General features: G+C 41.0%; 4 protein-coding genes across 18 annotated transcripts; 1 reads left to right on the top strand and 3 right to left on the bottom strand.

The window, feature by feature from the left end:
* Nucleotides 1-40,339: 40,339 nt before the first annotated feature.
* Nucleotides 40,340-77,312, bottom strand: SNX10 (sorting nexin 10). Of its 6 annotated transcripts, none has more exons than XM_071560970.1 (8): nt 77,250-77,312; nt 67,252-67,284; nt 60,368-60,423; nt 55,131-55,217; nt 52,435-52,535; nt 51,765-51,863; nt 43,596-43,811; nt 40,340-43,156 (listed from the first exon to the last, which is right to left on the bottom strand). In XM_071560970.1, exons 3-8 carry the CDS (start codon nt 60,389-60,391, stop codon nt 43,078-43,080), a joined length of 606 nt encoding a protein of 201 aa, XP_071417071.1. In that variant the 5' UTR covers nt 60,392-60,423; nt 67,252-67,284; nt 77,250-77,312; the 3' UTR covers nt 40,340-43,077. The 6 variants fall into 6 exon arrangements, with proteins under 6 accessions (XP_071417071.1, XP_071417072.1, XP_071417073.1 ...); XM_071560971.1 differs by lacking the exon at nt 77,250-77,312 and adding an exon at nt 76,824-77,063; XM_071560972.1 differs by lacking the exon at nt 67,252-67,284 and having other exon boundaries at nt 77,250-77,304.
* A 21,693-nt stretch (nt 77,313-99,005) lies between these two features.
* CBX3 (chromobox 3) lies at nt 99,006-111,254 on the bottom strand. 5 transcript variants are annotated; one of them, XM_071560959.1, is made up of 7 exons: nt 110,283-110,407; nt 108,727-108,777; nt 106,809-106,959; nt 104,841-104,983; nt 102,525-102,690; nt 101,120-101,214; nt 99,006-99,648 (listed from the first exon to the last, which is right to left on the bottom strand). In XM_071560959.1, exons 3-7 carry the CDS (start codon nt 106,848-106,850, stop codon nt 99,522-99,524), a joined length of 573 nt encoding a protein of 190 aa, XP_071417060.1. In that variant the 5' UTR covers nt 106,851-106,959; nt 108,727-108,777; nt 110,283-110,407; the 3' UTR covers nt 99,006-99,521. The 5 variants fall into 5 exon arrangements, with proteins under 5 accessions (XP_071417060.1, XP_071417061.1, XP_071417059.1 ...); XM_071560960.1 differs by lacking the exon at nt 106,809-106,959; XM_071560958.1 differs by lacking the exon at nt 108,727-108,777.
* On the top strand, nt 110,461-133,111 carry HNRNPA2B1 (heterogeneous nuclear ribonucleoprotein A2/B1). Of its 6 annotated transcripts, XR_011698314.1 has the most exons (13): nt 110,461-110,656; nt 115,357-115,467; nt 116,212-116,358; nt 117,169-117,379; nt 117,693-117,794; nt 117,883-117,972; nt 118,422-118,484; nt 118,952-119,071; nt 119,343-119,465; nt 120,467-120,549; nt 121,848-121,978; nt 122,813-131,930; nt 132,082-133,111. XR_011698314.1 is itself a non-coding variant. In XM_071560955.1 (11 exons), exons 1-10 carry the CDS (start codon nt 110,627-110,629, stop codon nt 120,526-120,528), a joined length of 1,059 nt encoding a protein of 352 aa, XP_071417056.1. In that variant the 5' UTR covers nt 110,461-110,626; the 3' UTR covers nt 120,529-120,549; nt 122,813-133,111. The 6 variants fall into 6 exon arrangements, 4 of the variants coding, with proteins under 4 accessions (XP_071417056.1, XP_071417055.1, XP_071417057.1 ...); XR_011698313.1 differs by having other exon boundaries at nt 122,813-133,111; XM_071560955.1 differs by lacking the exon at nt 121,848-121,978 and having other exon boundaries at nt 122,813-133,111.
* On the bottom strand, nt 128,637-137,024 carry NFE2L3 (NFE2 like bZIP transcription factor 3). The gene is made up of 5 exons (XM_071560964.1): nt 136,609-137,024; nt 133,397-134,326; nt 132,889-132,990; nt 132,076-132,159; nt 128,637-130,688 (listed from the first exon to the last, which is right to left on the bottom strand). The coding sequence occupies exons 2-5, from the start codon at nt 133,454-133,456 to the stop codon at nt 129,522-129,524; spliced, it is 1,413 nt and encodes a 470-aa protein (XP_071417065.1). The 5' UTR covers nt 133,457-134,326; nt 136,609-137,024; the 3' UTR covers nt 128,637-129,521.
* Nucleotides 137,025-144,179: the final 7,155 nt, after the last annotated feature.

Raw genomic sequence — 144,179 nt, 5'->3', positions numbered from 1 at the left:
TCACCCAGCAGCTGATACTAGTCCAGCTCACTGAACAGGGCTGTTCTTTGGCTGTCTCACTCCATCAAAGGCAGAGACGGGGGTGAGGATGCCACAGTTATCCAAAAGAGCTGAAGGGCGTGAGACCTCCCAGCACAGCTCTCTGCCAGCTGCCCCTGCTATAAACTAGTGTATATGCGTCCCTATGCATGTTTATTTCTCTCCGGAGGAGGAGGTGGGTTGGGAAGCCTGGAGATTGCTCCTGGCCACCCACAGAACAAAGGTGGGGTTGTCCTCCCAAAATCCAGGACAGAAGCAAAATTGCTTCCTCCAGAGAATGGTGGAAACAGGGGAGGGCCTGTGGCTTGGAGGGGAGCCACAGGGCTATAATGCCTCCCTGGGGTGCTCTGGGTTTGGTACAGTGTGTGTCCCACCCTGTGCTGGGTCACTGACCGAGCACAAACCCAAACCCACAAGGAGGGCTGGTTCTTACACTTCAGGTTTGCCACATGCTTTTTGCAGTTTCTATCATCTGGAAATTCATCCAGTTGGGGTCTTTTATTCACAAAGACTTACAATTTTGGACTCAGACTGTTCTACTAAGATAACAGAAGTGACTTAAAGAGCAATTGAGATTAATGAAACAATCAGGGATTAACCCAAAATAAGGCAAGCAATTTCAAAAATCATATATATGCAGCCTAAACACAGAGGGGAGGATAGGAGATAGAGTGTTTAAAACTGAGTCAAACACCCATAAAATAACCCCCAAATCACATTTCTAAACATTAATAACACTTTAAATAAGCTGCTATAAAACAGTCCAAAATAATATATTAACTTTGAAAATAGCATTTACAGCACTTACACATAAAACTAAAATGCACTTGTGGTCCACTGTGTAGTTTGCTCATTAGATGAGCAGCCAAGGATCAATAACTCTGCAGGACGACTGCCAAGAATGGCTTAGATAGGATAATTTCAGCCTCTATTTTTATGAACATGTGTGACTGAACTACTGCTTTTTTAAGCAGTTTGGAATACCACACTTAACAGTCTCCCAGCTTTGGTTTGGTTTTCATCTTGTGTTATAACATACAGGCAAGAAATTATTATGTTTTAAGTGTACATCTTGCAGTCAAATATTTCCTTGTTAAGTGAAACTATCATCAGAAGACACTGGCTGTTTAATTTCAAAGACAGTCTCTGAATAACAGGACAAGGACAAGGAACAAACATTTTGAAGCGAAAAAAAAAATGTACTTAAGGAAGTGCCACAAAGGTCAGTGGACATAAGCAGGATATCTGCATAAGCCTCAGCGCTTCAATGAGAAATCATAGAATCATAAAATTATAGAGCCATTTAGTTTCAAAAAGGCCCTTAAGATTGTTGAGTCCAATGACTAAAATGAAAGCAGAGTTACGAAATACACAATTTTCATAAAGAGCTAGTCTTTAGCAGATTCCCCCTTCATTAAAAAATAAGTGTGAAAATACAAAAAGCTATTTTTGCCACAGAACAATCAAGCCATGGACCATGAACAGTGCTTCTGAGACTGCACTACAAATAATATTCACTTAGCTTCCAGCTGAGAAAAATAATGCTGAAAGTTTCTATTTCATCTTCATGAGGGGGTTTTGCACTGATTGTTTAGCAGGTTTGTGTTTCTTTCCATTGACACTGGTTTATCCATCTAAAGAGCCCTTACAATCAAATCTTTAAAATACTGGTCATCTTTCTACCCTCTGAGTATATTCATAAAGAACTGACAAAAATACCTAAGGGTCAAAGAAGGATTTATGTGTAAGGAAAAATTATGAAATAAATTGGGATTGATCTTGAACTGATGAATTGAAAGTAACATATTGAAGACAGGAGGATTTTACTATTTTAGATCCATTATAAGTGAATAAAGGTCCTTTATTATCTGACTTGAAGGTAAATGGGAGGAAGTTACTGTAATGAGAAATGGCCTATTACATCAGAGGGGGAAAGAAATCAGCTAGAGACTAAAATATAACAGTTTGCAGGGTGGTAGATCTATAAACAATATTCTTAAAGGTATCACAGAGATGTCATATGAAAGGGTCTCCTTGAAATCCAACTACTTGAGCAATTCCTACATTTAGCCGATATGGTTAAGGATGCACCTATCCTTTGGTGGCACACATACTGGATTTTTCTTTCCATGAAATCCAATGTGAAAGCAGAAAAGAAGCCAATATTCAGCCTGTTCTCACATATGAGTGAAACACATATCAAGACTCATGAACTTTGATACACTTCTGGATCCATTGTCATAGACATAGTTCTGATTACCAAGAGAAAAGACAATTCAGATACTGAAGAGGTAAGAGGATCCTGGAGCAGGATGTAGGGATTAGCTCAGTAACAAAGTCTGACAACTTTAGTAAGGGCAAATATCTGTTGTGGAAATAGAACAGGCCAGGAAACAGGTCTGCAGAGAATATAGAGTCTTTGACAAATCAAGCAATTTCACTTTTCTAGGCATGGCTTTGCTGTACCTGAACAGAAGCTGAATCCAAACAAGTCTAGGCTTTATGACAGCGCTCTTTCCTGGTCAGGGATCTGCTGGATCTTCTGGAAGAAGTAGTTATTAACTTAGCCTGGCTTCACAAATATGACCAGGTCTGCATCCCTGTTTATCACCACCAAACAAGAAATCCAGAATTCAGAGTCCAAATTCTCATATACGTTATTCTGTGTAATCACCATGAAGTGATTTAAAGTTTATGGATAAGATCAGTGGAGAAATCCCCCTGTGCAGGGACAGTGTCACACAAGTAGTGAAGATGGTACAACACCTTTCTGCACCACCTTTGCCTGTAGTTCCATGGCTAACAAGAAGGGACACAACAAGACAGGTTCAAAAGAAGAAGGTGGACAGCAGTAAGGCATAACAACAGCATTGTGTTATGGCTACAGTCCTTTTTACTTGCTAGATTTCCAGCTGTTATAAGTTAACTCCAAGCTGGAACACTCTGTGGTGCTGAGCTGAGTTCAATAGAATGAGGAATTAGAGTCTGCACTGTACAAAACTTGTACATCCCTCAAATTTTACCACAGAAGGGCGTCAGCTTCAGGGCTGAAGAGGAAGCCTTCATTAGGTACAACAAAACATAACTAGACAAAACAGCATAAATGATGGCTGACCTAGCAGTTATGTGAGGTGTTCAGATTCCTGGTCTGTCATAAGCTTTTTGTGTATCCTGGAGCAAGTTAGCTACTCGGCTGAACTCAATGCTACTTCCACAAAACTAGGACAGCTATACTTTCCCTTTCAATGGATGAAAATGATCATACAGCTGCAGAGAGGATCTTCTGCTTGACCGGCAGCTTGATGGAAGGATTTCTTCAAGTACAAAGTTGACCCAAAAGAGTTGTGGTGGAAACCCCGTCATTTGAACTGTTACCAGACAAAATTAATATGGCCTAGGATAAGCCTGTCTCAACGGGCTGTTACAAGCAGATGGAAAATTAAACTTTTGTACCTTGTAGACTATCCTTTTGTGTCAAGACAACAGATCAGACAACTTTGATTTATGAGAAGTAAATCCTGATAAGTGCTGGACATGCCTAACAAATTGATGGGTGACACCCACCCTGAAATGCTCCCAGACTAAGAAAACTGCGCAACTCAAAAGTCGAGTACAAGAGTACAACCAAAGGGAGATAACTCCAGAGCTCAATAGTATTAACAATCAGGTACTGAATTCCAAACCCCAGCCAATGCCCTCTAAATCAAACTTCACTGTAGGAATCCCTTTGCTCCTGGGATTAGTTTAGTCACCTCTCATGTCACAGACTAAATCCATAGGGAACAACTACCAAAATAATTGTTTTGACCAGGTGTCATACACTGTAAGCTTTTATCACAGTAGCCTGTGTACTTGTGGCATAATAGGAGATTAGGACTCACTTGAGAAAGAAACAGCTTGTCACTCCATCGATCAGAAGGTTGCACAAGAGACCAGTGTTGCCATCATCTTGGAACAGGGGCAAGTTTCAGGAGGGACAAGGAAATTGCTGCAGCTATTGAAGAGACATAGATCACCTCCCTACTCAAACCTGGCCAGCTACTTTGACCATCAAGTTAAGGCAGAAAATTGCATGACAGATTGAGGATACGTCTATGTCAAACTGTGAACTCTGTTTTGTTCTATGAAACATGTTTTGTGTCAGTGCCTCTATTTAGTGCTGTGACCTTCACTGAACAATGTCACCCCGTGTCAGACTGCAAACTCATTTGTAGATTATAGCATAGATTTTACTGCAGAAACAAACAAGAAATCAGACATGAAAAGCTCTTTCCTATGGGAACAAATGTATTTTACTGGGTTTTGTCTTTGAAGTCTCAAAGAAGGAGCACATGGAGCAAATAAAGCAGAACTCAAATGCAGACAGGCTGGAAGAAAGCTCACCAACTCCTGGGCTTGCAATTGCCTCAGGATTAGGCTGTAGGAGAGCTGTGCTCAAGATTTGTGAACTTTCTAGAGTGATTTGTTAATAGTGAAGTGTTTGAAATTAAGAACATCCATTCCTCCTGACTGACTGTTGCTGGGATGGTGCTAGAGCTATCCTGCATGTAGGGCCTAGGGAAGTGTTTAAGCAGCCAAGGAACTGGGAAAGCAGAGATTAATTTAGAGGGGCAAAGATTGTGCTGATGAGTGTATCTGCACTTGGAGGATCATAGCCCCAAGGGACAGAATTAGGAAAGAACACCAGTTTCTAGAGATGTATCTAGCAAATTTAGAGGAAAGGATTATTATAACTTATTTCCCAAGAAGGTAATAGCCACCGCAGATGGTTCTGACCATTGTCCCTCTGCATACGCACTGCTCTTTGCTCAGATGTGCATCCAGACCTAAAGCAATGGCTTCAAAGTTGAACAAAGAATCTCACTCTATGCTTGCGTGAGCAGGGAAAGGACATTTACATGTTGTTCAAACAAATAAGACAGATGCACTGTCTTATTGAGGGGGATTGATGATAGGTTGCTGTGCTGGCCATAACAAGTCATGACTACCAGGAGACCTTCTAGTGAAATGGTCTAGGATAATCCATAAGTGCTGCTCCTCAGGATTTTTCTTCTGCCAGTTGTTCTGCCCAACAGCCAGTGAGGTTTGGCAGCAAAATCTATTAGGGACAACCCAAAAACTATTGAATTACATGAAAATAAGGGGAAATGGTAACTTCTGCCGTAGGATTTGTCTCCCTGCTTGTGTCTCTGTTAGGATTCCCACTCACTACCTGTACTATTGAGTTAAGATTAGAGTCAGAATTTCCCTGTTATAAAAATCTATTTTCATCCTTTCTTTCTCCTTCTATGGATGAAGACAGAACACTGAACCAAAAGCCGGATGTGATACTGAGGCACCTTACTCACCAAAGACAGCAGGGACTAGTAGTCTTTCTCTTTTATCATGTCTGATTATGGCTTGAATTTCACTCACAGTGAAATTCCTGGGAAGAAATAGCAAAGTCATGGCAATTTCCTTCCTTAATTTTAAAGGCCCACTATATCAAATTAAAGATGGTAAAATCTAGACCTTTATTTAGTCTCTCCCTTTGAACAGTCATGTCTGTGTGGGAGCCAGAGACTGAAGGGAGGCATTCAGTGACCATGTCAGAAAACTCTGTGTGTCTTCTTGTCAGATGCCTCATGAGAGAGAAATGTCTTTCACTACCAGTCTAATTCAAGGGAAAATAGGAATAAGATGAGAAAGAAATATAAACAGATAAACTCACCACGTCTGGACGTATATTTTTTTTGAAAATTTCTCAGATGTCTGTGCCCAAGTATGTGGATTCTCCAGCAATAGGAAGAATTTCTGTTTTAATCCATAATCACATATCCAAACTAATTCGGCCTAACTAGTAAACAAGATGTGAGCCAGGACAAATGCATACTGTCAGATGTAATACAGTGAAACAAATCACATTTTATCCTCCTTCATCTGATTATTTCCCCATTGTATTGTTTATCCTTGTAGACCACAGAGTTTTGGACTGTGAGCTAGGATAAGTTCTTTGCTATGTTTCCTAGAATAGGAGAAATTATTTTGAGTCTATCTAGGTAATTTGCGGGTTTTACTTCTTCCTGTTGCACTCAAGGGCATATTGCCACTGAATTGATCCAGGGCAAGAGACAGCAAAGCATGATGCATGGTGTTTGCTGTCAGGACACAGGGTTAGCTAAAAATAGTGGAAGGGCATAGGTTGAGTAAAGGCAAGAGAAGCCAATCTAAGTTCACTGGAGCAAACCACTCAGATCTGAGCAAAATTTCTCAGTAAAGCATAACAGCAACCACTTATTTTAGTTATTTTTAGATCAAAATACTGTGGAACAACACACATACTTTGTTTCTCAGTGCAGAAGAAACATATGGCATCTATATGACTAGCCTGTATTTTATGATGTGGGTATATGGAAAGGGACTTTTACTCACATAAACTGACATGGTCGTCATATTTGATAGTGAATATACACCTCTGACAATGCTGACATCCTGCTGGGGTCAAAGAAACATGTATGTTCCTTACAAATGGCTTATAACAAATTAAAAATTATGCAGTCAAATTCCAAACCCAATGAGGCACCTAAAAATATGGTTAGCCTAATTTAATATATTTTAAAATAAATTATTAAACAGTCTAATTCCTACTAGACATAGGACCTATTACAAATAACATTTGCTGAAGACAATACACATTGAAGCTTTTTCAAACCCCCATTCTCACAATCTGCTGCGCATGTAGTATTTCTACACATGCAGCTACTAGTACACTGGGAGTAGTATAAGAACAAACTGTGAATGTACAGGACAGAAAGGAAGGTTGTCTTTTCAGTCCTCTTATGCTGGCTGAAGAGCTGAACCTCACTGGGCTGGATCCAGCTCTCATTGAAAGAAATGAAACAGAACAAACACTGCAGCCAGCTGGACTGGTTGTCCCAAACCAGGCAAGATTCGGCAGCCTGAGGGTGAACCCACGGGGTAGGACCTACTACAGCTAGGGAGCTGCACTAAGAGGCATACAGTGCTGCTTTTGAATATACTCCCTGTGACTCTGGAAGAATCAGTCTTTTATGACCTTAAAACATACACCTCATCCACTTCTCCTCCTCTGCCACTGGGCCAGAGGCCTTAGCAGTATAATTTATCCAATAATAAAGTAGTGCTTGGTCCTTGGTTTCTTTAAATGAAAAACTTCTTTTCACATTGAAGGAAAAAACATAGATTTCTCCTGAGAGAATCCCAAAAAGTTGCCATAAACAAGTGAAAAATCAGGGTACATGTTTAAACTTTGTTTTGCCACTGTTTTTCTTCAGGAAGGGTGTAAGTGTCAACCTTTACTTTGGATATCCTTACTATAAGTATTAAATATTAAATAATCAGTGATCAAATGCTTCATGATATTCATAGAGAGCATTCTGCTTTTACATAGGCTTTTATCTGGCTTTATGTAGAGACACATGCATGCACACTCCGAGAAGCCAGACAGACACAGACTCATGCAGTCACCATGTATGCTGCAAAGACTACACCTCAGCTGGGGTGATTCAGACCTGCTCCTCTGTGCAAAAATGCTGATTTGCATAATCGAGGACCTGGCCTTGGAAACACTGCTATCCAGTCATGGTTGCCTTATGTTGCCCCAGCCATTGCCAAGAGGTGGAATAACACATGGGATTTTGAAGTCTGACTCCCCACCTCAGGAAACCTATTAACTAGGGGGCACCAATGCTGGACATCTGCAGTGTGGGACAGCATAGCAGGTTATGAGCACTGACTTACAGCAACTCCTCTAGCACCCCACAGGAGATGGACTACTCTGCCCTGCCCTGGGAATGTGCTCAGGCACTGCTTCCTCAGAGTGCCACTTTAGCAGTGCTCTAACACAATACATCTCAAGAAGCAGTTATGCTGTGTTCACTGCGCATTCAAGTGTGGCCACTTCACAGGTTTAACCAACTATTTTATGGCCTTGGTAAAGGGTTCTTATTGATTTAAATTGCAAGCCTGGCTCCCGTCAGCATCACTTGAGGGCAAAAATGCAATAAAATATCCCACAGCACAGAGACAGATGTATCACATTCAAAATCTTAAGACATCCTTTTCACTGTAATTGCCTTCAGTGGCATGCTGTTTTTCTTTTTTTTTTTTTTTTTTTAAGGACAAGGTTATCTTAAAGATTTTTCCATCTCTACACATTTGAGAGAGGCTGCCTCTAAAATTTGTCCTCAGGCCCATCCAGTGGTAGACATAAACCAAACCCTGTGAGGTTTGGGGTTTTCCCTTTTTGTTGGACACGTGTGTAACACTGCCAGGATAACACTGATGCATTGGCAAGTGTTAGCACAGAGTTTCAGAGGTTGGTCATAAAATTATTTGCATATCCTACCAACAAACCCCAAGCAACTTAAGGGGTGTGGGATGCCCTTTCCTGCATCCCTGCGATCCTTTGGCCCTGCTCGCATGCCCACCGCCGTGCCAGGGAACTCTGCTCCAACTGGGAAAGTCCTTCCACTCTGGCATAGTTTTAAAAAAGGAGAGATGTTGTCAGTTCAGAGCATTGTTTATTGTCTTCTCATCATGGAGATGCTCTGTTGCAGCTGCAAAGGAGGTCTCTCCGCTGGAGTGGTGTGAAAAAACAGGCAATACTTTTTTTTGTGTACTTCACTGGCAGTTTCTTTAAAATAATTTACCTAAAATGCACCTGAGGTGAAGATAAGCTCCAGACACATCCGGAAAATAGCAAACGATTGCTAGGTATCTGACATTTGAAATAACATGTTTCTGAAGGGTTGACATTACAAGAGCCATTTCACTTCAAAATGTTATTCCTAATGTAATTTTTTCAAATTCATAAGAGGCACTTGCTAGGATTCAGTGCAGCACCGGAGTCACTAGAAAGACAGAGGTCAAATTCATTTCATTTCTTTTATGTTTTTCTCTCCTCGCTAGATGAAACAAATGATTGAGCCGGGAACACTTGGCAGGTCTGTGGCTGTGGCGGCGCCGCCGCAAGATCGATTTCGCCATCCGGGGGCTCGGGTGACATCTGTCGCCGTTGTCATGGCACCCGTGGCGCGGCCGGGTCAGGTTGACAGGGAGCCCTCCTGCCTCCGCCCGGCGCGCTTCAAGGTTAACAGCCAATGGACCAAAGAAATAGGCAATTATAGTGCAGTCAATTCTGGTTAGGGAAATACCCGAGAAGTAAATATATCTGATGAGCGGATGAAAATGAAGCAGCCCGGCGCTGTGGGCGGGGGGCGTCAGTGCCCTCGGGGTGTGGGGCTGTGCCCTCCCAGACTCTGCCTTTGCCCACCGACAGCTCTGCCTCGTGGGCAGAAGGTGCAGAGGGCAGCTTCCTTCTTTTGCCCATGGATGGTCTCTGGCTGGGTCTCCAGCCTGGCAAAGGGCAGCCACCACCTCCAGGGAAAACTTCCCCTCCCCACAAGATCCTGACTGCCTGTCCCATGCCTGGGCACTTGTGCACACTGCACAGCCCAACCGAGGGGTCTAAACAACGGCTTCAATAAATTATACCACCATCTAACTGGATACACATGCATATTCTAATGTTTCTGCGGGTGGGCTGGTTTTATGACCAAGAGGGACAGAGGTGAGGGCTCCTCAGCCTCACCACTTCAGCAGGAGTGGACATCGCCTTCTTTCAGCCTTGAAGGCAAACAAAGCCACCACCATCCCCAGCAGGTGGCCCCCAGAACCCTGTAAGCAGAGCGCCAGAGCTCAGCACCTTCAAAACTTCACTGTCTGCCTCCGCTCTGCCTCCCCTGAAGAGAAGGGCAAGTGCAGGAGGTTGCCCCAGAGCAGCTGTGGTGCAGATAGGGGAGGAGGAGGCAAGCAGCTGGGTTCCCAGGCTGCTGAGGTTCCTGAGCCTCTGAGTGAGCTGTAAGGTTTGGGGATGACACCAATATTTCCCCATTTCAACAGAGGGAGGGGCGAGGCAGCAGGAAATTGCATGCAGACATCCAAGCAAGGATGCCTGGGCATAAGAAGTCCCACAGCATGTCTGGCCCATCTCCACTCCTCCATGATTTTGGGGGTGAGGCTGTTTGTTGTGGACCTCCTGTCCCTCAAGAAAATCGCTGCCCCAGCTAACTCCAGAGAATCCCTATCTCCTGAATGGATTTTCCTGCTCTTGCTACCAAGAACGGCCCAAGGAGGGTGGGATAGGGGCCACCTTAGGGAAAGCAGAAGGCTGGGACTAGCTTTATAGACTCTCTGCATGTCCTGTCATCACAGGCAGACTGGAAACATTCTTCTCTGCCTCTTGATGCTCATGGAAAGAAGGAAAATCCCCCTGGCTCAGTGCTGCAAAGGCTTCTCTCACTGAAATGCATGCACCATTTCCTGTACCTTGGAGTGGAAGTCTGCCCAAACCAGAGCCTCTTGTCAATCACTACTGGCTCCCAGAGGGATCAGCACAGCAGAATGGAGGCTTGTTTGTCCTAGCAGCTGCAACTCCTCCAGAAAGAAGCTTTCTGAATCAATGAAAACATTCAGTTTTAATGACCACAGAAAAGCAATCCCTCAAGATCATGAGTGTGTTTCAAACGATGGATGTCATTTTCTTCTGAAGACATTTTCCCAATATCTCAGTGCGATAACAGACTTTCTTCCTACACTTCTGACTTTAATTCAGAGCTACAACTCAAATAAGATGAAAATTTTGCCTTCCAAGAGCATGGGGAACAGGAAAAAAGTTTTCACAATTCTGAATTGTGTCCACAACTCCAGTTGATTCATCACTTCTTTTTGCCTGTATCTGTTTTCCACTTGATCACCTATGGTGCTCCTGTGTTCCCCTTCTTATGCTCAGACACATGTGGACACTTGTGGGATCAGGGCAGGGAGCTGGGAGTCAGCCTCAATCCTGCAGCTACAGTGGAGAGGTCCAGCCACTGTTGATCTGCCTTAACAGTGTTCATGGTGCCAGAAAGTTTCTTGTTGCAGTTTATGAGACCCCACACCTCTTTGTCATCACATTTTGAATTTGTCTTGCACACAAAATAAACATTTTAATGGGGAGCCAAGCTTTGCTGCTTTTTTTTTTCTGAGAAGCCTTTCTTCAGATTTTGTCCTAAGCAGTCTTTTTCACTGAGAAATGCTTGCACAGAACTGATCGCTGTTAACCAGACTTGTTACTGATGACAAAGAAAGTAACAAAACCTAAAGATTTTATTTTAAAAAATATTAGTGTCTCAGCTGTCATCCCAGTCTGAGATTTTGTCGATCCCCTGTTGCTCTGTAACTTTCTGTCAATCTCCTCAGCAAATTGCTTGGGTACAAAATTATTTGGCATTGCCCCTCAGATACCTTCTGAACTCATTACATGGCTAATAGTGTCTCTGTGTTACTATTTCCATCTGCTAAGGAATTACTTTCAAAGTATACTGTGTTTTCCTTAAGATCTCCCTCTGGTATGCTAAAAAAGAAATATTTATTCCTAAGAAGGTCATCACCTCTATTTAGTCACCTGTTGAATGGATTCAAGATGCTTGGATTGCAAGCTTTCTGCGGCAGGTTTTCTTTGTGTCACTCATTGATATTTAGCTCCCACTAAAAAGATCCTGTGCTTTGGAAGCAGTCTTCATCTATTACTGCAGCAGAAATGATAAACACCAAAAAAATATGCTTCCCAGATCTGGAGCCAGAGTGATGCCATTTTCCCCCATTTTGGTCACATTTGTTGTCCCACAAAAAATGATTCATGAAGTAATTTAATTTCTCAATCCTTTATGTGATCAACGCAGTGAAATTTATAATGCCCATATACTCTATGGAAGGCACCAGCATGTTGCAGCATTTTAACCTTTTAAATATTCTGTATTTCAGCTGGCTAGCCACCCTTCTGCACAGTTCACTGCAGCTGTAAATAGTGGAGGGAGAGGAACAGACAGCCAATCAAATTACAAAAAGCTGAAAAGGTCAAAACCACACAATTTACTACTACCTTTTCCAAAATACAGAAGACTTTAAGATCCCATTATTTTCTCTTGAAACACTTAATTAAAAGAAGCAAAAATTGTGTAAAAGAATATGTGGGTGGAAGAATTAGTAAGGCAGTCCTTGTATAATACGTGTCACCAGTGTAACTGTTTCTTTACAGTCTTAATGTCAACTACTTCTGGTCTTTCTCTATTATTAAGAGCTGGTCCTGCAGCTGGGTTCCTCAGTTTTCTGTAGGGTATCCCAGTGACCAGCTAGTCCTTAGCCCTCCACACTTCCCCTGCTTTTGATGTGTTCTTACAAGCAATTCAGTGAAAAACTGGCAATTTTCGCCAGGGAGATAAATTATGCAAATACACAAAGTTCACTGCACAGCTTCCATCATACTGCAGAGTGGAGGACACCGATACTTAGGAAAGGAAGAAGACAAGAATCTATCTTGAGATATGCCAACCCTAGACAGAGCTTCAATCTGCATTCACTTGAGTAATTTGCATGCAGACCTCTTTTAGGCCGAAGATGACACTGGAAAACGTCCCTCCCTCTACATTTCCAACACTACCATTCCTATTGCAAGTCAGTTTGCTCTTTTTCCTGGTAGCACTAATGTGTATAGCATTGCACCAGCATCCCCGTGCTCTTCCTGCTGGTGTCTTCTGCCCCCCATAAGTAATTTTTAAAATTCCTGCTGTAGACAGAAAACAGCATCACTCCTCTGCTCTTTGGTACTTGAAGAAACAGCTCATGAATGACAAACTAGCACAGCTATGACGCCCCCAGGTGTGGGCTGCTGTCCCAGGACTCCACAAATTGCAAGCAGAAAAGTAATTTTTGTTCTATGTAACTTATCCAGGCATTTCAGCATGTGGAAAAGAGGCCTCTGCTACTTTGTCATTTCAGCTGACTGCTCTTTTCTATGCAAACATTGGCAAATAATCATTAGGATGTGTTTTTCTGAGACTTCTTGCTTTTTTTCATCTGCTGAAATCACATTTGTGCCATTTTATGAATTTTTGCTTCAATATTTTTGACAGTAAATTAAAGCAAAAGCAGTAGAAAATGAATGGAAGATAGACACTTTGCATTTTTATTCATAAGAAATAGGGTTAAAAGCAAAAAACATAAATGTAAAAGGTGGAAAGTAAATACCTCCACTCATGTTTTTCCACATGTATTTAATGGAAAGGTTTAGAGTACCAGAATAGCTTTTCGTCTGTCAAGCCCTACATAAAATTTCCTGTGGAAAAAAATAAAGAGTTCATAGAAGATTACTAATTTGGTCTTTTTTTTTTCTTTTTTTTTTCTTTTTTTTTTTTAATTGTTTAATAGGAAATTGTGCTAAAAGGATCCCCACTTTTTTGTGTCTGGCCTCTGCATTGTGCTTGGTAGAGGAGACCTGGCTGAGGATGTGCCCTTGTTGCATGACAGCTCTGCACCAGGACAATAAACCATCCCAGTGCCAGCGAGGCTTAGTGGACTACTCCTATCTTCCTCTAGGGCCGAGCAGGGTCCCAATACGTGAAACTGGGAATGATATAACTAAACTGGGGCTTGGATGAAGGGGCCTCTGCTCAAATCAAGCTGGCTGAAGTGTTACCAGTTTATCTGAGAGGGGCTGAAGCTGGTGCTGGCACTGTGTAGCGTCCATGCAGTCAAGAGGCAGAGGTCAGTCACACAGGGAGGATGCTAAGGAGGAGGCAGCAATGTGTAACCTCATGCCCAGGGTACACAGGTTGCACCAGTCTGGTGGGTAGTGATTCTTCTGAGGCTACCTACAGGTCATGCACTGTCTGAGGGTTCACATGTATACCATGTGGAATCATGGCATTAATAGAAAGGTGACATTTTCAGATTTCTTTACAGACCAGCTTTCTGTTCACTGGGCTCAAAACAATGAAGAGACAGTTTTCAGGTATCCTATTTTTTTAGAAAAGCATCTTAGTCTGGATTTCACATGATCAGTCATGGGGAAATGGCCCCCACTCCTAGTAAATCATTCTAATGGTCAGTTACTCTCTATGTAAACATTTCAGTATTTATATGATGAAAGGGAGTTTTTGTCATCAACGTGTACCCATTTCCTTCTACTTCCTACTTTACTTCTTTGTGTTTTCTGCTTCCTCATCTCATTTTACACTCAGCTATTGTTTCTATTCTTTCCCCTCAGCTTTGCTTCCTACCCAACTTGTGTTGTTTCTGTTTTCTCAGCCTTTTTGACCTCCTACTCCTTCTCCCTCCCTGTTTCCTCTTGCAACATCTGCAGTGTTCTGGATTTTTCTGCTCTGCAGAATTTCACTGTGTTCAAATGCAACCATGGCACAAAGCTGGCTATGATTTAGTCACAAGCAATCTGTAGCTTAATCATAATGAAACCCTGTTTAGAATGAAATTCCATCATATGAGAGGAATTTCCTGTATGGAAATTATATTTTTTGATGAGAAGGGCATTTCTCCTATGGCAACTCTCCGCTCAACACCCCATTCTTTGCAGAACCAAAAATTCCATTTGTTTCAGTATGAGAGAAGGCCAAGCGGGGCCTTTTGGAGAGGAAAGAAATAGTGTGAAATTCTGATAATCAAGATAAATCAAGCCATGACGTAGAACACAAGAACTATGCTCCGTTCAATTCAGCTAGGGAGCTCAACTTGTTCAGCACTGTAGGTTATTTTCCATTTGTAATTAGAGCAACAAAGAAACAGCCTTTCCCTGTTCTGCTCCATCAGCACAGCCCCAGCAAACATCCTCATTTTCAATAACTCTTCCCCTTTATCTCACTCTGCCTGATGCCTAATAAGCTGATTGCTATTTACTTTGGACCAACAGCTAATCTGTTAATGATTGATTTTAAATTTTTACAGCCATTTGTCTTTGGCAGGACTTGAGAGTGCGAGCAGCAGTCTTTCCTACCTGATGAATTGGCTTTTCTTTAAAAAAAAAAAAAAAGATTTAAGTCAAAAGTCTTCACTGTTATGTTTTGCCGACAAACAGCTGACACACAGTGAGTAAAGCTTAGACAAAAGGGTAAATCTTCATCCAAAATTTCATCAGTCTTTGAAACCACCAGAAAATAATAGAAGTGGACATTTTTTGATAGTTGGAGAGGGGTAAAGACCTACTTATGAAGTAAAACATAATTGCACACTAAATTCACAGGGCTTAAAATTCTTAATTAACAAAATTGATGCTTGTAATGATGGTTAGGTAGGAAACAAGAACTAATACTGCTACTGTGCTCCAAAATGATCTAAGTTATATACCATATAATATATGTATTACCATGATATATGGCTAAAAGCGAATTTCATTTCCCATTAAAGGACTGCCAAATAGACAGTAGTTATTTTAATTGCTACAACATAGCAGTGCAGTGCAATTTAATCGTTGATTCTAAAAATGGAAAAGTGAATAATAACATCTTAGCCTGTATATTCTGAAAAGAATAGGAAAAATTCTATACCAGGAAGCTATGCATATTTATAAATGTTTTTTCTTCAATGAGCCACTTAGGGATAGGCCTGGCAAGGAAATAAATCATGCTTAGAACACCTATACTGTGTCTCGCCCATAGATCTCAAAGCTCTTTACAAAGCTATGCAAGTTGTGTGATTATCGTTTTCCAAAGGGAAGAAGCCAAATATCAAAAAGTGATTCCCCTAACATCCAGAATGATCCAGATCCAGAGTTTGGTTTAGGACTCACAATGGAAAAGTAATCCTCATCCAGGAAGCCAGTGAAGCTACTTTGTGCTAAACTATCAGCAAGTTCCAACAATAAATGCATTTTAATCCATCAATGACTGATTTATAAGTTGATCTGAAAAGCTGTATATGTGCATATGTGCACATATGTGCATACAGGATCCAGGTATACAATGACAAATAATCTGACAGAAACAAGGAGGCAACCTAACAGGCTGTGGCCCTGCTCTGTTCCCTCACTGACAGTGAAATAACAGAGGAGAAGGTTGTTTAATCCTCATCAGTCTCATACCACAGTGGTGGTACCACAGGTGTTCTCCAACAGGCTTGAGTTATGGAAGCCTAAGAATTCCTCCCAAGTAACCCCAAAAGCAGGCTAGTGTACGTGGAAGTTGTGAGCTACCATTTCCATATTCATATTTTGCACAATTTGGCCAGGACTGATAAGCTGTAACAAAATATAAACTATGTAGAGCCAAATCAGCTCCAGACTGAGTTATCCAAAGCTTACTATCTTCCACAAAAATTTTGAACCTGTGGCTAGTATAAAATGCAAAGTGGCACTTTCTCAAAGAAAATGAACACCAGTGTAACCAGTGCAACATTTGTGCAATACCGGCACAGGACAGCAACCATCACTTTTTTTTGCATTCCATGGACTGGGTGCAAAATTGCAAAGCACTGAAAAGGAAGCATTGAACTGTTTGAAGGATGGAAGCTCTGATCTCATTAATATTTTAGATGCCACAAGACATGGAAGCTCCACCTGCTGTCAGCAATATCGTAGAGAGAATCAAGGTGACTTGGGAACAGGACTCATGGGCCTCCACAATGGTCTATTGACCTTCTGGTGAAGCAGATACCGTGTGACAGAGATTGCCTATCTCAGCAGGCAGGATGGAAACAGGAGAAAGTGTTAAATATAACCAGGGAGACAGTGATGAATTGACATGCTGAAAAATCGAACACTTCAGTAATCAGCCTAAGGATCTGATATCAACAACATTTTTCAGTTTTGTCTGAATTCATTGAAAGGTGTAGTTTAGCAAGCTCACTTCTCGTTGGAAAGACCTTTCATCTTTATGCAGGTTTTCTGATTGGATTCCCAGACGTCATCCCTGGGCTCTGTGTCATTGCTGGTCTTTGCATAGAAAACAGAGAAAACATTTGCATGGGAGCAAAGAGGCCTGAAGAAACTCAGAGAAATTACTTGGTTTGCAACAGTCATTACAAAGTGTTACCTTCCTCCACTTACAGTGAGAAGTTAGGGCCAGATTCAGCCCCAACATTCGCATACATGGTTGCGCAAGGCCTCTGAGCAATTTCCAAAACATAACTGTGGGCTTTATCTGACATCAAGGAAACATCTTCCTGAGAAATGAAGGATCTATCAGAGCCTTTGTTATAAGCCAGAGATGACATTTAATTGAGGTATGCTCCACAGCAATCCCAAAGAGAGGATCTTGGAAGGCTGCAGATAGCCTGGAGGAGCTGGTCTCCATAAATGTAGTTTCACAGGTTATTTTCCCAGTTTGAGAGGAAGCGAGCCCTCTCACCAGTTTGGAGGTGAATTCTACCACTACAGCTCTGATTTTCCCCCTCCCTAGATGAAGGCTGTTTACTAAAAGTTTGAAACAATTAAATACTGCAGGTATATTTAGCACTCTGAAGCTTTCATAACTATAATTCTAATTACAGGAGTCTAATGAATGTTTTTATGGCTTCATTAAATCTTTGGGATATTCACATTATCCAAAGAAATAATTTCTATCCATTAAGAGTGCATAAATCCTGAAACAGAACTTTAGATATTGCTACAGATAGGCTTATTTCATTGCAAAACACATATAGAGAATTTAAAGAAATCCATTAATAGGATTATACACCTTTTTTCTAAAATATATTTTGAACATAACATTTTATTACAGAGGTCTGACTGCTAGCAAAGCAGTACAGGAGAGGACATTCTAAAGTAATTACTCAGATGGTCAAATGGAGGGAAATTATTCAGCTAATGTTTGAAAGACCTTTCATAAGGAAAACGTTTAGTGTAGTTTTCATCTGTATAAAGAAGCCAGGTTCCTTGCATCTCAAAAGTAAATACTAAGGGTACAAAGGTCAAAATCTGGAAGGTAAAATAAAAAAAAAAAAAGAAGGGTATTATTCAGGGTATATTTATCTCAGGAGTTAAAGGTTCTTAGGGCAGCTATAAATTGCACATGCAGACCAGTAGTTTTGCAACAAGATGTGCATTTTTTTATGGGAGTCTGTTACCCAGATAAGAGGGCTGATGTCACCTGAAATGCCCTTGGGCAGATGGGATAGCCTTAGCTGACACTACAGATAGGCACAGGTCTCCCACAGCTCCTGTGTCAGTCCATCCAGCCTGAACTGACCCTGGAAGTAGCTAAGGACATCTCCAATGGAACAAGACAACCATGTATAGATAACTGAGTTTCATTCCACCCATCTTCATATGCATCTCATACACTCTTTATCCTTGAGTGTTCCCAGTCCCTGGAGAGCTCTTTTCTCCAGAAACCCACTGAAAAGTGGGTCTTATCATCTGAGAAAAAAAACCACTTCTGAGGCACAGATGTATTTCTTGTATTCATTCTTTAGTGCCCAATCATATTGCGTTTCTCTTCGTCACTTCTGAGGAAAAATGAGCTTTAGATCCTTTCCTGACCTTACTCTCTCAGATCCACTTAGATCCTGAGTGTCAAGCTGAAATCAACAAAGAACTTTTCCTTTTCTTTTCCCTTTATTTCTCCATCTGTTTCCTACTTGGGCTCTGAATTCTTCCACATATGTCAGCACTATGGGCATATTCTTTTATTCTTTAACAGCTGAGCTGAGGCTCTAATTTGCAGCATGATTTTGACCACTGTAGTAACTGGCATTGGCTAGGTTTCTCAAGGAGAGGTAATGCAATTCTTCTGGACTTTTGATTCTTTATGGGCTGCATCAGATCCATTTTAGGTTTTATACTTTTGCATGATTTCCCATTTACTTCATGTTGAGTCATGCTGCAAAACTGTCTTGGAGCACTGAATTAATTTTGGAGGAAAACAAACCAGAAGATAAGCTCCAGGAATGTACCTGATACACTTGTTAATAGGTGTTCAGTCCTGGGGGTCAGGGTAGAGTATATATCAAGTAAAACCCTAAAGAACATAAAGCGTGTGGTCAGCACGGACTGTTTTATCCTTCATATACACTGCTGTTGGGTGATATTACTTGTTCAGATACACATAGCACAGATAACTATCCACAGCCTAAAATATTTAAACATTTGCATGCCTGGGGCAGAAATAGAAATTTAGAACTGTCTCTTCCTGCTGCCTGCACTCTTCATCTTTCTCTACAGAAGGTACCATTTGTTGTGCTTTACCCCAGCCTTACTGAACGTAACAATAGTGAACCCTTGGACTTCAGTCAGCCTGGGTGAGATTTCAGTTTATTTTTATATACACCAGGAAGTGGCAAAAGTGCCTCAGAGCAAGGCATGCAAGAAGCTCATTCTGGTTAGCTTATCAAAACAATTATAAAGTTACTTTCAAAAGTAGTAAATACTGTGGGCAGTATTTTATTTAATTATTTTTCTTTTTGGTACTGCAATTTCACAATGCACATGTTTATGAACAAAGGAGTGAAGAGGGAGGGTGGCTCAAAATGGAGCTAAGATTTGTGGAAAAAAGTTCTTGAGCAGAAAAAGTCTCTTTAATTATCAAGATGGGTGAATACAGGGCATGCTAGGGATATTTGCATGAATAATAAAGAAAATCATGGTTTGTCTCACCTAGAATCAGGTCCCAAAGTTTCTCCTTAAATGCAACAAGGACACCACCCCAGTATTTGGAATCCCTGAACATTAGCATAGTCAGCTGAGATGGGCTTCTTAAGCATCTGTGTGGAGGTAGATTGTAAAGCAGTCAAAGATATGTGTTGTGAACAGCATTTCCAAAGTTGTATTCCCATTTTGGAAGACCACCCAATTATTTTGCAATCCCAGTAATTCTTTAGGAACTGTCTCCTTTACTTATGCCTTCTGCAAACTGTGATGTGTGCCAGCCTGCAGTCCAAAACAGGTCACCCAATACCCTGATTTCCTGCTGCATCTGTACCTCGCTGTCCAAGCAAGGATTCCCATTGTAACTACCTTGCACTAGATACCATCTACCAGTTGACTTTCTGTAGCAGAGAGAGAAGTTCATTGAACAACTGCTTACAATCTTTTCTGTTTCGTATTTCTTGACATGAACCACTAGTATTATGAACATTTGCCATAATTTCTGTTACTCAAGATCTCCACACTCATCATGAAAAATTGTCAGACCTTCACGGAGAGGGAACTTCTAGAAATGGGGAGACTGGAGTAGGTCACTCTTGAAAATCAGCTAGTGATATCCTGGGAAGAGAAAACTTTTACCTCATGCATTACCAGATAAAACGATTCATCCTCTTAACCATGATTAAAGTGGTTGTATGTGTGTTATAAATAAAGTGGTATCTTCCAATAAAATGGTAAAATTAATTAAATTTGTAATTTCAGGATTATACACATTGAAAGTTATTTTGGATTTAAACTACCAAACACCAGTGATGATGTATGGACCTTTCTCAGTTCTCTTAAGGGTTTCTTTTAGTTTTCTCAGTAGTATGTAACTTACCTCTGAAGATAAAATGAGGTCATACTGCTTTCTATGAAGGTAAAATTATGCAGAAGGTGGAAATACTATTATTATTCTTAATATGTACTTTTACTCGACCGTCAGAAGTCAAGAAATTTAAACGTTTCAGCAAATGGTACATCAGTAGACCTGAAAAGCCAATATATTGCACTTTTAAGCAGCCTTTCACCAGAGGATCCAGTTGTCAAAGTATAATGTACTCATCTAAACTGTAATCACAATTGAAGTCTTGCTTTCCTTTTCAATTAAATGTATTCAGAGTATTATGAGTTTCTTCTGAGATAGCTCTGTGGAGGTCGATGTGACTCCAATTTTAACTGTATATTTAAAATATTATATTTTCTTTTTTCAGTCATCTCCTGGAACCTTCAGTATCACCTTTATTTATTAAAATAATTAAGCTCCCCAACATGTTTTCTAGCACTAAACACAGATATACCTGCAAATGATAAAAATATCTGGCCCACTCTAAGTGCATTAACAGGGCAAGTGCTCTACACTTAGCAATTGCTGTTCCAGTGAAACTTTCCATAATTGTGCCCATGTTTCTTTCTACAGAAACAGCACTCACTGTATCTGTAGCAACTTCCCTTTTCCATTTTCTCTTCATGATTCCATCAAATGCACAGTGTTTATTCTGGCCTTTTTCCATAAGCCATCTGTGTCATTCCTTCTTCTGGAGAAGAAACAACTCCAAGATTTAAAATACAAAGCCAACTCAGGAATCTTCTTTGAAATATCTGCTTTAGCAGGTTCAGAAGGGAAATTCCCAACATAAAATGTGGCTTAAACATCTGACTCCTTTCACCTGTGTGGTCAGGACTTCTGTTTGAATGGGATCATGTAGAACCAGCCAGGTGGAGCAGATAGATAATCATGACCCTGAGACAACCTTTTCCTACCTTCAGTCCATCAATTTTTGTTTGGTTGGTTTGTGGGGTTTTTTAATGCTTTTGACTCTGCCTCTCCTTCTGTTGCATTTGCAATCTGATTTTTTGTCATCCTAACTTTTTCTCTGCCTTAGCAATTCTAAAGCTTCAGTAACAAGGTGAGAAGGGTGACTCACGATGCTTGCAAATGCCAGACAATTTCTGGATGATAAACATTCATTAATATTCCCTTCTTACCTGTCTCTGAAGGCCTTCCTGTTTTCTTTTGCATAGTCTCCACAGATATGGCACAAGGACTACACAGTATTATTTATACCCAACCTGTTAAACGATCATGTTGGGTTTGAGATGTATTTGAAAAGCTTGTGTTATGGTCCCAGTTGCACTGTGGTCACAGGTTTACCAAATTAAACTTGTTACATCCCAAGTTCCCCCTTTGTTCAAGGGAAGGTTTACAACTGTCGGAGAGGAATTTTCTGAGAAGCAACTAACAGAATAACTAGGTATTATTATGATTTGAGTCTTCATTTTCCCTCCCCATCCTACTCTGTCATAGGGAGAGCTTTGTTCTTTTGCATAGGAAGCTGATCTGTATCTAGAGTGACTCTCCCACAGTTTGAGCCTTGCTATCCTGAATGGCAGTGACAAAATTTTAGTGTGAGAATCCTCCTCCATATGAAGAAAGAAATATGCTTTTACAATATGTAATATAATGCACTTGTCCACAGTTTTTTCTATGAACCTGTATATGCATATACATACACAGAAGTCACTCAGACTACAGAATTGCACTGCTGAAGACAATCTTCAATTGATACGAAGGAGGCAGACATGGTGAAAACATTGTCCATGTTCCTGTAGCACCCAAAATAGTCAAGATGACTTAAGTGGGACAATTTTGGCTTTTCCATTAGGAACCACAACAGCTCTGGTCTCGGTGGATCTGCACAAGACACTGTCATTATCACCGGATCATTGACACGATAGACCAAAACAACTCCAGTCTATCGTGTCAATGTGCACTTAGGGAGTCCTTAATCCATGGATCATTGGCATACGATGCTGTAAAATCTCTGTAGGAGACGTTATGGTGTAGCGAGTCAATGCACACTTAGGGACTCCTCCATTTGTGAATCATTTACAGTGCATCATGCCAATTTATACTCAGGAAGCCTTTAAACTGCAGGTTGGTGCATTTAGAGTAGCCCTGTATACTGGAAATACTTGTAGGCTAAGTGTTGTACTGTAAACGTTAAGTTCACTTTCTTAAATAAATTTCAGTTTGCTCAAAAAGAAGCTCCTGAAGGCATATGAATTCCAGTGGCACAATGATGCATCATGCCATGAAAATTTGGAGCATATTGGAATTCTGGAGAATTTTTTAAAATCTCATTGTAGGAACAAAGGCCAAAAAATGCTGCTGCTGAAACCTTTATGGTTTTGACCCTCTTGTAAGTTTTTAAAAATGCTTGAACCAGTCTTTTTAGTATACTGCTTACAAAATAAATTAATCCCAAAGGCCTCCTGTGCTAAAGGATCATTGATCATTTTCATAAGAACACAGAAAGTATCCTTTTCTGCAAATAATGAATGAGCTGCTGATCCAAAAATGAGACTATTGAAGCAGCTAAATATTTACCAGGGTGATGAATTTTTTTAAATTGTCTTCAGTTTCACAGTGTATATTTGACAGCCTGCAGATGCATTATCTACCTAGTGGCATCTCTCCATCAAGCCTAGAAGCTATGATCTGCTCCTGCAGATTATGACCACAAGTGGGTCCAGTTGCTGAAAGCAGCGAAAAGGAAGCCTTCCTTTTAAGTATCCAACCCTCCAGCCTTCATCCTGGTATGAATCACTGTCACTCCATTGACTTCAGTAGGTTTGTGCCAATTAACACCAGCTGACAGCCCAGCCCTATATTTAGTAAAAGCTAGTTTCCAAGGCTAATGCAGTTGAGTCAAACTTTTTGCTTACCAGGCAGCCTTGCCACAGGGAATTTTTAAATATTTTAACCCCCAAATGTATGTAAAATTTACCAAAGGCCACTTCTGACTGCCTTTTTATTTATGATCCTGTGATTTCTTTGATGAGGACAAGGTATGTCTGCAAGTCCCTTTGCCAAGTCCCCTCGACACTGGTGAATACAAGTGCTGTGTACCACTTGGTTGCTGCCTCTCTTCCAGCTGCAAGCACAGTTTGGATCGTGCTCTGCCACTCCACAGCAAAAGGGCACAGTAGGCATGCCAACCATGAACATGCCACCTCACCTGGAGAATCTACTGGCATGTGAAGACTTTGTCTTTTGTTTGACCGCAACAAAATGTCCCCAGTGTTCAAGCTGGGTTAATATGGTGCCTTTGGGAGCTTTCCCTGCAAAGTCGGCAGGACTGCTGCTGCAGGCTTGCTGCAGGCAGGGCCATGGCATGGCTGTCCGAGGCACTGGCTACTCATCATCAGTCAGCCTGTGACAATCCGTGTGTGCAGGCAGCACGGTGCACACAGGTCAGAGCGGGAGTGCGGGCAGCAGTGTGCAGGCAGCTGAAGCTGCCTGTTCCCTGACTTGGAAACAAAAGCTCTTGACAGGGGCAAGAGTGCAAGCACAGTCGGGGGAACCAGCGAAGCAGTAATCCAGAGAGTCAGTGGATCAGCTGTGGGGATGGGAGGAGAGCGGGAGCAGAGGGCGGTGGCAAGGAGGGGGGAGAGCTGGCAGGTCTATTTGAATATCAGGCTCTGCCACACTCGAGGCTCCACTGACAACTTCATTACCTACACATATAAAAATGACTGCAGGGTAATGCAAATGGCTTTTGCGCTGTACACTTGCCTGCATTCTTCTTGCTGGCTGCAGGCTGAAAAGACCTGGCAATGGAGCCTGGAGGCAGACGAGCTTTTGTCCAATTTAATAGGATATCTCTTCAAAGCATAATCCTACCCTCCCACTCCCCATGCATTATGGAGTCCAGTGACCTGGCTCTTCAGGCATGAGGAGAGAAGGGGGGCTGTCTCTGGCTTGACCTCATCTGTCAATCACAGAAGAAAGAAAGCAGGGGGAGAAGGAGGGAGGGATGCCTATCTATCTATAAGAAATTTCTAATGAATGTTAAGCAAATTTTCTACAGCCTGACATGGTGATCTAATTAATATTATAGAAATGTCGACGGAATATCATTCTGCAGATAGGATTTATCACCTTGAACTGCTGTATAACTGATGGTGAAGGAATAGGCACCCCCGCCCCCCCTGATGCTGATTAAATTAGACATAAGCATCAATATGTTACTTATTGGAGAATAGAATTCTGTGCTATTACTCTTCAGTTAATCAGAGAACTGTATCTTTTTTTAAAAGATATCAGACTCACAGTTCTGCTTGTGTGATAAAACAGATGAATGGTTTGACTATGCAACACACACTGTGTGGGGGAAAAACTCAAAAAGAAATCCTACCTAAAGCAGGCTGAAAGGTCTTGCAATGACTTTGTGAAAGCTCATCCTGAATCCACCCAAAATTTGAAATGGCATTGATTCAGATGAAAGGAGCAGGAATATAATATTATTTCCCCTTTATTGAGCATGAAGAGACTCTTGGGGAGGAGGTCTGTCATTTATAATGCCCAAGATGTTTGGAGACAAGTCTTTTCCTGCTACACAAGATGCACTCAAGCCTTATTCCCTGGAGCAAGGGCACCTGAGAGTGCCTGAGAGCACTGGACTGCAGCACAGTTTTGCTGCCTCTTTACTGAACAGTCACAACCCACTAGGCTCTGGCATTTACCTGCCTACAAAAATCTCAAAATACAGAGTAAGCCTTAAGGTCTTGTGAGGAATTTTATCCTAATAGTTTGTTGTTAGGGGACTCTCATGTGTGAGCAGCAAGTCCTCTTTCTGTAGCAGTACCTAACACCTGAAGTTGGTGGAGGTTTTTTCTTAGACTTCCCTTTGTTCAGCCTTTATCATCCTTTCTCAAATGATGTGTGCAGAAAACTCTTCTTGTAGCCACTTTGTTCAGTGCTGAATGATCAGAGCACCTCAGCACTGGAACACCACCAATAATAATACTTGTGGTTGAAATAATTGACTTTTCCTTTCTGTGTTTAATGACTAGGAATCATCATACCAAAAAAAAAAAAAAGCGCAAGTGGGGCATGATGCTTGGTCTCATTATGTTTTGCAATGACCTGGCTATGAAAGAAGGTAGAGCTGCACAAGAATGTGTAACTAGGTAAGAAGGGATGAGTCTAAGCATACAAAAATTGTGACAGAATATCAGGAAACATTTCCTCACAGTGAGGCCTTCAATTGTGTAATGGTCACCCCAGGGAAGTGATAGAAGTCTTGGCACTTGAGTAATTTAAAATTAGAGTGGGAAAAGCACAGGGGAATATCCTGTTGGGAGCAATCCTGTATTGATAGTTGAATAGGCAGAGTCACCTAATTGGTCTTTTCAGGCAGAAGTGGGAGTCTGTGATGATTGATCTGTCCCTTAGGCATTAGGTTGCAGAATGACCATTTTGCATCACTAAATGCCTGTTCCCGATTTTCTGGTTGGACAGTTTAATGCATTTCTAAGCTTGACTAGCAGAGATGAATATTGTTGCATCCTATATTGGGCATAAAAATGTTAAGCTTGAAAGAAGCTCTTACGGCAGATAAGAGGATTTGTGATTCTGATCCAAAATGTTGTGATTAAAATCTAACAGCGTGATACAAAATTTAACGAATGGCTGTCAGCATCCTTTTGCTCAGGGTTCCATTTCACAATCCGTTTAATTTTGCATTGCTACCAGCAGTAGCAACCCTGCCGCTTCACAATGCTGCAACTGCTGCCTTCCCATCTTCTTTCTCCTTTGCGCCAGCACTAGAGACTGTGGGGATGCATGGTCAGCTAGAGCTCTAAAAATGAAAAGGTAGCCTACAACACCTCCCAAAGACTTGTGTTCAGCCAAATCAGCTCTCAAAGCAGCTGCCCGCTGTGCTATGTGGATGCTGAGGCCAGCACAAGTGAGGGATATGGATATACAGCTATACAGCTTCAGGTTGGGGGCTTTCAGTGACAGCCCAATCTTAAATCAGCCTCTGCTGATCAGCAAATCCAGTCTTCTTTATTTTAATGTTTTGGAGAAATAGGGCACAGCCAGCATAAGCACTTTGCTGTGGTTGCGTGGTCGGTCTCCAAGAGCTTCAGCTACCTTAGGGTCATCGTGTGATGATGTTCCCTTTAAGATCCTGAGTAGAAGTCACATGCAGCACAGATGCATAATGTGGGATTCAGCTCATCTCATTTAGCAGCTTAAAAGTTAGGCTTCCAGTATCAGCCTTCTGTAGCCCAAGAAGAGAGCTGATGTCTCTAGAGAATGATTCACCTCCTGTATCCTGGGCTTAGCCTCAAGCACCAGATTCAGGCTGCGATGAATCTCAATGAGTGTGGAGAGAGCCCAGATGACTAATTCAGACTAGAAGTCTAATTTTCCACAGCAAAAGTGAGCTGGGGTGAATGCCTATCCTTGGATACAGCGAATTAGCCCATGAAGCACTTGTAATAATGATAAGCTTCAAAATGATATTGAAATATTGTTTTAAATATACATTTAGCAATCAAATCTTCTTTCAGAGAGTGAGCTCTAAAAAGTGCCTTTTGGGATTGAGAAATGTTCTTTGTGGTCCCAAAATGACAGTTCTCTGTCTCAAACAGGTGTTTTCATCTCTCTCAGACATATTTCTCAGACCCCAGAAGGAATAAACTCACAGATTAATTTTGTTTGTTTTTTTATTAATGAGAACCATTTTTCCCTTAATCTGCAAAAAGCAGAAACAACTTGATAGCAAACTAAGGCAAAGGCGTAGTAAGAGTGACATGGGCCATAGTCCCATTGTTAAAGCCTATTAGTTTGCCTCATACTCTTCTGTCCAGGCACAGCCACACAGCTCCTTGCTCAGGTCACTGTCCTTGGCATTAATGTTTGTGACTGTGTGGATCAAATCACCCATGGCCCAAGAAGTACTCAGATGCAGCACTCCACTCGAAATAGATCGTCTCATGGTTGTTACACCAGGCTACAAACTTGGGCTGCTAAAACCTGAGCTTTTCTAATATGTGTATATTATAGGCAGACATGCACGGTGGTGTCAAGATTGTGGCTGTGTGACTTCTGCTAATGCAGGAGATGACACACAACACAAGCAAACACACGCTGCATTGCCCACCATTTTGTGCTGCCTTGTCCTAGCCCCCTGACAAATGTAGACTCGTATATGCACTTGTAAATAAGCATTCATTCATCACTCTCAGTCCTTAAAATACCAGGAGATAAGTACAGTGCAGTTCATCTCTTTTAAACACATAGGAACTCCCGTGTCCTAAGGAAAGCAAGACTGGGGTTTAACACTGGCTTTAAATTACACAAAGCTGCAAAACCCCTCTACTTTGACAGCTGTCTGTTTGCAGAGTGACGACAAAGTGCACCTTCTCAGCATAACTTAAAGACTGCTCTTATTACACATTTACAGCAGAGATAAGGAAAATATATAATGATTTACTAACATTCCAGAATGATAAAGTGCAATAAGAGAGGAATGATAACTTTCCTTTTCAGCAACTGCTCTAACCTACACTAATGAGTAGACTGTTAGGAATTTTCTTCACTTAGCATTTCTCATTATTAATAAATTTTGCACTGACAACTGTAAAGTGAACACTTTGGATTTATGCACCTAACCTAATTACATATGCTGCATGTACGCATTTCATTATTTACTTGACAGATTCATTCCTTGATACCATAAATAATTAAAGAAGGATCAAATATTAACAATCAGATACATGTTAATTCTCCTCAAATCTGAGGAAACAAACACATTTTATTTTTCCATTCAATAAAAATGAAATAAAATTCTTTCTTTGGAAGGATTTAAAAAAATAGGTAAAGTTCTTGAGTGTCATTTTGATTTTGCACAGAGCGAAAATTAAAATGTCCAGCTGCTCTCCAGTCCCTTTACAGAAACTCATATAGCAATTTTAATAAGTATAAAAGGTTAGTAATTACTTTTTGACAGTTTCTAAATGAAGCATTTTCGTTTTCAGTTTGTCAGACAATCTCAGAGCAAGTTGACTTCAAATGTAAAGCCTGATCCTGTCCCCATGAATGTCAACAACAAATTTCTACTGAACTGCAGGTAAGACAGCATCCATCCCATTATTTCCTATGTGTTAGTGATTCATCTTTTTCCATACTGGAAACCCAAACTTGCCCTCTATAACTATAACCCAAACTATAACAACCACCTATCACCTATCAGCTGAGTAAGAGCCTGGTCCTGCTCACTGGGGAGAGCTGGCAGTGCCCAGGGGTAGCCAAGAGCCCAGTGTTGCCACCACCTCCTGCATTCAGGTCTGTTGTAAATAAAAGGTGAAATTCTGCTCCTGCTCCTTTCTGCCGCTGTGTGACAACCTCTCTGGAAGCATCCTACAATGGTTTTGGTGGGGTTTTCTGTAGAAAGTGTCATGCAGCAGGAACCAGGCAAAACAAAAAACCACGTGGCCCTTCCTATACCAGCAATGGCTGGGGGGTGAGAGCTGCCAGACAGCCCCGGGAACTGTTCTGGGCCTCCAGAGTGAGGGCTCTTCTCAGAAGAGTTACTGCTTAAGCTTTGAGTTATAATTAAATCTGCAGGCAAATTATTTGTGACGGAAAGCTGCTCCCAGTCACAAAACCGTACAAACTGTCTTGCCTGCTGTGCAGTTTAAATTGATGGTTAAATATTTTTCTACACATTATTCAATATCTCCATTTGATCAAAAATATTCTCCAATTTGAACAAATTTACTTTTGGATATCACATCCCACAATTTTATCATTTTAAAGGTGTTAAAAATTCATAGATTGCCACATTATTCATCATGCAAGATTAATGCCAGCCTGACAGGTTTTGCAAAGATGTGGCTTTTTTTTTCTAAGTGCATATACCATATCTGTATGAGATGTACTATGGTTGTTGAATATTGATTATTCACATCTCCTTTCTTATTTCTGATGCTAAAGAGAGAATATTAGGGTGTGATTGTCAGGGTTAGCATCTCTCTGACCTACACATGTACTATTAATAATTTATGAGTTGATTTGAAATAGATCTCTGTGAAATGAGCTGGCAATAAGCAGGGCTGTCTAAGATGACAAAGATTCAGAACAGGCCAACTCATGTACAATAGCTTTCTGGTTTCAATCTAAAAACAAAATGAAACAAAAATGCACTGTGGCTTACACAGTAGTTAGGGATTTATTATTTGAATACACCAAGCAATATCACTGTTCCATGTTAAAAGTTTTGTCTGGATGATACAGTTGATATATTAGTCGAACTTTCTAAAGTATTATGCTTGTTCAGCTGTATAAATATATATATATGATGCATGAATAAGCAATAAAAAGTATGGCAATCTGTTAGTCAAGCTGATGAGCATCTCCTTACAAATACAGAGCCAGCTCACAGACTCCTAATTCCATTTAAGAGTTGTCTCCCTGAACCTAAAGATGATAAAAATAACAAAGGTCAAGACCTGCAAATGCAGTGGCTGGATTGTCTTGAACATCTAACGGGACCTCTTCAAAGATTAACATCATGGGGTTTTTTTACTTTAAAAGCCTTCTTTTTTTGCAGTTTGCTTCTTAATTTAGAATGCAGACCTACTTATGTCCACAGCCTTACTGAGGATGCCCAGATTGCATTTAAGGCATGTCCTCAGGAGCAGACCTGGAAAAGACAGCCTGGCCTCTATCACTGACACCAGGCACCTCCTGGTAAGGTGCCTCTGGCAGAGCTGCATCCTAACAGATCTGCCCATGGACAGGAGGGTGTACCCTGGCAAGGGGCAGTGGGAGCACAGTGACCCACCAGAGCAGTGCAGGAGTTAGCCACGCTCTAGGACCTCTCAGCACAGGCTTAAGTGCAATGGCAGCAAGTGAGTCACAGCTAGAAAACCACAGCTGACTGCTTTTCAAAAGGCACTGCTAGCAATTGTGTAAACTGAGTCTCTGCCAGCTCCCCCAGAAGAAACACGTCTAGTAAACTTCAGGCCTCATCACCTGACACTGGGCTTCTCTACAGCTATGTTCTTTTCTTGACTCCTGGACTAGGTGTGTTTGTTACTCACTGATGAGGTGTATTTCTGGCTTCCTTGTAACCTGCACTGCCATGATCCTGAGCCCTTAACCTGCATAGAAATATGGCATATAATAGTGGGGATTTTTAAAATACGATGCAAATCAAATGGTGAAAGCAAAAGTCTAGCTGACTCTGAACAGGAAGGAGATTGTTACTTAAACCGTAAACAGTCAAGAGTTAGGCATAGGGAAACTAGTTAATACAATTCCAAAATAAAGATGTTCAACCAAGGAAATTACATTAAATAGCACAAGGAAGAGCAGCACAGACCAGCATGTCAGAGTCACAGGGGTATTGCAGTGACACAGAGACAATGAAATGGGATGACACCAGCTCTTCTCAGTGGAAGAGTTTTCTACATCCGTCTCCTGGGAGTTTTGCTACACATCCACTGTAGGAAACCTTTCCACCAAAAGTGGCAGCAAGCCTTTTGGAAATCTTATTAATATTCTTCCTCGGTGCTGTAAAGTATGCTGCAGACAAAGACATGACAGTTGCCTTACCATTAGCAAGGGAAGAGCAGGGGGCTAACACTGCTGCTGACATACTCCAGTAAAACTGCACTGCTGGCATCTTGGAACAAGAAATGAATCAGGAGGGGGAATTGACTCATAAGCCCAAGCCCAGCCAGCAGCCGAAGTGGTTATTTATTATTTGTGGTAAGGAGTACCGAACACATGCTTCCCAGACAAATCGTAGAGCAAGGTCCTTGCCCTGAAGAACATACAATTTATGGAGCTGACCCTGTGAGATGCTGTGGGCCCTCTCGGGAAGAGCGCAGCAATTTCATCTCAGGATCATTTTGACACATCTTGGGAGGTCTCGCCTCTCTTGATAACACAAATGGTTCTTTTGACCCCAGGGGATGACTTCTGTAAGTGAGGATAGTTTGGTTGTTAATCTGTGACTTGAGAGAAGTAAAATCTTTTATCTGTCTGCAGGGTTTGTGCATGTGCACAGTATTAACACCTGCCTGACTGAGAGAGAATCTCTAACTTGTCAGATCTATCAGGGGAGCTGCAAAGCATCCTGCATTCAAGTGACAGAGTTCAGCACATGTCTATCAGCAGACCCCAAAGCATCATTTCCTGGGAGGACATGTGGGCAGGGCAAAACCACATCAAAGTGGTGCAAACATGAATGAGCAGGAGAAGTGATTCACCTGCTCCTGACATCCCTGACACCCCACAGCCAAAGTAGTCTCCCTTAGTTATGGCAGGGCAGTTTCAGCTAGGGGTTCCTCCTTGCGTTCCTGGCTATGGCAGATGGAGAAATAGAGAACTATTGGAGGATCCTTTGAGGTCTCCTTCTTGAGTGTTATGGGTTTAGCTAGGCCTAAATTTAGGCTTTAATTTCCAGAGCAGGCCTTAGATTATCAGCTGACTCGAGCTGGGTCAGGCAGCTGACAACTGATTCCTACTGGCCAGTGGAATTCCATACCATATTCTGACATCACCTCAAGTATAAATATAGTAGAGTAAGAGGAGTTCTCTCAGTTCCCATCATGGCCGAGGCAGAAACGGGACACGCTGCTGCTGTCCTGGTGTGCTGGGCCTTGCAGCTGCTGCGCTGCTATGTCGCATTTGTTTGAGCTCAGGGAAGTAAACATTTTATTGTTATTCTCTCTCTCTTTTCCTTGCTGGGTATCTTTGAGGTTCTTTATGGATCCAGAGTGATGGGATCTGTTTTGGGGGAGGTAGAGGATTGTTGTTATATCTAACTTTTGTAGGTGTGTGTTATGTTGCCATTTACTTTTAACTTTCACTTTTCTGTATAAATATATAAACCTGTTTTAAGTTTTACAGTGTTTTTTTCCCTTTTCTAGGCAGGATGCAGGGAACTCTTACTCTGTGTGTTTGGTTAGTTGGCATTTTGCCAGCTCAACCAAACACATTCAGTTATTCCTACATGGGAATTTGGGCACTGCCTGAAATTTCAGAGCATGCTAAAGTTGATGGTTATGAACCAGTGCAAGCACATCACCACCACTACCATGGACTGACACAGAAAAATACCAAGCACTCAGTTCTCAGACCAGCAAAATTCTTTCTGAAATCCCAAGCCCTGAAGTAGCCCAGAATACTCTTCTTACAGGATGCAACACATCAGGGCACATCCAGCTCATCAATGAGTTTGCTATCTTCAGAAGGAAACATAAGCCTCATCTTTTTACAATGGTTCCAACATTATCCAGGAACAAGGAGGGACAAACTAAACCAAGGAATTTCCTAATGGCTCTCTTCTGTGGGAAAGAGGAAAGATAACATTGTACTTCTGGCTTTTGGAAAGGACAAGAACTTTCTTATTTACAGGCAGTGGCCTGTGCTGATAAATGTGTTGTAGGAAACCATTGTGATGAGTAAGGAACAAAGTGGGAGGGAAGAACCAGTAAAGCTCCAGCACAGCACAATGCCCTGTCCTTGGCACAGTCTTCATCTCCTTCTCAGAAGTAATCATCACTTTCTACAAACAATACAGAATTAAGGATAAGCTTGCAGAGCCTTCTGGTGAAGTGGTTCAGTCACCAACCACCCCAAGAAAAAGATCTGGTCAGAAATCAAAATATGAACCTTAGAAGATTCTGCATGATTTTAATTAAATGGATTATTGTAACCTAGAGAATTATATTTACCTATAATGCTTCTGTTTTAAGTCAAATTTTGAGACTTCTTTTACTTATGAAAGGCAAGATCATACATCCCATCAGCAAAATAAATTCACACCATGAGGGGGTCTGCTGGAATCAACTGAACAGGCAAAACAACTTTGGCAAGGGAAGTTCGCTCATTCATATAAATGGTCTTTACTCACACTAGCAGTCCCAAATTGTTTTAATAAGTACTGTCATGGATGGATAAGTAAAGACTGGAAGGTCTGTCCAAAATCAATCTTTCCTATACTTTTTAGTCAACATCAGCTCTGCTTCTTTCAGTCCAGTTCCAATGTTAACACCATCTGATGTCAACAAGACCACAGCACTTCTGCAACTGTTCCTCAGATAAAATACTGTCAGTGCTGCTTATTTAACCAAGCTAAACAAGGTACCCTAATTACCTCTCTCTTCTCACCTTCTGTTTTTTTTTTAATTAGTGAGAAGAGCGAGTAACTCTCTTTTTCCAAAACAGACATAAATCTCTGTTCTGAACGCTGTAACCCAAAAGATAATAAGCTAAAAATTTTCAGGTGCAACATATGCCAGAGGGAGTTTGATTTCCAGGCGCCAGAGGGCACAGTACTTGCAAATAAGAAAAAAGTGCCTTTCAGGTGTTTTAAGTCAAACATTAGAAACTGGGACCTCTCTGCTACTTCTTAGAAGTGCTTCATTGCTGATAGCTGGGGTGAGATCTTCACAAGGAGCATAGCACTTTGTCCCTCTCAGCAGGTAAAGCAGTGAAGCTCAGCAGCAGGAGGAACATTGTTCCTCCCTTATCTGCAAGAGATGCCCAGTACATCATTGTAGTCACCTCACTGTTCCTCAGTTTCCTCAGCTGTAAAATAGTAGATCCTGTTTATTTTAAGACTGAATTAATTCCTTATCACAAAAGGCTTTGAGACTCTGGACAGGAAAGCTTTATCATAAACACAGACAAATTATTAACTTCCTATATCCAGCCCATGATGTGCTGACTCTGGTGCCAAGGAGGAGCTTTGACTTCCCAGAAAATTTCAAACCATCCAGGAGCCAAACTTGCTTTTAGATTTCCTTTTGTGTGTCACCAAATTGGCAGCATTTTTATGGGTAGACAGTCATATCCCACCTCCTCTCACACTGCCTTAGATTACCAGAAGCAGTAAGAGCTTCAGGTCTTTCAGAGAGCAGAAAATAGTAATAAAATAGGAAATTCATAATAACTGCACTTAAAAAGCATTTCTTGCCATGTAATAAGAAGCTATCCTATTGCTATGAACAGGTTACTCTTCCAATGAAGTTATTTCTTGGGACTAAGTGCTACTGTCCCAAGGTGAACGTTTACATGGTTACTTTTCTGTCATAGGACCAGGTCTCCCAAGGCTCTTGCACATCAGGAGAGTGATGGGCTTCTTCAGGGAATGACACAGAGCAACTAAATTTGTTTGGGAACCAAGCTCCCTAGGCCAATGTTAGCTTCTGAGTAAAGCTCTCCTCTCATTTTTAGTGCCTCAGTGTCATAATTCAACACAGAAAGCCTTCAAATGACTATTGGAAGTAAAACAGATGCAAATGGGAACACAGCAACACTGGACCTTATGGGTACACTCTTGTCCAAAACTGAGGTCTCCAGTTAAAGCCCAATTTCACAGGATAAGTGCTGGGTCCAGACCAAGTTATATGTTACTACCTGACAGTCATTGCCTTCAATAAAAGTAAGAACTGGGTCAAACCAGCATTTACTCTGACTCAGCCTGCTCTCAAGCAGGGGCCACCAGCAAATGCTGAAAGTAGGCTGCAGGTGCAAGACAAGGAATAGGGTGATGTTTCTTCCCTCCTGGGACACCCTCCCAGCTCTCAATCTCACACTGGCTGTTTTCATCCCCACACAGTGATAAATACACAAGTCCAAAAACCTCCAAGAAATGATCATCTATCCAGAAAAACACAGCTCAGGGAGTGAGCTGCTAAAATACATTGGGATGCAGGCCCAAGTGAGAAGCGTTCTCAGAAGAATGCAGGGCTGCATTTTCAAGTTTCTGACACCCTCATCTGATTCAGGCTTCTAAGCAGCTTGGCCACCTGTGGCGGCAGACTGGCTTTTCCTTGCAGAAACCTCTTAAGAATGTATTGCTTAAATGGAAATAAAACAGAATTAAGATTCCTAACTCTCAGCTTGGACGTGTGACTTCAGAAAAACCACACGTACTCCCCTTCTGAAGCACAAGGAAATACTGTTCTTTTGAAACAGTTTTCATTAACTGTTTAAATGACAGGAAATAAGAACCTATGAGAGGTCTCAAAACTGGAAATACATGGCATTTTAAAAGCACGAGCATACAAAAAAGAAAGGATATACTTCATAGTCCACTTTATCATCACTATTATTGATCATTTAGGCCAGGTTGGATGGGGCTTTGAGCAAGCTGGTCTAGTGGAAGGTGTCCCTGCCCATGGTAGGGGTGTTGGAGCTAGATGATCTTTAATGTCGTTTCCAACCCAACCCGTTCTGTGATCCTGTGATACCATGCATTGAAGACTCGTGACTTAACGTAAGCAAAATTACACCAAAAATAGGCAATAAATCCAAAACAACATCTACTACCTATTGTATTTCAGAAACAAAAAATTAATTTCACAGAATCACAGACTATTCTGAGTTGGAAGGGACCCACAAGGATCATCGAGTCTTTCCACTATATTTGAAAATAACTGTATCAAAATGTTCTCTATTTCAAACCAGGTATTTTTCTCTTTTCAGGAAGAAATTAACTAGCACATTTAAAAGGCCACCTATTGTTTCAAACAAGAATGTAATTTTTAATCTGAGTGCCTTTCAGAAGACAGACAGATTTTTTTCACCCTCAGCATAAGCAGCATAAAGTTTTAACCATTGAGTACAACTGAACTAGCACTTGCTACTTCTCAACCACTTTTACTGTGAAATTTACATATAGGATTTGCACGTAAACTAAAAGAGGCCTCTGGTATTGCTGTAAGTTACAAAATATCTGAAGAAAATATGGTTTTGTTCAGAAGGCTTAACTGTTTTTTTTAATTCTGTATTCAGTTTTCTGTATCATGTTTTTGCTTTCTTTTCTGATTAACTACAAAAAAATAAAAATAGTGTAAGAATCTGACAAAATACTCATCTCAGCTGATGACTGTTTTCTTACCTACAAGCAAAAAAAAAAAAAAAAAAGAAGGGGAAGACTATACTAGTAATTTTGCAAACACTCAAAATCATGGGAGTCATAGAAAAGTTCTACCACTAAGGAATGTTTTAAATAAAACTATGGGAAGAAAACAGAAAAAAATGGAGATACTTGTAATTACAGCATCCATTTAAACTTTACAATGTATTTTATTGCTGTTTGAAATAACTAAGCTCAGGCATATGCTGGCACATTTAATGTGGAAACTAGCTGTGCCTGATAAAAATTTTGACAAGAGGAACATTTGAGCAAAACCTATAGCTGCAACAGTACGTGAGTGGATTGCTGCTCCTGATCATTAAAAAAAGCAAAGGTAAAATGAGTAAGACAATAGTTGAGTTTGGTGTACCATCATAAAAGATAAATTGTTCTTGCCTTCGGGAAAATTTGTGATAGTTGACATGTGTGAAAATTTTTTAATTTATCAGGAGACAGTAAGACAAAATATATTTTTTGAAGGCACACAATCGAGTTGTGATCTATTGGTCTGGATTGTTGGGGGTTTTTTTCTTTTAAATCAAGGAGATTAAAGCTATGATCCGTATTATTAGCTGACAACTACAAGAGCAATGTAAAGCCTATGATGGAGCTTGATCTATGTGCCCAAGTAAGACACAGTAGCCCTTTTTCAAAGAGTTTACATTGTGGTAAGGACAGGACTCCAGCACCAAGTGCTTAACTCTGGGGAGATTCCCAAATTTAGGACTGAATGCCCCACTTTGAGTATTGGGATTTATGTAATCATTACAATACAATGATGGACAACAAGACAAATGTATATGTACATGGTCAAAGATGTCTAGAGGATTCAAGTCACACAGGCCTTATTTGTTGTGTTTTACTCTAAATCTGCATTTGCCTTTACAGTTGTTGCAAAAAATTGTGGGTTTACCATTCATACCCCTGTTTTATGTCTTTTCCCTTCTCCCCACAGGAGCAAATGGTGGATCTAAACAATTGTGAAGGGGAAATGAACAACTACCAAATGGCATAAAGAAAAGAAACAATGAGAAAAGGAAAAACACCCCTCCATCTCCACATGGCATTTATCACGAGAGCAGGTAAACACTTAGCATGTAGAAATATGATGATGCATTATGAAAACCTTTTAATGTCATTGCTAACAACTGTATTCACTACCAGGGCAGTCATTAACAGGTTGCCAGGAGAGAAAATAAAAGCTCCTAGACTGTTTCCATACAGTCTGCACTCAATGTCATTATTATTACATCAATGCCAAGAAATGATAATGGGATGAGGGCCCTCCCCAGCCAGGCACCGTGAAAAATGGTACTGAGAGGTTGTCACAAACCAGCAGAAAAAGGGAGTTTTCTTACACTTGTCTTTGTACCTGGGAAGTTGAGGCATATTATGTGCAGAGACACCCTTGCCATGGCTGCATGGAGGCCTGTCCTTGTCCCTGGACCTGGTTCTTACCCACCCTGAGCATCCTTTTCCCCACTGCAGGGGGTTTCACAGTCCAGGCTGAAAGACAGGTACCTCCCAGTCCTATCTTCCCCAGGATCGCGACACCCCTATCCCTAAATCCCTCCTCTTGGCAGCCCAGACCCTATTCCCAGAACCTGGGACCTTGTAGCCCCAGGTGCTTGGTGTCTCCCAGGAGACCCCATTTGAAGGTCTGCCTGAGAAGCAGCAAGGCCCATGCTGATGCTACAGATCTCTCCTTTAGGCATTTTCCCTTTCTACCACCCCAGGGCTGCCTTTGTGGCATTTTCATTGCCATGAAGCTAGGAAAACCCAATTCTGGTGCCTGTGCTCTCCAGGATACCTCCCTCCCCTCCTCTACTCCATACATGAATACATTTCTTTCTTTTTTCTTTTGGTATTTATTTTTTTCTCTTTACCATTACCCCTTTAATGGAGAGCAGGACTGCTGATTACAAAAGAGGCAGTTTGACTTGAGCAATAGGTCTTCTTCACTAATCCTCACTGTCATGGAAATTCCAGCTGCTACAAGAATAAGAGGCTCAATCCATATTTGCCAGCTCTAATATGAAATCTGTCAGGGCCCAAATTAATGAGTTCCAAATTCCTTACATCACGATAACAGGTTAAGACTGGTCAATTAATTACATAAATCCTTCCCGATTCATTGTGCATTTTCAGGCGAGATTGTGTCTTACATAACTGGGTGACACAGGGCCTTTTGGCTCTTGCTGTTTCACAGAAAGGCATCCATTTAAGAGCAGCGTGCCTGCCACCGAGGCAGGCAAATGTCACGCCTTACCTCTGCGCTGAGCCCTAATTGCTTTTGTACGGAACCGTAAATAAATAAATAAACAACATGTAAAATGTATTTTAACAACATAGCAGAGACGTGGAGGGCAGGTCCAGCCCCCCACCCCTACCCCGGCTGCGCCCCATCCCCGGCGCGGTGGGCAACTCCCTTGTTCCGCAGGGGTGTGGAGCTGCGCGGCCGCGGGAGGCACTCGGGGATGGGGAGCTGAGAGGCTGGTGGGGAGCAGAAAACCCCGAGAAATAAAGGCACAAGGCTCGGCCGCCCCCGCGGAGCGCCGCGGGCACGGAGCGCGCACCCGGCGCGGGGCCGCCCCTCCGGCCGCGCTCCGCTGGCGCACAGCGCCCCCCGGTGCCCGTGCGGGGGCGCAGCCGCCCGCCTGCCGCGGGGCGGGGAGGGGAGGGCGCGGGGCTCCCCCCGCACCCCGTGTTGCCACGGGCTGCGGTTGCCACGAGTTACCGAAGGGAGGCTGGGCCGCGCCGCTCCCCGACGAGCGGGCGCGGGGCGGAGCGGAGCGGAGCGGGGCGGAGAGCACGGCGACCCCAGGTAAGGCTCTCGCCCGCAGCGCGCCGTGGCCCCGGGGCGAGGCAGGGCAGAGCGCGAGAAAGCGCCGGGCCCGGGCGGAGCGGGGAGTGCGATCTGGGATGCTGCCTTCCTGCCTTTCTCCCTTTTTTCGCCTGTTGGGTTTTTTCCCCCTTCCCTCCATTTTTAAGTCCTACCCCGCGCTCGCCGCTTGCACGGCGGCAGAGCCTGCGGGCAGCGCCGCCGCTGCCGCCCCGCGGGGCCCCTCGCATCCGCCGGTGCAGATCCCGCGGGGCCGCCCGCATCCCGCCGGTGCAGATCCCGCGGGGCCGCCCGCATCCCGCCGGTGCAGATCCCGCGGGGCCCCTCGCCTCCCGCCGGTGCAGATCCCGCGGGCGCCCCGCAAGCGAAACCCGCGGCGTTCGAGCCCAAAGGCGAAAGGTCCATTTCCATTTTACAAGGCCACTTGATTTCTAAGGAGGTTTTGTTCCAGAAGGCAAAGGAGCGACTTAAACCGTTACAGAGCATTTTTAGCGCCGAAGAAAATAATTGTGTCTTTCCTAAAGCGTTTAGGCCTTTCGTGAAAAGTATCAGCCTGAGACTGGAAATTATTATTTACATTTTTGCCACACAGTAAATGCTAGAGAAGAAAGGCAAAGCCCCCAGTCTTTAGCCCTACGCCTAGTCCTGCAATTACAGGGAGACGACACAGGAGCGTGCAAGGTTTAGTGTTTTGACTTTATCTGTACCATGTAATTTATAACAGAGCAAGTCACAAACATTGTGTTTTAATAATTAATAATAATTATGAAAATTTAAATATTCCTCGGGAAAAAAAATCAGTGTATCGTTTCAAAAAAAGATGTGGACACTGAAGTTTGCAGTGCAGCATTTAGAGTATAATTTTTCCTCAATGCTTATAGAACTACATTGCTATTTAAACAAATTTCATTCCAAATACACCATCTTTCTCATTTTTCTGGCAGTTTTTTGTTATTCTTTTTGTAGAAAACATAAATAAGTGAAAACCTAAATACAACCGTGTGTGTATACACAGTGTGGGTATATATATATCTACACACATATATACACGGTATATATATAAACTGTATATACCTAGATACACTGTATATACAGATGTGTGTGTGTGTGTGTGTGTGTGTGTGTGTGTGTATACAGATATTACAAAAATAACTGAAAAGTAAATAACACGTAGTAAGTCGTAAGGTCATTAGGGTATTGATGTTGAAATAAAGGACACCTCACTGGCAGATTAAAACATGAGCTAGAAAGTAGTAACTTGTTTTATTTAATTACTTAAAAGCTTTTAAGAAATCATCATAAAAATGAGCATATAAAGTTCCAAGCAAAAGATAAAGCACAGCTCTTGAATGCAGAATTACTGCAATTAGAGAGAATGTAATCTGATTACTATTTCTAACTTATAAATTAGATATTAGCCTGTTTGAAAAAAATCCCAACAACCTAGTAGGAAATGTCAGCACTATTCAAAACTAAAAAATGAGAATCAAAATACCAGTGATCAACTGATCAAACTGCATACCAGTGTTGAAAATCACCAAATCATTGAAGTCACAAATGACATTAATTTTTTTCATTTAAATATGTAACAGTTACAATTAACATTCCAAATGAAACAAAATATCTTAAAGCATTTATATGCAGTTACATATAGCTGATACAGAAAGAGGACATATTAGAGAGCACGGAATACTCTTCCTCACCTTTTAATACAAAAAAATTCCAGTAATACTCGCTACCCAAGCAACATTCAAAAGGTAAATATTTAAACAAATTTCTATCGAAGCTGAGAAGAAAGTTCTGTTATAGTAGTCAGGATTTTTTATCAAGGTGATGAAGAAAATAACAGAAAAACAATAGAGCTATTAGAAAACAAATACGTTTTTCAGAAACATCTTTATTTGAAAAGTACTCACTGACATATAGATAAGCTCGTAGAATTAAAAAAAAAAAAAATTAAAAAACAACCACAAAGGCTTTCCAAACCTTGTGTTTCTGTAATTTTTTTCATATATTGAAGGTGTCCTTGGTAGGCTAAAATTGTAAAGTGCTTTAACAGTTTAGCTCAATCTTTTGAAACAAAAGAAAACCGCACATTCTGTTAAATAAAAACATTAATATCCTTCTCAGACAATATTCCAGTTTGTTTTTATATCCTTTGCCTTTTTAAAATAAATTTGCTAAAACATTTTTCTTGTAATGTACCAACTTGTTAAAAAAAACAAACGAGAAGTCAAGTAATCAAAATCTCTGCCTGGTAATAACAGCTAATTTTAACCTACTTTTAGTGATAACTTGTTGCTTTAATTAAATGTTATCACTTTTACATTAAAATAGTGTTGCTGCTAACTCACACACAAGCTGAAAAAGTGAATAGATACACTTGTGCAATTCAGTAAGACCAAGGGAAAAGAAACACAGATAGTGCTGCCATCAACAAAATACAGTGTCTTAAAGGAGTTACGAAGAGATGATATTCTGAAGGCTATTAAAACATGTTTCTAAAATGACACAGATTCCCATCTAGATGCTTACAAAAAGCATATCCACACATGTCTGTGCTACCCCTTATTAGCTGGCCATTTAATAATCTATTATTTCTGTAATTCACAGGTTTTAAATGCTCCTTTTTTGAAAGTAACCACAGAATTATAAAAAAAACTCACCCCAACTAAACCAATACCCCCCTCCCTCCCTGTATTTATATCCATCTCTAGGCCAGTAACTACAGCAGTGAAGTTAATGGAACCTTTGCTAGGGTGATCAGACCCCCTAGCTCTTTTTAATAGCAGTTAAATGTCAAATATAAATACAACACCAGTGAAACATACTCCTTTGACAGAATCTGGGACAAGACACTACACAGCTGCTGTGAACAATAAAGAGCAAAATTGACGTTTAATCAAAATAAGTGTTGGTGGTTACGAAGTTTTATTCAGGCCTGCCTTTTGTTTGTGAAAACGTCAATATTCCAACATGTTAACTACAGACACAAAGAAATATGCAGCTCCTGTTACTCCCAAAGAGTGGAGAGGGCCACATCCGTGCAGCATGTTACAGCTATGTGATTATCATCACCTCGGAGAGGGAGATACCCTCCCTTTCAGCTGCTAAACTAAAACACCTCTCCTGGCATCTTCAAATATAGGTGCCAAAAGAAAAATATATTGGGTGAAATCCTGGCCTTAGTGAGATCAATGCAAAATTCAGCCATTGGTTTCAATGGGCCTTATCCAGGATTTTCACTGGGAATCAGTATCCATAATTCCCTGGGAACTGAGAACCTCAAGCAAGACTAAAAATGATGTAATCTTTATTTATATTTCTAAACTACTAAGTGACCACACAAGAATTTTTGCCTAGTACTCACACATGATAAAACCAGGCTTTCTGTAAGCACTACAGAAAGACCATGGGAATATGTATTTATATCTCACATTGTCAGCAGCAAATAGGTTGTACAAATGTTGTTTTGCTGATGTTGCTGAGCTACTTTAAAAAGTGAGTACCTTGGTGGGGTGTGTAATTTCATCACCAGTGTCAAATGACTTCTAAAGATGAAACGTCTCTGCTGCAAATTACAAAAAGATGCTTTGAATACGTTTAATATGATATACCAACTTTTAAGCTGAGGAACCACGTTATCTTTATTTTTCTGATCCAAGACATGCACTCACTGAGGGAAATATTTTAACTGCTATGTATGTGAGAGAGAAGAGTGACTTACACAATACTGAGATTTTAATAGTCATAAAAACCTAAATAGTTAACATGTAGACCTGAATCAAGACACACATATAAAAAACAATCAACAAAAGTATAGTATGAAGATCTGTTTTGAATATTTTATAAGGACATATGGTTGTATTGATGACGGGTCTTTTAGGTATGCAATACCAGACAGCCCTGTTTACATGGTACATACAACTAGTAAACAAAGCAGAAACTGCTTTGTACTGTCCTTAAGATAGCAATACAGGAATGATTTTTCATGATTCTTCAGAAGCTGGGCTTGCTTTACATCCACATGAAATGCTGTCATCACTAGGTCTGAGCCTGGAGGATGAACTGCAGAAAAGGGGAGAAGGGGGGAGAAAAAAAAATAAAAGGAGGAAATTGGTTTTCACAACACACTCAAAGCCTGAGTAACAGAGGAGAACTTTAATTATCTCTAGTCACAAAGAGAGACAGGAAATTTGGACTTTTAATTAGCCATTTGGAGTGCAGTTGGATATTTTTTTAGCAAGATAATTTAAACGCGAATAATTCAAGTCTGACTAAATGAAATTCACATAATCAGAATGCAGATAATTGAATTTCCACTGCATTCATTAATTCAGTGTGGAGGTGTGTGTGAAGACTTCTATGATGAGCTGTCACAGCTCAATAAAATCTCAGTCAATTAATTTTTTCATTATCTTAGTATTACATCAACAAAAAAAGTGAAGCATGCGCATGTGTATGTATGGATATATAACCTCAGAAAGTAAGGAAACACAGAAATCACCTCTCTGAATTAGAGTCTGCATCATTTTTCCCTTTTTTTCTCTCTTCATCTTCTATAGGAAAACGTCTGTTCAAAGAGGCGAACTCATGAATCGCATCAGCAACAGAGTATCTGGTCTGTCCAGACACACAAGCCTCCATATCTTCTGGGCTTAGCTGAGTCTGTAAGAAGAGGTGAAGTCTACTATCGGAAAGCAGTAATGCATCTTGTAGGATCCTGGAAACAGAAAGGCAAATATTTATAAATAAGCTGCACACACACAAAAACACACAAACACACACACATACACATATTCTAAAGTGTTTTCTCAGAACAAATTCTAAATGATGTCCTGCTTCTAAGTTTTCAGATGAATCCTAAATCAGTAACAGAAGGTAATGAACATATTAAAATGATTAGGTGTGTGTTGCTTTCTAACTACATTATTTGGAATTTTAGGTGAGTAAAAACATGAAGCTAATAGTTAGGCACATCTGCTATTAGAATAACTTCAAGGACATTTTTTCCATTTAACCATCTGTTATTACCACATGGATCAATTAATGATTTTTAGGCAATTGGAGGCATATACTCTTACAAAAATTTTGTCTCTCTTTTCAATTTTTTTTTAACAGCCAAACTTTTATAAAAGTTACAAGTCATCAGTTTGTTTGTTGGAGTAAAGAAGTGTGGAGAGAGATATTGTGTAAACAGAACAGAATTCACACATGTCCAATATCAGGATTTTGGAATACCTGTGAACAACAGAGTCAACACTAGACAAAATTATTTACGCTTTTGAGTATATTTAAGCTAGAATGAAAATGTTAACACCAATTTTAATTTACTAACAAACAGTTTTTATGGACTCTTAAATTTTATTTCATTCCAGTTATTATTTTCAAAAATCCATTTTAATATTTGGTTCATATAGATCTGAAATTAAGTCTCCAAATAAATCTGTCAGGTGTATTTACTTATATCACATGATAATAAACAAAATACAATCCATTCCACTAACACAGAGATTTGCAGTTACTTTTTCAAGGCCTCAGATTTGAGGATCATTATCACTATTTTGAAGAAAAAGACATGCAGCTCTTCTTCAACATTTCTTTACAGAAGGAATTCTTTAATACGCAAATCCTATAATGATTAACGAAAGAGTTCTTTTATATGTGCATGTAATTTTACTCATGTAATAAAGACATCAGAGCCTATGACTATGCCAAACAGTGCTCCACAGAAAATTACTAAAATATCTTTAAACAACTCAAAACTATTAAGAATCATTTAGGTTACAGTTTTTACCCAAAAAAGTCATTGCTGTGCAATAAGAAACAAGAGATGACATTAATGTAACAACTAGTGAGAGCAGAAAGAAATATTGCATTTTAAAGGTACTCTGACTGAAATAAAAAGTATAACTGATTAGTTCCTTCTCTTGAATAAGATTAATGGTGTGTTTGGACTGTAATGCTTTAAAACACAAATATGTTCTGAAAACTGTTCTCTAAAGTGGCCAACATTACACTAACATTTAGTAAACACACAAAAGGATTTCTGGCTTCATTCAAGCCTATAAAAATCTGTCAAATTCAAATAAGTAGTAAGAGGGATCCACTTGAAAACACCAGATACTCGTATACATGCACATTTCACTTGCCTAGGTAAACACACACAGAGTCTCAACCAGTAACTTGAATTTTGACACCTTCCAGTGAGGAAATGTCTGCAACAACCCTAATGATCTACCCAGGTGCAGCTGAAATTCAGACTCAGGCCAGATTTTGCTTAAGTTCAAAATAAGCACAGTCTCATACCTGGAGAAAGCCTTTTAATACAGTCTAAATTCTCATAATTTTACTTAAAAATAAACACAGCAAATAGACATCTGTAAATATCAATGTGTGCAGTGTATTAATACACAGAAAAACTTTGTAGTCTAAAAGCCAGCAAATGCTGTGCAAAATGATTCAAAACACAGAATTTACAGGTCCACACACCTTGACAGCAACAGCTTCATGATTACAGTTTGAAAAGTCATCATTCAGCAGCTACTAAAAGAGGATTTCAGCCTTGACTCTTGATAAACACACATTCCAAACAAAGACAAACATTTCAACAAAAAGTAAAAGTATCATTCCAGACAATAAATCCCCTTTATAGTTTAAGCAAGCGGGGGAGTAAATATTCCCCTTCCTCTTCCCTTCCCATTAAAAACAAAAAAAAAAAGAAAAAAGAAAAAAGAAAAAATGAAAGAAAAATAACATGCGGGAGTTTACCCGAGAGTAACTACAGTTACTGTTTTTCACAGGCACAATGAGAGGATGCACATTTTTGCAATTCTAACATTTGCGTGTCTAATACCAAGTAACAGAGCAAAAAGCCAAGTCATGAAATTTTGTGGATGGCATTTAGTTTCATGGATCTTCCTCTTGCTGTACCTTCAAAAGTTTCCTGCCAACTGGCGAAAACACGAGTAACTAACTGTTCATGAGATTACACTACACTTACAGCTCTGTTGCTGTTTGAAATGTATTTTATTTTCTTTATAAAATAACGGGTAATCTTTAAAATTGATTCTAGATGGTTTGAGGCATTACACCAGAGAAGTAATGAGCACTAATGTCAATGATATTGGACACAAATTCATTTTAGCTTTATTTCATGTCCAGTACAATTCTGCTAAGCCTTGAACTGCTAAAGCACTGTTATTAACTCACCAGTAACCTAACACATGGAGCAGCAAACAAAAGTGATAAGAGTACAGACTGATCAGGACTTCAAGGCTACTGTCCTTTTTCTGCAGCTATAATTCAATTTCCAATTTTACTTTACATCGGACTCATTATTTCACAGTAATTTTCTGCTTCATAGTGCCATCTGGAGGTGAAGGGATTGAAAAGAAACTGTGGCAAAGAAATGGAATGTTCATAAAGCTCATCACACATACACTCATATATACATATGTATGTATGTATGTATGTGTGTGTGTGTGTGTGTGCTCACAATGTGTTCACATTGAGACCGAACACTCAATCTATTTTGCAAATAATTTAAAACCATCCTGAAAGCAAATATACTAACACCTGTCACCTGGTTGTACTTTTGAAGAATTTCTTCTTTCTCTTAATGAAAAAACAACTCCTGCTTTTCCTGCCCTCTCTGAACCAACAGGTTAGACTGCTTTTTAATTGCATTCTTCAAGCAGTCAAAATGAAAAATAAATTCTGCACTACTCGTAAGTGTTATGCTTTCCTGTTAAAAATATTCCTTTTTCAAGGAATAATCATATATTTGTCACCAGATGGTACTAGCAGCATTAAGTGCTGGTACAACATTTACTCTCCTGGGCTTTCGCTGTCCTGGGGACTCACTGTGTGAAGGGTTGTACATCTGCATAAGGACTCTAAAAATAAAAATTACAAAACACCACCTAACAAATTAAAAAGGCAAGAGAAAGGGAGGAGAAATCTAATAGGAATACTCAGATATCTTCACAGAGGTTGAACGCAGGCGCAGTCTCAACACAGCCAGCAGCACTCCCAGTGCTTCCTCAACACTTTTATTGCAGCCAGTGTCAGTGCAAAGCTGCAGTTACAGTGATGTAAATCAGCACTTGCTGCCGTTGCACTAATGGAGGAGTCACGGCTCACAGTAATAATTCCTATAAACTGACTGAGCATATTTAAGAGAACAACAGATCTACGAACGGCTGGAATAAGAATGAAAGGCTAAATCCTGCAAGTCTTGATCCCATCAGTAGTCATTACTTGTCAGAGATTTCACTCCTCTTGACCAGATTGCTCACATGCATAATGACTACTTATGTGATTAAGGGGGCTGCAGGATAAGGCTCTATGTTAAAATTAGAGATAATAAAGTAATTTTTATTCACAGCCATGTGAATCTTCGTTTGCGAAGTTTTCAGTAAATGCTCGTGATTTCTAGACCTTTAAAGAAGCAGGGCTGAAAAACATCACTTCACAACCAGAAAAAATAATGTGATTTTTGAGGAAATAATGGATACTATACAAGGAATGTTTTTCTTTCCCTACGTTATGGCAAGAATATTTACAAAAGACAAAACATGTGTTTTGTCTTATTTGGACAAGGTCCAAAATCTGGCTTTCTTCAACATGATTTTATTAGGTATATTATACACTGTTCTGCTGGAGGAGAACAACATATGGCTGAACAGTACAACTTAATCCTAACTAAAGATTTCCTGTATCTACAGTAACCTAATACAATGACAGATGCACACTTGCATGTGTGTGAAAGGTTAACACTCTGGTTTTGTTTTCAACAAATTTACTCTGCCCATTTACATCATATCACGAGAGCAAGGGAAAAAACCAAAGAGCTGAGAGGCAGGGGGTGACAGCCTGTGCTGTGGTGCCCTCTATTGAGCAAACAGCCCCTCAGACCCAGCACACACCAAACACAGCTCCAGTTACCTCTTAAAAAAAGCCAACTGTGTTTCCTCCATTTTTTATAAGGGAGAACATGTTACTGATATGAAGCAACTCTGAAACAACTGTTGGGTATCTGATAATGTGTGTGTTTAGGAAAAGATTAAGCGACACATGTGTGCTAGACATTATTCACTCATCAGAGAGAAAATACTAGCAAGGCTCCACTAGAAAGAAGCAACCACCACTTGCCCTAGCAGGGGCAAGCTGTCATCCATCCCTTTTGAAGCCAGTCTCCCACTTTCCACATCTCTGATAGAGCACTCAGTGGAGGCAACTCCAAAAGAGACCTCTGATCCTGCACCAGCTTCTGCTTACGGGACTGCAGTGTGGTAGGCAAGGAGGTGGGAGGGAAAGGGCAAAACACCAGCCACCTTCTGAGAATGGCTCTGTCTTAGCCAGCCAAATTTTTGGTGGCTTGCTCACTCCAGCACCAAGCAAGTCCAATGCATGGCCCTCCAGACCAGCAACACTCCTTTATCTCCTGTGGATGCGAGTGCTTCCTTTCTCAAAACTTCTAGTATATCTTCCACTCTATCATAAACTGCATGACTGAAAATTAATTGAAGTGTAATCTTTTTTCCTAAATCACATTTTCTGGAGGGATCCAACAATATTCAGTAAAAAATCTGAAGTCAGTGATTGAACCCAACTTCATTCAAAATGTCTTTGTTAATTAGTTTTTTCATAAGCAAACACAAATGATCTTCTGTAGGGATAATCTAAATCCCAAAGTTAAACCTGTAAAGCTACAAAACGATGAAAGCAAAGAGGATCTTACAGAACCTAATACTATAAGATAGTGTTTTAATCTTGACCTCTAGTTTAAGAATAAGCTTCTGCTGTGAATTTACAGGCATTCTCAAAGTATGAGGATACTTACCAGGAAACCCACAAAATTTTCCTTGTTCTTACGAAGTAATTCATAATTGAAAAGGGGCTAGCTGACTTCCGTTAATTCAAATGGCCTCTTGAAATATTAAATTATGCCCAGACAAGAAGTGAGCTTTACAGTTCTTCATCACTCAGAGATAATAATCTGTAAGACAAGTAGATCTTACCCTGCGTTTGTGTAATAAAACTAAATCTAAATGGGACACCTGTTTCCAGAGTTCACCAAAGTCTAGTGCTTTGCTTAACGTTCCAGCTGCTGGCCTAATTCTTATGCTGCTGTGCTCAGCACGAAGAGGATTCACAAAGGCTCTAAGTATGCCCCTTGCCCTTTGAAAACTTGTTCTGGAGTGAGACATGAAGGAGGACAAGAGAATTCTGTAGCCATCCACATAGAGGCAACATGGATGTGTTCCCAGGGCCAGAAACTGAGTACTAGAGAGCCTCCAGCTGCTCAATCCTTGCTTCTCAGGCACGTGGCTCCTGCATGAGCAGACACTACAGCAACCTGTTCACTCAACAACAACAGGCACAGGGCACAAACCAAGACTTTGAAAGAACTAAACCTCCTTTTCGGGGATGGCTTGGATCCTAGTAACATCAGACAGCACTGAGTGCAGAGAGGAGCCGAGATTCCTGCATCACATGCAGGTGTTTAAAACAGTTACCTGTAAACCTCTCCCTTGACAGATTCACATAGGCTTGAATCCTATTTCTTCCCACTGACACAAAGAAACACCAGTAGGACTGTGAGCTTGTGTACAGTGACTGCTGTATTGCTGGAGTGAATGGAGCTCTCAGCTTTGCAGCTTTGGGTTATAACCCCTTCCTAATACATCAGAGAAGTTCTGCTTCACCTGGTGTTGCCACACCACAGAACATGCAGCATCCAGACCTGGAGCTTAGTAAAGTCATGTGTGTACATTAAATATACATGTATGTATGTGTATATATATGTAATATACATATGTTGTACATATATGCATATTATAAACATAGTACATGCATATATATACGCAAAATATATGTATAAATTATATATTTAGATCTATATATTATATATATGTACATTATATATACACACACTTGCTAAGGAGTCCCAGAAATTCAATTACAGAGAAAGAATCACAACCTTTGGTTCAGAGTCATAAGATAAGGGGGGAAAAAGCATCATGGCAGCATAGCTGAGCTGGTAGGAAGGTGATTTCTGTGAGCAGCAACAGCACAAAGGTGCCAGCCAGCAGAGGGCAACGGTACAGCATGTAAGATGCCAGGCCAATTCATCACAACACAATCTCTGAAAATTCCTTCCAGTTACTCCACAGGGCTGAGAGAAAGCTGATACCTTTCTAGCAGTCAAGTTCAAACATTTAAATCATAACTTTACTACTGAGTTGCCTCTCTTCCCACTCCTGGACTAACAGCAGCAAAGTGAAATGTTCCATGTGCTGTCATTTTCTGCTGTCAGTACCCATTTAAACTACAGATATCCACAAAAGTGAAGTGTGATGGAGCGTTCTAAGAGAATCTAACTCTGTTCTGCCTTTTAAAATACAGACTGGTTGTAAACATTTCTGGTGCTAGTATACTGTACCTTATTACCAGAATGGCCTCTCTGGCATTTCAAAATGATAGTGGTTTTTGAAATGCAGTGCTCCATGTGGCAGCACAGCTAAGCCAGGACTGCCCAGACACAGGAACCTGATCTACCACACCCTTTGTATCATCATTAATATGCTTCTAGGAGCACAGTCATTCCATTTCACGGTTTTTCTTTCCTGAGATGTAGAAAAAACCCTCTGATCATTTTCTGCTTTCCCTTCTCTGTCTCACATGCCTTCAACCAGTATTTACTGGTTGACTTTTTGGCCAAAGGTCCTATATAACTGTATACAGAACACTATTCCTGCAGCAGTTAGCTCTCCCTACCTTCAGCTGTTAAGCCTAACAAACATATCTCAGGACCAATGATTTGTTGCCTGTTAGGGAGGTTCATAATACACTAACTGAAAAGAAGATGAATAGTCTCTACTTGCAATGTTTTGCCATGCCCTTACCCCAAGCAGTGGCTAGACAGCTTGTCCCAGCAACTGTGAGCAGCCTGTTCTCACACCAGCAGTGCCAGGGCACTACAAGAATGGCAGAGAAAAGGCAGAAAATTGCATCACCAGGGTCTCTGCCACTGCACAAGGTGAAGCAGTGGGGCTGAGGGATGCAGCACTGAAACTCACAGTACTGCCTTGTAACACAGGTCAGGCTCCAGCTAAGGCTGATGAATGATTTTAAACAGATTGCAGCTATACTGAAAATGGTCAGAGCTGCTAGAGCTTGCTTATGTTAGTGGGACTGGTAAGCAAAGTAATTTGCCTGAGGAAAGCTTTATGTTAGATCTCACTTGAGAATCTTCCCAGGTTCCCAGGGTTTAGCCCACCACAGACTGATTTTCTACGAACATAAAGAGGGAGAGTAGTCTGCTTCTTTGTATGAGAATATCTAGCTTGTTACTGAAAGCTAGAAACAGACATCACATTGAATAATCTCCCAACCTTAGTACACAACTGCAAAGTGACTTAAGTCCAAAATTATTATTTATAACCAACGCAATGAAAGGCAATGGAAAAGCCTCAGTTGACGTTTTCTTATAACCAATAGAGCTGAAGTCACGTGTATGAAATATGACAGTGCAAATAAAAAATATAACCAAACGTGCAGCAGTACAATGACCACATGGTGGCTCTCAAGTACCAGAAATGAGCTGTTTTGAACCAGAAACTGATGACTTCATAGAAATTCCAACATCTCTAGGATAGGCTGTACTTACTTTTCCAGGAATTCTTGCAGACCCTGACGGCGATGGTCCACGTGATGAGGATTGTTCATATTGAAAAAGGGATTTTTAGATGGCAGTTCAGGTAGCTGTCTTTATAAAAAGGAAGAAAATACATAGTTAAAACAAAATGTGAAACTGTAGAAGAAAAAGCAATAAGCAAATGCCAACCCCAAGCATGTGAAAACCATGCATCACATTCCAGCTCTTGAAATCAACTTGGGAACACAAGGCTGAGAAACTGGAGGGCTTCTCACACACTTCAAGGGGGAAAATAAATTAATCTGATTCTTCCGGTCCAGTTGTTAAGCCTGCATGCATGTCTTATGGTGCTTGCAAAACCTAAGCACACTCAAGAGGTGCAGAGAGGAGGTACAGACACCTGTGCTAGATTGCTATTTCTGCTACCTGTGCATAGAAAAAGCAAACACAGATCAAATCTCTTATAAATTAGAGGAGCCTCACCAAACAAAGGCTGTCAGTACAAACCACATTATTCTGTGTATAAAGCACATAAAATGCCTTGTACAGAACGAACTTGTTGAAGTAAGAAACACAGGACACTTTCCAGATCTGATTTCTGTAGTTCTCAGAATTAAGATAAAACAATCCTTCCCTTCCATGATTGACAGATCATTAAATAGCCATGTATAAAGTTGCTCACATAAGCACTGCATTGCTCTGAAGCCTCTGCCGCAGCCAAACGAATTCTCGAAAGCGTCGTCTAACACAGGATGTTTTCCTTGTAAAGCACATACTGTTTGTCTGTTGGGAAATAAAAATAATTTTATTTTGTAAATCAGCTTAAGCTAAAGTGCAGGCATGGTATTAAAAACACATCCAAGACTATACTAATACCCAAGACAAAAATGGGAAGCTTGGCAAAAACGGGAAGCTTGACCTTAATTCGGTTCATGTTGAGGACTTCGCTTTACGTCAGGCAGGACTGGCGACAATTTCTACTGCGTCTCAGGGAAATAGTTTTCATTGCTTCCCTTTTTAAAAGTAAGAGATTTGGATTACATTACAATTTAGAGTAACAGGAACAAAAAGATCCCAGAAAAGTTTCAGCAGATAATGTCAATCTTTGTAGAGGAAAAAGATCATCTTTAGCTATATTAGTTACCATCCTGCCAACACCTACATAGTGGTCTTCCAGTGTGCAGTCTCACTTAAATCAAACCAAAGAAACTAATGTGACTGTTCTACAGAGGTAGCAGCATTTGGAAATTTTCCCACAGAACACTCTTAGTTCTCTAGAAAAATGACAGTTCAATAAAAGAGAAACAATTTGTGGAAATTAAATCCTTTTGCCAAATTTTCCCACGGAGCATACATTTAGACAAAATCCCACCTACCAGACAGGACCCTTTTAGAAAACTGCCTACAGTCCAACCCACCCTCCTTGCCTGCCGGCAGCCACAATTCCAGACAGCCACAAGATGCAGACTGCCGAGGACACAAAGATGACAGTTTTCTGGAATAGGGGCATATCCAGGACACCTCACAGCTTAAGAAGCCAGCTGCTCAAGGAGGTGAGTAGAGGGGGAACTCAGCTGGCTTAAGAGCCTGGCAGACATAATACGTTAAATCCACTGAGAAGTCTGGACAGTAGAATTGACCTAGGGACTTGGTCTCCAAAAGCTCTGGCATTCTGGTGGCAGGAAGCTGAGCTGGTATTTAGCAACTTCAGAGATGCACAGTGCTGGAGAGTTAATTTTCTTCACAGTAGCTGCTATGGGGGCTGTGTTTTGGATCTGTGCTGAAAACAGTGGTGATAACACAGGAATGTTTTTCTTATTGCTGAGCTGTGCTTACACAGAGCCAAGGTCTTTTCTACTCCTCACCCCACCATGAGCAGGCTGGGAGTGCATAAGAGGATGGGAGGGGACACAGCTAGGACAGCTGACCCCAACTGACCAAAGGGCTATTCCATATGGCATCATGCTCAGCAATAAACAAGGGTGGAGGCTGGCTTGAGTCTGCTGCTCAGGGACTGGCTACCCATCAGTTGGTTGGTGGTGAGCAAATGTTTTCATTTGCATCACTTGTCTTTCTTTGGTTTTATTTCTCTCTCTGTTATTTCCCTCTTTAATAATGATGATGATAATAATTCTTATTCTTATTATTGAAAATTATTAAACTGTTCTTAATTCATGAGTTTTCTCACTTTTACCCTTCCAATTCTCTTCCGTCCATCCTGCTGATGAGGCAGGGGGGAGTGAGCAAGCAGCTGTGTGGTGCTTAGTTGCCAGCTGAGGTTGAATCACAACACACTGAGTCTAAATGACATCTCCCCAACTTAGCACTTGCTGAGAAAACCAGTAACACACTTCTACTCAGAGGCACTGTTGCCTATGAAACAGTAAAAAAATCCACCCTGCCAAATACACAGAACTTCTATTTACCAGAAAGCAAAAATATAATTGCTTTGGAACCAGTATTGAAGAAAATTACAAACTGTAAAAGTTTCACGGCTCTAATTGCCACACAGGAGAGAAGTACTTGTCACTCGGGCATTTAGTAAGTTATCATTTGACTGCTTGCTTTCATTACACTGAATGCTTAACTCTTCCACACAGGAAGGAAATGCTTTTGGTCTTATGCCAAGCATTAACCAGGTAGCTTGGTGCTCTCAAATTCTTTACCTGATAGCAGATATAAAAATTTTTTCACACTGCAGTTAAAATCCCTGGATCTACATTTGGAAAATAAAGACAATACCTTTCACATGTCATCCACCAAAGAACAATAAAGAAAAAATTAGGTATAGGGTAGATTGAATGCATACCAGAACCATAATTCTAGGTGCACTCCCATTAACATATGGTGGACTACAATCATAAATCCAAATGCAGTTATTTGACACAACCAAGTACAACCAAGTAGCATAATATGAATGTCAAGGTATGCTGAGAACAACCACATTGCAGCAACCAAATAACTTTGCAAAAACAAACTGAGAATTTAAAGTACAAATAACCAACTGATTACTCTAAAAGAAAGTTATTTTTCCACAAATACCTGAACATCAGCATTGTTTCTATAATGGTAAGATATCACTGGCTGTGACAGTCTTCTGGCTGATAAGCAAAACTAAGAATTGTCTCTGTTGCAAGACATCGTGGAATGCACATGTGAACAAAACAGGTTCAACTCCCAGCTCTGCCAGACCTACTACATGGCTATCGGCCAACCCACTTTGTTTCACTGCATCTCAGTTGTTAAAAGGACAATAATAGCCTCCAGTGTTCCAGAAGTAGTATAAGGAAATTCCACTGATACCCCATGGACAACCCTGGCTTGGACAGAAACAGCAATAAGAGCCTGAAGAAACTGCAGTGATAATTTTATACTTACATGAATAAATATCTCATAGTCTATGTAAGAATGCCATGAGTCTTCTTTCTGTGTCCTGGGGTCTCTCACCAAGACAGTTACAAATTCCTGCAAGTGCATAATAAAAACAAAGCAATTAATGTCAGAAGGCAAAGGCAGCCTTAGAGACTCTCTTGATTGTTCTCCTGTTCCACAAACTACTGTGCTCAGATTAAAAGCTGAACTGCTGTTTTATTGCATTTTGCAACCCTGTAAATGGAGAAGCAAAAAGCAATGAATCATCTGAGCTACACCACATGTCTGGGAAACTCCCTGCCAAACTGCTATCTGAAAAGGAGTATTTCAGATTAAGTAATACTGTAAAAAGTCATGTGTTTAATGCATGGGAGATGTGATCTCCGTAGCTACAAACTAAAAACGTAACACTCAAGGTCACGCATATAAAGAAGAGCTTTTCCCACTCTTGTAATCAACATTCACAAAGAGTACAGCTGAAGAGGCAGCACCTGTTCTAATCTGCCCATCCACCTGTCCAAGGAAGCTACACAGCTGCTCTGCAGAGCAAAATTCCCCATTTTGGGGGCACAATGATATAGAGTATTTGTTGTAGAAGTTGTCATATCTAGTCTATTGTTTTGTAATTTCTACATTTATATAATGATTTAGAGGGATTCTAAAAGATAAAGAGAGGCCTGTGTGCATTACTGTAATGTAACTGGGCATCATTAATGGGAATTAGAAGAGACTGAAGAATTAAATGTTTCTGAGTATCCTCAGTTAATGACCAAAGCTTGTGTTTTAGAAAAAATAGAAAATAAAAACCAAAAAGTCTGCTAAATCTGTATATTCATACCAAGATGGAAAAGATTCCTTTAAAATACAAAGGTCAAAACTGTGCTTAAGTACCTGCTACTCCCAGAGAAAACAAGAAGGCTGCCCTACTCCAGTTGACTAAATAAGCTATTCACCCAAAAAGCTAAGTGAACCACTTAGTAATGACTCAGTTAAAAAACAGCTTATCACTTTAAGTTGTAGATACATTCCCCCTGAGAGAAAGGCACTGCAGAAGATCTCCAGGTACAGGTTTCAACTGTGGGAGGAATTACAGTGTCTCTGGTAAATAACAGGCTTTTTAGTAAGTATTTGCATAAATCAAGAAATCTTGAACTAGAAAGCTCTCAACATGTGTCTTCTCATGCCCAAACCACAGACATCAAAAATATAAGCTTTTCTCTTCAGACAAGTCTTCTCCCCTCTGCCACACACTTCAGCATGTCACAAATGGCAACCTTCATTGGACCAACAGGGGAACAATGCGACCTTTGAAAGGAAAAGATGTATTTTTTCCTGAACAGCCATTGCACTCAGCACATGGCAGGGAGGTATTCAAGGTCTGGATTAAGTCATCTAGCAGTCTGATTTCCAAATGGTACTGCTTCAGGCTGTGCCTGATGGCTGGACACAACCCATAGCTTTATGTCATTTAGCTCAGCTCCTTGTCACAGCGGTGTTTTCTAGATTATTGCTAGATACCCTTTTGGAAAACATCATGAATACCTTGCTAAAGAAAGCCCATTTGAAAGGCTCCCACCATCTCTGCTGCTTCTCTCCTCACTGAAGAGCATTGGAGGGCCAATTCTCCCCTGCGGCTTTTTAACCCCATGCTAGTGTGACACGAGAGGAACAAATGAACAGAGCTGTAATCATTTCTACCAGCTGATGGTCAGGCCTTTACTTGTACAAAAACAGTTGTGGAAGACATGAAGAAGTTATTCCCACTCCTGAGAAGATCATGAGCAATGTGTTGGACAGAGGAGAGACAACAATTTTTGTGGTTGCTTTTCTTCACCTGCCTCACTGTCTATCATATTTGGCATAACTTATATAGACAGGTCATACTTTCAGACCCCCTGTAACATCTTTTTATACCCACAGTCTTAGGTCCTATCAATTCTTTGTCTTCCCCAAACTCCTATTTCCCAGTGTCCCACTCTTCTTTAGAGCTGCAACCACTTCTAAACACTTCAGAGCTGCAACTACTTCTTTTCTTTGCTGAACACTAAATGGATCAGTCCCGCAAGTGGAAGAAGAGGAATTATGCCAGAAGTTTGAAACAGAACACTGCTCTCTTCCTCCCTTCAACTGCTGCTGCCCAGGAGCCACAACTGCAGGTAACCTTCTTATAACCTGATCTCAGTCCCCTTCCTCTCATCTACTGCTGTATCAGCTTCTAATTGACCTTCCTTTTGTTCAGGTTCCCCAAATTACTCCATTTCCAAGTAACCTTCTATAACCCTCTCCTTTGTACAGAATCAAAATAGTCTTTGAAATAAACTCCTTCTTTCAAATCTTTATGATACCAAAGTATTGTAATTAAAAGGTGCTATCAGATTTCCTATATTGCTATCAAATTATCTACAGCTCACCTTGCAAATCATTCCAGATCACAAGATACACACAAAAACTTCTGTAATCTTTTAATTTGCACTTAACTAATCACTGAGTTTCAATATGGAGGAAGTTAAAGCCCTTCAGACTCTACCCTCTAAGGAAAGGAGACCTGCTGTAGACACTGAGGTAGGCAGATGTCTAAGCAGTAAAGCAGAGCCAAGAGTAAAAACTATCTGCAAAACAGCAGAGCACCTCAGCAAACTGCAGCCCTCAGACAATCATTATCAGCTCTCACTGAAAAGACCAGGATTTCAACAGAACAGTGCATGTTCCTTTTTTTCTTTATTTACCAAAGAATGCCAATACTGAGCAATGAATGAAGCAAGACAAACATTAAGCAACTAGAAATAAAAAATCAAAATGTACAGCCTTTCTCAAGATCTAGGGTTACTTCCCCTATTAAACTCCTGAATCTATGAAGTGTTAATCCCAATTCCCCTTCCAAAGGTTCTGCTGCTGTGAAACAGTAGCACTGCACATGTAGGCAATTCCTTCCCTTTTGACCCTTAAATCTTCTCCAGGATACAAGATTCTCAAGGAAAAACAGTATTGATTTAATTAAAGCAGACTTAACTGCCCAGGACAAAGGATGACCCACTCCCAGAAAACATGCTTATGCTTTTGCATCCCTAGAAAAGTAAGCTTGTAAAGGCCAATATTTACATACAGGCTATATTAGTGACCAAGCAGAGTTAAGTGGCAGAATACTCCTTTGCAAGATTGCTGGTGTCTGCTTAGTCCATCCTACGTTCATTGGTCACAAACAATCACAAGTTTACAGCAGTTCAGGGGAATAAATGCCATTATCCTCTGTATACACTCCATTCCCTTCCCATCTTGCTATAAAAATTAGGATGTTTATCCTCAAGTAATGCACCATCCACCTGGGGGAGGTGATGCTGACCTCTTCCTCCCACAGTCCACTTGAAGACTAACTTCACCATTTGTCACAAAACTGGATTGCAATCCAGCTGTACCAGCTGTACAACATGGGAAGTTCAGCTCAGAGAGCCAGGGTTTCAGGGACTTTTTACTTTTCCCAGCTGCAATCCTTTTCAAGGTGTCTTCTTCCCCTGCCCAGTGCTGCTTGGTTTTTCCAGAACTGCAGATCTAGCTATTATGCAACATTACATATACTTTCAGTTTTGGTTTTACTTTTTGCTTGATTGCAGTGCATTTTTTTTCATTGAGGGGCACAATACACACATGTACATCACGCATTCAGAAATATGTGTCCTGTACCGCTTCAGTGTAACAGTTTTCTCAAAACGAGAATCTACTGCTGACCCTTCAAAGTGTCCAGGCTTGGGAATGGAGGCCTACTGCACTGGAACAAAATTGACTCAACAGAAAGCTACTCAAGTGTCATCTCCATTTATTCCTTCTCCCTGGAAACTGTTAAATTCAAAAGCAAAACACTTCCTTTCCAAACTGCTAATGCTATGGCTTCGATAGTGATCCCAGCAGCCACACTGGCCTCAACATCTTCATGACTATTCAAATCTGTTGCAGAAGTAGTCATAACTACTTAACAAGCAGGAATCGCAGAACAGTTTTCTCTGGCTCGATGTGCCTTTTAATTCCTGGCTAACACAGACAATTCAAGCCTGGCACTGGTGGTATTTTGCTACCCTGTCCTCAAGGCTGGGAGCAGTCCAAGTAGTTAGGGTCACATGTAAATGACAAAATGGCCAAAGTGACATCCAAAACTCATTGACATCTTCTCCCTCATGGTTACAGATCTATACAAAGAGCATGAGTGCTGCCAGCAGAGTAAAAGGGTAGCACTGAGGTCACACAGAAACAAGCATGGAAAACTTAAATGTTGCCATTTCGATTTGCCTCAAAAGGAAGAATACACCAAAAAGGCACCTGAAGCAAACAAGAAGACTTTATCGTTTCATTATTCTCCCTTATCTCTCCTTTCTCTTGTTGGATATATTTCTGCAAAATGAAATGAATTGCCCAGAGATAAGTCAGAAGCTTTGCTATAAAGATTTTGACTACAAAAACTGTGTGTTTCTGAGAGGTCTCTAACATTTTCCTACTAGAAAAATAGGAAATCTGACATGGAAATATCTATTTTTAATAAGGGGGAAAAAATCTACCACAAGGAGTTGGAATAAAAATAATCTCACAGTGGTTGATTATTTACATTAATCATTCCAACTGCATTTTAATTCAAATCTCTGTGTTCAGGACCATATCAGGTGATAACCTTGTGCTCCCATTACACATCTGATTAGTCAATAACCCCTGAAGAGTCATTTTCCACACAGCTTTCAAGAAAAAAAGTGCATCTCATCAAGTTGCTTATTAGTAAAAGGAACAGACACAAAGGACATAGGGCTTTTCACACTGGGGTGTTGGTATCTTCGTTCATGCATGCTGTGTAGTAAGACTGGTAAGAGACTATCAGCTGAGACAATTTGTTGAAACTTTCAGTGTTCACTGGACTGAGCAAAAGAGAACATGCAAATATGATCAGAGTTCAGAGCCAGCTCCAACCGTTATGTCCTAGACAATATCTAAAGACTGATGAAAAGAAGATTCCATCCAGGTCCTTCTCTGCTGTCTCAGTGTCTGAGCCTCCTATACACAGAACCAGTTACTCTGAATATCTGATTCTTCCATCAAACTTTAACAGAAGGAACTGGCACTGCATCACTCCAGAATATTCTGTATGCTGGCAACTAAAAGGATGAGGAATACAACCAATTTTCCCTGAGCCACATGAATCTTAATGAAATTCAATCTACAACTGCCAAACTTGAATCCTTTTTCATTAAAGCTTAGACATTACTTACCTGTTTTTCATGTTTTGGTGTCATCCTCACTGGTTTGTAGCAAAATAAAAATCAACCTGAAAAAAACAGAACAGCCATCAGATTGGCATTTAGTAGTTATTTAAAGGTCCTTATCACTTTTGTTGTTTACTAGTAGACAGTGGCTTAGTGCCATATATACCAGAAAATAAGTTTGCATATCTCAGGTTATATTAATTTTTTTTAAATCCTATTTTAGAAGCACTAGCCTACTCCCCTTCTGTATATATTTGCCATAAGTGACAGTCCAGTCATGCCTGTCCATCTCTGAAGTCAGTGCTTTTCATTATTGCTCCAAGAGCTGTCTCAGGGCTCATCCTTGCACCCAAACAGCTCTGTGCAGTCAGCATTTCCAGTGCAGAAACACAGCCCAGGCAGTACTGCCTGCACCTCCCTCCCAGGTGCCCAAGCACAGGTCTGCGTGACTGCAGCTGAGGTCCAGAGACTCTAAAACATCTCAGTCAACAGAATCAAATATTCCTCTCAACCATTTTCCTGAAACAGAGAGAAGTGGAGAGACAAACTGCTTGGATCCTGTAGGCTAACTAAAACTCAGGCTTAATTTAATGGTGTCTGTGGTTTTAGAACCTCCATTTAGAGAGGGATATAATTAGACCAAACTGAAACATCCATTTATTAACTTAGGTACTGAAAATCCCAATAAATTTTTAACTACCTCTTCAGTCCAATAAACTGGAAAGTTTGCTCAGGACAGATACTCACATGGGAAGACAAGATGGCTTAATTTTACTTGCCAGCTTACATACGCACCACCTGCCTGAAAACAACTGCTGTGGGATAAGGATTTGCAATTTATTTGCAACATGCCTTTCCCTATGACCTCTCCCACACGCCAGCTAGCCACTGCCAGACAATACCTACATCAACCCGCAGCTTCAGAAACATCCTATTGGCTCCTCAGCTGTTAAAAGTCAACCTCCTCTTTCCAAACTTTCCCAAGTAGGATCCCCCCTTCGCCCCATGAGCATAACTCCCTGCACTGGTGCCATGGTCAGGATGAATGCCCGTCGAGCAGGAGAGGCTGACCAAAATCCTCCAGGCAGGCACCTTGCACTGGAAAAGGTGAATGTACAGCTTTCTTTAGGCAATCCCTACAGCTATTCTCATCCAGCTGTAAAATATTCACATGTGACTAGGGCAGATACATGGCTGTGTTTTGGACATGGTTATTGTTAAGTTTTAGTGATACAGAACTTGAAGCTGCTCTTGATATTATACAACTATATATTTATGTCAAGCCCAGCTAAGGACTGTTCAACACCCCACCCCTGCCCAATGCCTCTTACAAACACACCTCACTTTCAAATTACAAACTCCACCCATTTTAATGAAACAGTGCACAAAGATAAATACGCATACATTTCTTTGACCAGGAAATTATTCTGGAACAAACACCTTGTTGTGAAAGTTCTAGAGGATCAGTTGTAACAAAATAGGATACTGTGTTTTCAAATAAAAATGTCCATACACAGGACTCCAGACATCCTGGATGGTGCCATTGTAGTTCCCATCTTCATAAGATAAGGCCATCTTTTCACTTCTGTAACTAGAATGGTGCTGATAAAAGCAAAGAGGAATATCAAAACCCCATTCCCAATTTTGGTTTTACTCCATGTATTTATGATTAACTGACAGGTATGTTCCAACCTGGAGACATAGAAGAGCACTCAGACACTGCTTGCTGCACAGGCTCAGCAGTGCCAAGTACCTCTGCAAGGTGAGGCTAAGAATTTGGCTCATCAGTTGTAACTGATGTTAATACAAAAGTATAGTAGGAACTTTCCTCTTGGAGAGATAAATGGCTTTTACCTCACAGGAGAGTACATGCCCACAACACTGACCTTTCACAGAACCGCAGAATAATTTAGGTTGGAAAAGACTTCAAAGATCATTGAGTCCAACCTTTGACCAATCACCACCTTGTCAAGTAGACTCTGGCACTAAGTCCCATGTACAGTTATTTCTTGAACACCTCCAGAGATGGTGACTCTACCACCTCCCTGGGCAGCCTGTTCCAACGCTTAAAAAACAGCTTCTGTGAAGAAATGCATCTGGTGTTCAACTTGAACCTCCTTGGTGCAGCTTTAGACTAAGTCCTCTCCTCCTATCACTAGCTGCCTGGGAAGAGGCTGAACCCCACGTGGCTACAGCCTCCAGGTAGTTGTAGAATGTGACAAGGTCACCCCTGAGCTTCCTTCTCTCCAGGCTGAACACCCCTAGCTCCTTCTCATATGACTTACCCTCTAGACCCTTCACCAGCTTTGTTGCCCTTCTCTGGACTTGCTCCAGCACCTCAATGCCTTTCTTTATGTGAGGGGTCCAGAACTGGACACAGGATTTGAGATGTAGCCTCACAAGTATGAAGCACAGAGGAAAAACACTGTGCAGGGCTGTGGCTGTTAGAAGACTGTTTCTGCCATCTCTTCCCACTGGGTATAGTTCTGAACCTATATAGTTTGAGGTTATTTCCCCTACTTTCTGCTCTGGTTGAATATGTTGTGGGGTTTTTTCAAACTGGCAATTTAATTTTTTTCCCAGTTACATATCCTTATTCCATCAAATTCTGCAGCCTATTTCTCTCCTGTCTCTAAACTGATTTAAGCAAGTAATTATGTCAACCCAAAATACCTTATTCCTGACACTTCCAGTGATTGACAAGACTGAAGTAACAGGTTTCATTTTGTCATCTGTTTTTCTAATGACCAAGTTATGTGCTGGTGCAGGTTAGAAAGAACAGCTTAAACTCCAAACAGTTATCACAATTTTAAGTATTTAATGACAAAAATTTAGTATTTCAACACAAAAACATTTCCTAAAATATTTAAAATACATCAGTTCTTCATCAAGTAATTTGGAAAAAAATCTGTAATGTAAATGCAAGCCCCACAAAGCTGCCTTTTTCCACTGACTTCAGCAAGATTGCCCAGTCATGTAGCAGGCACTTGAAAACACACTGAATGTAATATTCTGTCTGGTAGCAAGATACATATCTGAGAACTTTTTTAACATATATAGAAGCCATTGAAGCAGAACAGTTCAATTCTCTACTTAAAAAGTTGTCTTTCTAGCTTGAGAAAAAAATCTACCCAAAATAGCAGTGATGGAGAGAAGCAGCTGTCAGAAGACAAACAGAAGATGGCCAGTCTTTTTATGCATTAAAAAAAAATTCCTCTAACACAGAAATGAAGGAGTGCTGGGGAAAAGAATCAAAAAAGGTGGCGGTAGATCTGTAGTTTTGATAAAACACTTTCTGCTGTGACTGGGAAAAACCCGCCACATTAGTTTGAGTACATTTTTGTTCTGCCTCTGATCCATTATCAGTCCGAAGACTTCTTTTTTTTTTTATTAGTTTCATATACCTATTATATCAACTGCTCCTTGCAGTACATGGTTTTGATGGTTTTTAATTGTATAACCAACAAAACTGCCACGGAACAGCTCTCCACAACAGCCAGCAACAATCACCCAAAAGCAGAAAGATTATATAGGCTGAAGTGCCATACTTCCTGTCATCTAAAAAAGAATCGCTAAGAAGCAGGGAACAAACCCAAGTACTGCAGTGCTTTTCTTAGGGAAAACAGATAAACTGCAGTGTTCTTCTTAAGGGTAACAGATAAATAATACTAAGCATTAAATTTTACTTCATATTTTAGAGATTATTTTATATTTAAAAATCTAAAATAAAACTGATGATTTAATATTACTAGGGGAATACCCTTTTATCATGTAAATGGATTGCTCTTAAAGGAGGAAGGAACTTCTCCCCTAGATTTCCACACTGAAAGATGAAAACTCAAGCTGTAGCACAGACAAAAACCATGACAAACCTGCTATAAGAAGAGCATGAACAAATGAAATCCTCCTGGCTGCCTCACTAGCAGCTAGATTTTATAATTTCACTCATTGCTGGGCAGTGGAATATGCAATCCTCTTGTCTGCTCTGGGAGTGCTCAGAGACCCTGTGTGGCCAGTGTTTTCCCTCAAGCATAAATGGTGATCTTTAGCTCATCCATCCACCCACCTCTGGTTATTTCTAATCATGTAACTAAATGACCACCTTCAGGCTTTAATGGCAAAGAGTGATTTATTTTTAGACCTGATTGAAAGTACTATCCAGTCACAACCAAAGACCTCAGCTACACCTTCAAGGTTGTTCCCATCATCAGTATCAATGAAACTTTTATTCAGGGCTTCAATGTGACCAACAGATATAGACGAAAATTGAATCTGTAAATGCTTACAGATCTTTCTGGCATTTTATGTTTTGCTTACTTAAGACTCAAAACATCATAATAATTTTAATCTACAGCCTGTATAAAGTTCAGCTGCATTCATACATGGAGTTCAGTATCACAGAACATGCCCATGTGCACCTGACCACACTATGTTCCTGAAAGGCAAGTGATCCATATGGATTTATAAGGAAGATAAACATGCAGGGGTGATGGCGGGAGGGGGAAGACAGGAAGGATAAATAAGAGAAGATGCTAGCTTCAGAGAGTTAAAGAAAAGACTATAATAAACACAATTCCATGCGCAAACATTAACCACTACTTAGAATTGGGATAGGATAAGGCAAATTTCTTTTGGGGAGCATTCACTGTACTTGCAAAATCCTCAGGTTCTGGACTAATTTTTAAAGGTCAGTCACTGGCAGACAAAGTCACTGATGTAGAAAGAGCATCTCCCACAACTCCAGCAGGGATCAGAGGACCCAAGATATGCCTGTGCCGTTGCTGTTGCAAGGGAGTAGGAAATAAAGGAGCTAAATCTCCACTTCAGTGCTAACTCACAGCTAGTCAGAAGCGTGGATAAGTATTACTATAGGTTTCAAATGAAAGAATAACAAATGGAAGAAAGAAATGTTAACTTGTTTATGGAAAAAAACTGCCTGAAATCATAAGATCAGACATGCTGCATATATCAGTGGAAAGGTCCATCTAGTCCAGCAGTGACTTAGATGGTGACTCACACTGGAACCTCAAAGTACAAGAAACAGGCAACACGTTAAGTGCTTATTCCGCTGTTTTGAAGAAAAAAATATGAAAACTGTATGTGTGCACATGAATGCCACCTATAAAAAGTGTACCATTCCATGATGCCAAACTGACCATATCATAATGCAGCTTGGCATTTACAGCAATTTTGTACATAGCTATCATAGAACTACTGCTTTTGTTGATGGGAAAAGTCTTATTCAAATGCTGTTCTCCAAGCACAGACTTTCAGTCAATCCAGCGTAACACAATCTCAGCATAAGCAAATGCTGTGTACTTCACCAGGTCCACTTCAGTATCTGAGGTCAACCCAACAGTGCTGATGAGTCATGAGTTTCCTTCTGTTCCTCACTGTCCATGAACCAGATGGAGAGGACTGAAACTCTGGACTGAGTAGGTCACAAAGCATCTTTCCTTCTTTCATCTATCCTGATGACCCCGCACTCTCCCTCAGCAAATCACCACAAGGGTCTGCTTGTCAGAAATGAAAGACATTACATCAGCATGTTCATCCAAACTATACAATGCTCAGGGGTGCACAGACTGCTTAGTGAAGTAAAAAAAATGAAGTACCCCTTCAGTGAATCCATCTCACTTTCGAGGCTCAAGGTACTCGTTCCATGGGTGTTGTATTATGGTAGCAGCAAACTCACTTTGCTGCTGAGTAGGAAACAAGCACACTGTCTAAATTGCTTTTAAAAGAACAAGAGTTTTGCAAACCACGGACGGAATTCACCCACCTTCCCAACAATGACAATGCCATGTAGAAATGCACTGCCAAAAAAGTCACATTTGAGACTGCATTTGAAATTCTGACTTCCAGCTGCTGTTGGTAAAGATGCTTTTATTCTTTTACTATGGGATTTCACTCCATTTAGTTGCTAAATGCTTGTTTATGACCACATGGATTACAGTGTCAGGTGTGGGGCACAGATTTCCAGTTACAGTGGTATTATACCATGCCTTGAATTGCTTCAGGTTAATACCATACTGCTGGACAGCAGCATGACTCACCCGCCAAGCCTCTCTCAAACCTCCAAAAGTCTAACGATAAACAAGGAAGAAGTACTACGAAATTTGTTCACAGCAGGAGAGAGCATCAGATGTTTTCCTCATTCTTCCTCTTTTTTGTTTGGTTTGGTTTGGTTTTCAGTCTCAACTCCCAGATGTATCCTCAACCAAAGGACTTCAGATACATTCTGCAGTTTCGGTGGGTTGCTGATCCCAGAGCAACTATTACTTCAGTTTCCTCATATTAGAAAATACTGACAAGGCGAACACTGGGAGCTCAGACTTTTCGGCAATGGCTTGAGAACAGTAACTGTGGGTCAAGACACCAAAAGAACAATACATGCCTGACTGTCACAGTATATTATCAGGGCTGACGCTTACCACAGTTTCTGCAGACAACCTGAGGACCACTCAAAACTCTTTTGCAGCTCTGGCTCCTGTGTTTTCCAAGCAGCCTGTCAAGCTAGTCAGCACATGAGCCTGCCTCTGCTACTCTCTCCAATTATTATGGTGCATAGTAAGTAGCTTAAACTACATGAAATGATTTTGTGGCATAAATAATTGCAGGTTTGGGGAAGTTTTTTGCTAGGGCATTTTCAGAAGGCCAACAAAGAAATAAGGCAATCTTTGAAGGGAAGGCTTAGTGACATTCAAGGTAAAGTTTCAGGAAGCATGCTTGCTCCAGAGAGCTTTTGAGATCCCTTGAGCTGGAAGAAACCAATTTCAGAAGAAAGAGCAACCTTGGCAATCTGGCAAATATAACCATCTTTCAGCTGCAGCAGCCATAATTAACATGGAAAATAATGGAGAGGCACCAGGCTTCTTACTGATACTTACACAGAAAGGGGACACCACTGGCACTGAAACCACCTTTGAAAACAAAGAGAAAGAAGCAAGTAAATTCCAGGCTAAAACCACTTCCTGATATAGTACCTGTGTACTTTCAAAGTGACAGTTCTGTTCAGCTACAACAGTCATGAGTGAAGACTTACAAGTTGTGCACATACAAATGATGTACAGCATCTTATCAGATACACCAACAGAGACACATAAGCGATCCCTAGGTATTTTTTACATGATGCCTGTTACAAACAACACATCAAAATAGTTCTTAACTTTTGCAGGCTGGATTACAAACCAACAAGATGGGGGTTGTAAAGAGAGACTAAAGTATCAGCATTTCAGAACACAGATTAAATTCCTAAAAAAAAAATACTAAATGCTTCTTCTGAAGAAGGGTTCAGAAAACGTATGTCTGCCTTTCTCCCAAAATCCATGTTTCTCACAGGAACTAAGTATTTCATTGCATTATTAAAATCAAATTGCCTTAAAATAGCATCTTCCTCAAGGTATCACTCTGTAATAACGAATTTTTATTTATCACAGGAAAAGAAGGGCTGATGGAAGCTACATCTCTGCTGCTGAATAAGCAGAGCAAATTCAGCAAATGCTAATCAGTCTTACGGCAACTTTTCTTTCTCTGTCTCTCAAATGCAGATACTGCCAGCACCTGACCTTTTTGGTCCTGACTCACCCACTGGAACATTTTGAATCTCATGAGCCAGAAATCTCTCATTTTTTGCTCATTTCAAACTCTTTTAATTTATGATACAAATTTTGTTTGCTACTTGAGTTGTTGTTACTTATCATTATGTGTTTTAGTTTGGCTTCCTTCTTGCTGCAGATTTCCTTATTCTATCAAAACAGCTATTTTTGTGATGTACCTCCTGGTCCAGTCCAGGAAGAGCTAGTGCTTGGTCTTGTTCCCAGAGAGGAAAGTCAAGCAAAAGAGATGTCTTGGCCATAACTACAGAATTAGAAGTTCCTCCAGTCTCATGACATGTGTCTGGGGAGATGGCTGGGAAAGACCAAGCACAGATATAGTCAAAAAGAAAGTGAATAGTTAAGTAGTAACATCCCGAGGCAGACTGATCCTAACTGTTCTGCATAACTGCAGCTCAAAACAGTGGGTAAGACAGGAAATACTGCAGTCAATACAGTGTGCCCACAAAGCATTTTGAGCAACTCTCTTCAAACTGCTGTGTTTTGACCAAACCCATGAGGGATGATTACAACAGTGCAGCTGGATCAGACATCCAGTCTTTCACACTATGACAATTCACTCTTTGGGCTCTCTTCCCCTGAAGAATGCACTAGATGGCTCACGGTTACCACAGAATTTTCCTGGTGTTGCATCTGTGTAGCTGCATCCACATAGTGCACTAGTTTGTGAGCTGGATCTATCAACCATCAAATTAATCACTTAAAACACATTAACAGTGAATTCAACTGGGCAATTTGCTTTTCAATAGGCTTTGTTCACCTTCTGTGCTCGCTTGTGCTAGTGACATGAAAACAGGATTTTGGAAGGAAATAGTTTCTAAGTAGTGTTACTTATTACTAAAGCAGACAATTCTGAGAAGCAAACAGCATTTGGCAGGAGGAACTTTTTATGAGACTGACCAGTGTGAAAAATATGTTGAAAATGAGTGATTCATCCATGTCCCTGGATTCTCTATTTCTCATTTATTTTGTGCTTACTAAATATTAGGATGTGATTTTGGTTGCTTTTGCTCCACTGCTGCCACTTGACTTTATAAGACTGGCATCACCTTTTGGCCAACTCTTGTCACAGAAGGCACATTTCTGGTATGATAAACTTCATTCAGAAATTGTTAGAGAACAGCAGGAGACATGTCAAACACACAAAAATGGGAGGGAGAGAAGAAAAGCAGCACCTGGGTTTGCCTGCTCTGCCATCACAGCCAAGTCAAAGAAGTTGCTGATCAACCTGGAACAAACACTTGTTCAAGGTCAAGTGATAAGAGAAGTAAAGGTAGAAAACTTCATCCCTGCAGGACAAGTAGGGCCCACAGCTTGCTTTTATAGTGCCCAAACCCATGCGATACTTTTCTAGCAATGAATTCAAATAGACCACTAAGTGGTCTTAAGGACAACTTCTGCCTTCAGCAGGAGAAAGATTTCCCACTCATAGAGCAGGTGTTGCCTAAATGAGCAGAATGCACAATCTGTATTGCAAGCCTATGGGAAAACAATGGATTGAGATGAAACTGGTTTAAGCTTGTGTTAAATAAGGCTTATTCCAAGTTCACTTAAGTATATTTACTTCAGGTCAAAAAAAGCACAATCCAGTCTTAGAACAAGTGTCAATTTATATAACCCCACCTTTAGTTAAACCAGTTGAAAACTACACATTATGTATGGACATATTTGAAATACTACTTCGTGGTCCTACAGTTAAATCCATAATAAATGTCTATCACCTGGCTGGTGGGATCTGACAACCACCAAGAGATCCTGTCCAGCTCTACTGTTTTGTAGAAACACAGCAATGTTGTAGGGGCCAATGGCTTTTCAGCCCAGGGCTACACGCACACCTCAGAACAAAACCACAATCAAGGCAACTCAATGAAACAAACAGCCCAGATGAAGAGAAGCAGAAGGTACCAGTAACTGCACATCCTCTGCAGCTGGAAGCCCAGGGGAAAGTCCCACTGCAGGTATCCAGGCTATTCCATTACTGCCTGTAACTTTGCTGCAGAACTGATACAATTAGGTCATCAGTGCCACCAGAGATGTAAACAAGTATTACTGAGGACGCATTCCAATTTACAGGTGATTTCAAATCCTGCACAACTTTATACACAGGCAAGTGCCTTACACACTCTGAAAGCATTCTGTAAGGATAGTACTGTCCTTGACAGGGTTTGTATTATTGTTCTAGCAGGAGAACAGGAATTAGATTGGTTGTCATCTAACCTAAAATCAACACCGCTTTTGCAGATGTAAAAGCTTGCTATTAACTGACAGCTGAAATCCAGAAATTTCATTTATATTAGAGAGAGATTAAAGCTGAAAGTTTCAAAGTAATCTAGTTTAGCTGAGCTTATTGAGAAAAGACAGTACTCCTTAGAATTAAGCTTTGCTAGAAATCCAGTGAAGGGTAATAATATACACTGAACCCAATTATGATTTTTCCACACTGCCACCAGACTTATATTTCAGATGTCTAGGGTTGGACTGACAGAGCCTCTAGTAATCCTCAGGTGGTAAAAATAATTCTGCAGTGTCAGCTAGTGTTTGTTGCAGTGTTGTTCAGATGCTGTAAATATCAAAATCTTATTTTTTCAAGCAAACCTATTACTCTAAGAAAAGATACATAATGTGCAAAACTCACCTTGGACAGAAAGATGAGTAGTTTTCCTGAGAAAAACAAAATGCTTTCTTTGAAAGCTGACCTGGACTACTAACACCAGTTTACCGGGGTTTGCATTAAACCCCCGTGATTCAGCTGTGGAAAGCTCACAAAAAAAGACCTCAGCTGGGAGAGGATCTTGTATCCCTACTCCCAGATTGAGTTTTTAACTACACATCCAATGTAGACATTCTACTCCTGGCCAGCAAGACAAACAGATACTCCTTCCAAATGTACCTGAGATGATGAGGAAATAGCAATCAGAAAGCTTCTTTGCAGACAAGCAGATTAGGAAGGCCTTGTTTCTGCACAAGTATTTATGTGCGTCAAACAGTTGTCCATAAAATCCCAAAAATAATATTTTGGCTATAAATCCTCTCTGATTCTTCAGCCTTACTGCCCAAACCCAGTTTTGTGGTCTGGGAGGTGGAGGGATGGTTTAAGCCAGAGACTTGGCTACCTTCCTTGCCATCTTCACAAGAACCCCTACCTTTCTCCCTCCAGAGAGGGTAAGACAAGGGGCTTTACCCCATCTGGAGTAAGGGATTTGCCTTCCTGCCTCTCCAACAACCCTGTTGATTCAACTCCAAATAGTCATACCTGCAATCAGTGACTAGACAGATCCAACAAACACAACGTCGTCTTAAGTCCTTGGGGAGCAGACCAGGTGTTGTCACAGCCATTAAACACCAGTCTCATTATTTCACGTCTCAAAACACGTGAGGGTATTTTTGGGCTGTGCCATGAGACAAGGCTGTCAGATTCAGCTGTTTTCAAAGCAAGTACAGTCACAATGACACTACACGCCAGTGTGACTATTTATACACATGAGTGCCTGAAACGTCACAGGTTCTGGCATTATCAGCATGTTCTTCAGTGCCTGAGACTTGCAGGTATCTCCCTTCTCTCTATAACCACTCCCCAACACCCCCATTACCACCTCTTCTTTTCATACCTCATTAATAGCAATTAATTTCTTCCAGGAAAAGGCACACTGCTCTTGGGAAAACAAAGCCTTCCCCTCTGAGAAGGCAACTGAAGATCTCATTAAATCAGAAGCTAAAGTTATGACTAATTTAAAACCACACATCACCCTTACACAATGAAAATGATGATACTATTAAGAAGGCAGAAACTTATAACCTGGTGACTGCTGCTGTGCACAAGATGCAAGGTAGGTGAGCAGTTAGGGCTTCCCTGAGGGAAAGGAGGGGCAGAACTTGAAGAATAGGTTAGCAGCATACAAAGAGAAGTCAGAGTAAATTACTCACTGTCAACTTTATAGCAAAATAGAATCTTTGCCACAGGAGTAGAACATTTGCTTTGGTTTGAAGAGTGGTTTTACCTTTGAGTGAGTGTATCTTCCCAGGCCTCTCTGGTAAAGAAAGTAAAAGGAGGAAGTAATTTTCTTGAACCACAAATTCTTTCAATACCAAGGAACAGGAATTCCTTCATACCACAGAAAAACAGGCATGAAAAGTAAATTGCATTCTCTTTATGCACAACAGTTACCAGAGAGAAGATCCATATCAAAATGATTGTTGGTTTATTTGCTCTCAAACAAATGGAACTCATTGGTATGCATCCTGCTCTTCAGCTCTGTGGCAATCTCTAACACCAGTCACATGAAGATGCTGGAGAGAAGAGAAACTTCCTTCAAACCAACCAAGTACTTCCTTTTGGGCCAGGCCCACAGGGTGGTGCTGAGTTGCAAACGTTTTTGCAAGGTTCATATCTGTTAATGAACTCGTCTGCCATTCTGGGAGACAGTCTGAAATAAGTCATGCTGAGGTGCCAGTTGGACAATGTGCAGTCCTGGTGTACTGCAGACACCTTGAGCAACACCTGCATGGCATCAACCCAAAGACATACCCTGTTCAACAGCAGAGTTTCAGCAAAACAGAAGAAAACAAGCAAGAATGTAGGACATATGCTATTTATGTGACTGAAGGATATTCACAGAATATTCTGAGTTGGCACAAAGATCACTGAGTCCAACTCAAAAGTGAATGGCCGGCGCATTTGGGGATTGAACCCGTGACCTTGAAAGCACAGGGCCAAAACAAAGGCTGGCAGACAGTATGGGCTACTGATTTCTTTAGAGTCCATTTTGTGGACAACATGCCCAACAAAGTCAGGAAGGAAACTGGTTTCTGAAACCAGAAGCCCTGGGGACATTTAAGGATTCTCTGAAGACATATCACTATGTAGACCTCAAGAAAAGAAACATTATTTTGAAGTTCTCCAAGTTGAAAGAAGATCTTCACAGGAACACTGTGAGAAATGCAGGACCATTTTTGGTTACATCATTGGATTATGTTCCATTAAAATCACCACTGTTCCCCCTGATCTGCAGAAATCTGGAGAATTAGGATTCACATAGCTAGACATGAATGTTCAGAGTCTTTATGGGTGTGTCCTACTCACTCTTCAGCTGCTGCCCATGAAGAGGGTGGATCAACGGTAGGTCATGTGTCAGGGTCCCAGCCTCATAGGTGTCATGGATTCCTTTGGACAGTCACCTTGAAAGGCACCAGCCACCCACATCCAGGCAAGTGTTCCTTGCCCAAGCTGCTGGATGCTGCATGGGCATCACTTTGGTGCTATGAGTGCTGCAGAAGCATTGCTCTAGAGGGCCTGCGCCATCTGCAGCATCCCACACCATGAGGGCCAGTCTGTGCCAGGGCTATTGCAAGTCGTTTCAGCTTCAACCTGTCTTTACAGTCTCTCTGCTTATTCTTTCCCTTGTTTTTAAGAGCACCAAGACCTGTTGACCAAGCATATGATTCTGTGAGAGCTTCTGCCAACAAGGAAATCATGATGGCAGACTGCTTTCTGTCAGTGGAGCAACCACTCCTGCAGACACAAAGTAATATGATAAGCTTTTTATTTTTGCTTCCCTGTTCTTCAAGGCCTATGTACAAAATACGAATGTTTTGTAAACACATTAATCAAAGATTCCTCTAGGTTTGTTTCTGTCCTCTAAACCGGGGAAGAAGAATACTTACAGAAGGTGTTTCTATTCTTAAGTTCTGTGTAGAGATTTAGTAAGCAATGCTACAAAAATCCAGAGACAAACACTACACACAAAACTTGTGCATGTAGTTCCCTGCAGTCATATAGCATGATTTGCTTCTCTATTCCAAGAATTATCTTTCTAAGAAGTCAGGAAATTCCTCTAGGACACACAGCTGTACATTCCTCCCTGTATTTTCAGTATTAGAAGGAAAAAAAAAGTCACTGAAATATTTTTTTTAAGATAATAAAAATACACAAAAGTTTAAATGAGAATAAACAAAACCCACAAAATCCTAAATTAGTGAGATCTCTTTTACTTCTCTGTTTACAAAAGCCAAAAGCTTATGCATATTGCATACCATACACATGGAAATAAGATCCATGTGACACTCCGCAGAGATATGATACACCAAAGTTGTCACCTGTCTTATCCTACCCACCTACTTCCAGGAAGCAAGAAACATTCCCAGCAGTCCATCCTGGTGAGTAGATGTTTGCTTTGTGATTTATTATGGTGTGGGGTTTGTTCTTTTTAGTTTGTTTGTTTGGGATTTTTCTTTGCTTTTTTTTTAAATTAGCACACCAGAGAAGTGTTTTGTTCTTTCACATGGAGAAATTACAAAATTGCATAATAAAGGCAGAGAAGGTTGCAGCTGCCTGAAATCATGGTAATTTGGAAAAGTACCATGCAAAAATAGACTAAAATGAGGCTGTGTAAGACTGATTCAGCCCTTTGCAGTCAGAAAGGCCCCAACTTCTGCATTGATACCCTTGACACTATCTCTCACACCACAGGATCAGAGGACCAGGAGATGGGCGGCCAGAGGGGAATACCACCCTAAAGCAAGAGCATTTCGTACCAGCAGGCTAAGCCCCATGGGCCAAAGGCACTGCTGCTCTACAGCAGGGGCAACAAGCTGCCAGGGGGCGAAGGAGGAAAGCATGAAGGAAAGGTGCTGCAGGGTTGCTTAGCTAGAAACAGGATGCAGGAATGTTCAATTGATGACTGACATGACCTTGTGGAAAAAGCTATTCTGTAAGAGATCCATGTGCAGCAGGAGCAGAACGAACTGTAAAATTTCTGGGAACATGATCTTGAGCCTTATTATGTTCTGGTTCCCAATCTGTTCAGTGCTACTACCTTGCATCAGTCACATCACCAGTCCTGGCTTGATGATGACAGCCCACCAAGAGGTCACATCACATGTTTACCAACTGCTAGTTTGACTTCATGCTCCACTTCATCTTATGCCTGAGAATTACAGGTTTGACCCAAATCCTCAGTAGTTTTTGCACTGTATGGCACTATGCCTGGAAAGGGAAATCCCAGGACACTTGAGCTGGGGGCACAGCAGGGTATCACTGACATCCAATTTGTACATTGCATCTACGCTAAAAGCCGGTACACCAGGGCTGGTTAACAACACTGCCTTGAGAATAGCTGTTCTTCAGGAGTTAATGTGGAAAAGCACACCTAAAAAAAACTTCTAAGTGTATGGAAAGGTGAGAGAGAAAGGTCTCCACGAGTAAAAGCAATGTTTATACAAGTCTGCCTGCAAGGGAACAAGGGAAAACCAGAAAAATGAAAGTCTGCTCTGACAAGATCTAGGCAGTATTTCATGAAACACAGTAATGCAGTGAAGTGATGCTACTCCAACTTTCTACTGAACTATTCTTGAGTGTTTGTACCAGAAACACTCCCTATTAATTGTATAATCAATGAATAAATAAAAAAACACATCGTTCAAATAAATTACTATCGTCTTAAAATATAAAAACTACTGCAACAGATTCTACCACAAAACAGCTAATTTTAGAAAAGAGCATCTTCAAGTTGGCAGCTGCTGTTTTACAATGGTACAGGCACACAAATCCTTAAATTCTTAGTAGTAATATTTTCAAAACATTTTTCTAGTTTTTGAAAAACCACTAAATATAATTATTATCCAAATAAAATTTAAAATAATAATAATCTATAATAAAGGTCAAACTTAAAATTATTTATATGAATACAAGCATGGTGTACCAATGCAAGATCTTTAAATTTAACTTCATTTAAAGGTAAATACTACTTAGATTCACCACAAAATACACATGATAAACAAGTGACTTTTGGATTTCAAGTCAAGCATCATGAATAATACCCTAGACTGAGTCAGTCATAATTACCATTTGCATCTTCTACACAAAGAAAACATTGGTACTTCCACTTTTCTAAAAGAAGTCCAGTTTTGTGTCATTCAGGAACGCCCTGCCTGGCATCACTTTCAGTTTCAGTTATCCCAAGCATAAATAGGAAGACCTTTCCCTTCACTTGGGCTATTTCTGCCAACGTGAGAAGCAGGGTGGGCAATGAAAATTCCCAGCCGCTGTTTCCCTTGGGCAATGGGTGATGAGGGCATATGCCAGGTGAGAGCGTCAAAGACACCCGAGCGGGCCGGACCCTGACCCTCAATGGCCTGGATCCACCCCTCCGTCTGCCTTTATCTCTTCGACACTGATAGCAGAACTACGCAATATTTACTAAAAGTTGCCCCATCCTCGCAGGCTGTGAGAGCCCCCAGCCTGTGGTGCTGATGCGATGGCGACTGTCTGTCTTTACTGGGGTGATCCCAGCGAATGTGTGTTCGACAAACAGCAAACACAGGCGCCTCAAGGCAAAGCACAGGCAGCTGCCCCAGTGCCTCTCTGCCCAGCTCCAGATCGTGTCCCATGGCAAACCCAGCAATCCTCAGCCACAGGAACTTCCTTCGATTTATAAATCGGTTAGTTTTAATTGCCTACGGTCTTTCCACAGGCTCTTCCTATGCACCTAAAAATTCTCAAGCTCCTTAACTCAGATAACACAGACTTTACAAACAACAAGGCAGTCTCCTGACTAACAAAACAGTGCAACGCATATGATGTATGTAATAAAAAGGCACGATATGCATTATCTATTTGTATACTAGTACACAAAATAATATGCATGTTACATAATGTATATACACAATAATAACAACGTGTGTGTTTGTGTGTGTATATATATATATATAATATATATGCACACACGCGCGGAGCTTTTGCACATCCCTGTAAAAGTCAGTTGCCAAAGGCGATGGATTTGCTACTGTGAAAGAAAAACCGGTGGTTCAAAACAAGCTTAGTAATTACTTAAACCGAATTTCCTCCATACCCGTTGTTAGTCACTGCTAAAAGCAGCCATCTACATCGCCGAAAGCCGTGGCGGAGCGCTCTGTCACGGACCAGGAGAACAAACCCCTCCAGGCGGGACCGGTACCTTTCCCTTCCGAGCCGCGCCCGACTCACGGCCGGTGCCACCGAGCGCAGGCAGCGCCTCACGGTCACCCGAGACCGGCGGGGGCGGGGGGGGGGGACGACACGGCCCTACACCGCCCCCGCCGCTCCCCGCTGCGCGCACACACGGACACACGGACATATAGACACACAGACACGGCCCCAGTAGTCCCGCCCCGCTCCGCTGCCCCCCGCGCCCCCCCAGCCCCGCTCCCAGCTGCGCGCACACGGACACACGGACACAGCCCCAGCAGTCCCGCCCCGCCCCGCTCCGCTGCCCCCCGCACCCCCCAACCCCGCTCACCGCCGCTCCCGCCGCTCCCGCCGCCGCCCGCGGATCCGGAGGAGCCCGCACGTCACCGGCAGCGGGCGGGGCCGCGCTACCCCGCCCCGCACGCACCCGGGAAACACGGGACGCGGGGATGGCTTTCCACACACAGGGTTTTCTAGTCGCAATCGCTTGTGAGGTGGGGGAGGCTGAGCCGCGAGGCCCCGCTGATGGCGCAGGGTGTGGAGATATCCGCGATCTGCATCCTGGTCAGATCTGCATCCGCGATCAAGTGACCTCGACTGAGTTGGGCTCTTTGGTGTTTACACCTTGTAACGCCTCAGTTGCAGGCACCGGACCTGCTTTATGAGGTTCCACTCTGATCATGGATCTTGCTCAGACTGAAGAAAGTACAGCTTTTATTGGGTGTTTTTAGAAGCCTTTTGGCTCAGAAAAGAAAAAAAAACCAAACCAAAACGAGCCAAACAAAAAAGGATTATTCCGGAAGGCGTTCAAGAAATGACTGGACGTGGTAGTTAATGCTGTGGTCTAGTTGATAAGGGGTGATGGGTCCAAGATTGGACTTGATGATCTTGGAGGTCTTTTCCAACCTAAATGATTCTGTGATTGGTAAGTCCAAATAATATTTTTAAGGGTGAATAAAATATCCCATGAAAGTTTATTTTCAGCTTTACTTGATTTCTCAGGAAATCAAGATACTCGTAATGCTGCTTCCTTACTGGCTAAAGTTCCAAGAGGGATTTGAAATACACGATTAACAACATAATAATATGGTAGCTTTTTGCCACAACTCTGGAAGCTTGGATTGCTGGATATTGGAGTCTGGCTTACAGAAAGGAGTTTAGCAAGCTGGGGGAAATCATTTATCTGGAAGAATGCTTGTCTCTTGATGTTGAGACTCTTCATTTGTGCTGAAATTGTTTTAAGAGGAATAAATTAAAGCACCTTGGGAAGTATCCACTAATGAGTGTGAAGGAAAAGAGTTAATTTTCTGTTACAACAAGAAGTGGTAACTGTTTCTGCTTCTGAAGAGCTTTAATGATCATTACTTATCTATGTACTCATGAGAATCAGCATCTTCTCCTGTTTTAAAAAAGAGTAATTTTAATACCATAATACATATTTATTTCCTTTCTAATGATGGAAAGCCTGTAATGTTTTATTTTCTTAGTCTTTTTCTATAAACTGTAGGTTATTTTTTCGCAATGAGATATCAAAATACGAAGCAAGTTCTAAGATAAAAGTTCTCAAAGAAAAATTACTAATTTGTCTTGAGTACCCCAAAGCTTTAATTTGATAAGAGTCCTTAAGCAAAACTCTACACAGTCAAGTGGAGATTAACAACTATTGGATCATGGTAACAGGCAATTACAGGGGTGTTACATGAGATGTTTATGTCTGCCTTTTCCACAAAATATTTGCCATTGCTGGTAATGGTGGTTTACCATCACTGGCAGCAGAGACCCCATGTGGGTGTGGACAGGGCTCTGAGCAGCACTTGTCCTGTAGTGGCAAATTTTTGGATAGGGTGGTGAAAGCACAAGGCTGATCATCACCTTTTTTGCTATTAATGTCAGATGTTGGGCTGAGTAGTGGCTCGGAGCAACCCCCTCTCCAAGAAGTGATTCACAAAAAAAGGCCAGCATAGGAAAAGCCTGAAATGACAGAAGAATGAGGCTAACTGATAATTAAATAACTCTCTGTGGTTTGCCAGTATAAATTCATTTTCAGAAATCAATTTTTTCTTATATTCTAGCATTAAAAAATTATTATCAATGAGATTTGTATGTCTTGGTTACCTCTGCAAAGAAAGGAAATAGGACTAACTCTAAGCCACACAATTTCACCAACAAAAGAAAATCATAATTAGATACAGTTAAATTTAACAAAGAAGGCCATACAGGCAAGTGTTCTTAATGAAAAAATCTAAAGAACAATTATGACAGGAAGATTTGTTCAAACTTCCAAACTACTTACCTATAGGATTTCAATCCTTAACTCCTTTTCCAGTTTTTTTTGTTCTGTCCCACTTCAGTGCCATACCGAATTACCATCTTTCATCAAAGAATGGAAACTGAAAAGCATCAGACCTTACTAAGACAACTGTGGCAAGTAGCAGAATGAACTTGTGAATGATGATCCTACAGAACTTTTTTTCCTTCCTACTTTTATAGGAAAGCTTGCATCAGAGGGACCAGATGCCTATCATCATAATATCCACATTTTGTGGTTCAAAACTGGAATATGTGTCCAAGACCTCCTTGATGAATTTCCACAAAGGGTTGGGTTTCTGTGTATCAGTTTTTGCTATCATGGACAAAATTTTCCTCATTTAAGTCATCCTCATTGATCTTTCTTTATGTTCAGTTCTCCATTTATTCATGGATCATGATGGATGTATGCTCCTACTCCTTTTCCTCCTTCCTCTTTCCAGTAAAACAGGCTCTCAGTTTGCCTTGATCTATATAAAGCTGTCTGGTGAAAAATTCAGAGGAACCATTTGGTTACTGCTCAGAGCATCTGCCACCAGACCTACTGCTACAGAAATAGCTTTCAGCTCAGCAGCAAAATTCAAGAGTACTGGATGATAAAAAAAAAATATAAAGTATAACATCTTAGAAAAACAACAGGAAAGATGAATGAGAAAAAGGCAAAATGACTGGGAAAAGGAGATTAATTTCCTGAGGAGAGGAATAGGTATCAGAGGTAAGGGGAAGTTTTAGAGAACTGGTGTTGCAAATTTAGTTCTGTTGACAGATGGGAATTTGCATAAAGAAAATTCCTGTGCATTTTCTGTGAAGTTCTCATGCTAATTTTTTGTGCTAGTGGCATTGTGTCCAGACATGTCCAAGAATGCATTTTCTTAAAGGTTTTTCGTGAGCATTTCTTGGGGTGCAGCTGTAGTGCTGGTATGAGTGATACAGCCTGCTGCTGACCTGCTGCTCTGATGGGACTTCCTCCTCTACGCCAAGAACTTGCCTCCTAATGTTGTAATAAACTAATTGCCCTCCAGGGAGTTATTGAATCTATGTAAAGTATTTTCTCCATGTTTCAGCTAGAAAAAAAGGGGGAACTTTATTCCACAACAACTCTCTTAAAATTTCTGCTGAAACAAGGCTTTTTTCTGCTATCTTTGTATCAGTTTGATTTATTTCATATTAAATCTGCCATTAGCTAAGGCCATCCATTCATTCATAGGGGTAAACTTAAGTGTGTGTTCATCTACATTAACATTTTGCTTCAGATGAGTTATGTATTTTTTGAAGCAAGTCTCTGATTGCTGTCCCTTCCTTCTCTGTGATTCATTTTGTGAAGCAGCCTCAGAAGACACATACAAAATGTTTCACCTGAAACATAACGAAAAGCTGAACTGCAACTGCTGACGAAGCCAGCCTGGAACAAACCTTTCTGAGAACGCAGAGGGTGAAGGTTACGTCCTCCACACAAGCTGGTTTGCTCTGCAGAGCTTTTCCTGTTTGCTTCCAGCTGCTTACTAATATAGACCACTCCCAGGTTGAAGAGTGATTAAAATGCTGGTTTTGTTACCTCAATTATTTCACTAGATTTGAATAAATTTCTGCATCTAGAAAAGGCTACAGAACTATCTGGATCCTGACTGCTTGATCATATCATGAAAAATTCTATATAAAATTCTATATAAAAAGAAAGATTCTTAAATTTGCAGGGTACACTGCTTCAAAGGGGAGAACTACAGTTAAAGAACAAAGACATACAGCATACTATGGACACAAAATTAAAACAATATTTTTAAGATTTTCCTATAATTTCCTTTTTGTGTCTAAAGAGGGAAGGAATTCATGCAGCATTAGGCTGTGGTGGGATTTTAGGTTACTCTAAGGAAGCATCAGTAAAAAGTGCAGAGGAGTTGTGCTAATGACTGCAGTTCTGAAAGACACTTGGTAAAGATGCTCGGTGCTTTCATCTTGTGGAAGGTGTAAAGATTAAGAAAAGAGTGAGAAGAAGAAAAGAAGGAACTCTGCAAATATTTCCCCTTACTGGTTTGTGTTCTGTGGTAAAAAACAATAGTTGTCCCTTAACCACAGTGTCATGTTGTGTTTGGCAAGTAGAGATTTCTCTGTAGCTTATTTGCAACAAAGCATGAAATCAACGCATTGCCAATGTCTTGCTAATAATTTGTTTCTGTTTTCCAAGTATGTAGAAGGAGTTGAATATACTTAAATGCTCCTACCTATGAATAGGACATTCTTTCATGCTGCTTAGGCAGAAGTTCTGATGTCTAAAGTTGCTGAAGGAATGAAACTCCTGGCTTTGGTTTATCCATTTAATATGTGGGCATGGCTAAGGGAGGACTTTTGGTGAGAGCAGACAAGTTGCAGGTACACTGGACATTTTAGTACCATGACTACAGTAGCTTCAAACCTGATTTTGCAAGAGCTGTGCTCTCATATTCAGTAGTATCTGCTAAGTTTGCAGTCTCTGAGGTGCCTGGCTTAGAAGCACAAAGTCTGCCCAAGCAAAATTGGGTCAAACTGGGGGAGGGAGAGGATTATTTAGATTTGCATGTAATACAAAACCAGAGTGTTTATTTTGTTTCTTCTTTTCTTTCTTTTTTATCCATAAGTAATTCCAGTTTTCTGTATTATACCTGATCTGAAGATCAGGTAGAAAGGAAGGCCTTGATGTTTCTAGTGTGAAGAAGGGAATATACAAATTGAGAAGAAAAGAATTGTTAACAAAATCCCTATGCCATCTTTTCAACTTGAGCAGAAGCCAAATGCCTTAATAAAAACTGGAAGCCATCAGAAAGAGCTATGATTCACTGCCACTCAATTGGTGTTGCATAGAGCTGTCTAGCCAACCTCCAGGACTTGCATGAGATGCTGAAATAAAAATAAGCAAGGATGAAAGAAAAAGAAATATTTTAAATGGACTCCTCCTTTACACATTTGATAGAAGCGAAGGAATACAGACTTTATTTTCCTTTTTCCACTCTGCCTTTGCTTCTTACAAGGCTTTTGCTGTTTCCTCCCTTTATTTCTAGGCAATTTTTATTCTGCTTTGTTTTGTTTCTCTGAGTCAGGTTTAATAAAATAACATAGACCTACTGTGTTTATTTGCATGACTCCATCAGACTGACAAATGAAAACCAACATCCAGGACATACCCTAGAGTAACAAAATATACAGCCCTCAGATTTAGCTTGATATTTATTACTGTTTCAGAGAATATAATAATTTAAAGCAGTGGTTGACTGGAAGAGCCCCAGATGCTGGTTTTCCATCTGCAGTTTCTTACTGGTTGTGTGCAGGTTTTGTGCAGAATATGACACCAGAATCTTATTCTCGAAGGGGATTCCAGATGAATGTTTATTTCCATATTTTCCAGTTTCTCTTCCAATTTGTGATCCTTTTTACTAGCATACAAGAAGCAAAGACCAAAAAGTTGGCTGCCCTATTTTCCCTGCTTATATTTAGATATTTGTAGTCAAGGCAGATGCAAACATCTCCTTCAGACAATTCAGATTGCCTAGGATTTAATTTCTCCTCTGAAAACACCTGTGCCTACAGGGTCCAGAGTGGTAGCCAAAGGCAATTGTGTCTCAGCGGGAGATGTCTGGGTTTTTTCTTTTGACTTGCAGAGGCTTGGCCATGAGTTGGTTTTTGATTAGCACAGCAAATGTACATGTAGTACAAAAAGCAGTGCCTATGTGGACTACTGTGTACTGCCAGTGTTGTCCTGATACATCCATAAAAAGAAGTGGTATAGGAAGAGGCTTGTGATATGTCCAAATATTCTCAGTTAGTACAAACCTTTCTGTTTTTTCTTTTGATGAAAGAAACTTGGGATAAACTCTCATGTGCCATTTATTCCATGTTGGGAAAAATAAAATGAAATTTTAAAAAGTAACCATTTGTTACAAACTTTAGAAGGAGCCCTGCTTTAAGCAGGTTGTCCATGGGTATTTACAAATGACCATCTGTTTTCTTCGGGAGATTACCCCACAGTCCACCACACATTCCTGAAGTCTTGGGAACTTGCACTTGACTCTTCTCCTAATGATCTCCCAAGACTGAGGGGCAGGTGTGTTGCCCCTGGTGAGGTCCTGCTCTGCTCTGCACTGAGGCAGCCTCATCTTGAATATTGTGTGCAGTGTTGGGCACCACAATATAAGAAACATAGTCAGCTATTACAGAGTGTCCAAAGGAGGCCAACAAAGATGATGCCGGGCCTTGAGGGGAAGCCGTATGAGGAGTAGCTGAGGTCACTTGGTCTGTTCAGCCTGGAGAAGAGGAGACTGAGGGGAGACCTCATTGCAGTCTACAACTTCCTTGTGAGGGAAAGAGGATGGGCAGGCACTGATCTCTTCTCTGTGGTGACCAGTGACAGAACATGAGTGACTGGCCTGAAGTTGTGTCACAGGAGGTTTAGGTTGGATATTAGGAAGAGGTTCTTCACCCAGAGGGTGGTTGGGCACTGGAACAGGCTCCCCATGGAGGTGGTCACAGCACCAAGCCTGACAGAGTTCAAGAAGAATTTGGATGATACTCTCAGGCATATGATGTGACTCTTGGGGGGATGGTCTTGTTCAGGGTTAAGGATTGTACTTGATGATCCTTATGGGTCCTTTCCAACTCAGGATATTCTGTGATTCTGTGTTAGTGTTATGGGTCTAGGTGGCCTAAATTTGGGCTCTGAAGTTCGGACTAGGCCGAAGCTGTCAGCTGACATGAGCTGGGCTGAGCTAGAATGATACTACTCTCATGTGGTGATATGACTCCCATACATAGGCCACCACTACCTACAGCATTTAATATGTCAGTGACTGTCACTTTTAATTATATCAATACCTTGGTGCTGAGAATAAATTTTACAAGTACATGTGATTGAAATCTACTGAACCAGCTGATTTTTCAGCAAAGGAGATGGGTGAGCAAACCTATCTGTTGTTCAGAATCTCCTCTTTTATTTTAAGGAGTCTTGCATAGTTCTTTCTATAGTCAGTCAGGTGGATCAGATACCTCCTACTTCCTGGCCCAGCCACATCACACAGATTTTGCCTTCCCTGTTTCCCACAGATTCTGTTCCTTTTGGAAGAGTACATACATTGCCTTTAAGTTATTACAGTGAAGAAATGCTACTGTTTTTTCAGACTTGTTCTAAAATCTACATGGAATAAGCAGTTACATCTGTGTAACATTTGAACTTACAATATGAATTACACTAGAATATTTGAAGCAGCTTCTTTGTTGTCTCAGAAGCATCTGCAATGCCATTTTTGGCTACAGAAACACACAGGGGGTGAGTGGTGCTGGACTATTGTTGTTTCTTTGCAGCTGACAGCCTGGACTTCATGAGACTACATGTGTGAGTTGCAGTGATAGCTCAGCACTACAAGAAGCTTCTGGCTAACTATTACCTCCTAATGAATCCATGCAGCCTATTGTCCTATTTCCTTAATTTTGTACATTTGCAATGAAGGAGTAGTGCACTTTGGATTGATCTGTGTAAGGTGGTTACTGGGAAACAATCTGAAGTGCAGAATTGAGAGCCCAGCATCTGTAGTGTGCTAGTTTCTCAAGTACATGTACTTACTTCCATGATGGATGTCTTTGTTTGCTTTTAACATAGTTCATTCTCATGTGTATTAAGCTAAACCACACAAATGCATAGTTAGTGCAAAAAAACATGTCCACTTGAGGAGCTGTTGCAGAACAGATACTCTACAGTGGTTGTTCTGAGCTCTTTCCTGTGCAGACAAGTCCTATTGTGTAGATCACTGCTTTGTCTGCCCTTAATGTCCTCACGCAAGATACTTCTATTATAATATTTGGCCAAAGAATGTAATGTCAAGGTCTATCTGAAGTGTGTTACTTAATTAGACATGCTTTGGGGCATTTGAGTGACTCTAGTTTTCACTTCTGGTTTTATTCCCTCTTTCTAACTCCAAATTCTAAAATATTTGAGGCTATTTTTTAATTGCCTTGTAATCACCAATGTTGGATGGCAGTGTAATGTGGGAAGAATGGTAAAAATGTCTTATTAATTTTTTACAAATCTTATTGATCTCACCTTCAGATTTGTTGGTAATACCTCTTGTCTCATATCAATTTGGGATATGGGACTCTGCCATGTGCTTGCTGTGATTTCAAGTATTTCCATGCTGTACTGTGCTGCACTCTCTCACTTCATTAGTACAGTTAAGCCAGAAACCAGAAGCCTTTTTGCAATAATTTATCTATTATTCCAGAAAGATTTTGTATTACTAAAACAAACAAACAAAAAAACCCTAAGCAAACTAAACTAAACTAATATAAAATAAAATAAAATAAAATAAATAGTAAAAAAGCACTTTGTCCCTGTGAATTGAGAGCATGGTAGCTGGGCTTCCTGTTGCCCTTATACTGATTATATTCTGATTACAGATACATTGTGTAATATGTGGGGAACAGGCAGAACTGAGATTTTAAAGGAGTACATAAGCAACTCTCTCTTACCTGTAGCTCTCACCTGCCTTTTCAGAGCACGTATTCCTTCATATCTGCAATTTCCAGGCCAGACTTCAACTCAGACTAGCCTCAGTAACTATGGAATTAATTTCTCACTAAGTACAGGAAAAAGGCATGTAAATTTTAAGGGAAAGCCTGGCAAGTTGTCATAATAGTGAGATGTGACTGAGACACAAAAAGATGAAGCTGGATCTGGTTTTGTGCTTATTCAAAATAGACACCAGCAGTTGCTGGTCTGTAGCCACTCTAATCAAGCAGCTTCAGATGGCAGGGAATATGAAGGTTGATAAGGAAGAGCAGGATATTTGAACCTCAGTTTTGCTTTAGATGTTTGAACCTTAGTACTCCACCTACAGAGAGTATCTCTAAAGTTTGTAACTTTGTCTTTGAAATCTACTCTGGTGCTGATGACTTTAGGTACATACATTGTCCTCTATTAGTTCAAGTATTGCCTTAAACTTCAGTTTTGCTTTATCAAAGCACTATTATATCAATTTGCCCCTTTATCAAAATGCAGCGTCTCTGATTTTTAGAGTAATTAATATTCATCATGGGAAAGAGTGAGGGACTAGGCATTAAGCCTGTAATGGCATTGGTGTTGAATGTTTCTTGCAATTGTATAAAAAAAAACAAAAAAGAAAAGCAAAATGCTCCATGTCTGTTATTTTCATGTAACATCCCCAGTACATCCCCACTATATACTTCTATAATTCTATCTATGTGGACAAAAGGGTTGACATTTATTTTCACTGTTTTTCTTCAGGCACATTCCTGCATCCTCAGGGTTGCATCAGCAGGTCAGCTGTGTGAGTCTAGTCCAGCCTTCACTGGTGTTACTTCAAAAGGAATGGGAATGTTTCAGTAGATGCTGTTTCAAAGGCTGTTTTAGCACAACAGTTCTTTTGGAAAGGTAATGATTTGTCAATGCATAGTCTTTTAAGTAATTTGAAATATTCTTATTCTGCAGAGGCGATAATTTCAACTGGCGAGAAAGTTTTCCAAATCTAAATTTATCCCCATTTGCTCTGGTTCTTCTGTTGCCATTGCACATATGCACAGCAGGCAAACTGTACACATCCCTATGTACAACTAGTCTGCATTCCTCCACATCTGGTCCCTCCTGCTATTTCACACCTGTCTGGGCTAAAGTTAAACAACTTCTGCCTCCTGCCGAAAAATTAGTAAAAGCCATTTGGAAGTCAATGAAGCAAATAGTGAGTTGTATCTTAGGGACCATTGTGACTATCAGCTATGAATTCACAAGCAGGAGGGTAAACATGATTCTCCCAAAATCATCTTGAGAAGCTGTTCTTTTTCATCAGAACTACTGGCAGGATAAAAGAGTACCTTACAATACCTTTGGTAAGGGATTTTAATATTGTAATTCATGTTATCTTACATATCTATTAAATTTAAGTTTAATCCTTTTAAACTTTAACATTTAGTTGTCATTCATCCTAAAAATACATTTACAAACTTCAGCACGGGTCTTGCATGTCTGCCATGAACTAAAAAAAATTTGTCTCTTTATTCAAACCTTGAACCATATTTAAGCAGTTAATATTTAAGACTTACTCTACTACTTTTATTCCCCTGGTCCACTTACTTCCCTCTAAATGAACACAACATCCTCTTAATGCAGGCACTAATCTTCATGACAGCAGCTCTGACTGCTGATCTGTTGGCAGCAAATAGATTAGTCACTACAAAGCAATGAGCATAATTAGATTCCTGAATGAGATGTCAACATCTGGAACCATGTTGAAGGAAGTCACTATTCACCTCTGAAATTCTTTGGCCACTGCTTGCCATTCCATTCTTGGGACTAGCACACCTTAAGTGGAGCTTCACAAGGAGGTGGCCATAAAGAAACAGCTGCTTTCATGATCCCCCTTCTCCAGTACTCTCTATGCTATGTCACAGTGGCATAGAATCACAGAATAGAATCACCGTATGGTTTCCATTGGAAAGGACCTTAAAGATCACCTAATTCCTACACCCCTGCCTTGGGCAAGGACACCTTCCACTAGACCAAGTTGCTCAAAGCCACACTTTCCAACTCTTCAAAGTCAACCACTAAGATAAGGGCCAATATGCCTGAAGAATGATTCAGTATTAATGGTTGTCAGAAAGAGGGTGCTCAGTGTTTTGAATATAGCACCTACAAGACCATCAGCAGCAAATTTACAGTGGAGCACTGAACATGGGAAAACAGTACTTTGTCAATTTGACCCCAACCTGTAGTATTCTGGTAGTTTGTAAAATGCTTCCTATGGGGCCATCAAAAGGTATATCAGTGCATCATAGCACACCAGCTATGAATTCTTTGCAGTTATGTGGGAATCCCCAAATATCACCCTCCAGGCATCAGCACCTTTCTCAAAGGGGGGGAAGAGACTTTAGCAATCTGCCATTAGAACACAACAGCTTAGGGTCCCTCTAGCCATGAAACTCTTGGAAGAGCTAACAGCAGGATGGCACAAGGGTGACTCACTCCTTGCAAGACTACAATGCCGTTCATACCAGGAACAACCAGGTGTTCTCAGAGGTCCCCTGTGGTTCCCCATCATCTTTTCCTACCTGGTGCCTGCGCAGCCTGTGCGGGCCCAGCCACTCCACCTGCTGGGCATTGACAGGATATTACATGACTCCCAGGCTGGAGTGCCATCTACTGAATCCCACCACTATTACTGGAGGCAAGTGAGTTAGTTTGTTGATTTAACCACAGCATTTGAAATAACAGCAGCAATAGCCGAGATATTTAAATTATGTCATATCTAACCACATGGTTAAATGCTTAAACCTAGCAACTATATCTTCATCTGCCCCTGAAGGAGTCAAACTAACCGTAAGTGAACAACTCATTCAAAAAAGATAGATTTAACTAGGGCTTTTTTCTAAATTGAGAGGATAGCATACATTTTCTAAGCAGGGATGTGCAGAACACTGACAGGCGTGCCCACCTGTGGGTCTGTGACAGTTCAGAAAAATAACAGAATTTCAACAGGAAGCCCGTGAATTCTGCTTTTTATCTAAGGACTACCATGTGTTATTCTATAAAAGTTTTAAGTGGCTCCACTTGGATCATTAATGCAATGATTATTAACACTGCCAAGACACAAAGATTTCTCGGGTGACTGGAAGTGTGCCACCTGCGCAGTGTTTGACCTGGTTTTTGTTCAATAGAAATGTTGTGTCTTGTCCAGACTACTTGTGGTACTCAATAATGGAAAGAATAAATAGGTTTTCAGTTCTTCACCTCCCGAAAACATTTAGTGCAAAGAGCATTTGGTGGTTCTGGGAAACCCAAACTCTCAATTCTTTTCCCGCCTTTTGATTAATAATTTTTAAAATGGGGTAAAGAAGTTCAAGAAGGCTTTGAATTGCAGACAGTGGAAGAAAAAATTACATTTAGCAATCTCCTGTTGTCCAAATTGTGTGAATATATACTCTGTTATAGCAGCTCCCGTAACAGTATTTATTATGCTTGGGGTCATTCTCATGTCTTTTTTTTTAATGGCTTGTCCGCAAAAATGAGAGGCATTTTTAGTTTGCTGACCATCGCATATGCACACTAAGGAGAAATTGTTCATGCTTATGGGACAGCAGAAGACAATACAAATCAATATTGTAGTAGTAAGTGCTATAGTTGTCTGTAGTTCAAAACTGCTTTTATGTATTTCTCAGTATTTTCCTGGTTTATTTGTATTTAGCTGTAGTTATCTAGTTTAAACTCACTTTTGGTTGTCATTAAGTGAAAAGAATATCTGACCTTTTAATATCACTTACAGAAAACTTGAGAATTTGCAAGTCTATTTGGACAGTGTCTCAGGTTTGCCTTAGTGCTTTACTAGCCTTGGACTGCCTCCCCCCCCTTCTCCCAAAGCCCTCCCAGCAAAGGAGGGGGAAAAAATACTGCACAGCAAAAGAACTCGAAAGAAACTGAACTGACTTAAAAAGAAATTATATTTTCTAACATCCACAAACATGTATGCAATTTACACACTATGTGGGGGCCCACCCCAGGGGGGGGAAAAAAGGGAAAAGGGGAAAGGGAAGACTGCTTAACAAGAAATAAGGGGAAACAAACCAAAACCACAACAAATGAAACAGACAAATACAATTAAAGACTTTAGGAAAGGAGAACTGGCATGATACAAACTCACCATGTCCCGGCTAGGAAAACCAACAGAAACAGAACAGACCGTCCCGGCTCCTCCTGCTCTCCCCAGCCTTGCTGGAACCAAGAAGGAAAAAAAAAAAACCCTCCCCCCTATCTCCCTTCCTCCTCCCTTAGGTGGAAAACACGTGTGGAATACTTTGTAATGTCTACTTCCTTAGTTACACCTAGTTACTGAGGAAGCCATGGTTCAAAACCATCACATTCTGACATCACTGAGAATTATATTGAAAATCAAAATATGCAATTCCTAGTTTCTTAAGGAAGTAAAAACTCTTCATTCATCTTTACGGATGTCTCGGATGTATCTTTGTAGTATCTCTTGCCTTAAACTTCCTCATCTGAAGTAATTCTCAACTGACTAATTCCTTTGTCAGATTTTGTATTGCAGTGAGAGCAAAGGGATGGTTGCCAAATATGAAATCCTGAATTCAGAGAGATGCATTTACTAGAAATCAACCATGCTGTTACTAATGAGAACCAAGAAATGTTTACCAATAGTATCCAAAACTGCAGATTAACCAGGTACAACAGATGGAATCATACAGAATAATCAGAAATGCTGCTCAGTAAAAGACAGTGATGGTCCTGCAGCAACTGCAGAATGTCTGTGAAAACAAGATGAGATGCTGTTTCTCCCTTGAATGTCTGATTTTACTGCCTTCACAGGATTTATGACCTAGTACAACAGTTGGTGTGTCAGGTTTAAAGGTTCTGTATATAACGTGATTGCGTTCCCTGCCCTTGTGAAAAATTTCTCCTTACTAGTTTTGCTGGTATATGACTGGTGTTTTTTTATATTAATCAAATAAATGAGAATTAACTGTAAACCCAAACTGAAACTCTGTTCATATGATTCAAAATGAATTAATAGAAGTACTATTTCTTTGTTATGCAGGGAAGATTTCTTTATCTATGATTTCACTAATATACAATTTTCTGAAGTACTAAGACAATGCTTTTCTGCTGAGTTGTGTTCGTCAATAATTTCAAGTGATGGTAAACAATCCACTGAACACAAAGCCCTGTGGGGTCTGTTAGAATCATTAGACCTCAGCTAATTCACTATAACAGTTCCTTTCCTGTGGAACTCTGTGTGCAAAATGGAGCAAGAGTCCTCCAGTAAAATCTAAAGAAGAGTCTACATGAGCAGTGTGGGTCTGCTTCTCTCTGGGTCCCAAGGGTGCTCACAGGTCACAATAGCTGGGACTGGCCTCCCCTGGGACACCCACCGTCTCCTGCCAAGGGTACAGGGAACATGTTTCAGTTCAGCCTGGGACTGTCAGTCCCTGCTTGAGCGATGTTGTAGGAATGTCCATCTCAGCCACTGTCTCATGGATAGGCGTGGCTTTCCTGGATGGATCCCTCTGACCTAGGTCTTAATACTGCATAAGCATTCTATTCTATTCATAGAATCATAGAGTGGCTTGAGCTAGAGGGGATCTTAAAACTTTCAATTCCCCTGCCATGAGCAGGGACAGCTTTCACTAGACCAAGTTGCTCAGAGCTCCATCTTCTCTGAGCTCAGCTTCTCAGAGCAACTTGTTCCACTGCCTCACCATCTGTTAAGAACTTTTTGTTAATGTTTAATATAAGCCTATTCTATTCTATTCTATTCTATTCTATTCTATTCTATTCTATTCTATTCTATTCCCTGAACTCACAATTAGTGGAATAAAAACAACACATTATTTGTATGAAATGCCAGGGTTTTCGCAGCTCGAAAAAAAAATTTAAAATACCTTCAAGTTGAAAATAAGGTGGAGATTTGCTCATCTTCCATCCAAAGAGACATAATTTGGTTTTGTTCTGGATGGGCAATGGTGCTACTCTTAAAATTGTGCGATACTACATTGCATATAGTCTTCACATCCTGTCTTGAGATTAGATCTTTAGGATTGTTTTGTAATAACTCTTTGAATAAAATTAAGCATTACTGGCACATTGGTGTCTTAGACAATTTGGTGAGTGAGCCAACACAAGGAGGCACCCAGCTGGATCTGTTCTTTGTGATCAGAGAAGGATTTGCGGGTGATGTGATGGTGTCCTGGTTTTGTCTGGGATACAGTGAATTTTCTTCCTAATAGCTGCTAAAATGCTATATCTTGGATTTAGGATGGGAACAATGTTGATAACACACAGATGTTTAATTGTTACTAGGTAGTGCTTACTAAAAGTCAAGGACTTGGAGTGTCTCATGCTCTCCCAACAAGCAGATGTGCAAGAAGCTGTGATGGAGCACAGCCAGGACAGCTGACACAAACTGGTCAAATGATATTCTGAGCGGTGAGCAGTATTGTGCATCACTTATCTTTCTTGAGTTTTATTCCTCTCTCTCTTTTCATCATCATCATCTTTTTTTTTTTTTAACTTAATTTCAATTATTAAACTGTTTCTATCTCAGCCCACAGGCTTTACCTTTTCCTGATTCTTCTCATCCCACCAGGTCAGGCAGTGGAGTGGATTTGTGGTACTTAGTTACTAGCTGGGGTTAAACTATGATAGAAAGTTGGAGGCTGACTTGGACATAGTGATCATGAAATGACAGACTTTTTGATTTTCAGAGAAGTGAGGAGGGTCAGCAGAACAGCACCTTGGACTTCCAGAGGGCAGACTTTGGCTCATTCAGGAAACAGATTGACATAGTCCCTTGGGAGGCAGTCCTGAAGTGCAAAGCAGTCTAGGAAGGCTGGACATTCTTCAAAGGGGAAATCATAAAGGCAGAGGAGCAGACCATCCCCATGAGCCAATCGATGAGCCAGTGTAGAAGACCAGCCTGGCTAAACAGCTTTGGCTGGAGTCTTTTTCCTTCAGTATTCAGTGGTAGGTCCGGTTGTTCTTGGGATATTCAGTCCTCTGAGCTGGAAGACAGGGACAGCTAGCAAATTGAAGCCCTCATCATTCAAGGGTAAATAGGTCTGTGGGGCTGGGTGGGATCCACCTAAGGGTATTGAGGCAGCTGGCAAAAAAACTCATCAAAGCCAGTATCCATCGTTTTTCAGCAGTCCTGGCTCACCAGGTAGGTCCCAGCTGTCTGGAAATTAGCAAATGTGAATATCCACCTGCAAGAAGCACTGGAAGGACTTCGGGAACTACAGAACTATCAGTCTAATCTTGGTGTTGGGGAAAGTAATCTTGGTGTTGGGGAAGGTTAATAAGTAGCTCATCCTGAGTGTCATCACAGAGCAAGTGCAGGACAAGCAGGGGATCAGTTCCAGCCAGCATGGCTTGACCAGCTTGAACTCCTATGACCAGATAACCCACTCAGTGGAAGTGGAAGAAGCTGTGGATGTTGTCCACCTGGACTTTAACAAAGCCTTTGATTTCTCCTGGAGTTATTGGCTGCTCATGGCTTGTACAGGTGCACTGCTCACTGGGTAAAAAATTGGTTGCATGGCTGGTCCCAGAGAGCTTCCTCCAGCTGGTGTTCAGGCTCCCCAGGTCTCCATACTGAGGCCAGTCCTGTTCAATATCTTTATTTCTGGTCTGAGTGACAGGTTTGAATGCACCCTCATTAAGTTCATAGATGACACTAAGGTGACCAGGATTGTTATCTGCAGGAGGGTAAGAAGGCTCCCCAGAAGGATCTTGACCAGCTGAGGACGACTGCATGAGGTTCAGTCAGGTGAAGTTCAAGATCTGCATTTTGGTCACAACCCCATGCAGTGCTACAGGCTTGGCAAAGAGTGGCTGGAAGGCTGTCCAGTGGAAAAGGATCTGGGAGTGCTGGTTGACAGCCAGCTGAACATGAGCCATCAGTGTGCCCACTTGGCCAAGGCCAGTGGCGTCTTGGCTTGTATCAGAAATAGTGTGACTGTAGGGAAAAAGCTGACCTATTTGTTGTAGTGAGAGGTTTTTCTGAGTCCGAGCCTGCCCAACCCTGACGTAACCCCGGGTTTCAGCACCAGATACCTGGATTCTCACAGATAAAACTCCAGGCTTCAAAGGTTAAAAGAACATTCAGCATAACTTTATTGGGGGAATAAACAGATTATATAGGGTTTTGAGGGGATACATGCGAACTGGGGTGGCTTGGAATAGGTCCAAAGGCTTTGATCATGACCTGAGGGACTTTTCCCATTGGCTGAAAGCCAGCTTCACGAGGTGTCCACGCGCTGGGCAGCCCATCTCTGGCAACAGTTTGTCGCTGTTTACCAAGGGGCTTGGGGTTGTTTACCTCTCCTTCTGGCTGCCCCAAGGTCAGGCTGACCTTGCCAGTCTGTTTAGTTCCTAACCTGGGTCCGTGCAAAGCAGGGGTTGAGGCCAAACCTCCACAACATGTGACCAGCAGGACTAGGGCAGTGATCATCCCCCTGTACTTGGCAGTGGTGAAGCCATACTTTGAATCCTGCATTCAGTTTTGGGTCCCTCATTGCAAGAAAGATATTGAGGTGCTGGAGTGTGTCCAGAGAAGGGCAACAGACCTGCTGAAGGGTCTAGAGCACAAGTCCTATGAGGAGTGGCTGAAGGATGTCTGGTTGTTCAACTTGGGAAGAGGCAGCTCAGGGGGAAGCCTTACCACTCTCTACAACTGCGTAAAAGGAGGTTATAGCCAGGTGAGGGTTGGTCTTGTCTCCCAAATAACAAGTGAGAGGAGAAGGGGAAATGGCCTGAAGTTGCACCAGAGGAAGTTTAGATTGGATATTAGGAAAAATTTTGCTGAAAGACTTGTCAAGCATTGGAATGGGCTGCCCAGGGAAGTGGCAGATTCACCACCCCTGACGGTATTTAAAAGATGTGTAGATGTGACAGTTAAGGATATGGTTTAGCAGAGGACTCAGCAGTGCTGGGTTAATGGCTGGACTCAATCATCTTAAAAGTCTTTTCAAATCTAAATGATTCTTTGCTGCTATGATTTTAAGTTCCCTTAACATGCGTTTTCTTTATAAAGCCAGAAGTTCCTGACTGTTGATCCTGCTTATAAGAACTCAAACAACAAGGTCCAGTGCTTTACAGTAGAGATTTTGAAGCAAAAGTACATACACATTTCAAATTGGAACTCTGCAGAGCAGTGCACCTGGATAAGAAAAACATTTTTGGGAAGGACGAATTGGATATAGAAACCAATGATGTCTTCATTGGAAAGAAAGGAACTAAAGAAATGAAACTGCCATCCCATCCACAGAAGGGCCACCTTTTCACCAGATTAAAATAATTTTCCAGACACTGCAATGCCTAGAAGTACTTGACCACTTACTAAAACCATTATCTAGTAAGAAAATCCATCACAAAAGGTTATTGCATTCTCAAACACCATGTCATTAATGCCAGCATCTTTAAACAGTAAGAACACGAGCTTCCATCTGGCAGGTGCCATCTGGAGCCCTGGGAATCATATCCAATTCTCTCACCATGTTAATAAATCCCACAGCACTTTACAGAAAAGCACCATTCCCGCTCGCATTGGACTGGAACAATTGTAGTTTCTTTCTCTGGGACAAGTGTTTCAATTTTGTTTGGAATTATTTATTTTTTAGCTTAAACCATCTATCATTTATTTGAAATGAGAGCCCAGAATGCTTTCATAGGAGTCTCTGAAAGGGATTTTGGGACATGGAAGTTTTCCATTTAAACTTCAAAATAATCTGATGTGACTCAACCTGACAGCTGGCACTGTCCCTACAGGAGCAATCAGGAGTGAAGCACAAAGCTTCTGCAACTCTTTCCTGGTCCTGCTAAGGTGATGGTACTACCAAACACTTTAATGTCCGCTGCTGCATGCCCTCACAAGTGTTGCCACAACTAATGGCTGGGAGAACAGGAAAACACCGGCAGGTTTATATATACATATATATATGTATTTGTATACTGCCTGTGAACAGTATACAGTGGAGTCCGATAAACCCTACAACACCTAGTCAGGATATTCACCCTGCAAAACAAAGCACAACTCCTTGAGCTAGTAAGAGACACAGCTTCATAAACCTAGAGGGAAAAATATGGTTGTTTGATCCTGCAACATTTTGTTCTAGAAACTACACACGCTATTGCACTTCAGCGTGTAAGGACACCAGTGGTAAGGAAAATGCTGAGGATATTGGAGAAAACCCTTAGAATAGGAAAGGACTGCAATCTTTTACACTGCAAGAACCTAATCAGGTGAGCAAATAAGGTAATTTCAGTGAAGGCAAAAATGTAGTTCTGGTTACATTTGAAATTATGGCAACACATGTTGAGTCCTAAATGTACTATAATCTACCACTAAGAAAGTGTCCAACAGTTCTAAGGAGAACTGAACCATAAATCTGGAATTACCACAAAGCACACAGGATACATTTGTGCTGAACTGATAATATTCACTTGCAATGCTGATAGTTTTTTTGCAGGTACTGTGAATATTTGTTTTATTCCATTTCACAGCAATTGCTCTTTAATTTGCAATTCATACAATACTAACAAACAAATTGGGAGTTTTATTCTTTCCTAGCAAAGAAGTAGGAACCAGGCTGTAAGAAGATGATGCCATAATTGATCATGATTTCAATTTTGCATAACCTAGCTCTACCTAGTTATGATTTTCTTCAGCCAGAGTAAGAAGTGTTGGAGCAAGTGCAACGGGGTTTTCTGCGGTTTGTTTGTTTGTTTTTTTTTTCACTTTTGTCAAGACAGCAGCACACAGAGCAATCACAAAATGACAGCCTGAAACCTACTTGGTTTGGTGTAAGAAAGGACAATGACAAGAAATCTCTGCATAGCTCACTAACTACAGAAGATATTTCATTTATTTCATCAGTTAATTTTAAATTAATAACATTTGTTAACTTTTTGTCTATGTATGCAGCACAGTCAGAATAACTTTACAGTAACTTGTAGCTTTATGGTGTTGCCTTTCATTACTATCAAAAAGCACTTTGACAAAAAAAGAAAACAAGTATCAGTCAGCATATCTACCATCATAAAATAAAAAACCAAGAATCTAAAAAACTGTCTAAGAAGCTGTAAAGTTGTAAGTGAATACAGTGTATTTATATGAAATAATAAAGACGAACCAGATAAAACGTAAAAAGCAGTACCTAGTTACAAATCTGTATTTTTAGAAGTTACAAAATGAGAACCAACCTTTTAACAAAAATCTTTGTCTACCACTTACAATAACCAGTAATTTAAATCAACTGTTTAACCTGTAACACTTCAAATCAGCAACTTCATACAGACTTGATATCCACATTTGAAACAAGTTAGAGAAACTGCAGTTTCAGCCAGTAAAATGCAACTTGTAGGTAAGTTTTAAGACTCCTTATAAAACACTCCATACTGAAGAAGCTGGCAGGAGAACACAAGCTGCTTAGGAATTCTTATTTAGCCCATGTATTTCTCAAGCTACTGGATAAGAAAGCAAGGATTGCAAAATCCTATATAGTAGGTGTATAAATATTTCTGTTATAGGCCCCACAAAAATTAAGCCATGAACTCTGTAGAAAGCTTAAGTATGTGATAAAGTTGGGGTAATTTGTTTACGGAACAGGCAGGAGAGATCACTAAGCATTGAAATTAACATTATTATATGGTCCAAGGGAATCCCCACATTAACAGGGGTATCAAGATTTTTCCTAGAGCCACAAATACATGAAGACTGAATTCTGCCCAAAACCAGGAATAAAAAATATTTAGTGAAAAGTTCACGTTGCACCAATTTAGCCACCACTGTTTAACTATAATTAGGTGACAGATTTTGTTTCACTATATAAATGGATTTTGAAACTATTGACAAATAGTTACATTAATGATCTGTGAAGCAGTATCAAAAGAACACCAAGCACAGACTGAATTCATTGACTCCTGACACCATGAGGGTTTCCAGAAACACACAACTTTTTTTTAATCTTCTAAAAAAACACCCAGGAAATCTCAACTATATCACCTTTAGGTGCCACCAGGTTGATCACAGCAGCACCTCCCCCATGAAGATAGGCTGAGAGAGACAGGGTTCAGTCTGGAGAAGAAAAAACTCCAGTGAGACCTTAGAGCACCTTCCAGGACCTGAAGGAGGCCTACAAGAAGGCTTGAAAGGGACTTTACAAAAATAGGTAGTGACAGGACAAGGGGGAATGGCTTCAAACTGAAAGACAGTAGGGTTGCATTAGATATTATACCAAGAAATTCTTTACTGTGAGGGTGATGAGGCACTGGGACAGGTTGTCCAGAGAAATTGTGGCTACCACATCCCTGGAAGTGTTCAAGACCAAGTTGAGTAGAACCCTGAGCAACCTGGTCTACTCAAAGGTGTCCCTGCCCATAGCAGGGAACTAAGTTACATCTGAGGTCACGTTCTATGATTCTATGACCCTGACAAGTGTATTATTACAGGATTGTATTTTTTACTCAAAACTCTAAATTAAGGATAATTCTGAAATAATCTTGGTCATTGACATATAGAGAGAAACACAGCTCAAGGCAAACTATACCATGGTAGTCAAAACACAAATAAAAGAAGGTATGTAGATGGAAGCAGCTAAGAAAGATGAATGGCAACTGGAGAAAGAATGGAAAAAGGCAACTTTCCTCCTCCTGAGTTCCCCACCCTTTGCTTCACTCTCCAAGCAGCTGATTACAGGACTAATTTCAAACTTCAATCAAACTAAGTCTTTTGTTCCGAGTATATTACTTAAGTATCTTCATTTAAAGACTCCTTTCTAAGGGCTCAGCTATATAAGTATTCTTCAGGTGATGGCCCAAAGAATAATTCCATCTGAATCAGCCCTAGCTACACTATTGCCTTCTATTAAGGCCTGAAATTAAAGCAAAGGCTAATGCTGTCAATACAAGCAAGTATTTCCTAGTATGCCTGCAGAGGTCTGGGGACCAACTGCCATACCCAACCTGTCTGGTTGCTGTGACTTACACAAGTACCCAAAGCACATGCATTTCACAGGCCCTTCCTGACTGAAAAGAACTGTGTCTCAGGCAGTATTCACAAAATAAAAATACTAATAATCCAAGCCTGGTACTTTTCTGCTATTGTGATTAGAGTGGCAATGGGCTAATATTAATCATCAACCTACCTCCCAAAAACCAACTTAAAGTTAAATATATTACAAACTGAGTTTAACATATCAAAAGTTGAGAAATATACCGCTTCAAAAGAGTCACAGCCTATCAGTATAAAGGAAGAATATAAAACTATTTTATTGACCACTGTTCACCAGTATTTACAATAAAGTAAACAATATACAGTCTGATAACATTCAAATTACTACAAAGTTAGTTTTCACTTGGTTTTCTGGAAACCAAGTGATCCCAAATACTAAAAAGAATGACCCTACAGGTTTAAAGGTCTAGGTTTGGGTAAAGAAGATACATGCACATCAATCGTATAGAAGACTACAAAACATCTGTGAATTTGTTTAGACATTCAATTATGATCCTGTATAACTATGGAAGTTTATCAATGTTTTATAAAAGCTTTTACCTAATATGGAGGAAGTAGTATCAAATGCTCTCCTGTGATAAATGAAACAAGTTGCAGAAAGCTTTTATTTACTTGCTGTTGATGCAAAACATACTACTTCAAAAAAATATCAAATTCGAATCTTGTTAGAATGTATGCTTCTCACACTGCTAATAAATCCAATTTTGGGTTTTAATATTCTTATATATAAAAAAAAGCAATGCAAACAATTATTGTGCTTCATCTTCTGGGCATGAATGCCAAGTTAGTCGTTCTTCATAAAAAGCGATTACGATCTGAGGACACTTCACGTTCGCTTCTTTGGCCAGCACCAGATCTGCCTCATCTGAGTCTTTCCTGATGTAGAAGGGAGTGGGATTTAAGAAATAGCATAATCATTATTTCAAAACATTTAGCAGTTCTTGGTTAAGTCATAAGTTCTGAAAAGAATGTCAGCTAGAAATCAGTTTCTAGTACATCTTTCACTACTGCTACCAAGAATTTCCATGCTAATGGAAATTTCCATGCCAAGGTTTCATAGCTCCACCTTCCCTCCATTCCTGTATTTTTTTCTGTTTGAAATAAAAGTGCTTTTCAAAGGGAACCAATTACATGGTTACAAACTGCAGTATGCAATGAAAGAAGTAAAACTCGGTTAATCTTGTCTTTTAAAGGCTAATCAAAACTTCACAATGAACTTGAAAATCAATAGCACCAGTCTTAGGCAAAAATTATATTTACTGTTTATGCAAGTAACTTCCTGTATTTGTACGGCTATTCTTGATGCTCTCTTGGGGTAACAAACAAACTTTCCAGTCTGACATGCTTCAGATGCCACTTTAAAGTGTATGCTGTCTGTACGAGTCAGCTTTGTGCAAACATACATGTCACCTATGACCAATTATGAAAAACTAATCAACTAAAATGGAACCAAACAAAACAAAGATTCTTTTTGTCCTCTATGTCTCATTTTGCCAAGTATCACTACAGAAATTCAAACACTCATGAACATTGTTTTTCAACTCTCCTAAGTTTCACATAAAATTTATAGAGAATTTGGAAAGGCAGCGGGAAGACAATCTTCCAAAGCACCAACCTAGAGCAGTCCAGGCACATCACATGCCAAATCACATCTCTGGAGACAATGCAGTTTGACTCCATTCAGAAAATCATAAGCTTCTCAAAGGCTGTGGAAAGCTATCCTTCTTATCCCATCACCTTAAGGAATCTGACCCCTAGCAAATATCAATTCATTCTCTTGATTTCTCAGTGCTGGAAAGAAGTACTAATTTTATCCCATTTGTTCAAGAGGAAAGAAATCCTTCTGTCAACACTATAGCTAATGTTGCTGGCCCTCCATATTCTTCATCTCCCTCTCTGCTTCCTCCACTACTTGCTTTCAGTTCAAGCTTGCTGAGTGCAGAACAGCTGGCCCTACTGTTGGTTAAATGGTTGGCTATCCAGGAGCTGATTTCTGCTTATTGAAACGTGTAAAGCTGGATTTCTGCCTGCCATTCCCTCAGCAAGAGCATTGCCAAGATCCAGTTTTTCCATACAAATGCCTATTTTCCCCTATTTTATGAGAAATTACCTTTCAAATTTCAACTTCTGTACAATTGAACCAAGAGAAATGAAAGATATTTGTGGTTTTGAAGGAAGAAGGATCAAGTACTAACTGAATATAGAAGGCTTGCTATTCTGAATACAAGGCTAATAAGGATACCCGCAGCTTCTCGGCCTTACTCCTGAAATGAAGTTGTCTCATGAGTCTGTGTGCAACTGTCTGCCCTCCCTTAACATGGACAAAAACTGTGGATGTCAGACTTACCATTTCATGAGGAACATAAGCTCTCCACTGCTGTCTGTGGCCCCAATTATCCGCTCAGGATCAAGACCCCTTGCAAACCCTCTCGGTTTATCAACCTATTGATTAAGTTAGAATATGGTTATCTACTGTAAGATGAAATTCTATTTTGGTGTTACATGCATAAATTTTGTGTGTGTATCAGAACAGAAACATACAGCTTTAAAAAACAATCAGATCTATAATTACATATTATTGTCTCAACAGGACATTGATTTTTTCATAATTGATCTTCAGGTCAAGTAATTTAGATGTAGGGCAACAATGAAGAATTTCACATCCATGTTTCCAGCATTTATTTCTGAAAACACAACATATGAAACAAGTGGTCTAAAATCATTACAGTAGGTAAACAAGCATAATCAGTAAAAGCAACAAAACCAGCAAAGCAAAAATGCACATCTGGAAGTGGGAAAAACACGTTACTTTCAGCAAAACAACAGGCTTAGGTTGGCTGAAGCCAACAATGAAACTGCACCCATGGAGAACACCTCAACTCTTTTTGGTTCACTGAAAATCACAAAGTTGACAAGAAATATCACAACTATTTCCTGTATTATCTCCTTTATAAGGTCACAACAACCTTTTAGAGAGAGTGGCCTCTCCTGTACCAGATGAAGCACACAACTGTCTCCATACAAAAAGTAAAATACTCTTTGTACTATTCATCAACTATTCCTTCCAATGCCTTCCAACATTTTTGTCAGTAACTACACATCCAACAGTTGTCTTCAGTACATGAAAATTGTTGGCAATGTCAGTGGTTTCAAACTGCTGGTCCCAAAGTTTATAGAGGAAAATGTGAACTACTGAACACGTTACTACATGTGCATTATTTTGTATTCACCAGCATTAAATGTGTCATGTTGTTCACTCATTTGTATTGCAGAAGAAATCCACACCTTTCATAAAAGGTAGGCTTTCTTCAGTCACCCTTTCTACCCCCTCTCCACCATCATTGTCTGGTCCTAAGTAACTGACTGGTCTTCACATTTTGCCATCTTGCATATGCTGAATATAAGCCAAATATCTTGGACCTTTTGGTCTAATACAAACTGATCACTTAATATCATTAATTAATAACTCTTAACCTGTCTTACTTTCAATTATTTGGTAAGCATCATGGGACAATGCAAGAGCTTTTAATCATCATGTCAGTCAATCATCTTTTACCCACCATTTGGACAGTCTCATTAACCACAATTAATGTACACCCTTTTCAAACCACAGTTCCAGATACTGTGCAATTTTTACAGTTTTAAATCAATGTTCAGTCTCATTCTCAAAGTCGCAATAGATTTTTGGGGGGATGGAAAGGTAGGGAAGAGAAGTAGGGGGAAAAAAGCTTAGCATGTGAACATATACTTACAGAATCACGCTTTTTCTTCGATTTACTATCATCAGATTCACTATCTGACAAAGATTTTCTTTTGGCACCATCTGTTTTTTCTTTACCAGCTTTCTGAGAGTTCAGAAAAGCTTCAATTAGCTCTGGGCAATCTAAGTTCTCTTCAGGTTCCCATGTGTTGTCAGCACTGAAACATACACATATTTATGTAAAACTAGCTGCATAGCTCCCCTTAATTTAAGCAAGTTAGTTTTTTTGTCTTATTATATTAAGGTAGGTTTCTGAAACCTTAAGTATGTTATCTAACCCTAAGGATGTTTATCGTGCTGTCTTTAGTAACCTTCATGTACTGCAATTGATGACTGAAAGAAGTACGCTCTCATAATGTTCAAAACCAATGTTCTTAAACTGAAGACAGCACAATAAGCAAGTCTATTAACTCCTAGTTCTGAATGTGATCACGAGAGTTAAAACAAGCAATCTGCACCCTACAAAAACCTACCTGTCCATTTAAACTCACTTGCTTCCCTGGATCCCTTAAAGACTGTCCAGCAAACAAATTATATGATACGAGCACTAAGAGTTACTGTGGTAGTTTTGGCCTTAGTTTTAGCTAGGCCTAGATTACACCTCAGTTTTAGTAGGCCCAGATAGTGTGATGTAGATTAGAAGAGACAAGTGTCTTAAGCAACCAAAGAGGTATTTCATATCATTTGACCTCAAAACAAGTATAAAAGGGAGTGAGGGGGGTGCCTCTGTATCTTTTTGCTTCATGGTTGCAGTGTTAAGAGGATGTGCTGCTGCTGTTCTGCTGAGATTAGGCCCCACTGCCACCCCGCCATTGTGTTATCTAGGGAAGTGACCATTTTATTGTTAGTTTTATTTCCCTCTTGCTGGGTGTCTCTTGGGAAGTGTCTTTTGGGTTGTTTTTGTGGGCTGAGGTGCTGTAATCTGTATTATTGGGTGGGAGTGGGGAGTTATTGTTGCCTTTTCTTACCTTTGTATATATGTGTATATATATACTACTTAGCTTTTACTTTTCTCTCTTCTGTGTAAATATGAAAGGCGTGCCAGTTTAGTTTTTTTCAGGGTTTTTTCCCTCCTCTTCACTGGGGGGGGCTCTGACTTTGTGTTTGGGTACTTGGCACTTTGCCAGCTCAGCTGAACACACTTACAGAGAACACTCCTTACAAACAGCTTTTATATATACAAGTTTCCAGATACCAGGAACACTCTCTAAAGTTGTCTCTGAGCACAGAGCACAACTGTACCTAGAGTTATCTTCCTCCATCAGTTGACTACAGGAGGGAACAAAGGTGGGCAGAACTCAGCACTGCATCCATGTTTCAGTGAGCGTGACTTTTGTTAACTGAAATTTTAACAAGTCTATGAATGTTCTGTGGAACAACTAAGCACCTCATGAGAAGCACTCATGCACAAATACTGCCTCAGCTCTACTGCACGAGCAGGATACCAACAAATTATTTTCCAATACTGTAACATATTACAAGCTCAAATCAGACCCTCAAATACCAAACACATTGTGGTTTGCGTTGATGTATTTATCACTAAACACATTTCAGGTGCTGGAGAGAATGATGTTGCAGTGCAATGACTTTGAGAGGTATGAAGCAACAATTGGTATCACTGCATATGTAACCACATGCTCAAATGCTGGGTGCATAGCCTATTTTCAGCTCGTAAAGCAGGCTGCCATGAGTGTCACTGGAAGGAGAGTGGAGGCACAACTGCATTCCTTCTAAATCAACTTTTTAAGTCCACTGTGAGGTTCTTGTGTATGTACATAAGTCCTTGGAAAGACACTCAAGGACTCCTTTTGGGTATGCCTAATGAAGGCACACATGCCACAGAATTCCTTAGGCAAATTTAGCTAATTTGAGAGCAGTTCAGGAAAATGAACAACAAGCAAACTATCTGCTTCAAATTCATTGCTTAAGAGCTGCCTTCAGTTTAAATCTTACATAATTTTGTTAATCAGAAGTAACATTTATTTCACTAAGTATAAAATAACTGTCAGTCTAGCTTATCTTGATACTCACACAACCTGTATGAGACAATCATGGTAGAAGAACAATCACTAAGGACTTGGTTAAAGTTCCTGAATATTTTATGTAGCACAAACACTGAGCTACATTATCTTCTATTTCATTTTCATACTTGACTGCCCCACTTTAATACACATTTATGGACATCCTCCTCTCAAGGTTCTTTAAAGTGGAACCCCATCATCCAATCTCCTCTCTGCACAGTTATTTCAAATAAATGGTTCATGTTTACCATGTTATCAGAAAAAGAAAAAAAAAGGTAATGCCTTACTCTGTAAATCCTTTCCACTTCAAGTAGTATTCCACCTTTCCATTTACAACACGTCTGTCCAGGACTTTCTCCACAACAAATTCTTCAGGCTCTGCCTCTTCAACTTTTTTACCTTTGCCATTCTGTTTCTTTCCCATTTTATGCTACAAAAAAATATTCAGAACGACAGTATTAATTCTTTTGCTTTATGTCGTTACTTTACCGGCCAAATCCAACTTTGCTCAGTAAACAGCAACAAATCATGTACTTATTAACACTAAAGCCAGAAGCTCAGACTCCTTTTACGTTAGTGCATGTGGTCAGGTAACCTGAGCAAGACATGTTAATGTTTTGGGGTTTTTTCAGCTGTTTAATGAGATACCCAACACCAGTTGTTAAAAAAAGTGAAATTTTTTTGTCCACATACTCCATAACTATACTCTCCTTACAAATTTAATTCTCAGTGCTATATGCTCAAAAAATTAAGAAGCTTCTAAAAGTTAACTCTATGCCTGTTAAAAGGCAGAGGGCAAGGCAGAAGTAAAGAAAAGGAACACGGGAACTGTGAAAATGCATAAAATAGAAAAGGGATGGTACTCAAAAAAAAGGTGGTTACTACCTTTTCCAAAAATCCAAGGAGAAACTGATGGCAGCTAAGTTTATGGTGTATTGCTACAATAAGCAAAATACTCAACAATAACCTGTAACTATTGAACAGGTCACATGCCAGGAGCATTCCAGTACTGCAGTCTCTTCTCATTCTTGGCCATGCACCAATGTAACTTACAAAGAGATGTCACAAAGGTGCATAAATTTAATATTGCTACACTTAAGTACAGCACTTAACACATAATTTAACTGTTGTAAGTTTACATTTGATAAATAATAAGTTCTTAAAATAAACATTACATCCACATCATCCTCAAGGCATTCCCAGTTCAATAAGGCACAATCAAATAGTAATAGAAGGACACATTTTAGAATTTCATTGTTTCTAATCTCAAAAAGGTTGGAACAAGCCTATCATGTTGTTGTGTCACATTTCTGGAGGACTGGCAGAGCAAAACCATTCTGCTTGCCATTTTGGACTGCACCTTCTAAGGAAATGGTTAAAGTGGCAGCCATAAACTATTAACCTCTCAAAACATATAGTCATGCAGCACCCTAAATCAAAGTGGACAGAACTAATTCCTCACCAAAGCACTTTCTGTACAATTGAAAGCAGATAAGCAAAAAAAATCACAAAGCCCCTTGATGGCCTGTCTCTACTTTTTTATGTAAGTAATGTGGGTTAGTTTGAGAATATTTTAATTTTCAAATTTTTTGCAGTTTTATTTTGATGTGGTGAAAGGTGGAAAAAAAAAGTATGTTAGACACAAAAAAACTGTTTCCTTTTTGTAAACTGAAGATTTGAGGATAATTTTCTTGCCAAAGCCCTGTAATCATACCCCTTATTTTTACTAATTAGCTTTTCCCCTCCCTCTCTCTCCAAAATAGCTTCACTCTGGGTTAGCAGCCCATAAATTGAAGGTGCAAACAACAAAGAGGAGAAAAAGTTTCTAGTTTCTCATTCAAACAGCAAGTTTCTGTATGTGATTATACCTCACATGGCAATTGTTCTGATTTGGAAGCACAGAAGAGAGATTATCTAGAACAGAGCATGGATTTCCAATCAGATTTTAACTGCCTGCATACCCCAGGTGTATTTTGACCACAGCATTCATGTCTGAAAAGTGTCAACTTAAGCACACTGGCTTTTTTTTTTTTGGCCTCTACAGGAAAAAGAATGCAAGACTGAAATTGAAGGGAAATAAAACATGAAGACGTCCAATGCTTCTATGAAGGCTGCTTCTTTCAAGAAATGGAAGTGTGAAAAAGAGAAAAGGGTAGAGATGAGGAAAAGAAACAAACAAGAAAAGAAGCAGAGGGAAAAACAACAACACAGTAAAAGACAGACTCACTATACCATAGTAATAACATTATAATTACTGGTGATGAGGCAAGCAGGCTACAAGTGGGGAACATCTCCATCTGTATTCTCCGTTGGACTAAAATTCTTTGATTCAATGGAAGATTGTTTTCTGGTACTCTTTTCGGCTTCACTAATTTCTTGTCACTTAAAGATCAATGTTTTGGATTTCTGTATCAAAGCAACAATTTTTTTTTACTTTCTAAGACTTAAGTATCTTAGTATCTTCCATAAAAGAAAATTAATGTTATGGGGGTCTGTATTTTTTTCTTGAAGTGCAGTAAAAAATAACAAAATCAACAGTATGCTACTTTTTGTTCTAAGTATTTAAGATTTAATTAGGTCTCGTGCATCAGCACAGCTCTCCAAACTCTTGAACCTATTAAAATCATACTTGATTGCAGAGCCTGCAGAAATACTGAACAAGTTAAAAACATTCTGAGATTATACATGCCCATGCAAATCTCAGCCCACGAGTGAATGTGACACCTGACTGAAGTTAAAAGGTACTAAATGTCCACTAGGCCCCTGAATCTCCCTTCTCTAGGGTTGTATGTTATAAGCAGTACCTCGGGCATTTGACCACTGAAGGCTTGTCTATGGCTTTTTTCCCTTTCTGCATTCAGAAGTCACATGTGATGTGACTACGCAGATCTGTGGATAACCACTTTCTTTTAGGGGCAAGGTTAAAACACTGAAGTGACACTGCGGTGTACGGTTTTAAATACAAGAGGCAAGAAAATCGGAATTACAGCTCTAGGGCTACCCTATCCCCCAATACATTTAGGTTTTGCATGCAAATACATAATGAAGCAGAAGTAGTTACGGTTCCCATGGGAACCATAACTGATTTTCCTGACCCGTGCAGCAAAATTCTCAACATCAAAAGATTAAAAATTCTGCATTCATAGATTCTTTTTCTCTCTCTGAGGCACCCTCTACCCAGGCTGGCTAACTCCTTCTCTTCCTCAAATTAGGGCTAAGTGGGCAATCAATTACTAACAAAGTTCAGACATTCGTCTTGGTAAAATCTTTTAAAACAGTTTGTTATCATACAACATAGAGGAAGCATCATATTGAACTTCTAAGCCAGGAGTTAATACAAGCTTTTAATATATCTCAAGCTGAGTAAATCAGTAATCATTTCAGTAAATTTAGAAACAGGCCTTTTGAGTGCATTATAAACCAGGTGTTCTCCTATCCAAATTTTGAACTGTGCACATGTATTTTTGCTTACTTCCCCACCTCAACCTCAGAGGTATCTCACACTATACTTTTTCAGTTGTGTCTTTTACAAAACTATGTATCATTATTAGTTGAATGGTAACCAGCAACCAACTGCCCTTAGAAGTCCGTATTTTAATGTCAAGCAAAGCTTTACAGGACTTGAGATCCATGAATGCATCATTAAAATGGTCCAGGAAGGGTTGACATCTGATAATCTCTGCTCCTATGAAATTCAAAGAAACTGTTATTTGTTAAAAATCATTTCAAAAGGCATCTTAACTATGCCACATAATTTCTCAATAATGTTACTTTTCATTTGTAAAGACTGCCTTTTCTTAGGCAATTAGTTTTCTCCAAATACACAGGGAGAAATTAAATCAGTACATGATTTGGATTTTTTTTGTATGTAGGATGAATTACATGGTGTGCTGAAAGGCGGCTAAAAAAATCCTTGATGTTTTCTACTGTAAGACAAATTAAATAGTACAGTCCTTTCACATTTTTTTTCCAACAAGGCTCTTTAGAAACAGCAGATTTATTAAAGCCAATGTCCTTTCTAGTAGCCTTACTTTCTGGATCTGAAATTTTGGTCAGAATAATGCTGGGGAGGGGAGATGTGGATGTATCTTTTAAATGGAGATGCCAAGTTATAAGTTTGAAGAAAAATATGTTGATTAAATCCTTATATACTTTAGGTGTGCATGAACTTACCAATGGAGTTTTATTGGAGGCCATTTTTATTGCAGACTTGCAGAGCTTTTACTAGAAAAATGCATGACAATTAAAAGGAAGTTTGCATTACTCAAAGAAAGGCATCCCAAGACAAGTATGGTCCTTGTTCCAACCCCCATGTATTCACTGCGTGTAACATTTCTTGTATGGATTAAATCCAGAACAAAAGTAGGTTACCACTTTGTCTGGCATAACCCAGTAACGCACCATTACGCTAGCCAGGATGAATGACACTGAGAAGCTGGTATATAGGGTTAAAAAGGGTTTTTCCCAAGGCCTTCAAAGGCTTAGAGACGTTTCTGGGGAAAAGGGGGAGGACCATCAGGGATGCTTATTTCCTTAAACCCAATAGAACAGTTCAGATCCTAGCAGTTAGAAATATACCTAAGGTATATTAACTGCGAATCTGCTGGGGAACAGCTACATATCTGTGATGTAATGAATCACCCATTACTCTTACATGGGAACAAATGCTTATAAACAGCAAATACTTATATTAATGCAACTATAATGTTGCCTTCTGATTCTCACGTTTGCAACAGCTAAGGCACTAAAGCAATATTAACTCAGCTAAGCCGTACATACTACGTATTTAACCTACACAAATGATGTTGAACGCAATCCATCCCCTTTTCCATGTCATTTGTCATACCGACCAGATCCTTAGGCATGTATTGTCCCCGCCCCGCTGTGAGCTACAGAACTGTTAGAATTCCCCATATGCCTGGGCAAGGCAAAAGAGAAAAGTCCTTCAAGGCCAGAAAACCTCCCGGACTCAGTAATCCCGCCCAATCCTCCCCTGACACGGGAGGCAGATTTTGGCAGACCCATAGGCGGCAGCGTAGTCGAGGTGGGAGAAGGGCAGGGGCAGGGCCCTCGCGCGGAGGGTCTTGCCTTGTGTCACCCTTTTGAAAGGCCGGGAAAAAAATGGGAAAAAAATCCAACAAAAACAGTAACAAGCGCCGCATCAGACAACAGTGGCAGCCTTGCGGAGGCCGCTGCGCCTCGGGCCTGCGGCGGGCGAACGTGAGGCCGGCGGGGCCGCCCCGGGCGAGGTGACGGGGCCGGGGACCCCGGGCCGCTCCCGCCGCCGCCGCCAGGGCCCCTTCCACGCCGCGCTCCCTCCCCCGCCCCCGCCCGCCACGTCTGCCCCGGGCCCGGCACATGTAGGGACGGCCCCGGGCCGGCTTTGTCTGCCGCGCGGGTGCCGCTGCCCCCGCCCCCGGCGCTGCCCTCCTTCGCCGCGGCGGCAGCGCCCGCGGCTCCGGGGGCCTCCCTCCCTCCGACTCTCTCTCCGTCGCCGTGCGGGCGCTGGGGCCGCGACCCCCGGCAGCCCCGCTCCGCCCGCCACCCCCCACCGCCAAGGAAGCGGGGGTGGGGGCAGGCGGGCAGGATGCGCTCCACATCTCCCGCGGCGGCCCGCGGCAAGCCGCAGGGGGAAAGGGAATCAGGGAAGAGGACTCGGGAGCGGGTGGGGTGGAAGAAGGCGGCTGCAGCGAGAGAAAAGAGGAAGAGAGAGAGAGAAGGATACAGACTTCAATGGTGCCCAGCCGCTTGGGTCTCCCGTCTCCTCCTCGCTCCCGCCCTGCGCGCACTGAGCGGCGGCGGCAGCAACAGCGACATCCGCGGGGGGCTGAGGCGGGGGGTGGGGGCAGGGAGGGAAGGAGGGAGGGCGGAGAGGGGCTGGCGGGGCGGGGCGGGGCTGGGCTGGGCGAGCTCTGCGCGCCGCCGGCTGTGACGGGGCAGAGCGCACGCCGCCGCCTACGCGCGAGCCGCTACAACCTCCGACCGTGGTGGCCGCCGGCACAGGAGGGGGGCCAAGACGTCTCTCCAACGCGGGGCGAGCGCAGGACCGCGCCAGGCGTCCAAAAGAAGGAAGATGCCTCGCGGCGACAGGGAAAGCGACTGGGTGAGCCGGGGGGAGTGGAGCGGGCGCACAAACCACGGCCGCCATGATGGCCGCCGCCGCCGCGAGTGCGCCGGGCCCGTGCCGCGGGGCGGCCCCGGGCGCGGGGAGCCCGGGCGAGGAGGGCCGGGGTGCGTTTGAAGCTCCTTCATAGGGGTCCGTACGAAGCGCAGCCATTTCCCGCGTTGCGGCGGGGAGTCCCGGCTGTAAGCGAGGGGCGGGGGCGAGGAAGGGAGGTCGGAAAGCAGTGGAGCTGTAGGGCTCGAAAACTCGTTCTTCAGTAGAAAAAGGGTCGGGGAGCCAGGTGGGAAGGCTTCTTGGTCAGGGGAGCCGCGGGTGGACCCGCTGTGGAGCTGGGGGGGAGGGGTAGCAGAGGGGGCGGGAAGAAAGCCGCTCCAGCGCCATTTCCCTGCCGCGCGGGGCGGCAGCACTCACCCTTTGTCGCGGACAGGAGGGGAGGGGAGGAGCGCACCGGAGCGGGCGGTGGGCCCGATGCCGGCGGTGCGGGGTAGAGCGGAGCAGGCTACGGCGGAATTCGCCTCTCTCCGCCGACGCCCCGCGGTGTGTCGGTGCTGGTGCCAAAATCTGTGTGGTTTTCACTTCCTCCTCCCCGGGCGGAGCGGGAAGGGGCAGGGGCTTGGGGGATATTTCGGGGGCGCCGCGCCAGCCCGCGCCTTACAAAGTACCACACGTTCAGAGGGACAACAGCGGGGTCGCCCCGGCTAATTATAACCCCGATGTTTGAGCCTGGTGGTCCGCTCGGCAATTTCCGGAGAGGGAAAATCCCCCCCAAAAAGCCGAGCCCCTGTGCCAGCCGCGCTCGGGGCGGCTTCGGCTGCGCTCGGGCGCGTCTCGCGAGCCTGGGCCTTCGCCGGAAATTGCCGAGCGGTCCCGGCGTGGCCGTCACTGTCCGGAAATTGCCGAGCGGGCGCCCAGCGCCATTTTTGCCTACTTCGGCGGGCTCCGGAAATTGCCGAAGTGAGCCGAATGGGCTTCCGTTTGTCGTTCGGCTCTTTCCGGCGGCTGTCGAAGCGCATAAGCCCGAGGACGACGGTTCCTTCGGCTCATTCCGGAGTCGGCCATTACTAACGGAGTCCATGACTTTCATTACGCGATAAAAACACGTCGGGACGTTACACAGAACTGCTACCGCTTTGGAGGCATTTAAGTCCCAAATTCTAGATTTTTTTAAAATTCATTAACTAAGCCAGAACCTCGGAAGCGAGCCCGGGCTGGAGAAGGACGGCGCTAGCTCTACGCGGAGCTGAATTTCAAATTACGTAACAGTTCAGGCAGCCATTACCGACCGATTGTACGGTACTGTCGAGCAGGAATACTTAAACCATGAAGAACATGGTACGTGGGAAGGGAGGATTCAGACTTTGCTTTTAAGGAGGGAGGCGCCTTTGCTTGTGCGGATGGAGTAAATTTTCCGGGAGCTGGGCATTACGGGCAGGCTTGAGCCTTGCTGGGCGCGGGGCCGGGCGCTGGGTGTCTGTGTGGAGGAAGGTTCTGGAAGCGGCGGCTCGGGCTGGCGCTGCCGGGCGAGGCGGGGAAGCTGCGGTAACCGTGCACGGCGGACAGCGCGTTCCTCAGCCGTGGCCGGAGGAGGGGGGCTCGGGGCTGGTCGCTGTGCGGGCTGGCCCCGCGCGGTGCGGCGCGGCCGGGGCGGTGCTGCGGTAATGGCGGAGGCGGGGGGAGGGGTAAAATGGCGGCCTGGCGGGGCCGGAGGGATCGCTGCGGAGGGCGGGCGAGGCGGAGGGAGGCTGTGGCACTCCGGTGTCCGCGGGGGCGGGAAGGACTGAGTGCCGGAGAACCCTTCCTGGTGCCGGGTGTGTGGGCGCACGCCAGGCGCGGTTTGCAGCGCTGTCCCTGGAGGCGGCGGCGACTCCGGGCGCCATTTTCCCCGCCCGCCTCGGTGTTCCCGCTGCCGCCACATGGCGGAGTCGCCGCGGCCCGGCCCCTCTGGCGGAGAGCGGGGCCGAACAGCTGGGGAGCTCCAGAGTTCAGAGATCTCCCCCTTCGCTTGTCTCCGTCAAACATTTCTGTTGCCCTGGTTCATAATTTTGCACTCGGCGTGGACTGTGTGTACGTATGTCACTGCTCTGTCGAGCACATTTCCTTGCTCTGGTGATTAACTTTCCAGCAAAGGCTGAGCATTTTCCAGTCCTTTCAAGTGTTGCTTTAACCATATCAAGGAAAGCTTAAAATACACACAAATTCTACAGAGGTTGAAAAGATTACCTCTCACAGGGTTTACTTTGGAAATCTTGAAAGTGGTGTTTTCTTCAGCTTTTATTTTGTGGGCCTTGGTAGGTATGGAGGAGTGTCTGTGTGTTTTTACCAAATGAGGATTTCCCTCGGGATTCTAAGAGGGACCAGAGTGATGATAATTATTACTGTACATTGCACAACTTCAGCATAAACTTTACATCATCAGAGCTTGCTGGACCGTGATGGGAGGTTGATGTTAGGTTAACCTGAGCTTCATAAAACTGACAACACTTCAACAGGTTCTGCACATCCAGAGGCTGTGTGTGTATTAGTGGAGCAACATGTTTATGCTCTTTCTTCGCACTGTGGTTTTCACTGAAGCACCGCGTTATAGGTATGTCCGTACCGCTAAACCCATAACAAGGTGGTGCCAAGGTGTTGTTCTGGGTAGGGCATGGACACCGAGTACGTCTCTTAAAGTATATTATATCTAGTTCAATTTTTTTTTAGTAATACGTGATGGGTTTTTTTAATTGTTATGGCTCCTTGAGTTTCGTTTACATGTTACAGGTTTTCAGAGGTAAACCTAACACTTAACTGGAAAACGCTTATGTGTCTATTGAATGTGTTTGTCATACTTATATAATAGTGTCCATTATTAAATGTATGGAGATTATGTAGGGAAAAGTGGGGATTTTGTGGGCCTGTGAAACGGTAACCAAATGGTCCCTGATTTTCAGGTAGCAGAACAGAAGTAATTGAAGGGATGATTTTTTCGGTGGTATTCCTGCTTTAAAAGTCTCCTTTGCCAGCTTACTGGAAATGTGTAATTGATAGTACAACATACAGCAAATGGGGGTTTTAGCCCAGGTCTTGTAAACAGTGATATTTTCTTTATTTCTTTTATGAGATCGGGTGAAAGGAAATGTCACAACGTAAAACATGGGTTTGCTGCTTTTAAACTCATGTCTCCTTTTCGCTGTCTGCACAAGGAGGAGACAGTATTAGCTTTCTCTCTGTTCCTAGAAGAAAAGAGATTAGATCCAACAGTACATTCCAGGTGTTTCAAGAGGCATTTAAACTGCTCTTTCTCAAATACCGTATGTATTGGAGGGTGGGAAGGGGAAGGCGACTTCCTTGCCAGGCTGCAGTATCAGCTGGTTTACTCATAAGCACTTTGACAAGTACTGGTTTGGTACTACCTGCAGTAATTGCCTTCCTGTTACGTGCGTGTAGATCCAGGCCTGCCTTGGACAATCTCAGAAAACATGTTGATGTACATACAGACTCTAAAAGTGTATGTGTACTGAAGTATTTTGCTTGTTTTCTAAGTCTCATTGTCTAGTTTTCCTTTTTCATTTATCTTAATGTCCCCTGCATAGTTGGTCATGCTGTGTTTGCCAGTTACAGCTACCTGTGCCTTTGGGGTTTACAAAAAAACACCTACCCTAAAGAAAACACAAAACCAAACACCCAAGCAGATTTGCTTGGTTTTTAAAGTTAGATAACAGTATAAAGTGATAATTGCATTTGAGTTCTCTTGTCCCTAGCAGGACAGTTGTATTTAAAAAAACATTCCAGATTCATAAATTCTGTGAAAGGGACAACTTTTTATCGTGTTTTTAAGTTGACATGAAATTGCAGCAGGTATGAGCCAGTCATACTGTTGTTTGTGGAAAATGGCAATTGCAATGCCTGCTTGGTGTGAAAGGTTACTACGAAAGAGTTTTGAACTGACAGAGGTTGGAAGGTTGTCATTCCTGCTTTGGTATACCACTACATACAAAATAATAAGTGTAATACGTTATTACTAGTCCTGTTCTGCTGGGTTAGTTTGGGGTTTTTTATAGGGAATTACTTTGATGCTGCTGCTGTTAAAGTGGATAGACTTGCTGCTAATTCCAGTGGTGTGGGATCCCAGATTTTACAGATGGTCCTACTCTTACTTGTTTTAATAGCTATGGAGAAAGTGCCAGGTGTTGACCTATTTTAGAACATCTTTAGTTGTATTTTGTTTATTTCTACTTGTAAAGCATTGGGTAAACAGCATGGCAATATTCATGTGCAGCAGCTTGAACCAGAACGGTTTTTAAATATAAATGTCACCTAGAATAGCATTGGACAGCATGAATTTATTAATGTTTTCTGTAGTGAGAACTTTCAGGTTTGTTTTTATGTTCCTTTAAAAAGCATCTCATAAAGGTCTTTGAGAGGAATGTTCTGGAAGTCTTTGAGCAAGCTCCCTACTTCTTGATGTTTGGAGGGAGAGACAGGAATAAATGCATGAATAAAATCTGTATTGTAAAAGTGGACCTGTAGAATTGCGTATTGGTTAATTTCTTCAGTGGGGTAGAACATTTAGAAGAGTCAAGCTTCATTTTGGAAACAAGACTAGAAAGTTTTTGACACTTCAGAAAATCTTAAGTGTCTGATTTGCTGATGCAGAGGAGGTATTTTTAATTACAGCAATGTAATCTTTTCTGTGGCAGAGGGAAAAGGAGCAGTTCCGCAAACTGTTTATTGGCGGCTTGAGCTTTGAAACCACAGAGGAAAGCTTGCGAAGTTACTACGAGCAATGGGGAAAGCTTACAGACTGTGTGGTGAGTTTGGCATGCTAATACACAACAATGGCCTGAAACGTTTTGGAATTTTAAACTGAAAGTTTGTTTTCTAGACAGCTTAAAGAGAAGATGGAGTATTAGATTTTCTTAAGTGTCCAGTCCATGGAAGCAGTGCATAGATTTTTCCCTTACAAACTGTTGATAGTTAAGGGAGCATTTACAGTCTGTTCCCTGTAAAGTCCTCCCAGACTGTCTCTGTGCCACTGATTCCAGCAGTTGAACACTGTATCATTGGCTGATGTGTGTTAGGAAGTGCTCACACAGCACAGTTAGGTCTGTGTGATTGGTAACATTTGGCAGAAAGCTGGTGTTACGGTGAGCAGCCTTGATAAAGCTAGGAAAGGATGTCTGTCTTTGTGAAGTTTTCATAGTCATTTAGGTTGGATGAAACCCTTCAGATGATCAGTTGCTAAACCAGCACTGCCAAGTCCACCACTAAACCATGTCCCTAAGTCTTCTGTCTGTGCGTTTTAAATACTGGCAGGGACGGTGGCTCTCAAACATAAAGTGTACCTCACTGATCTAGCAGCATTTCTGAGTTAACTGGTTGGAGGTCAACCAACACTGGTTTGAATTTCCATGATGCCAAGCAGTGCCCTTCATGTATTAAATAAACCAGCAGAGAAGTCAAGGAAAATGTTTACACACTTTCTCCAAATACGGTTAGTGTAGAGCTTAACATGAGACAGGTATAAATGGTTTAAATGTGTTTATTGGTTTTAGGTAATGAGGGATCCTGCAAGCAAAAGATCAAGGGGGTTTGGTTTTGTCACATTCTCTTCCATGGCTGAAGTTGATGCCGCTATGGCTGCAAGACCTCACACAATTGATGGGAGGGTGGTTGAGCCGAAGAGAGCTGTGGCTAGAGAGGTAAGTACGGCTTTGAAAGCGGATACTTTCCCTGCTTTAAAAAAAAAATTCTCTTTTGGTCAGACATTTAGGCTTTGTTCTTGTTTGAAACTGCCGAGGTTTAAATTCTCTACTTAAAAGGCTGTAGTTGGGGCACTATTTCCCACACTGTTGATCTGTTAATTAGGCATCTTAGTTATTGCATCATAATGACAGTGAATTATGAAGGTGCCCTGATTGTACAGTCATGTCTGCAAGAGACACATCTGGGGTCTGAAAGTAGTTTTGGTGCAAACGTGTTGAATGTCTGTAATTATTTAACGGTTACTGAGCCTCAAATTAATAAACTCCTTTAAGACCTTTCTGATTATTCTGAGATCTTTTGAGAATATTTGGAGTTGCCTTCATCTTTTAATTAGGGGTTAAAATAAACAGTTGTGAGTTCACAGAGTTTGAAAGACGCAGGTGGAATGTGGTTCACTGCTGTTGGGGAATTGGGAAGAAGAAGCTGATGCATCTTTGTTTCAATTATAGAAATCTCTCAAGCTTACATCATTAAATACTTGGCAGTTGTTTCAGACAGCTTATCTGTCTTTTCAGTGCTTTCAAGGCTTTCACTTCAAGGAGGGAGGGAAAACTTCCAAGTGACCCTGTGTCACTTCTCTCCCAGAAGGCTCACCAAACAAGGTTGCAGGGGCATGTGTTGTAAGAGCTGTACTTAGGTGCTTGAAAAATCCAAGTTTATCAGTGTTGTATTCCTGAAACCCTGGCAAAACAGTGATTTGTGGAATTTTTTTTTCTTTGTGCTAATTTAAAGAGTTCTTTTTACAGGAATCTGGAAAGCCTGGTGCTCATGTTACTGTGAAAAAGCTGTTTGTTGGTGGTATTAAAGAGGACACTGAAGAGCACCACCTTCGTGACTACTTTGAGGAATACGGGAAAATTGACACTATTGAAATCATTACTGACAGACAGTCTGGTAAAAAGAGAGGGTTTGGATTTGTTACATTTGATGACCACGATCCTGTGGATAAAATTGTCTGTAAGTAAGCTTCATTTCACTCTCTTATTTGGTGGTATTAATCCTTGCAGTCTTGGTAATTGTGTAAAGCTAAACTTAGAGAGAATGGTTGTGCTATGATATATGTTGTTATATGATGTAAGCTGTATGCCTGTATATTTGCTGGATCATAGTGTTGGTTAATTGTGTAGGAACAAGTACTGTTGTCTTTGTTTAAAAATCCTATGGTAGTTTGTGTTCCTTGAAATGTTTGAATGTGTGTGAATTGGAAGCTTGGTACTCGTTGCCAGGTCAGTATTTACATGCTGATCTATCTTCTTTTGTGTGGTCACAGTGCAGAAGTATCACACCATCAATGGCCATAATGCAGAAGTAAGGAAAGCTCTCTCTAGACAGGAGATGCAGGAGGTTCAGAATTCTAGGAGTGGGAGAGGAGGTACGTACGAGTGTGGTTAATGGTTTGTGGTTGATTTTTGTGCTCACTTTCCACAGTCTCACTAAGTATAAATGTTAAACTGTTACAGGGAACTTTGGGTTTGGTGATGCTCGTGGAGGTGGTGGCAACTTCGGTCCAGGACCTGGCAGCAATTTCAGAGGGGGAGCTGGTAAGACAGGCATGTTTGTAGCAATTATTTTTTAACTTCACTAATGTTGTCTCTTGTTCTGGGTAGCTTTGTAAGCTGTATTGCTGTTCAGTAGAATGCAACTGTAGCAGTTAGACATTTTTTGGGAAAAGTAATCTGCAAATGAGATTCTTCTTTTTTTTAATTAAGGCTTCTATCAAAAGCCAAAAGTAACTTAAACTTCTTAATCATTTTGCTTAGGAATTTAGAGACTTCCCTGATTCTGTGCAGCACTTGACTCACCTTTTAGAACTGAGTGCTGTACAAATGCAAGAAAAGGGAAAATGTACAACATTGAATAGATGTACACACATTGAAGTCAAGTTTACATGTGCTTAATAATTTCTGAGCTTTTGTACTTAAGGTCATAGGGGTTTGAGAATTCAACTAGTATGCTACAGATAAATAGAAATATTTTGTGGGGTTTTTTCTCCAAATAGATGGATATGGAAGTGGCCGTGGATTTGGTGATGGATATAATGGATACGGCGGAGGACCTGGAGGTTAGTTTAACTGTTCTGGTGGTGGTTGGGTTTTTTCTCATTCAGAAACAGTTCTATATTAGTTAGCATTTGTGTAGCATTTATCTTATTTGCCTAAGCCATTTTGTGGGCTTTAAGAAGTATATATGGTTGTCAGAGCATGTTAAACTGTCATATGGCAAATTGTATGGTTATTTCTTGGACAGACATGTCCTTTTCTTTAGGAGTGTGTCTTAAATTTCCTGAAAAAATGAAGATTTTAATTAAGCGTGTCAGTAAGGGTTTTAGGCAGTCTGTCTTGCAGGGTTTGATCTCAGTTCAGCTTCGATGGGAATTGGTAGGTGCCTTTAAAAATACTGTTCACAGACATTTCAAAAATACCTTTTTCTTCCCTGTAGACTTCTAAACAGAAAAATATCCTTTGTGTCTGTATTAATTGGAGTGCTCCGACACTGAAAAGCATATTTTAAAGGATTGTGTTGTCACAGGTGGAAACTTTGGTGGCAGTCCTGGATACGGAGGAGGCAGAGGAGGATATGGTGGAGGAGGACCTGGATATGGCAACCAGGGTGGGGGCTATGGAGGTGGTTATGACAACTATGGAGGAGGTAAAGTTTAGGCTTGAAACATCCAAGCATTTCAGTTGTAAACTAGTGCAAGTCATTTGAGATTGGGGGGAGGGGTGTTTGTAAATGTTACCTAAGGAAGCCATTGCTTCCCATGTAGTATGAAATGAAAACGCTGTTTGTTGCATGCCCTGCTGGAATACCTACCTGAGTTCTTACCATAATTAAAATTTTAATAACGAGGTAACCTTGTCAGTGTTGTATCCATTTTAACTCACCTAGGTATTTCTTCACTTTTGTATTGATAATGCAGGCAATTATGGAAGTGGAAACTATAATGATTTTGGAAACTACAACCAGCAACCTTCAAATTACGGTCCGATGAAGAGTGGAAATTTTGGTGGCAGCAGAAACATGGGGGGACCATATGGTGGAGGTATTTTATACATCCTGACTTCCTTTGTGGTTACAGTAGATGGCATTTTAGTCCTTTGGAGAAGTAGAAGGGAAGACAGGGCACAGGGGTAACTTTTGAACTAAAGAGAAGGAGGTATATTTGGATTAGTTATTAGGAAAAAATCCCTTACTGTGAGGGTGGTGAGGCACTGGAACAGGTTGCCCAAAGAAGTTGTGAGTGGCCCATCCCTGGCAATGCTCAAAGAAAGGTTGGATGGGACTTTGAGCAACCCGGTGTGGTGACAGATGCCCCTGCCCATGGCAGAGGGGTTGGAACAAGTGACCTTGAAAAAGGGCACTTCTAATCCAGGCCATTCTAAATAATTCCAAGATTGGTAGGTACAAACTGGATAACTTTTGCAGTAGATAGATGCAGTGCTTGTGTTCTTTCAGCAGGTTGGCCACAGTTTCCCATCTTGAGAGTGTAAAGCTTGTCTCAGGGATAAAAGATAAAAACTTTATCTGCAATTTCCAGTCTGTAAAGATTATAGTTGTTCCGTGTTCTTTGCTGTTAGCTCAAATCATTTGTAGAGAAAAATTAATCACCACCAACCTTGTTGGAATTTTCCTTTTTTCTTACGTCATTTTTTTGACTTCCTGCTTTTTGTTGCTTAAAAGTTACTTAAAATGGCATGTAAAGCTTGTGGAACGGAAGCTGAAACATGAAGCTCTTTGTTGTAAGGTTAGCATACATATAAAGTCAGCCCTCACAGGCTCAAGACAGCACAGTGTGTCATATTACATGTGACACTGTTGAATCCTCTAAGATTTCAGCATGTAGTCCCTTCCTGTGTTAGTGTTCGGTAGTTATTTAGTGGAAGACAGCGAAATGTTTGTGTCTGTGTTGTGTATGTCATCTCTGGAAGTAAAGCAGATGTTAATCTTCATTCAGTCAAGCTTTGATTGCTTCAGTGAAAAGCATTCCTAGATGTAAAAAGTGTAGTGATGGAACCATTTCTGTGTCTTGTTCTGCAATGGCAGGAAACTATGGTCCAGGGGGCAGTGGAGGAAGTGGTGGATATGGAGGGAGGAGCCGTTACTGAGTTTATTCAAGCATGCCATGGGTAAGTATGTTTATAAGTGTTAAAATTGCAGTGATTCTTGAGAGTAGCTGCAGGAGCTAAAAGCTTTTTAGGATATTGTCTTTCCTTTAAAAAATGGTTAGATGAATAATTTCATAACCTATTTTTTTACTCTTTACTTCTGTTGAAACAGGCTTCACTGTATAAATAGGAGAGGATGAGAGCCCAGAGGTAACAGAACAGCTTCAGGTTATGGAAATAACAATGTTAAGGAAACACTTATCTCAGTCATGCATAAATATGCAGTGATATGGCAGAAGACACCAGAGCAGATGCAGAGAGCCATTTTGTGAATGGATTTGGATTATTTAATAACATTACCTTACTGTGGAGGAAGGATTGTAAAAATGCCTTTGAGACAGTTTCTTAGCTTTTTAATTGTTGTTTCTTTCTAGTGGTCTTTGTAAGTGTAGAAGCATTCCTTTGATAATGTTAAATTTGTAAGTTTCAGGTGACATGTGAAACCTTTTTTAAGATTTTTCTCAAAGTTTTGAAAAGCTTTTAGCCAGGATCATGGTGTAATAAGACATAACGTTTTCCTTTTAAAAATTTAAGTGCGTGTGTAGAGTTAAGAAGCTGTTGTACATTTATGATTTTAATAAAATAATTCTAAAGGAAATATTGTGTAATTTTAGATTTTTTTTTAATACTGTAAAATAAGGCAAGGAGTGGGTAGTATAAGGTCCCATGAATAATATAAAGCTATTGTTGTATGTGTAAATTAAATGCTGGTCAGAAAAAGTATGTTGTCTGTAAATGATCAGGTGTAAAATACCTAGGTAACTTAAGGGGTATCTCTGCAAGGAGAAACGCCTTTTTAGATTTTTTAGATGCTGCTTCTTCAATGGCAAGGGAAGGAAGTAACCCCAGCAAGGTACTCTTCCAGGGACACAGGTCTAGTACAAGAGAACTCTTGAAAACATCACTAAGTTCAGCCAGTCTTAAAAAGCTGTGCTGTATTTCTGCAAAGCTTTAACTACGGTAGTTGATTTATAAGGATGCCAACGAAAGCTGAGGGTGTAGAGAAAAGTAGTTCTAAGCTTCAGTTAAACTTCTTTAGGTAAGATCTTATTTACTTTTTCTTTCTTAATGTTTCAAAACCAATATTGTATGACAGTGTTCTTTCAGTATAGTGATAATCATTATGTAGTTTAACATAGCAATGAATTAACAATTACAAATTGAAATTTGTGATTCCTGTTTTCTTGTATTAAATTTTTTACAAACAAATTTTTGTTAATTTCAGCTACTTAACATATTTTTTTCCTACTGGAATCTAGCTATGATATGAACCCTGGACAAGCATAGACTGCTGCCACTGTACACTGCTACAGTTGAACAAATGAGACCTGCAAGTGTCCATTAGTAAAGCTTTGCAAGGGTTCCATCCCTGGTGTTGGTAGTTAAAATGGTAGGTCACAAGTTAATTAAATAATACAACTTTATTTTTGCATCCTGCAACATTTTCTTTTTTCTTGGGAGTCTATGCATTATGGTGGTTGCAAGGTAATGCAATGAAGGTAGTTCTGTGCTGTTGAAAATGAACTATGTTGTTACGTGTCTTGTCTGCTGTAATCTATTTTATATAACATGTTTCATCCTGAAGGTTCCCAAGTAACTGTAGACTGTTTACGTGTAAGGAAAAAATTGCACCACAGAATACATCTGCCTCTGTGAAGGAATGTGTCGTCCATTCTTTTAACAACTGCATAAGCAGTTCTTTAGGAGGGGAAGTGAAAACTTCAAATGAAACTGCAGGTGGTATTTCTTAAGTGTACAGCGTATTTATGTAAATTGGAATTTGGCTAGAATGTTGAGGTTTCCACCATTTTTTATAGTTCTTGCAGCTAACAAACCTTAGTGCCAAATTCAGTCAGCCTTACTCTCACTGCATTGAATATTTGCACCCCAAATTAATGAAAATTTATCAAGTAATGAATGAATAATTCAGAGTAAGGGTGGCATGCTCCACTAGATTTGGGGTTAAAATAAAATCAACACAGCCTACAAAAAAAAGGCAACCAAAAAATGCCCTAATTTCAAAGTTCCATTGCCTTTAAAGGGCTACCCACTGAAGAACGTGGACTCAGCTAACAGAAAGTCCTGTTCCTTTTGTGTTAGACACACCAGTGAACTGCTTATACTTTTTTCTAAAAAAAAAAAAAGGCTGAAGTTCCCCTATTGGTAATTTGGTTTAGACATATGTGATAAACATCTTCAGATACACTTTTTTTTTCTTTGGCAGGAAGGTGCCATGCTGCAGGTAACTAATGAAGAAGTGGTCAACCACAGAAACGCTTCAAGAAATAAGAAATTCTGTATCATCAGAAAATAGTTGTTTTTGCTGCCTTCATTAAAAATCTAGAGGTTAAATGAATACTGATAAAACATCACAATTAGTACAGCTCCCTGTAATGCTGGGTTTTTTAAATTATAGTAATGTCTTGTAAACATTTCGAATAAAATTCAGATTCATTAGGAGAAACAAAGCAGTAATGTTAAAATAGCAAACATTCTGTGAGTAGAAAGTTTAACTACATATATTTATAACTTTCATAGCTTTAAAATAAAGTATTTTTTATACCAAAGTAGTTCTAGTGTAATGCTTAATAAAAACTTAGTGTGCATTTAACATAAAGTAATGTTTATGTGCAGCTTTTAGACCCTTTCATGATTTGAAATACTCCATTTTGAGCTGAATTTAAAACAGAAACATTTTGACAAGTGTATTCACAGAACTTGTTTCTCTGAAAATACGCATCTGTTCTCTGTTGGGAGAAACAGTGCTGCAAATTAAAAATGCTGATTTCTTTGCTGTTGGACACAAGTGCTTAAAACTAGCTTTTTTGGCTGTATTGATATTATCTCATGCTTTCCTGTTAATGAAGCTAGTGGCTTTTATCAGAGTTTGTCAAATTGCAGTAGGACAACAGCTTTACCCTTTCCACCTGTAAAGGGCTTTTAGCATGAAGAGAGAGACTGAATGGAATGTAGAGTTCCTGCTGTACCACAACTGTATTACAGACAGCTGCATGTGGGGGCAGTAAAAAAATGAATGCAATAAACCCCCAAACAAAACAGAAACCCTACTAAATCAAAACACTAAGTCTGATCTGGGGAAAACTTCAGTTGGGAATGGATTTGAGGGAAGGTATCTTCAGTTTACAGTGTTTTAAACAGCTATCTTCATACATGGTTTATTCTAAACTTGAAATTTATATGCCCAGCTCTGCAGAATCATCGTGTCTTTATAATACTGTTGAAGGATTCACATACGATTTTTTTTTTTGTTTAAGTTGAACTTTAAAATATGTGCATAGGTAACCGGTGGGCTGCAACGGAAGCAGAAAATGAAGACGTACAAAATCTGCTTTACTTCCTTCTTTCCAACAGACTGAGTTGACCAGATCATAAACAATTTGCCTTCTTTCCTGTAACTTACGTTTAGTTGATGGAAGTTTTTTCTTTACAGTTGCCAAATACACATTAATACAACATGAAAAAAACCCTAAATACTTCAAAGGGCAATAATTATTCTCCCTGTCTGAGATACTCTTTTCAGTAGTTTTGCAACAAGGTTTAAAGTGTACTTGAATTAAATATGTTCCATTTTCCATAATGAGGCTATTTTAATTTTGGTCTGCTAGCAGTGGGGGAAGGGAGTGTATAAGGGACAGCACTACGCAAAAATGAAGTTACTGGATATTTACAGTCTTGAAAACCTCATGTATTTAAGTTTTCTGGTGTCTTACTGTTGAACTTTCATGACTTTTCTCTTGGTGTGTTCTTGCGACTTAAAGCAAGTGACAATAACAACGTTCACCAGTGAATTTGGTGAGACAAGTCAGCATTTTGAGTCAGGCTGATACTGGAAGTTAGCGACTTAAAATAAAAATAGCAGGTGTGTGTGGTCAGTTACTGGTTGGTCATCAGTTTGTAGACAGTGTGTACATACTAATTTCTATCAAGTTGGGTCTGTGTCACTGTAGCCTTTGTTTTCAAAGTAAGTGTAATAATGTTTCAGTGTAATAACAACCAAGGATCAGGTTGTCTGTACTAGGCCTGGTTTTCTCTCCGCAAACACTTTTTGCAGCAGACTGAGGGAAGAATGAAAAACAAGTTGTTGGTGACTGGTACTGCACCCAAAACCAAGAAAATACAGTGCATAACTTGCATATAAAGTGATGGTGAAAAGAGGTCAATATTGGGGGTCTGTCCACTCAGATTTTAATTATTTGCTTATATTATACTGCAGGTGCTGAAAAGCATTTAGGAAACTGAACAATTGCTTTTAATATTGTAAAATGGAACAGGACTTAAACTTTCTTATGTGTGGGAAAGAAGACTGTATTCTTTTAAGTTTATGATGAATGTACATAATACCTAGGGGATGAAATCATACTGTTACTGGGGGAAAAAAGCCAAGCCCCAGAAATGAATCTGAATTTTCAAGTTGTCAGCCGAGTTTGTTTTGTCAGCTTGACCACATTCATGGGGTGGAGGATGATTTTCTGGGAACATACTCAAACAGTACATTCCCTGTAGCTTTACTATTTCACTTTTTCAAAGCTGAGTGTGTGATGCCAGTGAAACCCCATAGTAGTGCTATTGCTTTTTTCCCCTGTTAAGTGAGATGTCCAGTCCTCATTTATTCAGCCGTACCATTCAGCGTGCTAAGGGTTTATAGGAGTATTACATGGAAGGGTTTGCCTGGGTAATGCAGATTCATTTTGCTGGAAGTTGTACTGTCCATTTTAACAGTCATGTTCTTGCTTTGCAGCTAGTGTTGATTTGCATTGCAGCAGAAGTTTCAGTGTTGTCAGGAGTTATTCCAGTTAATGGACCAAGAACTGGTTGGTTTACCAGCAGTAAAATCAACAGTGTATAAATAGCTGGGTGACTTGCCTCACAGAGTGCTGTGAACATACTGGGGGACCACATAGTTACAAAACTACGTGTGACCTCCCATGTTGCTTCATTGTATGAAAAAGGGAGGGTGGGGGAAAGTCCTAGAAAATTGCTGTTGCAAATACCACCCTTCCGCTCCTTTTCTCTCTGCTTGCTCTTTGTTCATTTTGGGGCATTCTTATATGAAAATAAGTGGCTGATGCACTTCACGAAGTTCAAGTAGCTGTGTAGCAGGTGTCAAGTTGCTCCACTTTTATGAGGTACACAACAGTAACAAGACTTCACAGGGATACATGTGCCATCTCTTTGGTGTATTTAATAAATAGTTTTTCAATACAACCTGGTGGTATGTCCTGTTATCTCATTTATAGACCTCTGCTGCCAGTCCTAAAGATTCGTGTTAGAACTGACTCCCACAAGATAGCATACTGCATGTGTATTTTGGGACAAAGATGGACAAACTGATAATCATGAAACTGCTTTGCCTTTTATTTTGTTGACATTTGTTGTTCTGGTTCTCCCATCTAAAACTAGATTGTAAGCTCTAGAGCAGGAATGGCCTTAGCTTGCAAAATTTGGCTTTGTAAAAAGCCGAATCTGTTGAATAAAAACAAAAACCATGACGCTAAAGTTGCACTTCACTGCAGGGCTGCAGTGGTCATTCAGACCATATGTAGTATTAGAGCAGTGTACTGTGACTCCCCTGGGAGGGCTCGTGTGCAGCCTTGCGTGTCACACCATCCGGTGGCTGTTGCAGTCTAATAAAAGTACTTGGCTCGCGGTTGTTTCTGCTGGGTGTTTTTTAGGAAAAGGTGTGGATCTAAGACCAGCCAGCAGGTAATGCTCCATAGTGCCCGAGCATGTTAACAGCGATAATGGGAGGGTAGTATGTATTCACTGCGATATCCTCACTGTGCACTGTTCTGTTATAGTTAATTGACCTTTTCTAACTTGTTTCAGGTAACTTCTTATTGTTCATTAATAATGTGACAAAAATGTAGTGTGCCACCAAGCTGTACAGACTGTGTAACTGCTTTACCATGGGAACAAAAGTGAACGCTCCCACCTTGATATATCTATTTTTTCTTGCTGTATCAACAGCTACATTTACAACCCTCAGATTGGCAGTTTTCTATCTGTATAAAAAGTCAAGTATTTTCATTGTTCTTATGTCATGGAGTTGCTTTTCTACATCTTAGTAAGGTAGGATGCAGCTCTAATAGCTTTTTTACATCTGGCTCCAGAGTAGGTTAGCACATGTTTCTTTATATAATAAAGTTCCTGGTTTGTACACCTTGGATTTTGGTTTCTTGAAAGTAAAGATTGATGGACAGTGAAGCCAAGGCAAATTCCAGTCAGGTGTTACCCACCCTTTACAACTGTTTCAGTAACCAGTTTCCTTTATCAGTCCTGTTTTCCTGAATAGCTCCCCAGCTCCTGTACAGTATCTTATTTTTCATCTATGGGCTGCAAATACAGACCAAGGCCATTACATGAAATGTATCAAGAACTTCAGGCTGTCCAGCCTAACCTCAGATGGTTTGAGGATGTGAAAATAGAAGGCATAGCCAAGATTAAGCAGTGTTTGGCAGTTTAGTTGCTTTGCTTGGGTTTTTTTCCTTGAAACAGGCTAGTTGTGGAAAGACACTTCAAAACTGAACACCAGTTAGGTAACATTTAATGGCAGTCTAGTTAAACTAAAAGGAGGACATTGTTTTGAATTCTGCCTGAAGTTCAGTATGTTTGTGGGCAGGTAGTTCAAAGGATTGAGAGAATCCTGTAGTATCTCCAGACCTAATGCTCTGTGTGTCAGTGTTACAGTCCACCCATTTAGTATTTTACCTAGGAGGTTTTTGTCAGGATATAGTTGGTAGCTGAGCTCTGAGAAATTTAAGATTCACACAAGAAAGTTATCGAAGAGTAATGAGGGTTGAATTAGCTGAGGGCAGTAGCTGTTTCCCAATTGGGTGTATACTATATTCCATTAGCAGCTGGCTTTACAAGAGTCCACAGAGCTCACTTGCCACTGCTATTGAAGGAGTGGGCACCAAAAGAGTTCACTTTTCCCACCCCCCTGCCATTGTGAGGACCTAAAACAACTACTTGGCTTTCTGGATCTGTCAGTTGTGAGCCTAATCTAGTAGAATTTGTGCAAGTGGCCAGTAATGAAGTAGGCTTAAAGACCTGGTCCGTCCTGCAAAGGACAAATGCATGGACTTTCAAATTATGTTATTCAATTAAGAGATTACAATCATGCTGACTCAAACATGTACTTTTTTCTCCCCTGCAACTAGAAGGAAAATTCAGAATTCATCTTATGTTGCTGCTACCTACTGCATGTTTTGGATAAAGCTTGTGATCTAGCGATTACATAAATTTCTTGTGAGTACCAGTTAAAACAGATAAACTTCACACTGCTGCTTAACCAAGAGCAATACATTTCATGGCCTCACTAGTAAGACTTTCTGCTATGAAGTTACACTATCAGTTTGAGGCTGTGGTGAAACTGGCAAAAGAACAGATGCACACATTTATTTAAAGAAATCTTTTAATATAAAATGCTAAGCAAATTGTTCAAACTGGTTGATTTCATTATTTATAATTCAGTGCACTTGGCACTGAGTCAGTGCTCCCTTTTTAGAAAATATCACTTGATTCTATTGGTTTTCTTACAGATAGGTGCAAACAACCAGCATGACTTACATGATCACAGTAGTTTGGCATTTAAGCTTGTATTGCTTGTACATTTGCTCCATTGTCATTATGCCATGCCCAATGAGAATTTTTTTTAATACCAGTTTCATGTGTTTATAAAACATTCTTTTGTGCTATCTAGATGTTAGTATTTATTCCCATACCTTACTAACTAATATACCTCAATATTCCTTTATTGCCATTCATTACATGCCTTTTAGGCCATCTCTTTTGCAGACCTTTTTCGGGTTGTAAAATAATAAAGGACAGCATGTTGTGTGAGTAAGCACATAAGTGAACAAAACATCTTTTCATAGCCCAAAGAAATAAATGTCAAAACCAAAAGTTCTTCATTCAGAGCACTATCAGAGTGTAACCTCATAATCACACACCCAGATAAACAGTAATTTGGTTCAATTTATTTTAAAGATTAGGGAAAATACTAAAAAAAGAAATCCAACATTGAAAACACTTTAAAAATACCAGTTTAATAAAGCTAAAAATAAAAATAGTACATCTTGAGGAAGGTATCAAAATGGGGGGGGAAAGGGATGGTGCACAAGTAAATGCTTCACAGTCACTAGGGAACAAAACGAATTTGTTCGCCATCAGTCATTTTCATGGAAGAAAGATGAAAATGATTCACTTCAGAGGCTGAAGGTAAGATAATACCAAATCAGACACTATTTTTCAGAATCTATTTGCAGATTGACTGTATGAGTTGTAAAATTAATTGGTAAATTATCTTTGTTTGGGACTATGATGGTGAAAGTGGTGAGGAAAAATGCAGTAGGCTCCTGGGCCTCTTGAGAACTAGGAAAAGCAGAACAGTTCTGACCAAATGCAAAGCACAGATTATCTCTTGAAAATATGTAACTCCACAGTGAGTTTAAGTTGCAGATGCACTAGAGCTACAATTTTTCTTTCAGTGCTAGAAAATAAAATAAGGTCACTTTTCTGTATGAAGAATCAAGTATTCAAGACTGAAACACATTTTTCTTGCGTGTGTAACTTTGATTTTAGTCGGCTTTTATCCCCTGCCGATGTTCTCCCCTCTCCCCCCATCACCAGTAACTAAATTCCTAGTTTTAACACAGGTCTCTAAATCTACACTTACGAATGGGCTATCTCCTCTAATTCTGACTAAAACTGTGATTTCCTCATTCAGAAGCCTCAGCTTATAAACACGCTTAACAGGTCACACTCATCTGAGTTTGGCAGACCTTTGAACATGAAGTGTTTCTCCTCAAGTGTAGTTCCTGTTTGAATTGCTGTAATCACTGACCTCCAGTTTTCACACAAGTATCCTTATTCTTCTAGACAAAGTAAAACCTAAGTGATATTCAGCCATCTTATTTTTGTTTCTGCTCTTCTGAGTTACGTTTCTGTTCAGATTTGACCAAGTGTTTGGGTATTATGAAAACACTACCACTACTACTGCAATGAATGACATAGTGGTGTGGGTTAACAGGTTTACCCTGGTCATCCCTCAGTCTACTGAATATGTCACAGTACAAGTTGTTTAATTTTTGCTTTATCTGGCTGATTGATCGGCGACACTGAGAGTGCTCTTTTTTAAGGCTCTCCTTTTGTGTTTGAAGATTACACACATCTTCTTCCAGGTTAAGGATTGCATTTAGTTTGCGTTTACGACAATTTTGAGCGGCTACCTTGTTTTTTCCTCTTCGTCTGATGTCACGTAGAAGTGATACCTGAGCATCTGTCAGCTGGTTCTTTGCTAGCATGGTGTTGAAAGAGTCGATGGGCATGCTTACAACTTCATTGACTGAAAATGGTATTTGCAGAGCTTCTGCAGAGCATTCACCATTGCTATGGTTTGTATCAGTAGAATTATGGCACCTATCCTTTACTTCATTGGATGTCTTCATCCACACATGTTGATGATGCTCTGGAGTGGATGCTCCTTGACTTGGCAGCTGAAGTGTGGCTTCTCTAGGACACTCTGCATCACCTGGGTATTCCACATGGTGGTATTTAGTGTTTTCTTGGCAGTGGCCACTAACAGCTCCTAAGCCATGTGAAGGAGGAGATTTAACACCACTGCTGTACCCAACAGCATCTTCACAGCAGACCGAATAAGAGGTGGTGCTATGACTTGAATTCAAAGATAGTCCCAAATCTGAGTCAGACTCTTCAAAGATCTGAGAAACTTCTATAGGACTGAAGCCTTCATCCAAAGCCAAAGACATGAGTTTAATTTCATCACAAATATCATCATGGGCTGTAAGGTTTCTAAGGTCAGCAGCTGAAATGAGCCCTGTCAAATGAATTAGTGGTTCTGGATTTGTGATATTAGAGCTTGACTGAGGAAAAGACTCTTGTCTTTGTAAATGTCTTGGTTTTGAGTTTGATTGAGTGGGGTAGTCTGTTCTTAGTACCATGGCATTAGGACCGAAACCATGGTGAAGCGTCTGGGTCAGATTTATACTGTGGTGTAAGGATGATGGGTCTTGACCTCTGCCTGAAGTAGCAACTTGTACATCTTCCAGTAAGCTCACCTAAAAGATCATGGAGGGGGGGAAAATATTTGCTCACCTAAAGTAAGGGATGCCAAGGAATGCTCAATACTTGGGCTTCACAAAACACATGAACTACAGGGCTTCCAGAACATTATTTGTCCTGCTCTGAAATCAAAAATCTGCTTTGTTCACTGCCACAGCATAAAACAAGAATTCTGGAAGTTACAGATGGTCACCAAATTGACAATGCATCTACTGAAGCAGAAATTTCCAACCCAATGAAACTCTGCTTCCCATGTGCTCCAGAGACTCCTGGAGTAACACAAAGTGATTCTTAGCAAGTTAACTATCAAAAGTCCCACACACTGTAACAACTTAATACCTGGAAGAAATAATCCATTTCCAACAGATAGGTTGTCAGAAAATGGCTGTGCATTAATAGTCATAAATAAAATACACAACAGTCTATTTGTAGAGCTGCATGAAGGCTACAGCCAAATTCCTTTTAAATTATGAGAAAAACACAGGAAACTAAACTGATGCATCTTGTTAGCGTGCAATCCATTATCAGAACTAAGCAGGAGAAGAATTTAAGGGCTTAGGAGGCACTACCCAACCTAGAGATACCCAAATCCAGATAGGTATGTTTCCAAATCTATGAAGTTGTATGGAATACTATTGACCCTGGAAGAGGCTCCCACGATGTGAAGTGAACATAAGAGGCCCTTGAAGTATGGCTAAAAAAGAAATGTAGGGAGTGTCTTCATGGTTAATGATTGCACATATCAGCTGTAGGAGAGGGGGGAGACTCAAGATAACCACTGTTTTTTGGCAAAGATGGGCACATAGAAAGTAAACAATAGTATCAGAAGGCCAGAAACTAAATGGATTTGCTGCTAATGCTGACTGACCTGTTTTGCAGTGAAGATGTGTTCTCCTTGAAGGCACTGACTTTGTAAGCACTTGACCCAATAGTTACGACAACTGAAATCTTTCACAAGTGCTCAATAGCTGCTACTGTGTAATAATTCAGTGTTGCTCTAGACAAACACACCAAGAGCTGCTGTGTAAATATGAAATAGCATTAAGTTTCAGAAAGGAAACTATTAGTTGAACTAATTAAGTTGTCCAGTGACTCCATGCAACTTTGAACAGCAGGTCACAGTAAAGAAAGGGCTCTGTAGCTTTCATATCCCAGACAAGTTCCTGGGGAAAATTTTTCAAGTAGAGCCAATGACAGCTGCTGAAAAAGGTGGATAGAAGCATCTTTAACATTTTCAGGTAAGATTTACTACATTGATTTGCTGATATATTCCCAGAGGTGGGGATGGGGTGGGGGCTCTGGTTATTAGATAAACCAGACTTAGTCATTCCCCAGCGATCGCTGACTGCATTCCAATTAGCAATAACGTTTGTTCTCATTTACCTCTAGCATGTTTTCCATCTGCGATGACAGAAGCTCTAAACAGCCCTCCAGGGAGAGAAGGGAATCTACATGGTTGTGATTGCTCTGTGACAGAAGAAAGAGAAATGCAATGTAAAGCACAGTTGTTTTACATAAAAGGAGGTAAAAATCACAGTCTGAGAGAAAACAGCACAGCTCTGTGAAGTACTGCTGCTGACACCACCATAGAGTCTTCATCCTGATGGTGTTGCTGTGACCAGAAGAGTTCAGCTTTCACAAGGTCTCAAGAATGAGTGCCCTTTTTATGGTAGCTCTCAGAGAGAATGAAACCCAAAGTACAGTGAACAGTCCAGTGTCCCAAATGTAATTCTACAAGTGAGCATCAATCTTTACATAAATGATGAGATCAGTATAACAGCATTCATGTCTCTTAATGTCTGTAGACAAAAAAAAATTCTTGCCCAGAAGCACAACAACTTCATGATAAGAAAATAAAACCAAACTGAAAAATGGTTATTTGCAAGTGTTTTATGTAAACTTTAGAATATTTCAACTACATAAACTATACTGGGGGCAGAGGGAAGCAGGCAATTTTCAAGTAGGTGTACAAGAGCATCATTCACAAAGTATCATCTGAAGTGACAATTCCTTTCCTGCCCTTGTGAGGGACACCCCACATAAAAAGAGGAAATAAAACATTCCTTTTTAAAATCTGTCACTCCATTTCTTTTCACTACTCTTTAGTGGTAAGAGTATCACTTGTTGATAAGTCCCATATCCTCTCTCACTTCCTTTTCACAGTTTTCCCTTCTGCCACTTTTTTTCATCATTTACTTGATATATGTCTTTCTCCTCCTCTTGCAGTTCCAGCTGATCATCTCCTCGGAGTGGACAGCAGTCATCCAAAGCTTCCTGACATGCTTTTAGGTCAACATCCTGAAGACACAAACAAAACAGTTCTATTATGCAACACGCTGTCAAAATTAATCTTTAAAATGCAGTTTTTCTTTTTTCTACTGCTGTAGCATTTTAAATAAAATATATACATGTGGATGAACTGACTGTGTAGGCTTTGGAGGCAGAATAAGATCAATGTGAGTTCAGAGGGGCAGTCACCACCTCCTATTTCAGTGCCCAGGCACTGAAACCATCTGCAGTAGAAATGGGCACTGGAAACAAATTCTTCTAAAACAGACAAAGGATGATGTGATTTCATGAAAAATTTGGGCTACTGGTGTCTTTTGGATGTCATTTCGCAACAACATACCCAAGCCAAATATATACTCAATGATGGAATCTTAAAATAGGCAATTATACATGGCCAGTTAGCAAAATCTCTCACATGTATTGCAATAGCAGCTCTATTTCCCATCACTTCCATTGCTTCATTACCCATTTCCATATATCCAAATGATAAGGTTTTTCAGTCTCCAGTGATGAAATTATTCAGATTTAGTGGTCTGAGAAGCAATCTCCAAGTTTTGTTTTATCTATAGTCATATCATCAGACTTTTAAAATGTTTATTATATGGCTGGATTATTGCTAGGGTAAGAAGGAATCACTGCTAATTTATAAATTTTAAAAATGCATATTTATATTAAAAAAACTTTGATATTTCAACTTTTATAAGGCAAGTCTGTGCTATTAAAATGTGAAACTCAGTGGAATGGCAGCTAGAAAACCAAGCGGCCACACTGTATTAACTCCACATATCCCCAACAAAATGCTATGGCAGGAGAAGAAAAGACAAGCTTTCAACAGCAGCAAATATAATGAGATGGTATTCTGTTCTAAAAATCACAATAGATTTATTTACTTTATAGGTTTGATATGAAGGCATAAACTATATAAAAACTGCTGTTCTAATAGTCATCCAAATGTATAAGAGTTTTAAAATTATTGCTTCATGCAAAATACATTAAAAAGTAAATGTAAAAAAGTCTAAAAATAGGACTCTGGAGTAAAATTAAATATATTTTCAAAATAATATTAATTTCAATTTTATACATTGTCTTTAAATATTTTAAAATATGAAAATTACTTTTATTTGAAATTAATTTTATTTATAGCTTTCAGTTTTTCTGTACCTTCTTTTCAAGACTGGAAAGGAACTTTAGCTTTATAAATAGTAATTTGTAAAAACAAATAGACATGCAGGGCACTTATCTGTCACTCTGATGTAAGAGGTACTTTCCTTCAATGACACCTAACACAATTTCTAGTCATTAGACATGATATTCCAATACATTATGTTGTCTTTGTCAGCTGCAGCTGGAAATGACCAGATGACTTGTTAGTGCCAAATATGTGAAAAGAAATTTACTTGCCAAAACACATATATACACACAAACTGCAATGACAGTTTTCTCTATGTAGTAAAACAGGAGAGGGAATTTAGTTCACAGGACACTGAGAATGTCTAAGTAGCTACATGCAAACACTTAAATGAATTCAATGGAGCTACTCACAGGCATGAAGTTAGTCTCATAGTCTCATGTGCTTGCAAGATCAGGGCAAGTCTTTAATTTTACAGAGAACCAACCAAATATTTATCCAATGAATATCACCTGCTAATCATTCTAATTAATAAAATTCATCACCATCAAAAGTGAATAAGAGGTCAAAGACAACTGCTCTTAAAGACCTTAAGCATCTCCTCTACAGCCAAGTGGCCTTGAAAGCTGCTGCAGCAGCAGAGTATTCAGGTCCTGAATTAAACAGCAAATTCATTATTTGCTGCAGAAGAGGCAAACGAGTGAAATATTTAGAAATGAGATATCTATAATGTGATGCCTAAAACCCCCCAACATTAAACACTGACTTTGAATACAGAAAATATACGAGTGACAACTCAATGATTCCTATTAAAATTTCCAGAGGTACAAACCAATTCCACTGCCAGGGAAAAGAAAAGCTTGCAGTAACTTTGTGAAGAGTCCATGGCATGTCCCATGGATAATTTTAAATCCTCGCAATTTAACTTGCTTACAGTGGAAATCTGACTGCAGATGATGGTGGTCTGCTAAAATCTACAATGGAGGTGGTCCTTCCCAACACTCTTGTGAGAACTGAATTTCTGATGTGCCTGAATTTCTGATGTTCCCTCCCTTTCTGAGAGGGAACTACATGCTCCTGAAACTCACTGAAATTTGTGAAGACTAACGTATTCAGTTTCCGCAGAATGTCAGACAACTAAATTTTCTGGTCTTTTCATATCAATTTATCAGGCTGTTGACCACTGAGGATATGGGGAGTATGTCCAACCATAAATTTTAGGATTTCTTGGGAGTCTGCATTGATCTTTATGTATTTTTTTTTAAATAATACGATCTGACTATTTTGTCTGCTCAGCCATAGACAGTGTCTTGGTACATTTAGTTTCCAGGCTGGGAGCCATCACTGCACTACAGGATCACATACCATGTTGCTTTAAGGACCCTTTGACATGGTATGGAGGTCAGTCTCCTTCCTTTGTGCTTTGTGCTTTTTTTTTTCTTTTTGCACAAAAGTCCTGCTGATGTGAATGGAGTGGAGGTGCCAGTGGGGCTGAGAGGGAAGCAGGGTCTCCCCTTTTCAGTCATGACCCTTCCCTGTAGCTTACTAAGAGAAATGTATCATCTCTCCTGAATGAGCTTAGTGATGCTGCACTGTGTGGCTTTGAATATTAGTCTTACTAACACCATTTCTTTCTCCAGCAGATGATATTAAAATATACTCATGGATGCTCATACTGATTCTTATTGCAATAAATTATCCATCGTTTGAAAAAAAACAACTGTTTTCATAAATACCAGGACAGTTTCTGAAGGATCAAGGCCCTGTAACCAGCTTTTCACAGCAGTGGTGGTATAGATACAGCACATGTAAGGTTGTTCATATCACCAATTTCTACATATGGGACCATTTCAGTGAAACCCTATAACACAACCAGAACCTTTTCCCCTTCATTTCTCTGGTTTGGTTTTTAACAAAAATCCCATGGATTATGCTGATAAAGGTTTATGCTCTGACATTACACTTCCCACCAGTCTGTATTTCTTCCCCAGTGATGAAGAACAGTTGAAAAGCACAGCTCAGCAACAGAATGCTTCTGTCCATGCCTGTACATCACTTGGATTTGGCTGTTTGCCTACCATCAGATCTCGGAAGCTAAGCAGGGTCAGCCCCAGATTAGTACTTGGATGGGAGACCTCCTGGGAAATGCCGTGTGCTGTAGGTTCTAGTACTGAGGACTTCACTGGCACTGTCCAAGCTCACTTGGCCGTGGCAGATGAACCTCAGGACTTAAACGGTGGGGCCAGTTCTGCGCACGCTGAGCCTCACCTAAAATCCACTGCACAGGCTGGAAGGGCACACCCACGTGGGGAGAGCCCTTCCCAAATCTTCGTTTGCGAAGCCGAGCCACACACACACACAGGGAGAATAGAAGGGGTGACTACCCCAGAAATGACCATATTATGGTTTTGAATAAGGCATTTCTTTAAAGATAGCATAATTTTAGAGTCTGGATATACATCTAATGACAAGAGGGAGTAGGTGTAGATACTACTTACTCAGTACTGTGCTGCCACACTTGGTGTTTTCTGTCCTGTTCCTTATTTTGCAATAATGGTATCAGAAGAAACAGTATTGAACTACAGTAATACTACTATGGGCCCAAGAGATCAGGACAGCATGTTGTCTCTGTACAGAGAAAAAGATTTGATTTTTGCTGATTGTGGAAGACTTAATGTTACCACCAAGCCCATTTACTGCAACAGCTTTTTCACTTCTACCACTGGAGGGTGTGGAAATTTACACCTGCCACAGCAGGCTGTGTCCAAATGGTGAACTGCAACTCTACCTGAAGACAACCTTCAATTTGCATTTGGAAGGATTTGAGCCCAGGCACAAAGGTGGAGAGTTACACTGAAACTCCCAGAAAAAACAAAGAAAGAAACAAACAACAAAACCCCAAAAAACAAACATCCAACCCCCACCCCCACCCCCCCAAGTATATCAAGTTTTTGTCTTGCTTCTGCCATTTACTAGTCTGAGTTGGGTTGAAGAACACAGTCTGAGACTAAGTTTGATTTACCAAACTGTACACCAGCCTTGTAGGTGGAGAGCTGGGCTCTAACCATGCATCTGCCCTTTCCCTAAAGTACAGCTTACCACAGGTCAGCTATTGGCTTCAGTTTGTTGATCTCTGGAATATGAAAAAGAGTAATTTATGACAAATCTGCTACTTAAGGTGGTTCAAGAATCAATGCGTAGGCAAGAGAAGGTATGTTTTTGTAGGCAGCCTGGCCTAAGTTTAATTGGAAGTATGATGCCTCCTCTGACAGGTTTCCAGAGTTTCTTAATCTATGTTAAAAATAGAGCCTTCAGTTTCCAACTAAGTCAGAGTATTGATCTTATGAACTGAATGCACCACACACCAAACTATCCCTCCACATAGCTCTTCCCCATGCTTCCCATACTCATGTATTATTTGTTGACAGTCAAAGAATGCATAGGGGGCAGAACCTGTAATGATATCAAAGTATGAATAGGCATACTGCAGTGTATTGGATGGGTGAAAATGTTCCCTCTCTAGTAGCAGCAGAAAGCATGAACATGCTATTTTCAGTTATTGGTCTGTTTGCAGTTGGCAAACAGGGCTAAAACTACACAGCTCAGAGCTACAAGCGTATAGAAATATCCAAACTAACTCTGGAGTAACAGAAAGGTCTTGCCACAGCAGAACAGAGACAAGGGGGTTTGCCTGGGTACACAGATAGCACTGAGGTGCAAGTGGTACTTGCCCCTTGAAAGCTGTTTCACTGCAGTCAGACTCTTGAGTTATCAATACAAATATCCCAGTGCCAGAGAAAAAGTACATGACTGCAATTAGTTGCAAAAGGACATTGGTTTTGGTGCTGATTACTCATGTATTCTGTTTACATGCTGTCTTCTATTTACTCTACATCTCTTTATTTTAGTTGTCAAGCTTTAAGTTGCTCCTTTGATGTCATTAACCTTTGAGACACTTTTCTGCAAACTTTTGTCCCTTCTCCTTTATTAACTGCACTTCATTGTAAAACTGACTTTCTCCTTATTATTAGCTGAAAAGATGCAGCACAGGTCTGGTGATCTTTGCCACATTTTGAGTAAATAAGTAGAATTTCCAGAATGGAATCATAAAATAGTTTGTGTTGGAATGAATCTTGAAGATTGTCCAATACCAGTAGAAGTCAGGCAAAAGAAATACACCTTCTAGTAACATAACCAGTAGTTTCATTTTGCTACTTTGTAGGATTAAATACAATTAATAATGAAATATAATGGCGCATAGCCAATATCATTCAGCTCTAATGTTAGTGATGTTGCTCTCTGCCTGTATACATTGAATATGTGATGATAATTAATCTTACCAATTGATATCTACTTAATCTCAGCTAAAAAGCAAAATATTTCTTGCTGTTTCTCTATATTCATAGTGAGCCCTAAAATATCCTGGAAACACTGGAATAGAAGAGTACTTCATTATTTGAAATGCATCCATGGTTTAGAAAGCATGGAGAGTGGAATGGCAGCTGGAAGCACCAGTTCCGTTTTATGTTATATATGGCTAGACTTAAAAATGACAATAAACCATGATAAGTAAGCAATGCAATTGAATAAATCAAACACTACATAGCTGTCACTCCAAATGTAGCACCTGCAAAATGTTTATGACATATTTACTCTAAATCCTAATAATACCATCTGGGCCACAACCAAATGCCCACTGTGAGGGGCACTCCCACACACTGCAGTGAGATGGTAGCCCCTCTCTAACCACATGCATTTAAGGGGGCTTTATATTCCCATGTATATTCTGTAAAAGAATAAAGAACCCACTGAATTTTTAAACTCCTCTCTTCAAATGTCTACATACGCACATACATGCACACATAGAAATACTGATACACAAAAAAGAAAAGGAAAAGAATCAAGTAGGGCAGCTCTGAACTCTTGCAAGATCTTCAGCTAAGAGTTTATATGACAAGGTTTTTGAGACTTTCTCTGTATTTGGGAATACTATTATCATATATGTAGAACTGCTCCCACATCTTGCAGCACTGAGGCCTCCAGTTTCTACATACACAGTTTTTATGGCTGTCGCAGGAGAGGAGCCCCAAAGAGGAGATACAAGGACTTCCTGAAACAACACCTCAGCCTTGGCCATATTGACTGACACCAATGGTCCACTCTGGCCTCCAATCAGGATTCATGGAGACACACCATTTATAACATTGCAGCAAGCGTGGGTAGTGCCCTTCCCAAACCTTCGTTCATGAAGCCTAGCCATGATGACGAGACCTGTTCCCACATCTTGCAGCGCTGAGGACTCCAGTTTCTACACACAGAGTTTTTATGGTGCTTCAGAAAGTATGTTTCATTCATTTTGCATATGGACTCAGAGCTTAATTTAACAGCTTTTAGAAAGGTTGTTGGGGCAGTGTTACATTGAGAAATCCAAGGAAAATGCAGTTGGCAGAGTGGGGCACAAGCTGCATTCCAGTTTATGTGCCTGTGGAATGGTTTCTTTCTTTTTCCCACCACGATAAAGCCTACACCCAGTGTCAGCCGTATTTCTTTCCCACCCTCTGTTTTTTTTCTTCTGGCTTTTTCTGTGCTTGAAACTTCAAAATGTTCACAGCCACAGTGCCTCAATTTCAATTTAGTGTTTTTCTTGCAAAAGCTATTTCCTTGAGCAACCCAACAATAATTTACAAGCACACCGGGAAAAAATAAGCAGACATGCCTAACTTTACCTGTGTAAGTCCATGTGACCTACTCACATATGGCCTACTCAATGTGACCTACTTGTGTGAGTTAAGTTTGAGTAGGACAAAAAAGTTAGGCACTATGCGTTCAGCAGTGGCTGTCAGCATTCAAATAGGTATTCAATATTAAGGAGCAAGTAGCGCTTGCATTATAAATCCTTTCTTAAGAAAAACAGGATTGCAATCCTTTTTTTTTCAGCAAACTGTGAAGAGGAAGACTAGATATAGCAAAAACAGTGTTGTATCCAGAAAAAAAATACCAGGAGAAATAACCACCCCCCAAAAAAGGACTAAGTTGATTCACTTTTGGGATTTTTATCTGTTTCCTTAGCAAACATGCCTGTTGAAGCCTTAATGCTTAGTCTGGGATGCTCTGCAAACTGGTAGGACCTGAATCACCTTTCATTACTACAGAAATGAATCCATTTCCTTGCATGAACTGATGCATGTTTTTCCAGCTACTCAAAGCAAACTTTTATCGCTTTTTTTCCTTCTTTTCCTCTAAAAATGTAACACAGGCTTCCCAAGCATGAACCCTGGTACCTTAGTTTCAATCTTAAATATCCATGAGACCCAAATCTACAAGCTGATCCAGAGAAGAGCAGAGCAGAGCAGAGGCATTAAACTAATACTCTAAGCCATAGGGCACATCTTCTACCAACCACCCACTATGACCTGCTGTAGGCAGTGCAGGACAGTGCAGTATTGACTGGACTTGGAAAAAAACCTCTTTTTAACGTAGTCTCTGCAGTGGTACAAACACTTTAATCCCTGGTACTATTACACATACACATCTAAGAAAATGAGTAGCAAGACACAGAGATAATATGATTATTTTCTCCATTAAAAGGTGTACTTCAGAAGAAATGCATTTTGTTAATTACTAAGGCAACAAAATATTGTGGGGTTTACATTTCATCAGCAAACCTATGCTTGATTATAGAAAGAAACTGCACTAAACAGTGTGTGGGAATATAGTGAACAGAAAGGTTAGGGCTGACTGCAGACTGCTGGGCAGCAAGCTGAGTGTAGGAACCCACCTGTTTCCTTTACTCATTGCCAAAAGCAAAGTGCTCAGGCTGTCCTAACACTGTACTACACCTCATCTTAACACCGGACAGAAAAATAGGCCAGGCAAACCCACACAGTTTAGCACGCTCCAATGCATACTTTGGCCACTGCATTAATTTTCTTTTTCATCTGCAGTCTTCCAGAGTAGTTTTAAATACCAGATCCCTAACAATGTGGACCAGCAGCCTGCACTGTGTTGCCAGCAATGTTCTCAGCAGGGACTGGAGTCCAATGAAAAAAATTAATCCAGCATTGGATAAATCCAGTGTCACGAGAAAGGGCCACAATCCAGCTACTAACTTTTCATGGTGCCACACAACACCAAGAAGAACACAACAAATACTTTGATCTGTTTACACAGACTCCTTGTCTTGATCTAGCTTCGGTAAGAGAAACATTAAAAATAGATCAAATCTATTTTTACAAAAGGCAAAATGAAAGTTATAAATCAGCTGAACCACTCTGAAATCCATTAAACTACTACAATAACATTAAACTATTACAATAATTTGACAGCACAAGTAGACTTAGTCAAATATACCAGAGATCACCTTTAAAACAAAGATCAACATTTTCCTTTGTGTTCCATGTTTTGGACCTGCCATGTGCTTCAAGAGAAGTCTGGTGGAAGAGATGGGGGTTTTCACATAAAGGTCCCTTTACCTTTTAGGTCAAGAACTGAACACTGCCTTATGTTGCTTGAATCATTATTTCACTTAAATAAAATGTGCTTAATAGAGAGGCACAGACCTACATTTAGCAAAGAAATGAATCATCTCTCCACAGAAAGGACTGCTCTCTTACAGTTATGGTGTTGAAACTAGTTTTGCAACTACTTTATGAAAATAAGCAAGCTAACACATGGTCAAATAAGGTAAATAAAAATAAAAAATATCTACCATGCATGACAAATTTAACAAATATCTGTTGATGCTCATCCATTAAGAACCACACTAAGAACCCGCTATTTACAGTGGTTCTTAACCAAGTTGAAAAATGTTGGTAGCTCAACTTGATATTTTAAATGTACTGAACATCACTCACAAACCCACTATCTTGGCAGACCTGTATCTTTTGTATCCACACAGTGTATCACGAAATTCCCGGATCATAAATTATTCGGAAGACAATGAAGCTCTATGCCAATAGCAACTTAACTGAGAAAAGCCGGCCCTGCATCTGAGTAGCTTGGCTAATCTTTGAGCTACAGCTGTGCACAGCTGTACAGGACAAGGGCTTGAATGGGTGCAAGCAGACAGAAGTGCAGTACGGGCTGCATGTGGTGGGACCAAGATAGGGTTATTGGTCAGCACTGTTGGGTACTTACTGCCTCATGTATGTTTTCAGGATGCTGCACTGATAACAGAAGGCAGATAAAAGAAGCCTGGAGGTTAGCCCTGGCACAGGAAGACCCCCAAGATTTAAGAAACGTTCCCGACAAGTGTAGTTGCCGGAATACACTCACGTGCCGTGCCCAGGTGAGGGATGCGGTGTGTGATGCACTGTGGAAAAGGTGCATTTCTGCAGCCGCGCAATATTCCTGAGAAGCCTGTGAGCCCTCATGAAGAAAACAGAAGCGACTCCAGAGGAAATGCCAAGTAGAACTATCCGCCCTGGCATTACAGCCCTGCGTGACAGGTGACAGCGGCGCTGGAGCCAGGCGTGTGGCTGGGCTGCTCTTCGGGGCTGCCCCCGCTGGAGCGCCGGGAGCCCCTGCCTGCCGCTCCCTTGGCGGAGGTTGCGCGGCATCACTCGGCAGCCCAGCTCCGCTTTGGCTTCCCGCCGCCAGGGACCTCCTCCCGGGACGCGGGAGGGTACGGGCCGCCCTCCGGCGGTGTGCGTCTTTTTGCCTTTTTTTTTCTTTTTTGCAGGGGGAAGGGTAAGCGTCTGTCTCAGACAACCGTCCTCCTCCGCGCCCCCACAGCTCACCCCACCGACACGCCCAGAACGACCGCCCCGGTGCTGCCCCGTGGCAGAGCCGAGCCCACCGCTGGGGGTGCCGGTGCCTGCCCGGCCGGGACTGTCCCCCGCGCCCTCACCTCCGCCACCGGGCAGCGCCTCCGCCGTGGGGCCGCCGCCGCCGCGCCATCCTCCTCCCGCGGCGGGTCGGGGGCGGCTCCGCTCGGGCGGAGCGGCGTCGCCGGTGCTGCCGGGGCCGGGGCCGGGGCCGGGGCCGGGGCCGGGGCCGGGGCCGGGGCCGGGGCCGGGGCCGGGGCCGGGGGTGGGCACCCTCCGGGGCAGGGCCGGGGGGAGGTCGCGGTGGTTGGTGGCCCAGGGATGCCCAGCTGCCGGTCCCCGCGGCCGACGCGCCCCGTGGGTGCGTGTGCGCGGGGGGAGGCGGACGCGCAGCCCCGGGTCCCGCAACAGCCGCAAACCCCGCCGCCTCTCCCTTCTTTGCTCTCCGCGCACACCCCACGCCCCCGCACCGGCCCTTCCCACGGGCGGGAGGCGGCGCCGAGACGGGACGGGACGGGACGGGACGGCCGCGGACACCCCGGCACCCCCCACCGCGGCCCTGGGCGCCTCACCTGTGTCCGGGGGGCTCCCTGCGTGCCCGGAGGAGGAGCAGTCCGCGGCTGCTGCAGCGAGCTAGAAATAATGGAGGTGAGTTAGAAAGGACAGCGGGGAGAAAAAATAAAATGAAGAATTTTCCATCTGCCCTCCCTTTTATTATTTAATAAAATACAGGTAAAGGTTTTAACTACTATCAACCTGGTGTCTAAGTATCCAACGCCTTTCCTTTCCCACCTATTGAACCGCATTTCTGACGGCACATCCCCTCAGCACTACACAAACTTACTCTCACACGTTAGAGATATCTTTTCCAGTTGTTGCGTTCTCTCTGTCCTCCAAAAAACTCTCTTACCAGTTCCCATCACTTCTACTTATCTGAGTGTGTCAGACTTTTTTTGGCGTTTACAAGGAATGAGGCTCTTCGGGCAGACCCTGAAAGTCACTTCTCCAGTGATAACTCTGTGTAATGGGTACTGCTGTTATCACGGATGACATTTCGCTTTTTTTGTTGGGCCTAATGTGACACCATGCAACGAGTGTGTTACAGTATTCTTAACATTTTACTGAAACTTGTTGCTTGAATTCCAACAAAGTAATAGATTTCTTTTTTAAAAAATCCAAATGTACTGGAATAGGAGACAATCTTCCATCACCAGCTCTTTTTTTTTCCACGTCAGAGTGAGATCTCTGGCTTTTAAACTGGAAGTAATGTTGGTTTTGATGGTGGAAAAATAAATTAAATGTGT

The sequence above is a fragment of the Pithys albifrons genome, chromosome 7 (assembly GCF_047495875.1).
Source record: "Pithys albifrons albifrons isolate INPA30051 chromosome 7, PitAlb_v1, whole genome shotgun sequence".
NCBI classification, from domain to species: Eukaryota; Metazoa; Chordata; class Aves; order Passeriformes; family Thamnophilidae; genus Pithys; species Pithys albifrons.
This window is presented reverse-complemented; position numbering and strand designations above follow the sequence as displayed.

Bases quoted from the DNA above. Each gene is read 5' to 3' on its own strand.
- SNX10 (XM_071560970.1), bottom strand. From the start codon at position 60,391: ATGACACCAAAACATGAAAAACAG. The intron at 55,218-60,367 runs GTAAGTAATGTC...ATGCACTTGCAG, and splicing joins CACCAAAACATGAAAAACAG to GAATTTGTAACTGTCTTGGT. The intron at 51,864-52,434 runs GTGAGCAACTTT...CTTTTTATAAAG, and splicing joins CAGAGCAATGCAGTGCTTAT to ACAGCTACCTGAACTGCCAT.
- CBX3 (XM_071560959.1), bottom strand. From the start codon at position 106,850: ATGGAGATGTTCCCCACTTGTAGCCTGCTTGCCTCATCACCA. The intron at 102,691-104,840 runs GTAAGGCATTAC...TGTATGTTTCAG, and splicing joins AAGTGGAAAGGATTTACAGA to TGCTGACAACACATGGGAAC. The intron at 101,215-102,524 runs GTAAGTATATGT...CTTAATCAATAG, and splicing joins CGAAGAAAAAGCGTGATTCT to GTTGATAAACCGAGAGGGTT.
- HNRNPA2B1 (XM_071560955.1), top strand. From the start codon at position 110,627: ATGCCTCGCGGCGACAGGGAAAGCGACTGG. The intron at 117,795-117,882 runs GTACGTACGAGT...AAACTGTTACAG, and splicing joins TTCTAGGAGTGGGAGAGGAG to GGAACTTTGGGTTTGGTGAT. The intron at 117,973-118,421 runs GCATGTTTGTAG...TTCTCCAAATAG, and splicing joins AGGGGGAGCTGGTAAGACAG to ATGGATATGGAAGTGGCCGT.
- NFE2L3 (XM_071560964.1), bottom strand. From the start codon at position 133,456: ATGGAAATGGGTAATGAAGCAATGGAAGTGATGGGAAATAGAGCTGCT. The intron at 132,991-133,396 runs GTGAGAGATTTT...TTGTGTCTTCAG, and splicing joins GAGCTGCTATTGCAATACAT to GATGTTGACCTAAAAGCATG. The intron at 132,160-132,888 runs GTAAATGATGAA...CTTCTGTCACAG, and splicing joins AGGAGAAAGACATATATCAA to AGCAATCACAACCATGTAGA.